Source organism: Mesoplodon densirostris, chromosome 6 (genome assembly GCF_025265405.1).
Source record: "Mesoplodon densirostris isolate mMesDen1 chromosome 6, mMesDen1 primary haplotype, whole genome shotgun sequence".
Taxonomy (NCBI): Eukaryota; Metazoa; Chordata; class Mammalia; order Artiodactyla; family Ziphiidae; genus Mesoplodon; species Mesoplodon densirostris.
Genome location: NC_082666.1, coordinates 30,130,871 through 30,264,353, shown reverse-complemented (window position 1 = coordinate 30,264,353; position 133,483 = coordinate 30,130,871). Strand labels below are relative to the sequence as shown.

At 37.0% G+C, this 133,483-nt stretch overlaps 1 pseudogene; it reads left to right on the top strand.

Moving 5' to 3' along the window:
* The first annotated feature begins 30,440 nt into the window (after positions 1-30,440).
* LOC132491608 (WD repeat domain phosphoinositide-interacting protein 3-like) lies at positions 30,441-131,715 on the top strand (annotated as a pseudogene).
* Positions 131,716-133,483: the final 1,768 nt, after the last annotated feature.

Here is a 133,483-nt window from a genome sequence, read left to right as displayed (position 1 = left end):
TTCACACTGTAAGGCAATTTAAGTTTTTTGTTGCTTATGAAAAGTTTCTAATTCATGCAGCAAATTAAAGTCAGAAATCTATTTGTACAGTATTAAAAATTCTGAGACTCCAGGGACAATCTCCCATAGATCCAATTATAGTCAGTAGCTGATCTGTTCTAATTCTTGTGTTATTCAAACAAGAAATTACCTTTTTCCTGTCTGTGCTGACTTTGGGAAGGGGAACTTTGCTCTGCTCCTAATTGTGTTATTAAATCAGTCAATCTGGTTTTTAATTCTCACTGTTTCCCTCTTTGTTTGACTATGGCAATGTCCTTGCTTTTCTTTCCTCATTTAGACAAGATTCACTGCAACCATAATACAAATGGTTGACCAAAAGGGAGAAAAGGGGTTGACTGACATCGGGCCCAGAGTCCCATTTCCAACTCACTTGTTCAATTCCTGTAGACCAAGGCTTATATGGCTGGAAGTAAATCATTTAGGTTGACCTGATTATGCCTAGGGGGAAGGGTCAGAAGAGAACTGTACTTTAAGAGATACACTCACAAAGTTAAGATGGAGACAGTGGGACTTCCTTGGTGGCGTAGTGGTTAAGAATCCGCCTGCCAATGCAGGGGACATGGGTTCAAGCCCTAGTCTGGGAAGATCCCACATGCTGTGGAGCAACTAAGCCAGTGCACCACAGCTACTGAGCCTGCACTCTAGAGCCTGTGAGCCACAACTACTGAAGCGCGTGCACCTAGAGCCCGTGCTCTGCAACTAGAGAAGCCAATGCAATGAGAAGTCTGTGCACTGCAACAAAGAGTAGTCCCTGCTCGTGGCAACTAGAGAAAGCCCGTGCAGCAACAAAGACCCAACGCAACCAAAAATAAAAAATAAATGAATGAATGAATTAAAAAGAAGATGGAGGCAGTGACTAAGACTGAGGAAGAAGGTTGCCGACCTGACTCCCTACTGTGTTTAAAGCACCAAACCATACTTCTGCTTTGGAATTACCTTGAAGCACGCTGAAAAGAAGAGAAATTCAGAACCTCCATGATATTTCCTGTCTGAAAAAGAGATAGCCAAAATTTTAACAAGTTTCCTGATGCTTATGAGTCTATTCTTCCCTATCTCCAATAATAGCAATAGCATTTACTCACATACTTAGGCCATTAATCTAGAAGTAATTCTTGATCCTTTCCCCCACTCTTATTCCATACCCAGCTCAGAAGGAAGTCTGTCAGATCTTCCTGAAATGTATATCTTAGATTTCCAACTTCTAGTAACGATGGAGTATCTTGTGGCAGAGTAGCTTAGATCAGACTAACTCTCCTGCTACTAACAATTATAAACTCTGAATCAAATATAAAAAATGACTGTTTTATGACACTGGAGAGTGATCAAAAGCAGGCAGAACAGGAGGGAATCCAACCCCTGAAAGATGTGAACCAGACTGAGTGAGATCAACAGGGCACTCCCGAGTCCATATAGCAGATGATACTCAAGCAGAAAGTAGCAGTCTTGATCTGAGGAATCAGATTAGCATTTGGGGCTGCCAGAGCATTTGGAAATTTAGGGATACATCCTGGAAAAGAAGGAGCCATAAAGGAGGAAACTAAACTCTATGTAAAATCTCTCATCAAATCCTTGACTGACCACTGAATTGGGCATGAAGAGAGTGAGACTTCTTAGAACCCAAGGGAAAGTGACAATTGGAAGGCTAAAGAGTTGAACAGAGATTTTAATAAAAAGTTCACAGCTGGGGCCTCCCTGGTGGCGCAAGTGGTTGAGAGTCCGCCTGCCGATGCAGGGGATACGGGTTCGTGCCCTGGTCTGGGAAGATCCCACATGCCGCGGAGCAGCTGGGTCCGTGAGCCATGGCCGCTGAGCCTGCGCGTCCGGAGCCTGTGCTCCGCAACGGGGGAGGCCACAACAGTGAGAGGCCCGCATACCGCAAAAAAAAAAAAAAAAAAAAAAAAGTTCACAGCTGGAGAGACAGAGTTTGGCATTCAAGTCCCACCAAAAAGGAGGGCTTGGTAAATACTTCTAGATTTCCATTGAAACCCAGGTTGTTCTTCCATGCATTAGACAGGCATATTGGCCCAAATAATGGGTGTGGTCTTAAGTGAGATTTGCAGTTACCTCACACAGAGCATTTAAGTTAAGAAGCATCTTAGTTTATACCCCAGCTATTGTGTAGCATAGGAAATATTCTTCAGGGAGTCATGTATTATAGAAGAATCTATAACCACAGAAGGGTTTATTTACTGTAAGTGATTTTTATCCAGGGACACTCTGGAAAGGGCATTGAGTATATATGGTCAGTTCACTCCCTCAAACATCATTAGTCTCTGCTCAGAAATCCAGTTGATAAAGGGCCTATACCGGGAAACCTGTCTTTTTTTTCTCTTTCTCCTAGGAGACTCCACCTGGTAAAGAAAGTGAATGGATCACAGGCCAGTTGCTTTAACTCCTTCATCCTTGGGCAGATAGAAAATTCCTATCATAAGGTTTTTACACTTTACATTAAGTGATTTAATATTAATTCAACAGAGTGAAAGAAATTGAGGAACCATACTGTAAACCCAAGAGCAACCACTATAAATCCTAAAAATAAATTTAGCTTAAAAGCTAATAAAGGAGATATAATGAAATAAAATAATAATAATTTAAGACTTCATTAATCCAAAAATACAGAAATAAAAAAACAAGTAAGAAAAATGGAGGGGACAAATAGAAAACAAATAGTAAGATAATGGATTTAAACCAAAACATATTGATAATTGCATTAAATATAAATACTAAAAACTCCAATTGAAAGACAGAGATTGACAGACTGGATATAAAAAGGGAAGATACAACTTTGTTGTTTTAAAAAATACATTTTGGACAAAGATACATAGAGGTTGAAAGTAGAAGGATGAAGAAAGATATAACAATCAAAAACTAAATAAAAGCCGGAATAGCTATATTAATTGCAGGCAAATTCACTTCAAGAAATAGAATGTCACCAGAGATAAAATGATAAGAAGGTCAAAGCATCAAGAAGACATTAAAATAAAAGCTAAATGTATATGTAGCTAATAGCATAGCTTCAAATCTATGAAGCAAAAATCGACACAACTAAAGGGAAAATAGACAAATCTATAATTATATCGGGAAATTTTTAACACCCACCTTCAATAATTGGTAAAGTAAACAAGAATTCAGTGTGGATTCAGAAGATTGAAAAATACTATCAAACAAATTGATTTGTTAACATTTGTGAAACACTATTCAACAATTACAGAATATACAGTTTTTTCAAGTGAGTATGGAACATTCACCAAGATAGAGATATGCTGGTTCATAAAACAAGTCTCAATAAATTTCAGAACACTGAAAACATACAGAAAATGTTCTCTGACCACAACAGAATGAAATTTTAAGCCAATATCAAAATAATAATTAGAAAATTCCAAAATGCTTGTAAATTAAGCAGTACACTCCTAAATAAACAGTGTGTCAAAGAAGGAATCACAAGGGAAACTAAAACGTATTTTGAGTTGAATGATCATGGAAATAGAATGTGTCAAAATTTGTGGGATGCCGTAAAGCTGTGTTTAGACAGAAAGGAATAGTGTTAAACGATTATAGTAAGATAGAAGGAAAGTTCTTAGTCAGTTATCTAAGATTTCAACTAAGGCTGGAAAAAGAAGACTGAAGTAACTCAAAGTAAGTAGAAGGAAATAATGAAGAGCAGAAGCAAATGAATTAGAAAACAACACACAAAAAAACAGAGAAACGAACAAAGCCAGAAGTTGGCTATTTGAAAAGAATAATGAAATTGGTAAACCTCTAGCTAACTCATTAAGAAAAAAAGTGAAACCACAAACTAAACATTTCAGGAATGAAAGAGGGAATATTACTGCAACAGAGACAGCTTTGCTAGTGAATTTTGTCAATTTAAAGAGTAAACAGTATTAATCTTACAGAAACATTTATATGAACTCAGAAAAGAGGATAAACTTCCATATCAGGAGAGAACACCTATGAACCTTTTTTATGAGGCCACCATAATCTGGTACTAGCAAAACCTGACAAGAATATTATGACAAAAGAAAATTATAGACCAGTATCACTAGTGGATATAGACTCAATAATTATTAATAAAATCTTAGCAAATAATATCCACCATTATATCAAAAGGGTATTATATCATGAACAAGTGGGTATGATACAAGAAAGGAAAGATCAGTTTAATATTTGAATATCAACCAATTAATTTTATCACATTAACAGAATAGAGGGAAAAATTCTATGACCATGTCTATAAATGCAAATTTAAAAATTTACAAAAATTCAAACCCTATTTATGATAAAATACTCTCTGTGAACTAGTAGTAGAAGGATACTTTCATAAGGACATCAGCAATATAGTAAAATAGGAGTTTCCAGAGCTTGTCGCCTCACAGAAACATCAGTTTGAACAACTATCCACAAATGAAAATACCTTCACAAGAACTAAGGATTCCAAGTGAGAAAGATGGGTAAAGACTTCTGGGTTTTCGTTGAAACACAGCACAAAAATAAGAAAAGACCCATTAAAGAGGGTAAAACAATAGTTTTGCATTACCCATGTCATCCTTCTCCCAAGCCCGAGCAGTGCAGTTCATAGAGAGACTTCTACTTCATGGAGGAAGAAGAGTGTGGTGTGTACCCTACTTCTTCATGAACCCCAGCACAAGGCTTACCCCAGTGAACCCTGGCACCATGCTAGCACCTGTAATCCCAGGCTTGCCCTTCCATATCTAGGCTCCTGGCTGCCACAGTGCCAGTCCAGGCCTGAAGGCCCCAGGGTCCAGGTCAGCCCCCGTGGACCCAGGCTCAATGCCTGCCTCAGTGACCCAGCTTCCAGGCCTGCAGCAGGGTTAGGTTGGCACCTGAAGCCCCAGGATCCAGACCAGCCCCTGCTAATAACTTCAATAGATGCAGAAAAATGTATTTGACAAAATTCAACACAAAAGTTTCTGATAAAACTTTTGACAAATTATAAGAAATATACCTCAACATAGTGAAGGCCATATATGACAAACCCACAACTAACTTCATATTCACAGATGAAAAGCTGAAAGCTTTTCCTCCAAGATCAGAAACAAGACAAGGGTTCCCACTCTTGCCACTTCTATTCAATATAGTACTGAAGTCTTAGCCAAAGTAATTAGACAAGAATAAGAAATAAAAGGCATCCAAATTGGAAAGGAAGAAGTAAAATTGTCTGTGTTTGCAGATGACATTTTCTTATATATAGAAAACCCTAAAGCCTCCAGCAAAAAAGCAGAATTAATAAACAAATTCACTAAAGTTGCAAGATACAAAAATCGACATACAGGGCTTCCCTGGTGGCGCAGTCGTTGAGAGTCCGCCTGCCGATGCAGGGGACACGGGTTCGTGCCCTGGTCTGGGAAGATCCCACATGCCGCGGAGCAGCTGGGCCCGTGAGCCATGGCTGCTGAGCCTGCGTGTCCAGAGCCTGTGCTCCGCAGCAGGAGAGGCCACAACAGTGAGAGGCCCGCATACCGCAAAAAAAAAGAAAAAAAAAATCAACCTACAAAAATCAGTTGCATTTCTATACACTAACAATGATCACAAAAAGATATCAAGAAAGCAATCCAATGTATAATAGCATCAAAAGTAATATAATGCTCATGAATAAATTTAATCAAGAAGATGAAAGATATGTACACTAAAAATTACAAGACATTGATGAAAGAAATTGAAAGAGAAAAATAAGTGGAAAGATATTCTGTGCTCACAGATTAGAAGGATTAATATTGTTAAAATGTCATACCACCCAAAGCAATCTACAGATTCAATGCAATCCCTATTAAAATTGCAATGGAATTTTCCACAGAAATAGAAAAAGCAATCCTAAAACTTATGCAGAACCACAAAAGACCCCAAATAACCAAAACAATCTTGAGAAAGAACAAATCTGGAAGCATCACACTTCCTGAATTCAAAATATACTACAAAGCTGTAGCAATTAAAACGGTATAACTGGCATAAATAGACATATAGACCAATGGAACAGAATAGAGAGACCAGAAATAAACCCATACATTTACAATCAATTGATCTTTGACAAAAATGCCAAGATCATACAATAAGGAAACGATGGTCTCTTCAGTAATTGGTGTTTGTAAAACTGGATATCCACATGCAGAAGAATGAAATCAGACCCTTATACCATCAACTAATATCACCTCAAAATGGATTAAAGACTTAAATTAATACTTGAAACTGTAGAACTACTAGTAGAAAACAGGGAAAAAGCCTTCTGACGTTGGTCTTAGCAATGATTTTTGGTTATAACTCCAAAAAGACAGGCAACAAAAGCAAAAATGGACAATTGGGATTGCATCAAACTAAAAAGTTTCTACACAGCAAATAAACGAATAGAGTGAAGAGTAAACCTATGGAATGGGAGAAAATATTTGTAAACCATACATATGGTAAGGGGTTAATATACAAAATCTATAAGGAACTCAAATAGCTCAATGGCAAGAAATCAAATTCCCTGTTTAAAAAAATGGGCAAATGACCTGAATAGATATTTTTCCAAAGAAGACATACAAATAGCCAACAGGTACTTGAAAAAAATGCTCAACATCACTAATCATCAGGGAAATGTATATCAAAACTACATTGAGATAATCACCTAATATCTGTTAGAATGGCTATTATCAAAAAGATGAAGGATAAGTATTGGTGAGGATGTGGAGAAAAGGAAACCCTTGTGCACTGTTGGTGGGAATGTAAATTATTACTGCTATTATGGAAAACAGTATGGAGGTTCCTCAAAAAGTTAAAAATAGTACCACCATATGATTCTGGGTATATATTCAAAGGAAATGAAATCAGTATCTCAAAGAGAGATCTCCATTCCCATGTTCACTGTAGCATTATTCACAATAGCCAAGATAATGGAATCAACCTAAGTGTCTATTGATGGATGAATGGATAATGAAAAGTGGTATATTCATAAAATAAAGTATTATTCAGCTTTAAAAGAGAAGAAAATCCTGTCACATGCTACAATAAGGATGAATCTCAAGGATATTATACTAAGTGAAATAAGCCAAGCACAGAAAGACAAATATTACATGATCTCACTTATATGTGGATTCTAAAACAGTTGAATTCATAGGATAATAGAATAGAATGATGCCAGGGGCTCAAGGTTAGAGAAAAATGCAGAGATGTTGGTCAAATGGTACAAAGTTTCAGTTATGCAGGAAGAATAAGTTCTGGAGGTCTAATTACAGCATGGTGAATATAGTTAATAAACACTATATTTTATACTTGAAATTTGCTAAGAGAGTAGATCTTAAATATTTACTCCACATACACACAAAAATAACTATATGAGGGATGGATATGTTAATTAACTTGATTGTGATAATCATTTCACAATGTATACACATTTCAGAACATCACATTGTACATTATAAATATATATAACTTTTATTTGTCAATTTTACCTATATAAAGCTGGAAACAAATAAAAATAGTACCTAACAACAACAACAACAAAGGGTACTTGCAAAGCATAATAAAGGACATCTATGGAAAACTTCAGCAAATACCAAACATAATGAAAGAAGAGCTGAAATTTTTAATTTCGAAAATCATGATACTTGAAATTTTCTTTTAATAGATGTTGATGTTTTGGGATCCTATCTAAGAAATGTTTGTCTTCCCCAGGGTAAAAATGATATTCTGTGTGCCCCACAAGAAGTTTTATAGATTGAATATTTATGTTTAGGTCTATTATCTACCTCGAATAGATTGTTGTATATGGTGTATATACTTGTTCCAGCATTATTTATTGAAAAAACTATCCTTTCCCCATTGAATTACCTTGGCATCTTTGTTGAAAATCAATTGATCATATATGTGTGTTTCTTTCTGTACATCTTTATTCTGTTCATTGATTTATTTGTCTTACTTTATGTCAGTGCTGCAATGACTTGATTATTATAGATTTATATTGAGTTTAATGATGAGGTAGTGTAAATCCTCCAACTTGATTCATCTTTTACAAGATTGTTTTGGCTCTTCCAGGTCCTTTACATTTCCATATCAGCTTAGAATCTTCTTGTCAGTTTCTCCAAAATTTCTCTCTGGATTTTGAATGGGATAACATTAATCTGTAAACTGACTTGGGAAGAAATGATATCTAAATAGGTCCCCCTTGGCAACCACGAGTCTGTTCTCTATGTCTGTGAGTCTGTTTTTGTGTCATAGATAAGTTCATTTGTGTCATATTTTAGATTCCACATATAAGTCATATCATACTGTATTTGTCTTTCTCTTTCTGACTTCACTTAGTATGATAATCTCTAAGTCTGTCCATGTTGTTGTAAATGGCATTATTTCATTCTTCTTTATGGCTGAGTAGTATTCCATTATATATATGTACTTCATCTTCTTTATCCATTCATCTGTCAGTGGACATTTAGGTTGTTTCCATGTCTTGGCTATTGTGAACAGTGCTGCTATGAACATAGAGGTGCATGTATCTTTTTGAACTAGAGTTTTGTCTTCTGCATAGATGTCCATAAGTGGGATTGCTGGATCATTTAGCAACTCTATTTTTAGTTTTTTAGTTTAGAAAACAGTTTTATACTGTTTTCCATAGTGGTTGCACCAATTTACATTCTCACCAACAGTGTAGGAGGGTTCTCTTTTCTCCATACCCTCTCCACCATTTGTTATTTGTAGATTTTTTAATAATGGCCATTCTGACTGTGTGAGGTGGTACCCTATTGTAGTCTTGCTTTACCTTTCTCTAATAATTAGCAGTGTTGAGCATCTTTTCATGTGCCTACTGGCCATCTGTATGTCTTCTTTAGAGAAATGTTTATTTAGGTCTTCTGCCCATTTTTCAATTGGGCTGTTTGTTTTTTTTTGTTGTTGAGTTGTATGAGCTGTTTGTATATTTTGATAATTGAGCCCTTGTTGGTTGTATCATTTGCGACTATTTTCTCCCAGTCCATAGGTTGCCTTTTCATTTTGTTTATGATTTCCTTTGCTGTACCAAAGCTTGTAAGTTTGATTAGATCCCATTTGCTAATTTTTGCTTTCATTTCTATTGCCTTGGGAGACTGATCTAAGAAAACATTGGTTCGATTTATATCAGAGAATGTTTTGCCTATATTCTCTTCTAGCAGTTTTATGGTGTTGTATCTTATGTTAAAGTCTTTAAGCCATTTTGAGTTTATTTTTGCATATCGTGTGAGGGTGTGATCTAACTTCATTGATTTACATGTGGCTGTCAAGCTTTCCCAACACAATTTGCTGAAGAGACTGTCTTTTTTCCATTGTATGTTCTTGACTCCTTTGTCAAAGATTAATTGGCCATAGGTGTGTGGGTTTATTCTTGGGCTCTCTATTCTGTTCCATTGACCTATATGTCTGTTTTTGTGCCAGTACCACACAGTTTTGACTACTGTAGCTTTGCAGTATTGTCTGAAGTCTGGGAGGGTTATGCCTCCCGCTTTGTTCTTTTTCCTCAGGATTGCTTTGGCAATTCTGTCTTTTATGGTTCCATATAAATTTTAGGATTTTTTTGTTCTAGTTCTGTGGAAAAAGTCATAGGTAATTTGACAGAGATTGCATTAAATCTGTAACTACTTTGGTAGTATGGCCATTTAAACAATATTAACTCTTCCAATCCAAGAGCATGAGCTATCTTTCCATTTCTTTGAATCATCTTCATCCCTTTTTTAATGTTTTATAGTTCTCAGCATGTATGTCTTTCAACTCCTTGGTCAGGTTTATTCCTAAGTGTTTTTTTTTCATGCGATTTTAAAAGGGATTGTTTTTTTACATTCCCTTTCTGATATTTTATTATAAGTGTAAAGAAATGTCTTGCCTTGTTCTTGATCTTAAAGTCTTTTAAGTGACTTTATCTTGTTATTTCTCCTTGCCCATGTCCCTACATTCTGCCTCTTTCTTTCTAGTCTATAAATGGAAGGGACTGAAATATATCATCTTTTTTTTAATTTTTAACTGTGGCAAAATTGGTTAAATTTACCATCTTAACCAATTTTAAGTGTACAGTTCAGTTGTGTTAAGCATATTCACGTTATAGTGCATCAGATCTCTAGAACTTTTTCATCTTGCAAAACTGAAACTCTGTACCCACTATACAGTAATCCCTGTTGCCCCCATCCTTGGCAACCAACTTTCTATTTTCAGTTTTTATGAGTCTGACTACTTCATCTGAGTGGAAATCATACAGCATTTGTTCTCTTGTGACCAGCTTATTTAGCATAATATCCTTGATGTTCATTCATGTTGTAGCATGTGACAGGAATTCCTTCTCTTTTAATGCTGCAGAATATTCCATTCTATATATACACAACATTTCCTTTATCCTTTCAATTGTTAATGGACATTTGGGTTGCTTCCTTCTCTTGTCTATTCTGGATAATGCTGCATTAAACATGAGTGTACAGGTATCTCTCTGAGATATCACTTTGAGTTCTTTTAGGTATATACCCAGAAGGGGGATTACTGGATCATATGGCAGTTCTATTTTTAATTTTTTAAGGAGGCTGCATAATGTTTTCCATAATGACTGCACCATTTTATATTCTCACCAACTGTGCACAAGGGTTTCAACTTTGTATTCTTGCCAGCACTTGGGCATAGGAGCTACTGGATTGAGGGGCTTTTCTTACTTAGATAACCTAGGTTTTGCAAAATCAACATTTTTAATATTCCCATTCCCTCTTCCCCAACATAAAACAAGCAAGCAAGCAAACAAACACCATGTTTCTCCTGCTCTATTCGATCTTGAGTAAATCGTTTAATTAACACTCACCAATTTTCAATTACTTTGTTAGGTGCTGGTGATGAGAAGATGATAAAGGTATAAACACTTCACTTACCATCTTCTCAGTCTAGAAATATAGTGTAAATGTGGAATCATTTGTGAGGCATGGGAGTGAGTGAGTAACCTTTGCTGTGGTCTGGGAATGGGTTACAAAGGACTTCTTGGAAGAGTTGATACCAGAGTTGAATTCGGAAGGTTATTAAGGGTAACCAAATGAGTATGTGAAAGAAAAGAGTTTCAAGACAAATAGAATAACATGTATTTAAATTTTGAATTGTAAAATGTCATTTTGCATTCAGGAAAAAATAAATAGATTGGTGTGATATGATCATTATATCTGAAGAGGGAGTAGCAGAGGTAAAGCTGGAATTGTCACACAAGGTTGTCTATGCTAATTTAGTAGCTTTATAGCTCACATTTTAGGTACTAAAGTATTTTTTTTTAAACCAGGAGAAAAGCAATATGAATATTGCTTAAGTTTTTTAAAATATCACTTTGGTGAGAGTGGGGACTTTAAAAATAAAACTGAAATTAAAGCTCTGACAATGAAAATGGATGGGAAGAGTTGGAGTGCTGAGATAGAATAGATTGAGATGTGTATAACTTGGGTTATATTGCCATCTGGTGTTCACCATACAGTATAACTTGATTCGGGGAGTTAGAACGTTAGAGTTGAATGTAATTTGAGAAAATTGGGAAAGAGGAAAATGAGCTCTCAGCGGAGATCAGAATTTGGCTTTGCAGGTGCTTAATTAATGTCTTATTTTGACACATTCTAGAAGCTCCTGGGAGCAACGATGTGTCACTTTCAGTCATTTTAGGAGGGTCTATGTGCATAGATAAATCATGAGGGAAGTCACCTAATGAACATGTGGGGCTGAGAGAATTTCTTTGATACTTTATTGATCTCCCTTAAAGAAGACAATCTTTCATCCTGACTGAACGTAAGTCTGGCTGAGTAATCATTAACTTCCCCAAAGAAGAGTCAAGATTATGGGAAAGACAGCCTCATCTTCTAAGAAGTAGGATTTTTTTTTTTAACTTTTTTTTTCTTTTTCTTTTTTTTGAGGTACGCGGGCCTCTCACTGTTGTGGCCTCTCCCGTTGCTGGAGCACAGGCTCCGGACGCGCAGGCTCAGTGGCCATGGCTCACGGGCCCAGCCGCTCCGCGGCATGTGGGATCTTCCCGGACCAGGGCACAAACCCGTGTCCCCTGCATCGGCAGGCGGACTCTCAACCACTGTGCCACCAGGGAAGCCCAGAAGTAGGGTTTTTACTCAAGTTGAAGACTCCATGGAGTTAAATTTTCTAGAGGGGAAAGACCATTAAACCAAGATTAGGGTTATTGCATAGGAGGATGTATTAGTTTGGTATGCTTCCTTAACAAAATACCATAGACTGTGTGCCTTGAACAACAGAAATTTATTTTCTCCCAATGCTGGTACCTGGAAATCCAAGATCAAGGGGTTGGCAGGGTTGGTTTCTCCTCTGAGGAGACCTCCCCTGAGGCCTCTCTCCTTGTCTTGTGGATGGCTGTCTTCTTCGTGTGTGTTTACATAGTTGCCTCTCTGAATGCACCTGCCTGGTGTCTCTCTGTATGTCCAAATTTCCTCTTGTTACAAAGACGCCACTAGTATTAGATTAGGGCCCACTCTAAGGAACTCATTTTAACTTGATTATCTCTTTAAAAACCCTATCTCCAAATATGGTCCCATGCTGAAGTTCTGGAGGTTAGGACTTCATCTTACGAGTTGTGGGAGACACAATTCAGCCCAGAAGAGAGAGTATGGCTGGTTATTTCATACTTCCTCAGGAACATACTCAGGGCCTATTATTAAAACTAGTACCTGGCTCTGGGAAACACTGGGGAGTCCTGTGAAGTAATCTGCCTGCCAAAATCCATACTGATTGTCTCTCCAAGACAGACACTATTGTTTCCAGTCAATGACTTCAAAGAAGGTGTATTCGTTTGCTAGGGCTGTTATAACAGAGTATCACAAACTGGGCTGCTTAAATAACAGAAATATATTATCTAGCAGTCCTGGAAGAGGCAAGACCAAGATCAAGGTGTTGGCAGGGTTGGTTCCTTCTGAGGGCTGTGAGAATCTCTTCTGCCTCTGGCCTAGCTTCTGATGGTCTGCTAGGAATCTTTGGCATTCCTTGGCTTACAGAAGCATCACCCCAATCTTTGCCTTCATCTTTGCATGGTCCTGTGATCATTTCTGTATCTAAATGTTACCCCCCACCACCTTTTTTATCTTCTGAGAGAAATTATACAAGATAAGGTGCTTTAAGGATATTATAATTTTTGAACAGTTATGAATTCATTTATAAACATAATTATAAAATTGAATGCACACATAGGATGTAATGAGACACATAAATGCTGACTGAAGGGGACAAGGTAGGGGCTGATTCGAAGATATGTTTAGCCCCTTAATTCATAAACCGTTGCCTGAAAAAAGATTTGGAAAAATCAAAATGATCTATTAATTATAATTAATATAATGGTTTTTCAAAGTATACCTGGAATGATCTTTGATAAGAGTCATGTGGCAGATTAAAGAAAGCTGCGCAAATTTAGACACTCCAAGACAAGACATGGGTCTATGTCATCTCTCCTGAAGTGTGAGCAAGCCCTGTGCTTGCTCTAATAAAATATTGCAGACATGATATTACACCAGTTTTTCAGTCCAGGCCTTAGGAAAGTGGCAGCTTTCGCTTCTTAGCTCTTGGAACACTTGGTCTTGGAGCCCTGAGCCACCATGGAAGAAGTATGGCCGCTCTGCTGGAGCCACCATGTGGAAAGAACAGGCATTTGGGTGAAGCCATTCTGGATACTCCAGTCCAGTTCTGCTGCAGCCTAATCCCACCAAATTTTCCCTTTTTATAAGAAAGGGCTTACCCTACCCCAGTATGACCTCATCTTAACTAATTATATCTGCAATGACCCTATTTCCAAGTAAGGTCCCATTCTGAGTTGGGGAGTTAGGACTCTAACAGATGAATATTTGGGGGACACAATTCAACTCATAGCAAAAGTCTTTAAAACTATTTCCCAGGTCGGTATTATAAGTATCCTCTGGTTGATTTCCTTTTTTTTTGGGGGGGGGTGGCTTTTAAAAATCATGAGATGGGGCTTCCCTGGTGGCGCAGTGGTTGAGAGTCTGCCTGCCGATGCAGGGGACGTGGGTTCGTGCCCTGGTCTGGGAAGATCCCACATGCCGCGGAGCGGCTGGGCCCATGAGCCACGGCCGCTGGGCCTGCGTGTCCGGTACCTGTGCTCCGCAACGGGAGAGGCCACAACAGTGAGAGACCCGCGTACCGCAAAAAAAAAAAAAAAAAAAAAAAAAAAAAATCATGAGATGGCCCCTGTATAAAATGTATAAAATCTTTTTTTGATTTTATTTAATTTATGATTTATAATAATTTATGATTTATAATAATTTATGATTTTTAGCATAAATCATAGAATCTATGCTAAAAAGCAATAAGTTATCTCTCCTTCTCTTCTTTCTTCCTCCCTCCCTCCCTCTCTTCTTTCTTTATTATTATTATTTTTCACACAATGGTGTTAGACTTACATCTGGTACATGACTAGCAAATACTGAATCAGTAGAAAACAGGAGGAGCACAAAAGTAGGAAAGGATAGGAGAGGTTTCTAATTTATCAAAATATTAGCAGTCATACTTCATGTTTTAAACAAAAATGACAACATAGAGCCCCATTAAGTTATGAATAACTAAGTTTCCTACAACAGATATTCTAAGGCCACTTAGCCAAATGAATCTAATTTTTTTTTAAGTCTTGAAGGACACTAGCTGCTTACCTCATAGGCAAGGCAGGCTCCTTGAAACATCATTCTGTATTCTCTCTGCTATCCAAGACGAAGCACACTGGGGAATGATGTGGCCTATAGCAGCCAAACTGGACATGAGGAAGAATGCTCAAAAACAGGATGTTAGTGACTTTAGTGAGTGCATGTGTCAACCTTGTTGTATTGTAACTGGACTTTTGGTGTTGAATTAAATTTGTCTTTACAAGATGATTATTTACATTATATATGATTAGAAAAATGTTGTTTTGGTCATTCATACATACAACAAACTTCTAAAGAATTCTTTCTATGTGAAGGCTCAATTTTCAGCACAGAGAACTCAGAGCTGGATAAGGCATGATCCTTGTTTTCAGGAGAATCCCTCCATGCCGTTGAGCTCATTCGACAACCTAGATACACACACGTGCATTATAGCAGCATGAAGAACACTTGAATATCTGCTGAACCCAGTGCTAAAATCCTGGACAAGTGTCAGAAACTCTGCATGTGCCTGTGGTTGATGAGGATCCCATGCCAGCTCATGGGAAATTCTTGTACTCCTGCCCTTGCCTCTTTTCTCAAACCTCTTTGACTGTTCTGCTGGTCACGTTTATAGGTCAGGCAGGTGAGGGTAGGCAGAACATCTGGAGAACACCTGGCTATACTTTGAGCACATTTGTCATCATGATTAGTGTCCTCCTCCCCAATGAAGGACGACTATTGAATATCCTCTATTAACCTTAAAGTGTTCATTGATTCTTCAGTTCATCAGCATTCTCAAATAATGCTATTTAAATACTTAACTCTTCTTTCACTGGCTCAAATTTATTTTCACAGCTCTCAATTTTGCTTTATTCAACAATTTTTTAATATGTGAAACAATACATTCCTGGTTATAATTATATAATTTATTCAGGCAGTAGAGTCCTATTTCTGCAGAAAACCTCTTCCACATTTGTATGCCAGATCAGCTATATTCCTCAGAGAACAGTGTGTGTCCAGTGCTCTGCCAGTAGAGAAAGTGTGAGTCCCACTGTCCCACAGAAACCAAAGAGCTGGGCGGAGAACTGCCAGGCAAAATGTACATTCCTAAAAATTGCAAAAGGAGCCCTGGTGGTTGGACATAGCCAAAAGTGGAGGTCTACATGTTAGTATAAGATAGAGTCCAAGCCTTCAAGGAGTCACACAGACTAAAGATGGCACCTCATTTGTTTTCATTCACACTGTGTTCCCAGCACTGAGCACAACTTACATGTTCCCCAACTGTATAACAGGTTGAAAACAGTTAACTCAGTAGTTTTATTGGAGGCTCTATGCAAGTCACAGGAGACTACAAGCCCAGATGTTTTTATTATTGATTTTATTATTTTTAAGAATAAATAATTTAGAAATTGACAAACATAATTGAAGTATGGCCTATAAAATCAAATCGAAGCAAAGCAAATTTGCACGTCTATAAATCAATAAACCAGAAAAATTATGCTCCTGACTAGTGCATGGTGTTTGCTTGCCTAGCCAGTGCTCAGTAACCATTTATTAATTTGAAAGTGAAGGAGAAATTTCTAAAAAGTAATCTCAAGTCAAAAGCAATGTAAATTCTTTTGTAATAAAAACTTTACACCATGATGACAAGTTTAAAGCTCTCATTTGGCATTGCTTGAGTCCCTACTATGTACCCAATATCCAGACCTATGACACACCTTCCTTTTCTGAACTTTATTATTTCACAATAACAATTTTTCTTACCAGGTAGATACAAATTAAATTGTATATCATTCTCTATTAATAGAGAGAAGGAGTTTCCTTTATTAAGCTCTTACTGGAGACAAAATTTTCCCACTCTGAGAAAGATCAAGTAATTTCTAGCCTTTAAAATTCTTTAATTCCATAAAAATTAATGCTAGGAATATTTCAGTTAGGAAATATGTGCAGCAGTTAACTTGTTTAAGAGTGTGGTAAAAGTCATTTCAAAGAGACTCAATTCATGGAGGATATTAATTATAGCAAGAGGTCTTTTGATATTGACATCAAATCACTATAATTTAAGTGTTTTGACATGTGCTGACATGCTTAACTTTCTGAAATACATTTAAATATTTCTGTAAATCACCTACTAAAGGTGAAGAGAAGACTACCCATAACACCAAGTATCCTTGAGAAATGACCACGGCATTCACTGTGAAGCCACATTACAGAGTCAAAGTTGCTAATCCTTCTGCAGTGTGAAATGAAAATGTTTTATGAGTCTAAGTGGGACCAGTGAGTATTGGTGCTGCTGTTTCTAAAGGAGCCACGGCAAGGTGACTTCAATTCTTGTAGGTAGATAAAACCATCCTCTGTGAGGGTATCTCATAGGACTTAGCACACAACATCCAAGAGTTTAATTATCTGCAGACATAACCATACAGTTTAAAAATAATTGACTGAGGGACTTCCCTGGTGGTCCAGTGGTAAAGAATGGGGGAACTAAGATCCCACATGGCGCAGGGCAACTAAGCCCACGTGCCACAACTACTGTGCTTTGGTGCCTCAAACTACAGAGCCCACGTGCTCTGGAGCCTGCGCACCACAACGAAGAGCCCACACGCCACAATGAAGAGCCCACACCACAGTGAAAGATCCTACTTGCCGCAACTAAGACCTGACGCAGCCAAAAAATAAAAATAAATAAATAAATAAAATAATTGGCTGAATTATATGCAGTGTCTACACCTTACTAAAGTGACTAGGGTAAAACAAAGAAAAGTGTTGCTGAGTCATCTGCAGTGTACATGTTGCTGTGAACAAAAGAGGAGTCTTACCTACTTAAGTCTAGAAAAGGAGGAATTTTGCCCAGTATAGAAAAACGTTATCCAAAAGACACAGTCTGACCACTAGAAAAGTGAACAGGATTGGGGGACAAGGAGAGATTGCTGGCTTTTCTACATCTCTGTTAAAATATTCCTCAAGAACATCCAATTCCTTTGCTCTGATTCTTTGTCACTGAGCAACCTTCTGATGATGCATTCATTTTCAAACTACTGAAGTCTCCTGTGTCTAATACCAGGGAAAGAGTGCCCTGAATTTGTTGGAAGTATTTCTTCTTCCATGATAAATTAAAAAATCTGCTAGTGTCTGCTTTACCACCTATCTCTTGAGAATTTTGTTGTTATAAACCAGCCCCTCAGAGATCAGTTCCAGCCCCTCAGAGATCAGTTAACTCTTGGCACACTGACAAATTCAAATTTCTGGGACTAAAAAGGAAGAAACTTTTGGAGATGATGGATATAGTTATTACCTGGATAGGGGTGATGCTTTCATGGGTGTATATATATATATATGTCAGAACTCATCAAGTTGTATACTTTAAGTATGTTCAGTTTCTGTGTATCAATTATACCTCAGTAAAGATGTTTTTTAAAAAAAGAAAAAAGAAATCAAGGAACAGACTCTGGGCTCTGTAAGATCAACAGGCTCTGAGGCTTATTCTCATATCTCATATCTGTGCTCCGTCAAAGTCAGCATGTTCCAATCATGACTTGTCCCTAGTGCAACTGTTTGATACAACAACAGAAGTGACAAATTTGTGAGTGATTACCATGAGTTAGCCAATATGCTGAGTACTTTCTCATATATTTAATTATCTAATTAGCTCTTTGCCCTGTGAGACAATTTCCATTTTACAGGTGAAGTAATAGAGGCTCAAGGTAATAAAATAACTTGGTCACACAGTGGTATATTTATGGTTTGAACCTAGGCTTATCTGACTCCAAGATCTTTATGGTATTGCCTGCTGTCTCTCTCTAAGTTATTAAATGAGTTTTATAGAGATCCTGTCCTTTACTAGTACAACGACTTCATGGTAAATAAAACTCCTACACTGTGAACAACCTAGATGTTAACAGTGGAATAGATCTCACCAATTAAGACAGTGGAATATAAAATGTAATATCTAGTGATTGAATTGACTTTGAATTTCTTAATAGACCTCTATTTGACTAAAAGATTTTAAACTATTAATCAACTCAGCCATGGATGGGCTGGGTTGACTGTCTGTGGCTTAATTACTCTAGTGTCCTCCACATTGGCAGTCTTTTCACAAATACATTTAAACTTGAGTCCATCACTTGGTGCTGTGAAGGGCTACCAAATTTACTATTTAGGCTCTAAGGTCTAATAAAAGAAATAGTCAAATAAATATAATTGTAATGAAATGTGTTGTTACAACCATCTGAACCAGTTGCTGTGGGAACCTTAGGTAAGAGCAGTAAATCACCTGGGCTTATGGGAGAGCTTTACCAGTAAGGAGCTCTCAGTTGGCTCTAGTCTTAAAGGATAGATGAGTGTTTGCTGGGTGAAGAATTGAATAGGGGAAAGTGCTTTGCAGGCAGTAAACCCAGGCTCTACAAGGCATTAACATGTAAAAAAGTTCTGTAAGACCATAGAATGGTAAGAAATGCAATGTGGTAGGTTTTTATTTGTTTGTTTTTGTAATTATGAGCATGTTGGCTAGAGGTTAAGACAGGTGGCATGTAAGGGAGAGCCAGATCACGGGAAAGTGCTTGACTCTCTGTTGCTTACAGGGTTTTTCTCCATGAGTGATTTCAAGTCTAAAGGAGGAGACTCAATGAGACAGACGTAGGTCCTCCATCATCAGGTAGGTTCTAATGTTTATGTCTGATTGTCTCAGCTTTCTGGACTTCGATTAGCCTCTGCTTCAGGTCATGTTCAGTGTATGCAGTGAAAAATGGGATGGATCTTTTCATTCACACTGAACATTCTTTAAAGAGATTGTCAATGTGTGGTTATGAGAACGTTGTATCAGAAAAATCTGGAAAGCTTGCTGAAAAGACAGATTCCTGGATCCTGGGATTTTGGTATTCTTGGCTTGAGTTAATGGCAGGAATCTAAAGTTTTAACAAACGTCCTGCAAGATTCTGTTAGGTATATAAATGTGGGTACCCTTGTTCTATAGGATAAAATACAAAAAGATATAGTTACATTGATTAATGGCAGCTCTCATATAACTCAAGTATTTTCTTCCCTTTAAGAGAAAAGAAACTACAAGACAATATATTGATAACATTAATATAGAATTACAAATCCAGCTTCTAGATCTAGAAGATTATGTATATCATGAGTTAGGATTAATTCAATTTATGTACTATTCTTATGTATATTACAGCAGAGGCTACACAATGGAAGCCTGTTCAACCTGAATTTGCTCATGGAAGTGTTCGTTTTGGCCTATAGTCTAATTTCTCAAAGCTTAAATTAACTTCCTCATTTAGACACAGCAATATTTCATACAAAATATTGCATTCACATTATGCAGTCAATAAACAACTGAAACTGGTTAGGGGATGCCTCCTTTGGGAAAGAATCCAGGCTATGTAGTTCACCATATACCTCACCCAGTCTTTTCCACCCTGGGCTCTTGCCTGGCCCATAGGACTAGTCCTGTCTCCCTGAAACAAGGGTCCTCCACATCTGGCTACTGCATGCCTTCTAGTTTCATTCTTGCTCTTTCCCCAGTTTTCCTCATGCTCAAGTATTGCCAGACATTGGGAGGTGGTTGGTCAGAGACCTTCACACTTCTGTGTCTTTGCACATGCTGTCCCTTAGGTGTAAAATGTCCTTGTCAACTTTATATTCTTGGTCATCTTTTAAGAGCCATTGCAAGTATCATACCGGTTGTGCAGTCCCCCCTGACTCTTCTCAGGCTAGGTTAGGAATTCTACCTCTGCTCTCTAACAACTTTGTGAAACTCTCTAGCACCTCTTAGCATGTTATACTATAATCAACTGTTGAACATTTCCACCACTAAACCATGACTTTATTCAGTATTTGACATTTAAAATAAATTTTTACCTAGGCTTGGTATAGAAAGGATCCTTTCAAACCCACAGGCAACCAGAATATCTAATAATCCCAGTGACCCAACTGCTTAATTATCTTAGTAGTAGACATTGTGACATTATTTTAGAAGAATGCATAACCATTTAGACTTTATCCAGAAATGTTTGGGCAGAGTTCTTCAAGTAGGTGCAGTGTATTCTTTCTTATTTCATTACAATTATTACACTTCTGAAACGAATATATCAGAGGAGACCTAAAAACCTACTTTATTAAAATTCTTCCTATCAGATATACTACAACTACATCTTAGCTGAATGCAATTTGTGGTAAGTTCTTAGAAGAAAATCCTATTCTATATTTAACTGTAGACTTATCTAACATAGAAGTCGCATTTAACTCTGAATTCTGTTTATTCTCTTTTTGGTAAAATAATCTATTGCCCCCTTCATAATAATTCCAGTTTCAACTATTCTCTATCACTTTCAACATTCCATTTCCTCCAAACATCATGCGAAGTTGTTTTTCCTTTTCTTGAACATACTTTTTAGTTTCTCCCTTTCTTTTTCTGGTCAAATGCCATCAGGTTTTAATTAATTCCTTCTATAATATTTGCATGCTATGATTTTCTTTAATTTATTTTGTCTACACTCTTGCCTTATTTAATTCAAGGGAACATTTGGGGAATGGATATAGTTTGCATAAAGGATGCTTCACAAATAAATTATTCTGCTTCCAACTGCCAGAATGGGTAAGCAAAAGCTTGCAAAGCCATTTCTATAAAGTCTATCTGCAAACAATGAGAACACTCCTGATTAATGTAGGCTAAAGCTACACCGAAAGTCATTAGTACACTTCAGTTGCACTTGCCCACTTCAAGTTTTAAAAAGTGACGCTGAGTTTAAATGTTTGAAATTACTTTTTCAGAACCAATTTTAAAAAGAATGCATAAATCTGGCCTTGTTTGGCTGATAGCTCTCTGTCCAGATGGAACTGTGCATGTGAATTTCTAGAGTATTACAAGCTTGGAGGTCCAGTGATTGTACTATGATGTTTCACAAATTAAATTTCTCTCCTTTGTGAGTTGTTGCCAGTATGATAGCATTTACTTTATTGAAAATAACTTCAATTCCATTAAAATTAACTGGGTGAATTAATATAAAGCATATTTTTTGGAAGGTGTTAGGAGACAGAGACGAGCCTAAGGAGAAGGAGAGCAGGGCTGGAGGAAGAGGTACTGGTATGAAGTGACACAGAGAGGGGAAAGTGTCTGATTAGAGGTCTCCAAGAGGGAGAGAGAGAGAGGATACAGAGGGGGTGCCAGGCTGTAAAGATTTTTGTTCATTTTTTTTACTCTCTATTACCTCTATTTCTTTCATAAAACTTTACAATTTGATGTTTTATAAACACTTATGTAATTGCTTATTATCTCTCTCCTGCAGTAGAGTGTAAGTTCTAGGAGTGCAGAAACTGTGTTAGTTTTATTTTCAAATATATACCAAGCACCTGTCATGGTGCTGGTAAATCATAGATTCTGAATAAATATTTGCTCCATAAAATAAGAAAGGCTGAGAAGTTAATACATTTCCAAGTTCTGGAAGTATATGAGCCATGAAGATCTGAGCAACCCAGGCAGGAAAGGAATAGTGAAGGTAACTTAAAGTTAAGTATTTACAGGGAAAAATGAAACAGCAGGAAGATTAGAGATGGAGCAGGGGAAAATTCTGGTGTTTTCCTATGGAATTCATATGATAACATTTAAAATGCCTTAAAAGATAAACTAGTTTGTTTGCAGTAGACTAAAGTAGATAAAGAAGTAATTAATATTAGAACATGTATATATGAGTTTTATTTTATGGTGAAAGAGTAAAGAAGTAGAGGAAGTAAGAGAGGCTAATTTTAATGGTGTTATACCAGGCATAGTTATTGTGGCCATGTTTCTGAACAAATGGGGGATTCTTCTTTTGCTTGTAATTAATTTAGGAATTCTCTTTTCTACCAAAAGAAATTTAAAACAATGTCTCCATTCAAGGTAGAAAGGCAGTATGGTGCTGAGTGACCTCCATCAAGGCTGCTCCCTGTCAGGCAAAAGATTGGAGTGAATCCCACATCAGTTTATATCAAGGTATAGGAAATAGGCTTTACTGGATAAAAAGAAATAACACAAGGCAAGATCAGTGACACAGATACCCATGTCTGCCTGTCTCTTACCACTGCACAGAATGGTATACCAGAACCAAGGGTTCCACTGATGAAGTTGAGGGTCTCACTTTTGAAGGGCAAACATGAGAAAGTGGCTTTGTCAAGAAAGGAATAAACTGGCCAGTTGCATTTGGGGTACTAGCTATTTATAGGAGTCATCTGGGATGCTCATGCCCCAGTATCTGAAGATCTTAGGACCTATGCAATATTGCAGTTCTCTGGGGGAAGGAAGACTGACACCTGGGATACTGAGCCTGCATAAGCTCCTTTCATTGGGAGGCTACACCAGTTTCTCAGCCTGCTTATTGTCTGGGAAACCCAGGCAGAGAAGCACAAGTCATCAGTAGTACTTCCTTCGTGCCCTTTGACAAATTAACTTCTCAAGGTCTCAGCTTTTTTATCTTAAAATAAGAACTATGTGTACCTCATGGAATTCCTTGGAAATTTGGATTTTATTCTAAATGAACTAGATGTATTTGTTTCTCAAAAATGTACTATAGAATCATTTATTAGTGACCACTAAAAACTACAAAATTTCATTTTACTGACCTTCATGACTTTGGAAAGTACAAACAAATGATAACTCCATTCCAGATATGAGTTAATACTGGGATTTAAGTGCAGAGTGCTAGAAAACTAGAATTCTGTTTGAACTTAAATATTATTTAACATTTTTTAACATAGTTACATGGACCTCAATATTAGGTTACAAAATGCCCAGTGATCAAGACTTTGAGACCTTTTTATTTACACATTTATTGCAAAGTAATTCTGGCAAGAAAAAGAAAAGGGTGGCATGATTATTTAGATGATGTCAAAAGGACAATTCCTGAGTTTTCTGGCACATACTAAGAGCATATTTCTCTGTTTTTTAATAAAACTGGCATGGAGAATCACAATGTCTATGTTCTTATTGCCCAGAAATAACTCAAGCAAGACAGTCCATATAGTTGGAGAGGCTAAGGACGTTCTAGACCAGTCTGTGAGGAGGGAACTCTTAGTGTGGTGTGCCGTGGAACTAACTGGATGCTTTCTTTGTACCAAGCACCATGATTTACCTTTTACACATATCATTGTATTGCATTGCATTTTCACAACAGTCCCTGTTGTTCTCCTTTAGTGGTTCATCTGAGGGAAAAAAAATAGATTACTGAAGAATAATGGGTAGCAATCTGAGAAGAAAAGATGTCTACCTTTTTTTTTATTGAAAGAATGGATTACTTTAAAAAGTTTCTGTAGACTTAAGGTCTTAAGAAATTTCAGAGCTAGGCAGCAAAAATATTTTTAAAAATAACAAAATTAGCTAAAAGATAATAGACTAAACTCTAAATAGAAGGGTACCTTAAATAAGAAAAACACCAAAGACAATGGCTACACTCACATTGTAGTAGAAGACAGGGTCATGGTCTGCAGTGAGGGGACTGGGTCAGGCTGTTCCAGAACAAGGCCTGGACTCATCACTGTGCATAGAGGTCAGGACCTTAGAAGCTGGAGTGACACAGATCAGGATTCAATCCAGGTGTCCCTATTCTCCAACTATGTGACTTTAGGCAAGTCATTTAAGTTGTCTGAGTATTTGTTTTCTATTTATAAAATGAGAATAATAAAATGCCTCCATCATACAGTCCAGATTAACTTAGTTTGTACAAATTACACCTAGCACAGTGCTAGGTACATGAACATTCAGTAAGTGGGCTTATTGTTTTTAAAATATTTATTGCCTGGGCAACTTTTAAAGGGTTTCTGGCATATAGGATTGGAATGAATCTGAGGTCGCTAAGATTCCTGTGTCCCCAGTTGAGAAACCAGTGTCTTGGGACTCTGTGCCTGGCATCAGGGGTTCATACCTTAAGGGAGTGACATTGATCTTTTTTCCATTTATAACACAGAGACTCATCAGAAAGGAGACATTCTTCTTAATTCTGTTCATACCAAGTGCCATATTTCCCTTCTCTTATAAAATAGCACATAGACTTCAATCCAAAGTCCTTGTTAATGAAAATGTATGAACCATTGGCTTTAAGAAATCACATGCACTATTTTAAAGAATTGGTATTGATACTTTCATTCATATATTAACAAGCACACTGAACACATTTATAGCAAAACACAGATCTCATCTGAATGTCCTTTGACAATAAGAATAGTTAACTCTTCATTTCTTACCATCTTTTCTCCTGTAGTAAAGAAAAGGCATTAATACTTCTGAGTGAAACATGAAAGCTGCTTTTCTGCAAAATAGATTTATAAGTACTCTGAAGTACTATAATAAGAGTGATAGTAAAATTCCAATCATTCACTGCTACAAAAGTTAAAATACAAAAAACTTATTGGAGTTTCTTTTAATCATCTTTTAAATCTACAAAGACAGTCGAAGTAGAACACTATTGGTTTTTATTTCTGAAAGTACTTTCCCGTAGGGCATTATGCTGCTGTATCAGACCAGGAACTCCTTTCCATCACTTTGTGTGAGTTTTATAAATTAGTGAAGATCTTGTTTGGGGGAAAAACATGCCATTTAAGATATTGTATGTTAGAAAGAGCCCCAAAATTCATAGCTTCCCTTCCATTTAGGCACTTGAAATGCTCAGATTATACTGAAAGCTTCTTGAGGAGTGCCAAATGCAAATGCCTCTGCAAGTGAGCAGCAGAGTCCCAGAGGGTCATCTGAAAGATGTTTTGATCCATGGCTGATGTCACTGGAGGGATGGCTCAGTCTAAGACTTGAGATGTCTTCAAAGACCTAGGATCTGTGGTTTAATTAAAATGGATGGACGGAGGTGTTAAGGGGGAAATGTTTTCAACAGCTTCAAGACTAGAATTTATTGACTTCAAAGACAAAGGAAGTAGATAAGACGGTAGTCCCAGAGGATAGAATAAAATATGCTAGTAAAAATGGGGCAGCATTTTGTTTCTTTTAAAGATCTCTTAAACATTGCAAAACAAACAAAAAAATATTCAAAGCACCCTCCATAGCTCTGGTTTTCAGATTTCTATGTTCATTAGGATCAGCTGTTACAATACAGATGCCCAAGCCAGACACTAACCCTAATGATTGAGATTTTCAGTGGGAGAAGGTAGGTGATTCTAATGCAATCAAGGTCTAAGAATAGTTACTCCATGGTTTTTGTCACCTGACGTACCAGGCAGTAGGGAAAGGGCTCTGGATTTTAAGACAGTAAAGCACCACTATTTTTTTATTTTTAATGAGGTATAGTTGATGTACAATATTGTATAATTTTCAGGTGTACTGCACAGTGATTCACAATTTTTAAAGGTTATATTCCATTTATAGTTATAAAATATTGACTATATTCCCTATGTTATACAATATATCCTTGTAGCTTATGTATTTTATAGATAGTAGTTGGTACCACTTAATCCCTTACCACTGTCTTGCCCCTCCCCCTTTCCTTCTCTCCACTGGTAACCATTAGTTTGTTCTTTATATCTGTGAGTGTTTCTTTTTTGTTATATTCAGTAGTTTGTTTTATTTTTTAGATTCCACATATAAGTGATATACAGTATTTGTCTTTCTCTTTATGACTTATTTCACTTAGCATAATACCCTCCAAGTCCACCTACTGGGTTGGCCAAGAAGTTCATTCAGTTTTTTTTTTAACATCTTTATTGGAGTATAATTGCTTTACAATGGTGTGTTAGTTTCTGCTTTATAACAAAGTGAATCAGCTATGCATATACATATATCCCCATATCTCCTCCCTCTTGCTTCTCCCTTCCACTCTCCCTAACCCACCCCTCTAGGTGGTCACAAAGCACTGACCTGATCTCCCTGTGCTATGCGGCTGCTTCCTACTAGCTATCTATTTTACTTTTGGTGCTGTATATATGTCCATGCCACTCTCTCACTTCCTCTCAGCTTACCCTTCCCCCTCCCCATGTCCTCAAGCGCATTCTCTACATCTGCATCTTTATTCCTGTCCTGCCTCTAGGTTCTTCATGACCTTTTTTTTTTTTTTTTTTTTTTTTTAGATTCCATATATATGTGTTAGCATACGGTATTTGTTTTTCTCTTTCTGACTTACTTCACTCTGTATGACAGTCTCTAGGTCCATCCACCTCACTGCAAATAACTCAATTTCATTTCTTTTTATGGCTGAGTAATATTCCATTGAGAATGATGTTGGCTGTGGGTTTGTCATATATGGCCTTTATTATGTTGAGGTAAGTTCCCTCTATGCCTACTTTCTGGAGGGTTTTTATCACAAATTGGTGTTGAATTTTGTTGAAAGCTTTTTCTGCATATATTGAGATGATCATATGGTTTTTATTCTTCAGTTTGTTAATATGGTGTATCACATTGATTGATATGTGTATATTGAAGAATCCTTGCATTCCTGAGATAAACCCCACTTGATCATGGTGTATGATCCCTTTAATGTGTTGTTGGACTCTGTTTGCTAGTATTTTGTTGAGGATTTTTGCACCTATGTTCATCAGTCATATTGGCTGGTAGTTTTCTTTTTTTGTGACATCTTTGTGTGGTTTCGGTATCAGGATGATTGTGGCCTCATAGAATGAGTTTGGAAGTGTTCCTCCCTCTGTTATATTTTGGAAGAGTTTGAGAAGGATAGGTGTTAGCTCTTCTCTAAATGTTTGTTGGAATTCGCCTGTGAAGCCATTGGTCCTGGACTTTTGTTTGTTGGAAGATTTTTAATCACAGTTTTAATTTCAGTGCTTGTGATTGGTCTATTTATATTTTCTATTTCTTCTTGGTTCTGTCTCAGAAGGTTGTTCTTTTCTAAGAATTTGTCCATTTCTTCCAGGTTGTCCATTTTATTGGCATATAGTTGCTTTTAGTAATTTCTCATGATCCTCTGTATTTCTGCAGTGTTGGTTGTTACTTCTTTTTCATTTCCAATTCTATTGATGTGAGCCCTCTCCCTTTTTTTCTTGATGAGTCTGGCTAATGGTTTATCAATTTTATTTATATTCTCAAAGAACCAGCTTTTAGTTTTATTGATCTTTGCTATTGTTTCCTTCATTTCTTTTTCATTTATTTCTCATCTGATCTTTATGATTTCTTTCCTTCTGCTAACTTTGGGGGGGTTTTTGTTCTTATTTCTCTAATTGCTTTAGGCGTAAGGTTAGGTTGTTCATTTGAGATGTTTCCTGTTTCTTGAGGTAGGATTGTATTGCTATAAACTTCCCTCTTAGAACTGCTTTTGCTGCATCCCATAGGTTTTGGGCTGTAGTGTTTTCATTGTCATTTGTTTCTAGGTATTTTTTTATTTCCTCTTTGATTTCTTCAATCATCTCTTAGCTATTTAGTAGTTTATTGTTTAGCCTGCATGTGTTGGCATTTTTTACAGATTTTTTCCTGTAATTGATATCTAGTCTCATAGTGTTGTGGTCGGAAAAGATACTTGATATGATTTCAATTTTCTTAAATTTACCAAGGCTTGATTTGTGACCCAAGATATGATCTATCCTGGAGAATGTTCCATGAGCACTTGAGAAGAAAGTGTATTCTGTTGTTTTGGGATGGAATGTCCTATAAACATCAATTAAGTCTCATTCAGTTTTTTTTTTCATTCAGTTTTAAGTAAAAATAAAAGACACATTTTTCATTTTAACCAAGAATTTTATTGAGCAATGTATTCACTAACCAAATGAACTTTTTGGCCAACGCAATATGTTGTTGCAAATGGCAAAATTTCATTGTTTTTTATGGCTGAATTGTATTCCATTGTATAGACATACCACTGCTTCTTAATCCATTCATCTGTTGATGGATACTTAGGTTGCTTCTATATCTTGGCAATTGTAGATAATACTTCTATGAACATTGGAGGGGTGGGGGCATGTATCTTTTTGAATTAGTGTTTCTGTTTTTTTCAGATATATATCCAGGAGTGGAATTGCTGGGTCATATGGTAGTTCTATTTTTTAGTTTTTTGAGAAACCTTCATACTGTTTTCTACAGTGGCTTCCCCAATTTGCATTCCCACCAACATCGTATGAGGGTTCCTTTTTCTCCACATCCTCTCCAACATTGTTATTTGTGTTCTTTTTGATGATAGCCATTCCAACAAGTGTGAGGTGATATCTCATTGTGGTTTTAATTTTCATTTCTCTGATGATTAACAATGTTGTGCATCTTTTCATGTGTTTGTTGTCCATCTGTATGTCTTCTTTGGAAAAATGTCTACTCAGGTCTTCTTCCCATTTTTTAATTGGGTTGTTTGTTTTTTTGATGTTGAGTTAAATGGGCTGTTTATATATGTTGGATATTAACCCCTTATCAGTCATATCATTTGCACATATTTCTTCCATTCAGTAGGTTGTCTTTTTGTTTGGTCAGTGGTTTCCTTTGGTTTTCTCTCCTATCATATGCACTCATGGAAAGTGGAAAATTTTATTAGAACATTTAGCAGTGAGGTTTGTTCGAAGAGTTGATGTTGGTTATGTGTGCTTTCATTCAATAAATGCCTTTTGATGACCCTGCTAAGTATAATCCAATGTAATTCCTGTTGGCAATAAAAGGATGAATCAAGTTATCTTTAATTTACTCATATTCTAGTTTTAGAGGCACACAAGCAACCAGGAAAATACAATAGAGGGCATGAAGATAGATATGCACAGACAGAGGATGGCAGTAGGGAGTGAGAGCTTTAACCCAAGTTGAAGAGGGGAATTTCTCAGAGCAAATTAAGCCAAATCTTGAAAAATGATTACATAGCTAAGATAACTTGGAGTTGTCTATAAGAGTATATTTCATTCAGAATTGATCTGGTAAAAAGGTCATGAAACAGCTGGGGTAGCCACAAGTACTTAATATATCACTTTTTAGTATACTTGTGGATATACTTAATTAGTACCAATTAAATATAGTAATTAAGAATACACAGAGTAATAGCTGTGGAAGAAGTGCAAATAATGGAAAGGAGCAGATTATGACAGTCTTGTTCAGTAAAATTAGAAATTTAAATTTTATCCTGTAAACAAAGAACTACTGAAGGATTTTTAAAAACCAAAGTGAAGAGACCAGATTTGCATAGTTGAAAGCCCCTTCTGCCATTCTGATCAAATTATGAAGGAGCTTAAATGTGCAGTAATGCAGTTGAGGTCTGAGAAAATATTACGGTAATCTGGGCAAATGACAGTGATAGAGATGGGAATGGATATGAAAGATATTAAGAAGACAATAAACAGGACTTGCAGACTTAATATGAGTTGATTGTGAGTAAATAAATGCATGCAAAATCAACACTTGATCTGCAGAAATACTTCACTGCTGAATGTTTTAATAAAATACCCATTCCCCATAAAATGTGGGATTTGGAGAGAAAACTAAAGTGGACTTGATGCTCTTGGAATCCAGAAACACTGCCCTGTCCTCTGAGGTATGGGGGTGGCAAGAACTGTGGAATTTGATAGTTTATTGTCTTCTTAATATTTTCTTAATTGGAAAATGACCTGGTAAGTGTTTTAAAAATACTAAATTTAGATCAATAGGAGAAAGATATATAGGTTTTCTCTTAATCAATATTTTAAATATTCTGGTGTTAAGGTGGTTAACCAAGGGTCAACAGCATCTGTCGAGCACTCAACAATATTTTTGTTTAATTAAAATTTTTTTTTCCAGTTTTATTGAGATGTAATTGACTCAGGTATATTTAATAGTCCAAATCAGCAGGGTTTGCTCATGGATGGAGGTAAAGTGAAAAGAGAGAGTCTGGGGTGGTAAGTGGATGAATGGCAACACCATCAACTCAAGTAGTGGAGAGAGACAGGTGTTCGGGGAGGATCATGAGCTCCGTTCAGCCATGTGGATTTGAGGGGACCATGGGACATCCAAATGCAGGTACTGGACAGGCTGTTGTACAGGTGGTGCTGAAGCTCAGGGAATGAGTCTGGGCTGGTGAAAGGAATTCGGAAATCATCACTTATTATAATGGAATCAAGAGAGGACGTGTGGTGAGCATTCAAAAATATTAATTGCTCAATTAATATTAAGCAGCTACTATATTCCATGAACTGAGGAGATTGAGTGAAGGACTCTGTTCATAGGGCTTATATTGTAGGGTCAAAGTAGGACACAACAAATCATGTTCTACATGCCAGATCTTTTCAGGAGTGTTGTGTGAGATGGAGGGAAGAGTAGTCACCTGGGACACTTCATGGTATGGATGAGACTCAAATTTGCTTAAAAAAAATATGGTCTTTTTTTAGGGCTTCCCTGGTGGTGCAGTGGTTGAGAGTCCTCCTGCCGATGCAGGGGACGCGGGTTCGTGCCCTGGTCCGGGAAGATCCCACATGCCGCAGAGCGGCTGGGCCCGTGAGCCATGGCCGCTGAGCCTGTGCGTCCAGAGCCTGTGCTCCGCAGCAGGAGAGGCCACAACAGTGAGAGGCCCGCGTACCGCAAAAAAAAAAAAAAAAAAAAAAAAATATATATATATATATATATATATATATGGAATTTTTGCTTTCCACAATGGCACAAAAAGACACCAGGCAGAAACATATTCATGAAGTAAAAGTGTAGATACATTTAAAGGAACTAATAACATTTACTTTTCTGATTAATTGTAAGAAGAAGAGGGAAGGAAGGGGAAGAGAAGAAAGAGGAGGAGGAGGAGAAAAAAGAGGAAGAAAGAAAATGAGAAAAACACTATTTTAAAAAATTACCTGTAACACTTCCATCCAGAGATAAGTTTCATTAACAGTTTTCTGAATAATATTAAAGTCTGTTTTAAAAGTACCTATTGCACAGTCATTGCAGATGTTTTTTGCTTTAACTTTTTATCATTTTACATAAAGTAATTATGAGACTAATACATAAAAAGTTATGAGAATTAGGTGAGAATACTAATCATAGCACTGTTTACACTTGTCTGCCCAGCTTTTTACATTTAGTCTTTTAGTGTCATTATATTTATTGTTTTAGAATGCTAACAAACACAATAGCAAACAAAATTCTGCTAGATAAAATAGTAGCATTAATATTTTTGTATTTTTTATATCTCTGTATATTTCTTTAATAAATATTTGAACCACACTATATAGACATTTAATATTCTTCTTTTCCTCCTTACAGTTTAACTTTATCCTAAGCTCTTTAAATATTTATCTAAAAACTTATTCAAAATGACTGCATGGTATTTTATCATATGAGCCATATTTTTAAAAATATTGTTAAACATTCTGGTTACACATAAATATATACATGTATATGTATTTCTTTAGTACACCCTGGCAATATGGTAATAAGAAATAGGTTTTATTTTACTGGTTCATGCTTCACCTGCTAGTGCAGAATCCAACCTTCCCTTTGTTCCATCATCATTTCTGTAACCTCCTGGACATATGTATCAGATGTGCTTATTGCCAAGTCTGGCCTGCTGTCACATGGCATCTGTCATTTTCCTTGTTCCCTTGCCTGCCTGGACTCCAACGGTCCTGCCTCTGCCCCCTAAGCCAGGCTAGTTTGCTTTCTCTCACCCTCCAGTACTCACAGGTGAGCTATGTCCCCTCTGGTGCCATAATAATGTTGGGTACCACCTAACTTTTTGTCTATTTCTTCTGGCTATGAGCTCACTTCCACAATGTGCCACCTCTTCTGGAGGGGCACTGTAATTACTGCCTCAAGCCTTCTGCACTGCTGGTCTTTTCTTGGGGAATTCTACTACTGTGGCGAAGTCAGGGTGACAAAACAGCTTTGGGTACTCTGAGCAAAAAAAACCAAAACAAAACAAAACAAAAAAAACTCAAAAAGCAAACAACAACAACAACAACAAAGTAAGAGAGGATGTTCCCCCTTCAGAAGCAAAAGCTTTCATAAAAGTACATTTTCAAGTCCATAATGAAGTGTAACATGTGCCCTAATCATTTACAGGGATTTTTATAAAATAGCTCTTTCAGCTTTTATTTATTGCTCTCTCATGGAATTTAGATTTACTTACAGTAGGAACTGGGCTAGAAAATACATTTAGAATGGGAAATGTTATACTTGGAATCTCTCTGCCTTTTCAGTGACTGTGGCTTTATTAAGTCAACCTCCTTGTGCGTTTTTTTTAAATCTTTATAATTACTTCTTTGGGCATATATACTTTTTCCCCCACATCTTTATTGGAGTATAAATGCTTTACAATGTTGTGTTTGTTTCTACTGTACAACAGGCGTATATACTTTCAAGAAAGGATGATTAGGTTTAAACTGGTACTTCTGCTTACTTTTTCTTTAGTAAGTTCTCAAAATTCTTTGAAAAGATCCTTACTAATATCCAATAATCCATTTGGGATGTGGCATGGGATAGAAATATTTTTAGTAGAGTCACCCTGTCTCTTCCCTTTGGGCAGGCTATTAGAGATGAAGATTTGCCAACCATTGCTAAAAGGTGAATGAAATTCCCAATCTAGACCTATGACAGCGAATTTTGGCACTAGTAATTTTTCTCTGGCTTTGTCTTGGGAATCTCAATCTCTAACTAGGCCTTTTCCATCCTTGGGTTTTCTCTTAGGCGTGCTTGCCATTTTCTCAGGCAGGATGACCCATTGGTGGAAGGCTATTTCATACCTAGTGTGGTGTAGGAACTAATGCAGAATCCTTGTCTCAAAGACAATAGAGCTGGATTTGGCAAGCCTCATAACCCTCCTCTCTTCCCTTGCAGACTTTCTCTAGCTTCTGCTTCGGACTCTGCTGGTAATCAACCAGTTATCAGAGATCTGAATGTTCTACCTCTGCGAACCATGAAATACTCTATATGCTTCTGTATAAGTTGGCATGGTGCCTGCTATTGGCCCCTTTCTCTGCCCTCATTCTTTTCTCTAGTATTCTTTTCTAATACATCAGCAAAGGAAAAGAAGAATGCTCATAAGCTTCTGATTTCTGAAATTAATCCATCTGGGTCAAACATAAAAGTCAGAAAAGGGTATAGTCGACAAGAACAGAAGGCACCAATAAACATATGAAAAGATGTTTGACCTTTTCATATAAAAAGAAATGCAATACATTAAAACAACTATGGAATCTCAATTTTTATATATCATGTTGACAAAAATTACAAGGTTTGATAATATTTTGAGCTAGTGAGGACAAAATTATGCCGAAGCATGTACTGGTGCTGAGAGGATAGACATGGACCTCATTAGTATCAACTTGGTAACACACATATAAATTAAAACTGCCCATACCTTCTGTTGTGGGAATCATACCACCTAAAGTATACCTCCTAGATACCCTCACCCAATTGTGCCAAGATATATGTATAGGAATATTCATTTAATGTTGTGATATAGAAAAATAATCAATAACTACAAACAGAGAAATAAAAAGACATCCAAAAGATCTGGATACAAACAGAACCTCAATCAACAGAGAACTGAAAAACATGTTATTGAAAAGAATAAGGTATATACTGAAAAGGAAGGATTTCTAATATATACTAGAGGAAAAAAACAATATAAAAAGCACAATGTATAGTGTAATTCTGGTCTGTGGAAATAAAAACGAATCTATCTATGTGGTATTAACATTTTTCTAGAAGATAAAAGTAAATACTAATAGTTATTACCTTTGGGAAGATAAATCGGTTGGAGAAGAGCAGCTTTCACATTTCATTTGGAATCCTCTGTGTCTTATGATGCAACTTTTATTTATTAATTATAAATGTATATGGGAAGTATGTGGATTGAGTTTTTAGATGAAGATTTTATTATATAAAAGATTTTATTTATACATTTTTGACACAAAATGTGTATGTCTATACGTATTTAAATTTTTGTAATTTAAATTTTTAATTTTGAGATCATTGTATGTCTGCATGCCATTGCAAGAAATAACATAGGAAGTGTTTTTTAGCATCTCTTTGTATAGCTTTTTAGTGTTGTTAAATGAGTAGTAAAGCTGTTTTAATGTATAAACGCTTACTGATTAAAGAGATGAAGTTTTAAAAGTATTACTGTGTTAAAACATGACTGGAGTGGGAAAGACTCTCAAACATGGCAGCATATAAGAATCACCTGGGGGCCTCCCTGGTGGCGCAGTGGTTGAGAGTCCGCCTGCCGATGCAGGGGATACGGGTTCGTGCCCCGGTCTGGGAGGATCCCATATGCCGCGGAGCGGCTGGGCCCGTGAGCCATGGCCGCTGGGCCTGCGCATCCGGAGCCTGTGCTCCGCAACGGGAGAGGCCACAACAGTGAGAGGCCCGCATACCGCAAAAAGAAAAAAAAAAAAAAAAAAAAGAATCACCTGGGAGCTTTTACAAACTAGTAAAGCTCAGACCGCGTAGCACAGTAATTAGATTAGAATCTTTTGCAAAGGCAAGGATTGGACACATAAATTTTTACAAGTTCTCCAAGTAAGTCTAATGTGCAGCCAGAGTAGAGAACTATGGGCTATACCAATGCTTCTCACACTTTAATGTACCTAAGAATCACTTGGGAGTCATGTTAAAATGCAGATCTGGTTCCATGTGTCTGGGGTGGGATCTTAGATCCTGCATATCTAACAAGCTTCAGGGCTGTGACAAGGCAGATCATTCATGGACTGCACCTGGAGTAGCAAGGGACTGTAGCATTTGTTGTAGTATTTGCTGAGACCTTGGATTTTGAAATTCGTAGAGCTCTATGTGTGAATATAGAGGCTGCAGACATAGAAAAAAATGTGAGTAGGGGAATAGAGGGTAGAAGGAAGGAGGAGAGGGTAATCGTGATGGGAAAGAAGAGAAGGTGCAGGTGAATAGATAGTAGTAGATGGATGGTTTCGGGGGTAGCACCTTTCCTTCGGTCTTTCCCTTATAAGAATATCATTGTTCTTTGGAGGAATTTTGTCTAAATTTCACCATTATCTTAAGCAGTCCTTGTACCCATGAATAGTTACAATTTTGAAGAAGAGTTTTGGATTTGTTCCTTGGGAAAATATGAATGCCTCAGTGAATTTATAGCTCAGTTCAGCCTTGTCTGAGTAAGGACTTTAATGTTATAATGGCTCTAAATATGTTAGAAGCAATGTTAAGGGCAATGAGAGCTCACAACTAAATGGAAACAAATATTTATTGAGCACTCAATGTATGCCTGGAACTTTCACTTATACTATCTAATTTAATTTCAAAACAACTCTATGAGCTAAGTACATGTTTGTAATTTTATTTTTGATATCAGAAAACTGAACCTAAGGCATTGAAGCATTCAAGATATTTCCCAAGGTCACATAAATATAAAATAACAGAACTAATATCTATACTCAGATGCTTTTACTCCAAGTTCAGTGTTCTTTCCATTTAAACTAGAAGAGTTTAAAAATACAGAAATAATAGATAGATTGAAAAATAAAGAAAAGTTTTATTGAATAATATATAGGTCATCAAAAGATGCAGACTAGTCTATAGATTATAGAAACAGTTATGAAGAGAGCACTGAATCTAAAGAACATAATAAAAAATGTTCAGAATATAGTCTTGAAAATTGTGAATGGTTTTGCTATTGGACTACTCCAGTAAAAGACTGAACTATTAAGAAGTAAATGTAAGAGTCATTTAGGAACCCAATACTATGTTTAGAAAGTTCTTTGCTCTAATAATTCTCTAACAGTAAAAATAATCCTTAGTTTTTCTCAGCTCATTTGCTCAGAACTGCATGATACATCGATGCTCTTGTGCAAAGCTATAAGTACGTCTATGAGAGAACTGTACAGAATACTACCCTAGGAGTAGAGAAGATATATGAGTGTGTGTGTATGTTAGAAGAAACTTGTTTTAAAAAGTAATGAAGACATTTTACCATCAAGGATGAAATAGGCTCACGACCATCATCATCTATAGCAGTGGTCCCCAACCTTTTTGGCCCCAGGGAACGATTTCGTCGAAGACAGTTTTTCCACAGTGGGGGGTGGGGGCGGGCGCAGGGGGTGGTTCAGGCGGTAATGCGAGCGATGGGGAGCGGCAGATGAAGCTTTCCTTGCTCACCTCCTGCTGTGCGGCCTGGTTCCTAACAGGCCGTGGACCAGTACCAGTCTGTGGCCTGGGGGTTAGGGACCCCTGATCTATAGAGAATATGTAAAATGAGTTTTAAATTAATTCTGAGATAGATACACTCTCATGCTAAAGGCAGTTCAAAACCGTCATGCACTTACAGTGCATGTTGTTAGTATGTTAGCAGTGGCTGCCATTAGATTCTTCTCAGCCATTACCCCAGACTCTCTGCCTTTCTGTCTGATGCACAACATCACTCTCAAGTTGCTTCTCTATTTCTCCTCCTGGCTTTTGAACTTGTTGTGGCATGATAAGGACTTGATATCCCTTGCAATTAATTTTCAGCTCTGGGAAGATGCTCCTCTCTGATACAATCTCTCAGAACTTGTCCTCTGGCATCAGGTTTTAGCTAGCCCTCTGTAATGTCCTCCCTTCTTTCATGAGCAAAAAGGCTCAGGTAAATGTATTGCAATTACAGTTGTGTTGAAGATATTCCCAACATACCTGATGCTGATGTGCAAAGAGCTATTAAGTGGTGAAATATCAAGGCTAATATTCTCATCACTACTTTCCAGAAATACATACTGACAATGTGATCTAAGGAAAAGAGCAGCAAAAGGAAGCCTATTCTAGCCCATTTATAAATTTTGCTTTACAAGTAAACCTGATCAATCTTTGTTATTGTTAAGTAATGAGTTATTGCTGAGGATGTGAAAAACCAAATGGGAGGGAATCTGCCAAGAAAGATTCAAACCTAACATACGATTGGCCACTGTTTAATTCTCGTTTCTGTACTAGTTTCAGATTCAGGCATTTCATGAAACTCTGGACAAATGCCAAGGATAAAATTCAGTATGTTGTGCCTGACTTGGAAAGCTAAATTACAGAAAAAGTCCTTCTCAGGTCTATTCCTTAAATGTCAGTGATGCAAAAGCATACTAAAATAAAGTCTGCATGTATTATTATTGCAATTACTACTTTCATTATTTAAATGTAAATTTTCATTTTTTTTAATTTAAGGGAAAATTCTGGCTTTATATATGTGTTCCTGTATAAATAAATGTATATTAAATGTCTAAAGTAGGAATGATGGTCTCTTCCATATCTTCTTATGGAGTGAATTTTAAGACTCTTATAAAGCCATAAAACATTTGTATTCTTTTTCTTTAAAAAATGAAGGCGAATCCCTATCACCTTCAGATATGTTACACCTCTTGATAGTGTCCCACAGTTCTTGAATGTTTTATTCTGTTTTTCTTTTCTTTTCCATTATTGTCCTTTTTGAGTTTCAGGTTGGAAAATTTCTATTGACCTAACTTCAAATTCACTGATTCTTTCTTCATCTATGTTGAGTCTAATGATGAGCCTGTAGGTGGCATTCTTCATTTCTGTTACTGTTTTTAATTTTTTTCTTATAATTTACATTTCTCTTTTGGCATTACCCATTTTCATCTTCAGATATGACATCCAACACTTTAACATAGTAGACAAACTTTCACAAATTTTTGTCCCTTTTTGCTTCACATTTTACACTATAGGTGCACCAAATTACCTCATGTATTTCGATACAAACCCTTTTCAATTCCATATTTAGTGAAATTCTTATCTTTCAATACCAAGCTCAAATATTACTCTGTGAAGCCTTTCTGGTCTGACTTCACCACTCCTTGGCATGATTATTAATAGCTCCTTCCTATGTTTTGTCAGAATATTTTCTGTATAACTTTATATAGTCAATATATATTATACATATTGCTATTATATTATTATACCTATTATATTGTTATTACATCTATTGCTGGATATCTATTTCCTTTATAAGACTATAGCATCCTCAACAACAGGGAAGGCATTTTATCCATATTTACAATTCCTGGCACATAGTAATTGTTCAATATTTTATTACTTATACTCTGTCTTATTCTTAAAAGCATGGGAAAGCTTAGAATAAAACATAAGCAGAAAAAAAGAGTGATAAATTATAAATAGAAATATAGAATCCAAATAAGTGGAAGTGCATGTAAAATTTAAAACTTGAAACCCTTTCAAATAAATGTCCAAATATTCAGACTACTTAAGGACACAACTGAGTTTTAAACCTGGCTCTGAGCTTCCTAGAAGGGAAATAAGTAAAATGAGATACATGGTATATTAGGAAGCAAATTGACACAACAATGAGAGATAACAAAGACCCACAACATCTCAGCGGTCCATACCATTTATTTATCATGCATCTCCAGGTCAATTTGAACAGTTCTGTTGATCTCAGCTGGGCTGAGATCTGGGGATTAGATGGGTATTGGCTGATCTAGACTGCACTGACATATATTCTGCTTCAAGGTGCAGCTATGAGGGTCTGCTCCTGTGTCTCTCAACTTTCTTGAACCAGTGGGCTAGCCAGATCATGTTCTCAGGGAGATTTGGGGATCAAAAAGACAGGACCAATATTGAAGTCACTTTCCAAGCCTTTGGCTCTGTCATGTCCACTAGGATTCCATTGCCCAAAGTAAGTCAGATCCAATGTCAAGAGGCAGGAAAATACCCTGTTTCCAAGTAAGTGACACCAATGAGGCACTGAATAACTCTGAATCATAATCTAATCATACATAATAAATACTGAATATATTTTAAAAGAATATTATTTAATAAGGGGAAACAAAACAAAACAAAACTTGATATACCAGTCTAGTACACCAGTAAATATTTCTCAAGTGCTCTTTTTTGTGGGAGGTCCTTAGTGATACATTATCGCTGATAATATTTTCTAAGCCTATCTGGTTTTAAAGTTGTATCACTGTTTCCTTAGCTTCACCTAATACAAATAGGTGTTTATGATATGGTTATTGTTTCACATGCATTATTTAATAATACCTCTATAAACATGTCAGAAAGGGAAGGCACTGTCTTTATTTCCATTTTATAGATGAGGAAACATTACTCAGGGATATTAAGTAATATTTCCAGTACCAAAGATTTAATAAATGACATAATTTAGCTATCACAAAATCCTAGTTCATTCCATAATTTCATGTCATTTTTCCATGGACTGGAACTGCTTTAATTCTGAAATTGATAATGATAATGTAAATAAGAACTATATTCATACACAAGGCTAATAGTTGTGTGCAGTATTAAAAGGGCTTGGCACTGCCTATTTTTCTAGCCTCATCAATATTCACAGTGGCGTTTATATTCATTTTTGCATGTGGATGTCCATTTGTTCCAGCACAGTTTGTTGAAAAGACTATCTTTTTCCATTGAATTACATTTTCTCCTTTGTCAAAGATTCAGTTGGCTATGTTTGGCCATCTACTTCTGGCTCTCTGTTCTGTTCTAATGATCTATTTGTCTATTCCTTCACCAAAACCACCCTGTTTCGGTTATTGTAGCTTTATTGTAAGTCTTAAAGTCATGTAGTGTCAGTCTTTTCACTTTGTTCCTCTTCAATATCACTTTCTAGGTCTTTCACATATGGATCCTGAACATATTTTATTAGATTTATTCCTAAGTACTTCATTTTCATGACAATATAAATGGTAGTTTTTAATAGACATGTTTTTAGAGCAGCTTGAGGTTCACAGCAAAATTGAGTGGAGGGTACAGAGATTTCCCATATACCTCCTGCCCCCAAATATATACCTCCTCCCTCATTATCAACATGCCCTACCAGAGTGATACATTCGTTACAACTGATGAAGCTACATTGTCACATCATTATCACCCAGAGTCCATAGCTTTCGCTGGGGTTCACTCTTGCTATGGTACATTCTGTAGGTTTAGATACATATATAATGATATGTATACACCATTGTACTATCATACAGAGTAGTTCCACCGCCCTAAAAATTCTCTGTGCTCTGCCTATTTGTCTCCAATTTTGCCTTTCCCAGAATGTCATATAGTAGGAATCATACTGTATGCAGCCTATTCAGATTGGCTTCTTTCACTTAGTAATATGCATTTAAGTTTCCTCCATTTCTTTTCATGGCTCGTTTCTTTTTAGTGCTGAATAATATTTTATTTTCTGAATGTACCACAGTTTGTTTATCTATTTACCTACTGAAGGACTTCTGGTTGCTTCCAAGTTTTGGCAATTATGAATAAGCTTCTATAAACATCTATGTGCAGGTTTTTGTTTAGACATAAGTTTTCAACTCCTTTTAAGTATCAAGGAGCATGATTGTGGGATCATATGGTAAAAGTATGTTTAGTTTTATAAGAAACTGCCAATCTGTCTTCCAAAGTGACTGTACCATTTTTCGTTTCCACTAACAATGAGTAAGAGCTCCTGTTGCTCCACATCTCGCTAGCATTTGGTGTAGCCAGTGTTCTGGATTTTGGCCACTGTGTTGTGTTTTTCATTTCAAGTTCCAGTTTTCCATGGTTGATATCTAGGAAAGCAATGAACTTCTGTGTATTAACCTTGTATCTTAAACCTTGCTATAATTGCTTATAGGATTTTTGTTGTTGTTGATTATTTGGGATTTTCTACATAGATATCATGTCATTTGCAAGAAACGCCCCCACAAAAAAACCCCACAAAAAACAGCCCCCAAATAGCCAGTTTTATTCTTAAATCCCAATTTGTATACTTCTAATTTCTATTCTTATCTTATTTCATTAGCTAGGACTTCTGGTACAATGTTGAAAAGGAGTGGTGAAAGAAACATTTCTATGTCCTCACATGGTCTTTCCTCTGTGCACGCATATCCCTGGTGTCTCTTTTGTGTGTCCTAATTTTCTCTTCTTAGAAGGACACCAATCAGATTTGATTAGGGCCAATCCATATGACTTCATTTAAACTTAATTACCTTTTTAATCGTCCCATTTCCAACGTAGTCACATTATGAAATGGTGGGGGGTGAGGGCGTCAACATATCAATTTTGAGGGACAAAATTCAGCCCATCAGAAACACTATTAGCATAAGTCTTGCTGAGAGTAGCTTCCAGTAAACTAAGTTTTGACCAAGAAGGACACAGCTGCTATTGCCTTTCTTCTTCTCCCTTTTTTTTTCTGATTGACTGAAGATGTGGCAGATGGAGCTAGAGCAGCCATCATGTGATCCTGAAATAAAGGCTAAGTGAGTCAAGGATATATCAGAATATACACTGTGGAGTCTAAAATGAATATCAGTAGCCATTTAGCTCCATACTTCTTATTATATAAAAATTAAAAAAAAACCCTGCTTAATTTAAGGCTTTGAACCAAGTGTTTTATTATTTCCTGCCAGATATAATTATACTTAATATACTTTCTATGTTAGAGATTTCATAAATTTCAATGATTAAATTTTGATTATTAGCACGAATTAAGACAATGTGTCTGTTTCAATCAGGGTCCTGTTAGTAAAACAGAATTCATCCCAAGTATTCCAAATGAAGAGACTTTAATGAAAAAGTTACATATACTGGGTAAGACTAAGAAAAGGAGCAGTGAAGAAATCCTGTGGTCTTGACTTCAGAATACCTGCCTCTACTTCTAGTGTCCAAACCCAACTGGAAGACCTTTGGCAGGGGAGTCTAGTAGATAGCGTCCATGTATGTCAGCCTCCTAGGGAAAGTGAAGGGCAGAGAAAGGCAGAGAACAAATCTTGGAGAGGTATAGGGGAAATGCAAAATAATCAGCACATCTTCCTAGAAAACTTTAGCCTCATATTAACCATTCTTCAGTTACTCTTTGACATAATACAGTCAGTAGCTCTTCTCTAATATCAGATACCCACACGTTAACATGAATGTACAAACCCATGAATTAAATTCAACCATCTCTGGGAAATGAGATTTGACTAAAAAGTATATGAGTGAAAAATCTGTGATAATGCAAATTGAGAAACTGCAGCTTGTAATCAGTTATAATTCATCAGAAAATAATAATAATAAAAAAAGAATCCATAGCTGTATCCTAGGTATACCTTGGTTTTAATCCAATAATGATGAAAAAGTGCTGCTTAAAAGCAATTAGAAGGTTTGGGAGGAAGTCTCAGTTTCTTTATAAAAGGAAAGGAAGCAATCTCATCAATTATATTACAGGTCTCTAAGAATAAGATAAAACATCAGTGATCAAATACATATTTTTAGACTAGAGCTTGATAAATATTTTTATAATGTATATGGTAATTAGGTTAGAGGAAAGCCTATATGTTAATGATAGCCCAAATTTATTAAACACCTCTGATGTGTGAGATGAGTTATTCTTCTTTCTTCCTTCTTTCTTTCATTCTTTCCTTCTTGCTTGCCTGCCTGCCTGCGTTCCTCCTTTCTTAGCTACTTTTAACAAACAATTCAGAGAATACAGAGAGCTACGGTATTACTAGCAGAATTACATAACCTAAGCTGGGGGCAGGATATAGAACCCATTCTGAAATTTGAAGATCATACAGAAGCTAGCTGTGGGAAGAAGTAGGGAGGTATACAGACCATGTGCAAAGACACTGAAAGCAGAACACATAATGCATAATACTACTGCATTTTCTAAGCATGCCAGGAAAATATAGGGTGGAGGGTGGAGGCAATCAAGTGTGGAGGAATGTAGGTCTCAGAGTGATTCATATGACTTGCTGAAGAGTGTGGTTTTAAAAGTATTAGAGTTGCTATGTGTTATCATTCAAACTAGGAAAATTTTGAGAGTGAGAGTTGGTGCTATTAATAATTACCCTAGGATAAAAGTTATAAACTGAGAATGGGCAAACCAGGATTTATGGTTGCTCTAAATATTAGAGATACATTGAATGGTTTTAAGGAGAGATGTGGTGTGACAAAAATTCCCCTTGAGGTAAAACAAGTTTGGACCCTATTTAAAAAATCAGTCAGACAGATTCTGAGACCTTGGGCCAAGCCAGCAGCAGTGGGGTTGAATATAAGAAGTTATATTTTAAAAATATAAAGCAAGTAATACTAACAGGACTAGACATGGAGGGTGAAGAAGTATAAGTATCTCTTATGTTACTTGAGCAAGACAGCTGTCTCATATTCTTCATCAATAGTAATTGTTAGATATCCATATCTGCTACAAGTAGATTTTTAAATTATAAATCAGATATTTTTCTTGCTTAAAATTCCTAAAGGATTTCCCATTGTTTTTAGAATAAAACTCAAACTCTATACAACCCACAGTCCCTGTGGGGTCTACCTGTCTCTCAGCTAAACACAGTGTCTGCTCCACTGAGTCAGGAAAATTGTCTGTTTATTTATTGCCCAGTGCTTACTTGCATGGCACATGGTAGGTGATTAATGAATATTTATTGAACAAATAGATTAACCCATGGATTCTCCACACAGAGTCTTCTTAGGCTAGGCTTTGATTGGAAGAAGGTTAAAATTTATATAACATGTTTTATAGCTAGATGAGACCAAGAGAAGTCATTAAATCACTAGCCTTCCACAGACAGGCATTTTCTGGGAAGCAGCCACAAAAATCAAGGCACCAGACATGTGTAAAGGTCCCTTCTGGGAGATACTGGTGCTGTGGAGCACAACAAAGGGAGAATGCAGATATGGCGCCTGCCAGTCTCCTTCCCTGGAGAGTGTTCCAGCAGGCTCCTAGATGTGTTAAATTAGATTCCTGCCCCTCAGGTTGAGGTTTTAATATAAGCAGGTGAGCCTCTTTCACTTTAGGTCTGGGCACCACTGACTGTTCTGAGCTGGGCCCTGGGGCTGGTGAATTTGAGAGCCCTGTGAGAGGTGTTTCTTACATCACTGCCATCTTGTGGGTCTCAGGACACATTGGTTTTCAAAATTAGATGTTTTGGAGGTTCATCTCTCAAGAGCATGTCTTAAAAGTTAGAGTGCCCAAGGTGAGTTTTGAACCCTTCACTCATCAGGGAGAAGCTCCAGGTTTTGAGTTCCCTCCCAGGTTTTGAATGGGTTGCTGCTCTAGAAGTGGGATTTATGGTGAGATTGTGTCCCACTCTTTCCTACCAACTCTGATGTGGTTTTCTTCTCATTTGCCTGACATGTAGTCACCATTTAGCCAGTTTTTAGGGGTTTTTTTTGTTTTTTTGTTTTTTTGTTTTTGTAGTACACAGGCCTCTCACTGTTATGGCCTCTCCCATTGCGGAGCACAGGCTCCGGACGCGCAGGCTCAGCAGCCATGGCTCACAGGTCCAGCCACTCCACGGCATGTGGGATCTTCCCAGACTGGGGCATGAACCCATGTCCCCTGCATCGGCAGGCAGACTCTCAACCACTGTGCCACCAGGGAAGCCCTAGGGTTTTTTTTTTTAAGAGGATATTGTTCCATATGTAGGTGTAGACTCAGATCCAGTGTGTCCATAAAAGGAGGTGAGTTACTCACCACTAAATCAACATTATAAGGAATGTTAAAGGGGCTTCTTTAAGCTGAACATCTCCATCTTGAACCGGAACTCAAGATAAAACCTCAGAAAAACCTTAATGAAATGGAGATAAGTAATTTACCTAATAAAGTGTTCAAAGTAATGGTAATAAAGATGTCCATTGAACTGGGGAGAAGATGGATGAACACAGTGAGAACTTCAACAAAGAGACAGAAAATATAAGAAAGTACCAAATGGAAGTCACAGAGTTGAAGAATATTATAATTGAACTAAAAAATACAGTAGAAAGGTTTCAACATCAGACTAAATGAAGCAGAAGAAAGGATCAATCAACTTTAAGACAAGGCAGTGGAACTCACCAAATCAAAGGAGCAGGAAGAAAAGAGAATGAAAACAAAGTGAAGATAGATTAAAGGACTTATGGGACAACATAAAACAAATTAACATTCACATTACAGGGCTCTCAGAAGGAGAAAAGAGAGAGAAAGGAGCAGAAATTTTATTTGAGGAAATAATGGCTGAAAACTTCCCTAACCTGGAGAAGGAAACAGACATGCAGATCCAGGAAACCCAGAGAGTTTTAAATAAGAGTGACTTATTTAGTTTATGGGGTGATGAAGGAGAAAAAGTCTGGGCCATCTTACAAAAATGCCTACAAAATGAAAAAAATACATTCTTCCAGGTAAGCTAAGTAATGACTATTCCAATTAGTGCTGCAATTTGTTTGCATTGTACTTACCCTGGGTGAATAACAGCTTTCCTCACTGATCAAGTACTCACCTGATTAAAGATAGGCAAGCGCATTATTGATTCTTAAAGGCCCATAGTTAATTCTGTGCCTGACCATTCATGAAAACTAATGCTTTTCCTACAAAAATAAAATAAATTTGAATTATCAATTACAATACAGAAAGTTAGAGCTAGCTAAAGAGATCTGTGACTCAAGAATAAGCTTTGATTTATTTCTAATTATAGCATTTCAAAGCTTTAAAGACTATGCACTAATGGATTTCATTCCCAATGCAACTAGTATTCTGAAATTTAATCAGCAATTTCATTAATTCCATAGCAGAAAGTTTCCTAGCCTGTAGTTTACAGTTGCTATACGCATTTTGGTACAGACTACAAAAAATATTATTTTTAGCTTTTTATTGCTTTGAAAACCTTAACTTCTTCCCGGAAAAGCCTAAAATAGTCACAGGGAAACAGTCATTTGAAATTATGCATTGGGGAATTTTAAATCTACCTGGGCTAGTGATCTTCCATTCTTATTTGCCCTACTGGTTAGAAGACTACTCACGATGCATTTACTCATGGAAGAGACAGTCATCTAGTCAGTGGGCATTCTGTTTTGGTTTAAGGAATGAAATGTGAGTTGTAGCTTCCCTTTGGACTAGACGTCATGAAATAGGATGAGATGTTATTCTGTTTCAAGGTGCATTTTATTTTTGTTCTATTTGCAAAATATTATTTACATGGCTTAATCTTTTTTATTTGTGCATGTGACTATTGGATATTAAGTAAAGGCATACATTATTTTTTGTTAATTTTTTAAACATCTTTATTGGAGTATAATTGTTTTACAATGGTGTGTTAGTTTCTGCCTTATAACAAAGTGAATCAGCTATACATATACATATATCCCCATATCTCCTCTCTCTTGCCTCTCCCTCCCACCCTCCCTATCCCACCCCTCTAGGTGGTCACAAAGCACCAAGCTGATCTCCCTGTGCTATGCGGCTGCTTCCCACTAGCTATCTATTTTACATTTGGTAGTATATATTAGTTCATAAGGCATGCATTATTTAAGCAGTATATTGTAGTATGCCAGGTTGCCAGCACTGACCAGATGCATCTAGAATTTACTGATACTAGTTAATCATTATCAAAAGTTAAAAATTACCAAAAGAAAAATAATGTTAAATATATGATAGTATTGCAGAAAGATATGCCATAACTTTTTTGTTTCAATCTTTCTTTAAAGCAGCTTATGTGAGATGTGATATGTTATATTGTGGGAAGTCTGAATCAGGAAGTGATTAAAGAGATTATGAAATATTCAAGAGTTTATTATGCATAAGTTTTTTGGAAAATGTTTACTTCTCTGAATTGAGCTTAAGACTTCACAATTTCTACTCCAATTCCATTTTTACCCCCAAAGAAATGATTGAAGGAAAATACTCCAAAATGTTAATCCTAAAGTTTTAGGTACTTAAGAAGATTTAAGATGATAGAGTTTGGATTTGAATCTGGTTTTCAGCCTAAATTTCAATCTTTTACTCTAACAATAACCATAAATAGTCATCAGGATATGTGATTATAAGCTATATCTACCATAGTTGCTTAGATTGTTCCATTTGACAAGAGTGACAAAAATTCCATCACGGCCAAGAAATCATATTTTTTATGTTATATACTTCATCAGATCATTAAATTCTTTGAATCATAAGCAAATTTGGGAAAGTTTCTGGTCTGTTTTATGTACCCTTACTTTGGGATTCTACTCCTCTATGAAATGCCAATAAGCTTCCTCATAAAGGTACCCAAATACAACTTTTGGTCTGCAAACTTCTGTTAGATGATAAAAGAAAGCAAAAAAAAAAATCATTATAAATAATAGCTCAGAAGGAAAACAGCACACTAAAATGAACAAAGAATAACCTGTATGATGAAAAAATATGTAAAGAAGATATGTGTGAGCTAAAGCCTTGCTAAACAGAAAAAAATGCATTATAAATTATATATAATCACCAGTGTTATGTTATAGGTGATAATTAGATGTTAATACTATTAATTTTGGGTAAGGCTCTCCATGATATAACAAATAATGAACAACCATTTTGATCCATATTTATAAGTGGTGGAGAATAGATGAAAAAGAATTGCTTCAGCTCAAAATAGTTTATAACTGTTGAATATTTTATTTTGGATTGTAACTCACGTATTGAAAATGCAAGGGAAGGTATCTTGACATGGCTGAAGATGCAATTTTTTCAAAATGGTAGTATCAAGGTGTAAAAACTCAGTTACTTTAACATCAAATAATGTACACAACAGACATGACTTCATCTCTGAAATTTGCTCAGTTCCTTATTTTTTCCTTCTATTTTTGTCGCCCAAATCCTGGAGGTAAAGTGAACAATATAGTGAGGGTGAGAAATGGAAAAGTTGTTTGTCTTATACAAACCCTAATAATTATTAAAGATGAATATTTTATTATTTGTAAATTTATTAGAATCATATTTAGTGTATTTTTTCTCTAATACAGTAAATGGATGAGAAGATCTTTCTAAGTGAATGAGACTGAAGACAAAAAAATGGAGAAATAGATTAAGCCATTTGACTTCATAAAATGAAAAAAATATTGAAAAAAATTAGAAGTAAACCAAAAAACTTCAACAGCAAAAGCTTATCTGAAGGACAACTTCATGAGGAAAAATAGTCACAAGGTATATGACAGATTAGAGGATGATGTTTTTAATAAGTCAAGGGCTATCATATATCACTAAAAGAAGATGGAATGCAGAATAAATAACAGCAATATGTCATTTACCCCTATTAGACCAGCAAATGTTGGAATTCTGGCTAATGCCAAGTGTTGTGTGGGAGTGAGGGTGTAGGAAGCCTCAAGTACTGTTAGTGAAAACATAATTGGTGCAGCTATTCTGTGAAAAAATCTAGTAGTATTAGGTGAAATTCAATATATACATACTATTTTACCCAGTAGTTCTAGTCCTGGGTAAATATCACAAATAATAAACACTCATACAGATCTGTAAGAAGACATGTTTGAGATATTCTTGAAAATTTATTGTGATAGAAAGAAGTGGAAGCAATTTGAGTAAATGAGTAATGTGATGGGTACAGACCATGAGGTTTTAACCAGCAGTGAAAAGCAATGGGCTAGATGTACATAAAACAACGTGGGTAGGTCTTGAAAACAAAGATCTGTGTTTAATATATGTGTATGTACACACACACACCACGTACATATAAACACACACATACTTATATATAATGAATGAAATAGAAGGAAACCTATAGTACTGTATTATCCATATAAATTATGCATGCATACATATATACATATATATCACAACTATAAAATAAACATTTTATAAAATATTATATATAAAGAATGTATTAAACATTAAAATGGTTTCTTGGGCGGGGGTGGATAGAAATGGGCAAAGGGATAAAAAGGAATACAGCAGTTATAGTGCTGTGTCCTTGTGTGACCACTGATGATACTGTTCCCAATGCAAGGTGTTACATTAATTAAACAAGGAAGACATTGAACTGGTTCTTATACCTTAGCAGCCTATGTAAGCATCCAAAACCTAAGCCTATAAATGCCTCAGGGTTAAGAAATCAAAACCTAAGGACAACCAACCACAAACAGCTAACTAGGCTTTTCCAAGTAAAGCAAATGCTTAAGCTATAGCCAATCATGTAATTTCTTTTCTGTGTTTTTGCATTTTCTCTATAAAAGTCTTTCCCCTAACCCCTATGATGGTGCACTCCTCACCACTTACAATTTTGCGCTACCCACTTCATTATCTCATAACTGTATCACATTGTCCTTTATCATCTTATTGTATATTGTGTATGTATGTTTTCTTGATGATATATAAGCATACAAATTAAAAATGAAGTCTTAGTTCTCTCTGTTGAAAACGTGGGAAAAGAATTCCTCTCCCTTTTTTTGAAAATAATTTTTATTGGAGTATAGTTGATTCACAATGTTGTGTTAATTTCAGGTGTACAGCAAAGTGAATCAGTTATACATATGCATATATCCACTCTTTTTTAGATTCTTTTCCCATATAGGTCATTACAGAGTATTGAGTGGAGCTCCCTGTGCTATACAGTAGGTCCTTATTAATTATCTATTTTATATATAGTAGTGTGTATATGTCAATCCCAATCTCCCAATTTATCCATCTCCACCCCCCAACCATTTCCCCCCTGGTAACCATAGGTTTGTTTTCTACATTGGTGACTTCATTTCTGTTTTGTTAATAAGTTCATTTGTACCATTTTTTTACTTTCCACATATAAGTGATATCCTATGATATTTGTCTTTCTCTCTCTGACTTACTTCACTCAGTATGACAATCTCTAGGTCCATCCATGTGGCTGCAAATGGCATTATTTCATTCTTTTTTATGGCTGAGTAATATTCCATTGTATATATGCACCACATCTTCTTTATCCACTCCTCTGTTGATGGATATTTAGGTTGCTTCGATGTCTTGGCTATTGTGAATAATGCTGCAATGAACATTGGGGTGCATGTATCTTTTTGAATTATGGTTTTCTCCAGATATATGCCCAGGAGTGGGATTGCTGGATCATATGGTAATTCTATATTTAGTTTTTTAAGGAACTTCCATAGTGTTCTGCATAATGGTTGTGCCAATTTACATTCCCATCACCAGTGTAGAAAGGTTCCCTTTTCTCCACACCCTCTCCAGAATTTATTGTTTGTAGATTTTTTGACAATGGCCATTCTGGCAAGTGTAAGGTAATACCTCACTGTAGTTTTGATTTGCATTTCTCTAATAATTAGTGATGTTGAGCATATTTTGATGTGCTTTTTTGGCCATCTGTATGTCGTCTTTGTAGAAATGTCTGTTTTAGATCTTCTGCCCAGGTTTTGATTGGGTTGTTTGTTTTTTTTTGATATTGAGCTGCATGAGCTGTTTGTATATTTTGGAGATTAATCCCTTATTAGTCACTTTGTTTGCAAATATTTTCTCCCATTCTGTGGGTTTTCTTTTCATTTTGTTTATGGTTTTCCTCTCCCTTTATTTGTTTATTTTTTTCCTGGAAAATAGATTTAATCCTATTTAAATTATAAATGTTCTGTTTTTCTTCCAAACCCCCTCCAAACAAAAGTCTCCTTTTTTTCCCCCAGTAGTGAGTTGTTTAAATTTTTTAAAATAAAAAATTGTATATATTTAAGGTGTACAAAGTGATGTTTTAATATATTTACTTCAGAAAATTTGTAATTAAGTTCTTTCTCTGTCTTTTTGAGATGCATGTAAGTCTTTTAAAAATGAAATAAGCCTTTTTGCAGCTTTATGGTCCAGGAAGCTCTTTTTCAAGGACCTGGACACTCTCTCTTTGAAACATAATCATCAAGGAACATGGTGCCTCTATCTTCCACTTTCTGAGGGAGAGAAAACTACCTTTTGTCATAAATATATTAGAAAATTACATTCCTTTGGATGAAGCCAATTAGCTAACATAGATGGTCACCCCAGTTATCAAATGAAATTAGGATAGACTATGTGACAAACGGTGCTGTCAAGTCCGCTTACTTGAGGAGCAATTATTGTTTACTTTGAGAACATGTATGTAAATGGGTACTTGGCTATATAAAAGGATGAGATTTATTTCTGTTTTTGCAGTCTCTTAGCAAATTGCCTGGTTTAGTATTTACTTAATAATAAAATTGTTTCCTTTCTCTTCTACCTTTATGGAGAAGTTTTCTGGATTAGGAGGAAATTTTGTTTTTAATTATATTTCTCCAACATATGGAAGGACTTAAGGTTAAGTAGTAAAGAGTTAAATAAATACTTGGAATGATTTATTCAATCACAAAGCTCACATCAATCTGTGCTTATACACATGATTTTTTGCTTCCAGAAGTATGTCTAATATTACTCCCTTCCCTTGTACCTGAACATTTAATGACCAGAAAGCTGCAGCTTTGTTGAAGAAAAGGTGGTGAGTTGATCCATGGAGCATAGAGTTGGTATTGATGTGTGCTAATCTAATATTTCAGATATACCAGCTGCTATGTCATTGCCAAGATTCTAAACTTGAAACTAAGAATTCTGCAGTGAGGTTCTTGAACAGATTAGTACCATGATAGATGCTTGTGAAGGGTTGAGCTCCACCTTCAACCAACTTATGTCAAGAGAACCTCATCCTACCTTTACCCCTGGAGAGTGGAGCTCTTTCCCTGGACTGGAGCATAGCCCCTGGGACCTTGAAATCTGTAGATAGACTAACTTGAGGTTGCCTGCCTGCTTGGAATTCAGACTTTGGAATATTATCCATCCATTCATTCTCTTTTACCTCTAGCTACCACTGGTTAGACCACAATACATTTCATTCTGAACTGTCCCTGAAGAGTGAAGGAATGAATCCCTGATTGGGAAGGAGCAGTCTCAGACAATAGCCAAGATTCTGGAAGCAATTGAGAGGGTGGTAGGTAAAGAAAAATGCCACATGGGAAATGCCAGCAGGGAAGAAAAGATAAAGAAGTTAGTGTAACGATGCTGCTAATACAGTGTTATGTCATGCAGGTAATTCTGAAATATGTATGTGTGAGCATGTGTGTGTGTACTTATATATTTCAATTCAATTACCTTTAACTATAGTAATTCAAGCCAAAAAGTTCAGTTATTTATTATAACTATAGTTTGTATATGGCTTTATGGGACAGTATTTATAATCTTTTTTGTTTTCAAACCAAGCTTGTGCCTTTTACATATCTAAGCTGTCCAGATGCCAGTTAGCCAGCACACAGAAGTAGAGAGCTCTGGACAGGGCAGCCCTGTTTATAACTGAAGTCTTCCTCCTTTGCTCCCTGTTAGAGCACTTATTCTTGCCTGGCTCTTCTGTTCATCAAGCTCTTGAACTCTTGCCTTGCCTACAGTTAGGATCCTAGTGCTTTCTCTTCAGAAGTAATTGATGACAAACACGCATTAACTTCTCTTCAACTGAGACTATCCTTCTTAGATATAGCTTTGTTTTTTGGTCCCTCAGAGTAGCTATCTTTCCTCATCTAGACTCCACTAAAAAATAATTTGTAATGTTTTGTATGAATTGAATTATTCTAAATTGCTAGAAGGTTGGTTCTTCAGTATTTTAACAATTATTCCACCACAGACTCCACATTTATTTATAATATCTGCTGATTGCATTTGGAAATATTGATTATGGAAAGCAAACAAGAGTGTATTCTGGGGCCACATAGAATTAATGAGGTTTTATGATGTACATTTTAGTCTCTTAATCTGTTAAGTTATGTATTCACCATTAACAAAAAAGAATCACATAACCAATGTAGGCCTAGGGAAATCTAGAGTGAAATATTAGTTCTGAAGTACAAATAAGAGGTCAGAAGAGGCAAAGGTCAACATCTAAGAAGTGTGTGTTATTTAAGAGTCATGTTCCAGTTTTCACACTGCAAAAGTAGTAAAAAGGTAAAATCAAAAGGAATGGTCTAGCGTGTTGGATCAGTTGCCTAGAGAATTAATGGTCAGAAAAAGGGGATTAGGACAGTTCAGGGGGTCTGTGAGGGGACAGAGAATGAATAAGAAATATTTCCATTTCTTTTCAAGGCAAAGGTGCCATTAACTTGACAGATGGCTAGTTCATGGTTGTGCTGTTGATCACATACATTTATACTGTCAAAGATGTGGTGTGATGATGAGAAATAGGGTAGTTTGAAATTATGGATAGCAAAACAAAGATGAAAATAAATGAAAAATTGTCTTAAAAGTCTCCAAGATAATGGGGAATAAAGACCCCATGAACATTGCCTAAAACTCCCTACCCTTTGAATATCAAAATCAAAATAATTAAATTTATCTAAAAATCCCATCAGCACCAAAAGTCATTCATTTCTAAGAGAAGTTCTGGGAACTTATATTCATTAAAAAGGTTATACCAAGGGCTTTTGATAAATACTTCCCCAGACCCAAAATATATTAACTTATGCTAGAGATTGGGGGGAATAATATAGGAGGCAAAGAAGGTTGGAGGATCCTAGAAGGAGGGAAACTGAGAGTGTTAGGAATGTGGCAAGATCTGAGATAGAAATGAATGTACCGACATAGGCAGATGGACCATGCATAATCTTGTAGCAAGTTTCCATGTCATTAGCATGAAACTAAAGTGGCAAAAAAAAAAAAAGAGCAAAAGGCTCCTGTGTGAGCATTGTTTGAGTACCTAACAGCTGCATAGGAACTGAGTCATCCACAGCTATCTGGTCTTTGCTGAATAGACCCAGGGTCTATGATATTTGCTGTGTCAATTTTTGATGTGGCTTATAATAACCAGCAACTAAAATCTAGCTTAGAGACCTCCTAGCAAAGACTTAATGCTTGACTATGCCCTGAGACTTGGTCTAGTCCCCATCTGACTTAAGCTATGTGGATATCCGGTAGCTGTACATACAATCTCCAGTGATACCCACAAGCTCAGGAAGTGACGCAGACCCTCCCTCCTGGATAAAGGTGAGGGAAGTACTTGTTTTGGGGGAAAGACTGAAAAAGCATCCTCATCAGTTACATTTTTTATTGAATCAAACACATGGTAGGTACTCCATACATTTCATTCAATGTATGTTATTTATCATTTTGGGGAAAATAATTTAAAAAATAACTCCTTAAGGTATTATAATAGAGAAATACAAAAAGAAGTTGAACTCATAGTCAACACTCTGGTGCTCAAAAACCAGTCTTCCTTAAAATGTCATACTGGAACAGGACTTGTTTCTGGCTGGCTGTTTAGCATATTATGTATCTAATATGTAAAAATTCATTTTCCTGAGCTTGATTAATATTTGCCTTGTAATTCTGAGAAACATTTTGTATAAGAGTTGGCCACAACTTATTTCTTCGTATGTACTTTAGTCTCTTTTCATCTTTATGAATATAATAGTGGTCTAACTGCCATATCTGTCACCCCTAGGATTGATTCAGATGATCTGTCTGGCTAGCAGGAGCCCACTTTATCTTATAACAATCCAAATATTTCTTCCTAAAGTTGCTTTCTTAACTAAAGAGATAATCTTCTTCCTTCATTCAACTATAATATTTATTACATCCCTGGCCTCATAGAATGTAGACTCTACTGGAGGGGAGAGAGAGATTAATTAATCAATTTATTTTTATGCAATTAAAAATTACACAATCTAATATAAAAATTTTTTAAATGTGATAAACTATATGAAGGAAGATTCTCAGAACTTTAAGAGGACACAATGCAGGACCTTTAATCTAGTGGTGGTGGTCTTCTTTAAAGGCTTCTCTGAGAAATGGTATCTGTGCTGAGATGGAAAGGATGAGTAAGAATTTAATAGACCAGAGGAGGAGAGGGGAATGATGGGATAGAGAAGACCATGTGAGGACAAATATTTTGCTAGACTGTAGCATGATTTGCTACCAATAAAAGGAGGAATTCCTGTACTGTTAATTTTCATTATTTCATTCAGCATAGTTTTTTTAAGCATTTATCATATGCTAGACACTTTACAATATGTTGGGAATACAGTGGTGAGTAAGTAGTTATTTACTTGGCTGTTTGACCATGCAATAAATTATTTATTTAGCTTGTAGTCTAGTGGGGTAGAGAATTAACAAAATGATCACAAAATAAGTATAAAATTTCACATGCCACAGTGCTGTAACAGATGCTTTATGTGACAAGATGCTTCATAATCTGTAATAGGGGAAAATCTTCCCTGAAAATAATATCCTTATGTTGAGAGCTGAAAGATCAATAGATATTAAATAGGAGAAGACAGGAGAGAATTAGCTTCAACATGAAACAGTAGAAGGCCAGTGTTGTGAAAGAAGACAGTATCAGAGGATGTGCCTTACAAGATGAAGATGGAGAAATAGAGGCTAAGCTGTACAGGGCCTGTTGGAGGACAGAAGGAACAAAAAGTGCACACTAAACTGAGAGGACATCTTTTTTTACAATATCTTAACATTTATTTAGTATCTCATAGTTTACAATACATTTTCACATTCACTATCTAATGTAAATGAGGAGACAAATTTACGGAAGAACTAATGGCTTATTCCATCACAGTCATCATTTCAAGTGGAGAGAAAGTGGTAACTTTTATTATTGTGTTATTTAGTTATTTATTTTTGTTGAGGCATAGTTGATTTACAATATTATATAAGTTTCAGGTGTACAACATAGTGATTCACAATTTTTAATGGTTATACTCCATTTATGGTTATTATAAAATATTGGCTATATTCCCTGTGCTATATAATATATCCCTGTAGCTTATGTATTTTATACACAGTAGTTTGTACTTCTTAATCTGCTGCCCCTGTCTTGCCCTTCCCCCCTTACCTCTCCCCATTGGTAACCACTAATTTGTTCCTTATATCTGTGAGTCTGGTATTTTTTTCTTATATTTAGTAGTTTGTTTCATTTTTTAGATTCCACATATAAGTGATATCATACAGTATTTGTCTTTCTCTGTCTGACTTGTTTCACTAAGCATAATACCCTCCAAGGCATCTTGAGACTAAAAAACAAGGCAGATAGTTCCATATGCTCAATGGATCAGTTAATTATAGGGTAACTTACAGGGTGGGATTGGGATCAGGGGGACAACCATCCAGAAGCTAGGTGGTTAGTTAGACTCAAAAGGACTTGAATAGTTGGATGTATCAACTGAGGAAGGGCAGAATTTTTTCATAGACTTTCTCAAGTTTTTTAGACTTTGTAAGTTACAAAAAAAAAATGTGTAATCATTCATTTGTGTAAGACGTAAAGGTGGATAAAGATACTTCTGGCAGGGGAAGTAGTAGTTATGGTTTTAGATGGGTTGAATTTGAAGGGCTTGGAGGTAATCTAGGAAAGTGAGTTTAACATTTAAATCTGAAGTTCAAGAGTTAGATTAGATATAAAATGTCCCTTAAGGAATCACCAACATATAGGCGATAGAAATGATAATTGAGTTTATGTGAATTGATGATTTCAAAGAGTGTATATATGGAAAAGAAAAAAAGGCCAATAATAGACCCCCAGGGAACAGCAACAGGTTGAAAGATAAATAGAGTAGACTGAAAAGAAAACAAGGAGAGAGAATAAAAACATTATGATAGTGTGGCATGATAGAAACCCAGGAAGGACAGTATTTCTAACAGCAGGAAGTGATGATTACTGTCAGATACCTCAGAGTATTTTTTTTTTTTTTTTTTTTTGCGGTACGCGGGCCTCTCACAGTTGTGGCCTCTCCCGTTGCGGAGCACAGGCTCCGGACGCCCAGGCTCAGTGGCCATGGCTCACGGGCCTAGCCGCTCGGCGGCATGTGGGATCTTCCCAGACCGGGGCACGAACCCATGTCCCCTGCATCGGCAGGCAGATTCTCAACCACTACGCCACCAGGGAAGCCCTACCTCAGAGTATTTTCACAAAGTAAGGAATGAAAAGAGATCACCTATTGGAAATACAAAGTTGGAAATAAGTTGGAAAACTTAGCAAGAATGTTTCAAGAGTTTCACTGATGAGTACCAAGTTCCCAGTCAGTGATTGAGCACAGGGGCTTGGAATTTCTGACTAACATTTGTCTCCTCTAATAGGCCATCTTTGCTCCAGAGCTGCCTCCTGGGTTAAGCTGTCTATTGCCTATTCAGAAACAAGTCATTTCCCCCTCCTGCCATAAAAATTAGCCCAGGAATTAGAAAAGACAGTACCCTAAAGGATTTCTTATATTCTTATGTTTACTAAACTAATTTTACTACATTTCATAGTATTAGGACTCTTTCAGCACCTTTAGTCATTTACTATCTTTAATTCAAAGTGTTTGGATAATAAAACCACTTCATAAGCTTGGGAAAAAATAATAAGTATCACTAAACAACATAAAAGCAGACAAAGACCTTCATCTACAACTTACTCCATTCTTGGTCTTCTTCCTGGAAGTAACCACTTTTCAATATTTAAGACAATATCTAGGAATTCTCTACTGTTTAAAACAGTTTAGTGCACTTTCACAACCTCTTATCTTCCTTCCCAGTTCTTCTCCCATTAGAAAAAATAAATTTTGTGTGTTTGTCCTATCAGTAATCTGACTTGAAATTATATACTTAAGCTTAAATGATTGACTTTACAAGATGAGGGATTTAGGAGAAGTGCATTTTCGTTTTCACTTCTTTTTACCTCTAATGACCCTTTCCTTTGTCAATCTTCTGTCAGATGAGCTTAAAAATTGTCATTATTTATAACATTTTCATTGAGTTCTGAAGTATAAAAACATTTCTTTTTAGCCTATGGATTTACTCTAAAATTTGAGAAAAAAATAATGCTTATTATGACCATAAAAATATGAATCATTGTAGAATCAAATAGTGTTACTAACTTATAGAAAGAGAAATGTGATTGTAAGTTAATACTTTGTCAGCTGAAGAAGAATCGAAGTGAATAAATTCTATTTTCACATACTTCATCAATTATTCACAGTTGTGCCACATTTAGTTTTCATTCTTGTATAGCTTTTTGTCTTCTCTGTAATTTCTACTTATTTTTCTTTTTGCCATTGTTGATAGATGAGATATGTATTATCTACATTTTATCATTAAGATTTTCCAAGTTCTTATTTATATATTACTATAAATTTTGTGCATCTACTTTCTTATTAAACTTTCTGACTTCCTGTTCAAATTTAAACCATTTATTTAAATTTGGAATGTCTTGGAACATTAGTATTTATTATGCACTCAGTAAATATTGCTTGAATAGTAGATGGTTGAGAAGTGGAACATGGAGGATAGTGACACCTAATGGCAGGCAACAAGAGGTTTTGGTGGATGGTATAAATAAAAATAAGTGAAAGGGAAAATAATGCATTCCACCATGTTTTTAAATCTAAATTAAATGAAAAGGCAATTTCCTGTGCCTCCTTGGGATTTTTCCCAGAGACAAATTCCTCTAAAACCAAGTTCCTTTGCTGCATTGCTTTAATGATGTTCTTTTATTAAAATGCCCATGAAAAATTAGAAAAATAAGACAGTGCATATTTATACTTATAAAAACAAGTAAAAAAGATAAACACGTGTAACTCCAATGCACAGTATAGTTGTCTGTCTCTCTTTCCTTCACCACAGTTTGCTGAGCAGTTTGAAGAAAATCTGTGATCTGCAGTGCACCCTGCAGAGACTGAGCATCATCATCCTGCTGTTTCTTCACGAGTAAACGGTAAACTCTGCTTGGGTTTCCCAAACAATTATGAGACAATTAAGCTTTGCTCTTTAAGGATGAGTTCAGGATTAGAACTGACCTCTTCTTGGCTAAATAGTGCTCTGAGGGCAAAACACTTAATTATGGAAGATCATTTTAAACACACACACACAAACACAGAGTAATCTAAGTCCTTTGTAATAGCATCTGTAGACAATACTGCCATTTTTTTTCATGGATTTAAATGTTTTGCAGACCAAAAGGTTTTCTAATTACAAATGAGCAGAAAACAGAAATAAGCTTCTTGAGACATGGTGACACACATGAAACCTCTCACTGAGTAAAATCAGAACATTAGAAGCCAGCAGAAAATTTCCAAAATCTAGTCACCTTAAGAACATACAAGAAACCAGTAGTTGAAGAAAAGAAAAAGGTCTCTAGAGACCCTCAAATCATTCCATCCCTATAATCACTTCTGCTTCTTTGGCTCTGTGCTTTGGTAAACAGGAAGTAAATGGAAGAACTTGCCCTCATATACCTCTTCTAAAAGAAGTAAAATAAGATGCTGTGGATAGATGCACATGCATGACTTCTAGAAGAGATTACTTCTTAACCTCTCCTTACTTGCCTACCCTAGGGAGTTGGCTGGACTTTATAGAAAAATAAAACCTGAATTTTGTCTCCCAACCTGTTTTTTACATCTGTAAAATGAGGCCAATATCCTTCTCATAGGAATTTGTAAGGATTAAAGACATGTATCTAAAAATGTTTATTGAATTTCTGGGGTTAAAGTAAGTATTTGAAATGCGTTGAACAAATCAGTTCTATCATTAAATTTTTAAAAATACCTGTAGAAGTTAGGATTAAGACATGGTACACATGGTCCCTGTTATATCCTGGTACTGAATCTTGAATTTTGATTCCAAGATAAATTTGAAGCTATTGAAGAGTCTCAAGTGGGGAAGAGGGGTAAGATGATTTGACTTACATTTTTAAAAGATCACCTTGATGGATCTATGGGAAACTCTTTGGAGAATAGCAAGAAAGTGACAGGAAACAATTCAATTAATGAGGCTTTTGCAACTGTCAGATGAGAAGTGATGATTACTTGGATCAACTGGTATTGGAGGAGACAAAGTGATGTTTAAACAGAGTACTTAGTTATGGATTGGGTGGGAGTTTTTGGAAAGATGCTGGGTAAAAGGAAACAATTTAGAATGAAATTCAAATTTTGCCATTAGCAACTGGGAGGATACAGAAATGGCATTTTAAAGCATGAAGAAGAAATAGATTATATAAGAAATGTGCTGGCTCATTATAGCAATGACTGAGGAAAACCTGAGAACCAAATTTAATAGAATAAAATGTAGATAAAATTATCTTATTTTTATTTGAGGAATGTCTTTCTAATCTCAGAAGATGTAAAGGAACAAATAAATTGGGAAAATGGAAAGATTTGACTATAAATATTTAAAAACTTTTCAACACCAAAATAAATGGTGAATAATATATAATAATAATATAATTAGCTTAAAAAAATACAAATGAGAAGAGGGAAAAATTAGCAATATAATTATTGAAAAAGGATTGCTATTCCATATTTATCAAGGGTAAGTTGGAAGGGTAAATCAGATAATTTAAATAATGCTAAAGACTAAGTATACAGGAGGGAAGAACTAACATAAAGCCTTTTAAATAATAGCTCCAGATGAATATTGGAAGGCTGCATTGACCAGAAATAAGAATATTGGTTAGAATCATGCAGGAACCAGATTATTTTAAAAGGTTATAAAAATAATGGAATATAATCACTTGGTGGAATAAGGGGTGCTATTACAAATGACTTCTAGGAAATTGTGCCATCCCTGAGATTTAATTTATACTTCATTTATATCTAGAAAGTAGTTATGTTCTCTACATATATAGACATCTACAAAAACCTTCTCTTTCATGATACAGTTTTCAAGTTATCTGTGTCATGTTCTCCCCCTGCTCCCACCCTCTCTATATCTAGCCAAATGTCTTTCTAACTAAAGTGCTTTAGGTTTTATGCTTCATTTTACGATTGTGAAATTAAAACTGCTGGCTTTTATAGATATTGTGCCTATATTTGATTCTAGTTGTTAAAAAATTTGGGTCAATCCTTTGACCAGTAAGCTCTTCTGTGGGACTTTATCATACTTAAATAATCCAAAAGCAGATAAAGAAGAATACCTGCAACAAGAGAATTATAAATGATTTATGAGTAATATAATATGCTCTATATCACAATAAAATAATATGTAGCCATTAAAAATGACTATTATAAAGACTATAGCAACAAGAATATTCTGATGAATCATTTTAAGCAGGGTATAAATGCGTATCTACACTATGGTTAAAACATTGTAAAAATGATATGTATTGGGGGGCCAGGTCTGGAAAGGAGCAATAAAAATGAAGAGTTTGATTCACAGAGGTGATCAAATAGTGGTTCTCAAACTATAGTGTGCAAATGAATCATCTAAAATACTTATTAAAAATTCACGTTACCAGGCCCACCCTAAGAGATTTGTACTTAATTTGTCTGAAGAGAGACTTCAGAAAAAGCATTCCAAAGTAATTCTGAGGCAGTTCATAAGTAGTTTGCTGTTGAAGGCACTGTGACAGGATCAGGGGTGATTTAAAGGATTATAACCACAGTATTAAAATCCACTAATGTGGGTATGTTGTTTGCCCCATCAGTATGAAATATACTGCACTTGAGTGTATCACCCCTAGTCAAAATGTGATAGACTAAATTTTACACTGTCAATGTATAATATTATGATATATGCATATTTCTGACCCACATTAATCATTTTTTTATTGCCTGTGTCTGTGGGACTCTATTTTCCCTATCTACTCCCTGGGAAGAGACTGGTTCCATTTGCTAACTTTCTGCTATTCAGTTCTCAGTATTGAACAGGGCGAACAATAGATTTACATAAGTTCATTGGTTGATGAAGACCTTAAATGATAGTTCTCTAATGGTGGAGGATTGGAGTTTAGCCTGCTATCATGGATTCAGTATCCATATTTCTGGGTGAACCTACATTTGCTGTATCTTGACTATCCTCCTGCCTCCTCAAACCTGGTTTCGTTTACCCTATTGAAGCAGATCCCATCTATGACCCAACGCACATCATGCCCCACTGTATTCTTGCTAGCACTCTCCCTAGTGTGCTGAATTGCCTCTCTTGGCAATTACTCATTAGCTTACTGCTTTGAAAGTACTTATCAGTAGGAAGCATATGGCTGTAGCCTGCTATGATTTAATTAATGATTGCTACCTAAATAGCTACTGTACTTAGAACTGTGTCTGGCATATAGTTAGAAAGTATACAACAAAAGTTAGGGATTATCCACTCCATCTGTTGGTCTGCATACCTTTAGATATCAACATTGACACTAACCATAACCATCTCCATGTCTATGTTGGATAATTGAATTGGACTTTAAAGAAGTTAACCACTATGGCTTCATGAATATCCCACACCTCCAACTTCTTTCCGGTACCAGTTTCGTCTTTCATTCCATGGGGATGAAGTTTCAGCAAGAGTTATATCCAATCTTCTCATATTTATACTGATTAGATTAGAAAATATATGTAATTCCAAATGTAGACATAGACACACAGTCACATTAATAGTTATCTTCCCAAAGTATAATATACAAACTAACTCTGTATTGAGAAGAAGCAAAAGGATGCAATACTACGTCAGGTACTTGGCACACATAATTAAGTTTACTTCACAACAGTTCCATATTACAGGAGGAAACTGAAGTTTGGAGGTAATAGAGGTTTGTTTTTTTGGTTTTTTTTTTTTTACATCTTTATTGGAGTATAATTGCTTTACAATGGTGTGTTAGTTTCTGCTTTATAACAAAGTGAATCAATTATACATATACATATGTTCCCATATCTCTTCCCTCTTGCGTCTCCCTCCCTCCCACCCTCCCTATCCCACCCCTGTAGGTGGTCAAAAAGCACCGAGCTGATCTCCCTGTGCTATGCGGCTGCTTCCCACTAGCTATCTATTTTACATTTGGTAGTGTATATATGTCCATGACACTCTCTCACTTTGTCCTAGCTTACTCTTCTCCCTCCCCATATCCTCAAGTCCATTATCTAGTAGGTCTGTGTCTTTATTCCTGTCTTACCCCTAGGTTCTTCATGACATTTTTTTCCCTTAGATTCCATATATATGTTAGCATACTGTAATTGTCTTTCTCTTTCTGACTTAATTCATTCTGTATGACAACCTCTAGGTCCATCCACCTCACTACAAATAACTCAATTTCGTTTCTTTTTATGTCTGAGTAATATTCCATTGTATATATGTGCCACATCTTCTTTATCCATTCATCCGATGATGGACACTTAGGTTGTTTCCATCTCCTGGCTATTGTAAATAGAGCTGCAATGAACATTTTGGTACATGACTCTTTGAATTATGGTTTTCTCAGGGTATATGCCCAGTAGTGGGATTGCTGGGTCATATGGTAGTTCTATTTGTAGTTTTATGAGGAACCTCCATACTGTTCTCCAAAGTGGCTGTACCAATTCACATTCCCAGCAGCAGTGCAAGAGTGTTCCCTATTCTCCACACACTCTCCAGCATTTATTGTTTCTAGATTTTTTGATGATGGCCATTCTGACTGTTGTGAGATGATATCTCATTGTAGTTTTGATTTGCATTTCTCTAATGATTAATGATGTTGAGCATTCTTTCATGTGTTTGTTGGCAGTCTGTATATCTTCTTTGGAGAAATGTCTATTTAGGTCTTCTGCCCATTTTTGGATTGGGTTGTGTGTTTATTTGCTATTGAGCTGCATGAGCCGCTTGTAAATTTTGGAGATTAATCCTTTGTCAGTTGCTTCATTTGCAAATATTTTCTCCCATTCTGAGGGTTGTCTTTTGGTCTTGTTTATGGTTTCCTTTGCTGTGCAAAACCTTTGAAGTTTCATTAGGTCCCATTTGCTTATTTTTGTTTTTATTTCCATTTCTCTAGGAGGTGGGTCAAAAAGGATCTTGCTGTGATTTATGTCATAGAGTGTTCTGCCTATGTTTTCCTCTAAGAGTTTGATAGTTTCTGGCCTTACATTTAGGTCTTTAATCCATTTTGAGCTTATTTTTGTGTATGGTGTTAGGGAGTGTTCTAATCTCATACTTTTACATGTAGCTGTCAAGTTTTCCCAGCACCACTTATTGAAGAGGCTGTCCTTTCTCCACTGTATGTTCCTGCCTCCTTTATCAAAGATAAGGTGACCATATGTGCGTGGGTTTATCTCTGAGCTACCTATCCTGTTCCATTGATCTATATTTCTGTTTCTGTGCCAGTACCGTACTGTCTTGATTACTGTCGCTTTGTAGTATAGTCTGAAGTCAGGGAGCCTGATTCCTCCAGCTGTTTTTCATTCTCAAGATTGCTTTGGCTATTCGGGGTATTTTGTGTTTCCATACAAATTGTGAATTTTTTTGTTCTAGTTCTGTGAAAAATGCCATTGGTAGTTTGATAGGGGTTGCATTGAATCTGTAGATTGCTTTGGGTAGTAGAGTCATTTTCACAATGTTGATTCTTCCAATCCAAGAACATGGTATATCTCTCCATCTATTTGTATCATCTTTAATTTCTTTCATCAGTGTCTTATAATTTTCTGCATACAGGTCTTTTGTCTCCTTAGGTAGGCTTATTCCTAGATATTTTATTCTTTTTGTTGCAGTGGTAAATGGGAGTGTTTTCTTGATTTCACTTTCAGATTTTTCATCATTACTGTATAGGAATGCCAGAGATTTCTGTGCATTAATTTTGTATCCTGCTACTTTACCAAATTCATTGATTAGCTCTAGTAGTTTTCTGGTAGCATCTTTAGGATTCTCTATGTATAGTATCATGTCATCTGCAAACAGTGACAGCTTTACTTCTTCTGTTCCGATTTGGATTCCTTCTATTTCCTTTTCTTCTCTGATTGCTGTGGCTAAAACTTCCAAAACTATGTTGAATAAGAGTGGTGAGAGTGGGCAACCTTGTCTTGTTCCTGATCTTAGTGGAAACGCTTTCAGTTTTTCACCATTGAGGATGATGTTGGCTGTGGGTTTGTCATATATGGCCTTTATTATGTTGAGGAAAGTTCCCTCTATGCCTACTTTCTGGAGGGTGTTTTATCATAAATGGTGTTGAATTTTGTCGAAAGCTTTCTCTGCATCTATTGAGATGATCATATGGTTTTTATCCTTCAATTTGTTAATATGGTGTATCACATTGATTGATTTGCATATATTGAAGAATCTTTGCATTCCTGGAATAAATCCCACTTGATCATTGTATATGATCATTTTAATGTGCTGTTGGATTCTGTTTGCTAGTATTTTGTTGAGGATTTTTGCATCTATGTTCATCAGTGATATTGGCCTGTAGTTTTCTTTTTTTGTGACATCCTTGTCTGGTTTTGCTATCAGGGTGATGGTGGCCTCGTAGAATGAGTTTGGGAGTGTTCCTCCCTCTGCTATATTTTGGAGTAGTTTGAGAAGGATAGGTGTTAGCTCTTCTCTAAATGTTTGATAGAATTCGCCTGTGAAGCCATCTGGTCCTGGGCTTTTGTTTGTTGGAAGATTTTTAATCACAATTTCAATTTCAGTGCTTGTGATTGGTCTGTTCATATTTTCTGTTTCTTCCTGATTCAGTCTCGGCAGGTTGTGCAGTTCTAAGAATTTGTCCATTTCTTCCAGGTTGTCCATTTTATTGGCATAGAGTTGCTTGTAGTAATCTCTCATGATCTTTTGTATTTCTGCAGTGTCAGTTGTTACTTCTCCTTTTCATTTCTAATTCTATTGATCTGAGTCTTCTTCCTTTTTTTCTTGATGAGTCTGGCTAATGGTTTATCAATTTTGAATATCTTCTCAAAGAACCAGCTTTTAGTTTTATTGATCTTTGCTATCGTTTCCTTCATTTCTTTTTCATTTATTCCTGATCTGATTTTTATGATTTCTTTCCTTCTAACTTTGGGGGTTTTTTTGTTCTTCTTTCTCTAATTGCTTTAGGTGCAAGGTCAGATTGTTTATTCGAGATGTTTCCTGTTTCTTAAGGTGAGATTGTATTGCTATAAACTTCCCTCTTAGAACTGCTTTTGCTGCATCCCATAGGTTCTGGGTCGTCGTGTCTCCATTGTCATTTGTTTCTAGGTATTTTTTTATTTCCTCTTTGATTTCTTCAGTGATCACTTTGTTATTAAGTAGTGTATTGTTAATCCTCCATATGTTTGTATTTTTTACAGATCATTTCCTGTAATTGATATCTACTCTCATAGCGTTGTGGTCGGAAAAGATATTTGATACAATTTCAATTTTCTTAAATTTACCAAGGCTTGATTAGTGACCCAAGATATGATCTATCCTGGAGAATGTTCCATGAGCACTTGAGAAAAATGTGTATTCTGTTGTTTTTGGATGGAATGTCCTATAAATATCAATTAAGTCCATCTTGTTTAATGTATCATTTAAAGCTTGTGTTTTCTTATTTATTTTCATTTTGGATGATCTGTCCATAGTTGAAAGGGGAGTTTTAAATTCCCCTACTATGAATGTGTTACTGTCGATTTCCCCTTTTATGGCTGTTAGTATTTGCCTTATGTATTGAGGTGCTCCTATGTGGGGTGCATAAATATTTACAATTGTTATATCTTCTTCTTGGATCGATCCCTTGATCATTATGTAGTGTCCTTCTTTGTCTCTTCTAATAGTCTTTATTTTAAGGTCTATTTTGTCTGATATGAGAATTGCTAGTCCAGCTTTCTTTTGGTTTCCATTTGCATGGAATATCTTTTTCCATCCCCTCACTTTCAGTCTGTATGTGGCTGTAGGTCTGAAGTGGGTCTCTTGTAGACAGCATATATATGGGTCTTGTTTTTGTATCCATTCAGCCAGTCTATGTCTTTTGGTGGGAGCATTTAATCCATTTACATTTAAGGTAATTATCGATATGTATGTACCTATTCCCATTTCCTTAATTGTTTTGGGTTTGTTACTGTAGGTCTTTTCCTTGTCTTGTGTTTCTTGCCTAGAGAAGATCCTTTAGCATTTGTTGTAAAGTTGGTTTGGTGGTGCTGAACTCTCTCAGCTTTTGCTTGTCTGTAAAGGTTTTAATTTCTCCATCAAATCTGAATGAGATCCTTGCTGGGTAGAGTAATCTTGGTTGTAGGTTCTTCTCCTTCATCACTTTAAATATGTCCTGCCAGTCCCTTCTGGCTTGCAGAGTTTCTGATGAAAGATCAGCTATTAACCTTATGGGGATTCCCTTGTGTGTTATTTGTTGCTTTTCCTTTGCTGCTTTTAATACGTTTTCTTTGTATTTAATTTTTGACAGTTTGATTAATATGTGTCTTGGCGTGTTTCTCCTTGGATTTATCCTGTATGGGACTCTCTGTGCTTCCTGGACTTGATTAACTATTTCCTTTCCCATATTAGGGAAGTTTTCAACTATAATCTCTTCAAATATTTTCTCAGTCCCTTTCTTTTTCTCTTCTTCTTCTGGAACCCCTATAATTCGAATGTTGGTGCATTGAATGATGTCCCAGAGGTCTCTGAGACTGTCCTCAGTTCTTTACATTTTGTTTCTTTATTCTGCTCTGCAGTAGTTATTTCCACTATTTTATCTTCCAGATCACTTATCCGTTCTTCTGCCTCAGTTATTCTGCTATTGATCCCTTCTGGAGTATTTTTAATTTCATTTATTGTGTTGTTCATCGTTGCTTGTTTCCTCTTTAGTTCTTCTAGGTCCTTGTTAAATGTTTCTTGCATTTTCTCTATTCTATTTCCAAGATGTTGGATAATCTTTACTATGATTATTCTGAATTCTTTTTCAGGTAGACTGCCTATTTCCTCTTCATTTGTTAGGTCTGGTGGGTGTTTATCTTGCTCCTTCATCTGCTGTGTGTTTTTCTGTCTTCTCATTTTGCTTATCTTACTGTATTTGGGGTCTCCTTTTTGCAGGCTGTAGGTTCGTAGTTCCCATTGTTTTTGGTGTCTGTCCCCAGTGGCTAAAGTTGGTTAAGTGGACTGTGTAGGCTTCCTGGTGGAGGGGACTACTGCCTGTGTTCTGGTGGATGAGGCTGGATCTTCCCTTTCTGGTGGGCAGGTCCACGTCTGGTGGTGCGTTTTGGGGTGTCTGTGGACTTATTATGATTTTAGGCAGCCTCTCTGCTAATGGGTGGGGTTGTGTTCCTGTCTTGCTAGTTGTTTGGCATAGGGTGTCCAGCACTGTATCTTGCTGGTCATTGAGTGAAGCTGGGTGTTGGTGTTGAGATGGAGATCTCTGGGAGATTTTCACCGTTTGATATTATGTGGAGCTGGGAGGTCTCCTGTGGACCAGAGTCTTGAAGTTGGCTCTCCCACCTCAGAGGCACAGCACTTACTCCTGGCTGCAGCACCAAGAGCCTTTCATCCACAAGAGCCTTTCATCCACATGGCTCAGAATAAAAGGGAGAGAAAGTAGAAAGAAAGAAAGAGGATAAAAGAAAATAAAATAAAGTAAGATAAAGTAAAATAAAGTTATTTAAATAAAAAATAATTATTAAGAAAAAAAATTTTAAGCTAAAACAAAACAAAACAAAACAAAAAAACGGACGGATAGAACCCTAGGAGAAATGGTGAAAGCAAAGCTATACAGACAGAATCTCACCCAGAAGCATACACATACACACTCACAAAAAGAGGAAAAGGGGAAAAATAATAAATCTTGCTCTGAAAGTCCACCTTCTCAATTTGGGATGATTCGTTGTCTATTCAGGTATTCCACAGATGCAGGGTGTATCAAATTGATTGTGGAGATTTAATCCGCTGCTCCTGAGGCTGCTGGGAGAGATTTCCCTTTCTCTTTGTTCGCACAGCTCCCGGGGCTCAGCTTTGAATTTGGCCCCGCCTCTGCGTGTAGGTCGCCGGAGGGCGTCTGTTCTTCGCTCAGACAGGACGGGGTTAAAGGAGCCGCTGACTTAGGGGCTCTGGCTCCTCACTCAGGCCAGAGGGAGGGACGGGTACGGAGTGCGGGGCGAGCCTGCAGTGGCAGAGGCTGGCGTGACGTTCCACCAGCCTGAGGCACACCGTGCGTTCTGCCGGGGAAGTTGTCCCTGGATTCCGGGACCCTGGCAGTGGCGGGCTGCACAGGCTCCCCGGAAGAGAGGTGTGCAGAGTGACCTGTGCTCGCACACAGGCTTCTTGGTGGCGGCAGCAGCAGCCTTAGCGTCTCATGTCCGTCTCTGGGGTCCGCGCTGGTAGCCGCGGCTCACGCCTGTTTCTGGAGCTCCTTTAAGCAGCGCTCTTAATCCCCTCTCCTCACGCACCAAGAAGCAAAGAGGGAAGAAAAAGTCTCTTGCCTCTTCAGCAGGTCCAGACTTTTCCCCGGACTCCCTCCCGGCTAGCCGTGGTGCACTAGCCCCTTGAGGCTGTGTTCACGCCACCAACCCCAGTCCTCTCCCTGCGCTCCGACCGAAGCCCGAGCCTCAGCTCCCAGCCCTGCCCGCCCCGCGGGTGAGCAGACAAGCCTCTCGGGTTGGTGAGTGCCGGTTGGCACTGATCCTCTGTGCGGGAATCTCTCCGCTTTGCCCTCCACAGCCGTGTTGCTGTGCTCTCCTCTGGGGAGGGCTTCCTAGTGTGTGGAAACCTTTCCTCCTTCACAGCCCCCTCCCAGAGGTGCAGGTCCCGTCCCTATTCTTTTGTCTCTGTTTATTCTTTTTTCTTTTGCCCTACCCAGGTACGTGGGGGAGTTTCTTACCTTTTGGGAGGTCTGAGGTCTTCTGCCAGCATTCAGTGGGTGTTCTGTAGGAGTTGTTCCACGTGTAGATGTATTTCTGATGTATGTGTGAGGAGAAAGGTGATCTCCGCATCTTCCTCTTCCACCATCTTCCCCCTCTCCGATAATAGAGGTTTAAATGAAGTGACAGAGGCAAGATTTCAACTCATATCTATCTGGCTCCAATGCATTTTTTTTTTTTTTTTTGCTACTATGCTACAATGCTAGTCAGTCTGTCTGGTTTGTTGAATTTAGTTTAGGAGGTAAAAAGAAATCATGTAGAAGGAAAAGCTTATTGCTAGCTGCATGATGTCAGACAAGCTGCTGAATTAAGGTTTTTAGCTTGTTTGTTTTAAAATTTTTCTAGAATTGCTTATCTCAAGTATTTGACTATTGTGTGACTTTAGTTTTTGATCAAGTCTGAAAAACAATGAAAGAAGAAAAATGAGGTTTTAAGTGTATATACTATGGACAAATTCTTGACATAAAATTACTGTGCAGGGCAAATGGGTAGCTGAGCAAAAATGATTAATTGCTCATTAAAATTTACCTTGGTATTAAAGTGTGTCAAGGGCATGCAGTTCTGAAGGCCATCAGAGGAGACTAAGAGTGTGAGAAAAATAAGAAGTGGCCATGAGGTCATTCTTTTGTTCTGTTCTGTGAACTTAATAGCATGAGAACCATTGCATAATGACTGACACGATAATACAGATCAAAAATGAACAATGTAGCAATGCAAATTAAGAGGCTGGTATTGGTTTGACTTGGATAGGAATAATGAATAAGCAAGGTGAGGTCATGTGAGAATTTTTCTTTTATTTAAGAGCTCTAATAAGAGTTTTAAACAGAAATTAGGGACTTCTCTGCTGGTCCAGTGGTAAAGAATCCACCTTCCAATGTAGCTAAGCCCACGCGCCACAACTACTGAGCTTGCACACCTCAACAAGAGAGCCTGTGTGCCGCAAACTACAGAGCCCACGTGCCCTGGAGCCCGTGCACCACAACTAGAGAGAGAAAGCCTGCACTCCACAACTGGAAAGAATCCTGTGTGATGCAATGAAGAGCCCGTGCGCTGCAACAAAAAATCCCACATGCCTCAGTGAAGATCCCGCATGCTGCAACTAAGACCCGACGCAGCCAAAAAAGAAAAAAGAAAACAAGTTAAATTGTAGTTTGTATTTTAATGATGTTAGTACCTTTTTCATTAAAATGTTCATGGAGACAAAGATAACACATACAAATCATTCTGAGAACGGAGGATATGTATCAACAATTGGAAAGGGACCCACCCAGAGGAGTTTGCATGAACCACCAGAAGTTGATAAAACTGGATTGAGAAATACAGTTATAACCTATGTATTGATTCCTGGTGGGAGAAAGTGGGGATTGAGGAGAAGAGGAAATCAGTATAAAATACAGTTTTATTCCTTCCAACTTAAGTTGGAGACTTTGGATTAAAACAACCTGAACAACTACAGATTTACCCATGGGTGTGCTTTCTTTACAGCTAGGACCAGGGCCACATGCCACCCTCCTCTATCCCTCATCAATATCTCTCCTTTTGCATCCATTCAAAGAAACAAGCTCTCAGGGTATAATATAACAGGTAGAAAAAGGAAAAGACTAATAGTGTATTGTATCAATATTTCTTCATGTGTTTTTTCACTTATATTCAGTGATGTATGCGCAGAGACAAGCATAATATTGAGGTAAATAATGCAGAAGAAGATTGTAGGCTTTTATGTACTCAAATGGGAAAAGAGCCACGGACACATTTTAATCTCATATTTATTTGTTGATGTACCAAAATTGAGACAGTATTCATTTATATCAAGATCAATTCAGTTTTTGTCAAATTTAATGGGCTTTTAACTCTTACCTTTAATTCTTCACACTACCTGATATTTATAATATTTTTATTTCCATTATTTTCTCTATATAATTTTTAATTTATTTTATTTATCCTTTTTCAATTCACTTCTATTTTTCTGACTGTTTGTTGGTTTTTGTTTTGGCAGCTGATTTTTTAGGATTACATATTTATAACGTTTTAAAGTATTTGGTAGTGCAAGTGTCTCTCAGAAATGTTGACTTAACTATTCAAGTCTGCTTTTCCTCTCAGAATTATTTTAGCTGTTCTCAAATATATCTCTATGCAATTTTGGATACTGATACTGTGATAAAACAGAAATTACTTATGGAAGAATTGTGACCTTTATGAAATTCATTCTTCATGTATAGGGACTCCCTGAAATACTTTATAAATTTAATGAGAATTTTGACATTTCTTACACAGAATTACTCTACATTCCGTGCTTATTTATTTTTAATGGTATATAAAATATTTTATTTATTTGTAATTATCAAGCTGGTATTGTTACTATGGAGGAAATGTATTAGCATTTAAATTAGAAAACCATGGTGAGAATTTGGAATAGAATAGAGAATTGATTAATAAACTAGATGATTCAATCAAATAGTGCCTTTTCCTGAGTAGGAGCTAAAATTCTAATGGCTTGAAAATTAGGTAATGATATGACTCAAATCTAAAGACAAAGGCTTTGTGACCACTTCATTCTATAAGTTACAAGATTCCTGTTGCTAATTTTAACTTGAATTAAGTATACCCCATTATTGTCACAGACAAGAATGGTCATGTCACAGCCAATATTCCTATTCATTAGGAGACCTCAGCAAAATCCAAAAAGGCAAACCCAAAATTACTTGCAAACTTCATTTCAAAATTTGAATGACACAAGTATTCCTAAGTGAGTAAATATGTGATCATCCAGGGAATCTAGAAGAATATAATAGTTTGAGGAAATCAAATTAGTTAAGAAATAAACTAGTCTTCCACGTAGCCATAGACAATGAAGTCAGTGTATTAAACAACCTTCCAAGACCTCTTCTCCCAAATATTTAAAGTAGCTTCACATTACACAAGGTTATTCCCTGAGCAGTACTTAAAGACAAAGGAAGCTGAAAATTCTAGATAACTGTGAGGAAATGAAAAAAATCAACAGATACTAGCACCTTGGTCTCACTGGTGTCTGCCTCACCCCTGCCTATGATAGGGCTTTAAGGAAAGCAAAGATAGACCAAGAAAAGTGTTAGATACTGAGAGTGAGTTGGAGCTATCACTAGAAAACTTAAACCCACCCTAAATCTAAAAATACTAAAGATAGAAACAAGGCAAAAAGAAAGCAATTATGAGCATGATTGAAACAAATAAAATAATAGAAAGTACCAGAAAAGAAATAGAAAATCTCTGCAAAGTGATAAAAGATATAAAGAAGACCAAATGGAGATTTTAAAACTGAAAATTTTAACATTGAAGTATAAAAACTCAGTGGATGAGTTTAACAGCACTGTGGAGGGGAACGAGGGGGAAAAAAATCAAAGAACTGAGTGATATAACAATAGAAATTACCCAGTCTGACTAACAGAGAGAAAATAGACTGGGGGTATGAAAAGAACAGAGGCTGAGGGACCTGTGGCTCTTTAATCAAAACTGGTATCATCAGAGTCCAAAAAGGAGATGAGAAAGAGGGCAGGGTAGGAAAAGTACTTAGAGGAATAATGGCCTTAAACTTTCCAATTTGGCAAAAGACATAACCTACAGATTCAAGAGCTGAATGAACTCCAAACAGAATAAACTCAAACAATTTGCACTAAATGCATCATAGTCAGTCATCTGAAAACTAAAGAAAAAGAAAAAACTTAAAAGCAGTGAGAAAGGAAAGACACCAAGTTCTGAAAGAAAAGAATTGTCAACCCATTATATTATATCCAATGAAAAATCTTACAGAAATGAAGAGGAAATCAAGACATTCTCAGGTAAAGGAAAACTAAGAGAATTTATCACCAGCAGACCCATCTTAAAGAATGACTAAAAAAATTTCTGTTCTACGAGCAGAAAGAAATGATAAAAGGGACCCTTGGAATATCAGGAAAAGGAAAAAGAACAGAGTAAGAAAAAATACGGGTAAATGCTATACACTTTCCTTCTCTTGAGTTTTCTAAGTTATGTTTGACCAGAGAAGTAGACACTATCATCTGTCTTATGTGATTCTAAATGTATGTAGAGGAAATATTTAAGACAATTATATAATAAGCAGAAGAAGGTAAAGAGATGTAAAGGGAGGTACGATTTTTATATATTACTTGAGAGGTGAAATGATGATACTAGTAGACTGTGATAAATTGTGTATGTAATATAATATCTAGAGCAATAACCAAAATAGCTATACAAAGAGACACACTAAAAAACACTACAGATAAATAAAAATGGAAAATTGTTCAATTTAAATTCAAAAAATCATTCAATTATCCTACAGAAAGGCAGGATAAAAGAAACAGAAATTTAAAACAAACAAAAGTAAAATGGCCAACTTAAGCCTCAACATATCAGTAAGTACATTAAGTGCAAATGGTCTAGATACACCAATTAAAAGACTGAGGTTGGCAGAGTGAATTAAGTAACATGTCCCAACAATATGCTCTCTACAAGGCATTCACTTCAAATATAACATCATAGGTAGGTTGAAAATAAAAGGATGGAAAAAGATATATCATGCAAACATCAAACAAAGGAAAGCAGGAATGTCTGTGTTAACTGACTTCAGAGCAAAGAAAATTACCAGAGACAGAGAGGGATATTGTATAATAAAAGAATTAATCCACTAAGAAGATTTAGGAACCCTAAATGCATCAAACAACAGAGCTGCAAAATATGTCAAGAAATAATTGATAGAACAGAAAGGAAAAATCAGCAAACCCACAATTATAGTTGGAGATTTCAACATCCCTCTATCAACAATTGATAGGACATATAAACAGAAAATCAAGAAGGATATAGAAGAACCAAATAACAAAATTAACCAACAGTATGTAATTGACAGTGATAGGATACTCCATTCAACAAAGCTGAATACGCATTCTTTTCAAATGTCCATTGAACTTTTACCAAATAGATCATAACCTGGCCATAAAACAAATCTCACCAAATTTTTAAAAATTTAAAAATACAGAGTATATTCATGGACTACATGGAAGCAAACTGAATTCCATTATAGAGGATAACAGGAAAATCTCCAAACAGTTAGAAACCAAACAATATATTTCTAAATAATCCACGGGCCAAAGAGGAAATCTGGAGGTAAACTGAAAAATTACATTAAATGGACTTAAAATGAAAATATAATAGCTTAAAATTTGTGGAACAAACTCAATGACAGCAAAAACCCTAAACAACCCAATTTAAAAAGCAGCAAATGACTTGGATAGCCATTTCTCTAAGAAGGTATATAAATAGCCAACAAGCACATGAAAAGATGCTCAGTATCACTAACCATTAGGGAAATGCAAATCAGAAAGCACCATAAGATACTGCTTCACACTCATTAAGATGGCTATTATCAAACAAATAGAAAATAACAATTCCTGGCAAGCTTGTAAAGAAATTGGAATGCCTGTGCATTGCTGGCGGGAATGTAAAATGGTGCAGCTGCTGTATAAAGCAGTATGGTTGTTCCTCAGGAAATTAAACATAGAATTACCGTATAATCCAGCAATTCTACTTTTGGGTGCATACCCAAAAGAAGTAAAAGTAGGGACTCCAACAGATATTTGTATACCCATGTTCATAGCTGCATTATTCCCAATAGCCAAAAGGTGGAAGCAATCCAGGTGTCCATTGACAGATGAATGGTTAAATTGTGGTATATACATACAATGGAATGTTATTCAGCCTTAAAAGGGAAGAAAATTCTGACACTTGCTACAACATGGATGAACCCTGAAGACATTATGCTAAGTGAAATAAGTCAGAAAAGGACAAATATTGTACCGTTCCACTTATATGAGGTATCCAGAATAGTCAAATTCATGGAGACAGAAAGTAGAATGGTGATTTTTATGGACTGCAGAGAATGAGGAATGGAGAGTTATTGTTTAATAGGTACAAAGTTTCAGTTTGGGAAAAAAAAATTTCTGGAGATAGATGGTGGTGATGGTTGCAGAACAATGTGGATAATGCCATGGAATTGCACTCCTAAAAATGGTTAAAGCGATAAATTTTATGATATGTATATTTCATCACAACTAAAAAATGTGGGGCATAGCTAAAGCAGTGCTGAGAGGAGAATTTATAGCACTAATTGCACACATTAGAAAGGAGGAAATGTCTCAAATCATTAATGTAAGATTCCACCTCAATCAGTAATCTAGAAAAAGAAGAGCAAAATAAACCCAGAGCAAGCAGAGGGAGGGAAGTAATAAAAAATAAAAGCAGGAATCAATGAAATTGAAAAAGAAATAAATAGAGATATTTAACAAACAAAGAGCTGGATCTTTGAAGAGTTCAATATTATTGGCAAACCTCTACTAAGACTGACAAAGGAAAAAAAGAAAAAGAGAGAGAAGGCTCAAATCACCAATATGAAGAATGAAACATGGTATATCACTACCAACTTGCCAGAATGTATATCAGGTGTTCTGTTTGAGACATATTAAGTTTGACACGTATCATGAAACTTCCAAGCCATAAAGTAGGCACAGGGATTTAGGTGCCTTGGGGCACAGCACTCTTGTTGAAACCTGCCTCAGCAGGTTTTGGTCATTTGCCATGTGACAGTGCATCTTTCACCTGAAAACAGATACATCTGATTAAACTATTATGCGGAGTACATTGCATAGCCAGGCTTAGTTTATTTCATTCCACAGAGATAATTTATTTAAGTCATAACAAGAAATAAAATGAAAGCATGTCAGTTTCCTTATATATTTTTCATTATGTCATGAATATTTTTGCATGATTGCTACTTTATAATAGCTCCAATAGAGAAAGAATCAGCCACCTCTACATCCCAAATGATGTCACTGTTATCAGTGGGTGTAAATGAAGGAAGGTCACACATAGAAGAAAGGAATGAAAGGCTGTGTCTATGTAGCTTAATTGCCAATGAACCTTGTTTATCCACCCCCTTGCAAGATATAGCTGGGGGCTGGATGATTGATCAGGAAGTGTGTTCTCCAGTGCTGCTCAGACTTTTGAAACTTGAGGCAGAAAACCTTCATCATCATAATGCAGAGAAATTAGAGTGGGTGATAGCTGATTGCTACTTACTGTCTAGCGGAAAATGGGGATTTTTTTGGAAAACTTCTCAGACTGATGTCTGTCTCTAAGTTCTGAACATTTCACTCTCTGATTATAAAAAGAACCTACTATATAATTAGACCCCTGAGAGGGAGAAAGTAGTCTTTACTGATTTTTGGCCACAACTTCCACTAAAACAACAGGGAGACACCATCATGTACATCATTTAAAGTCACGGGAATTTCTACAATTACATGGAACAGTGTTTCTAAAAATTTTGGCAATTTTAGGTCTCCATTAGAAAGTACATTTTTAAAAGACTCATCAAAGTTTAAAACAATAGTACAAATAAAACAGAATATTTTAAAATTGACAATTATTATGATTATTTCAGATCAGTGAGAGAGATGAAATTATCTAAAATCTTTCAGCAAGCTTTCTATATCTGGTTTAATAATGAATGGCTGTAGTTGACAACTGGGGCCATGTTCAGTTGATACATTCCTTTTAATCCCTTTTTCTATTAGACAGTTCTAACTTAGATTTTAGTCACTAGGAATGCACAACAGTGTTCAGTGTATCTGTTTAATGGTTCTGGAGATTCAGATTTGAAATGGACTTAAAATTTATAGACAGATTTTTCAGTAACTACATACACTGTAATATCAGTTCAAAAGCTGGAAAGTTAAATGTCTCAACATGAAAGATAATGGTGAATGGGTATTTATCCACTCTTTGTTTCATTCATCTCTGTAAAGCATTCCTTCAGGTTTTGATTACATATGCCCACATTATATACCTACAGTTTCATTCTCCAGCAGGTGAAAAAGTTATCAGGTGTTGTGAAAGAGTGAAACTCGGCAATCAAGCAATCTGCAACATGGTTTAGTTTTCTTTTGAAACCTCAATATTTTATCCTTAACTTGAAAAATTGTAATATTTTAGCATGGTGTCATAGATTCAAACTGTTCAAGATTCTGCCCATTTCAATGAGAAACACAATTTAAGGAAATACTTAAAATCTTGTAAATGATCTGACATTATCAGAAATGTTTCATCTAATGTCTCATTTCACTCATTTGCATGCCTTTATAACAGTCTGCATTCTTATGTGTGTAAAGGCATTTTGTTGCATAGCATGTTAAGAATACTGCTCGATTTGATCATATTCACAATTATCCTCTTTTCTTTTTGACCCTGAATTGAGATCAGGAGTGGACTCTAGAGCTGGAATGCCTGGATTTGAATCCCAGCTCCACTACTTGTTCATGTGACCATGAACAACTTACTTAACCTCTCAGTTTCTTCATTGATAAACTGAGGATCATACTAGGTAGTAACAACCTCATAGGTCATAGTGGTCATTATAATGAGCTAATTCATCTAAAGGTTTTAGAGCAGTGATTGATATATAATAAGTACTGAGTACATGTTATTTGTTATTATATATGAATAGCAGAAAAGTTAAGAATTTATGCAAATATCAGAGATTTTATCTCCTTGTAGTATATGCAGTACATGTGGTTTTCATTACTTTTCTAAGTGATTATGCTTTATTAGTCAGAACTCTTTCTGTCATGAGTTGAAAGAAGAAAATGTTGAACCTGGCTTGAATGGAAAAAAGGAATACATTGGCTCACATAAACTGGGAAATCTAGAGGAGATTTCTCATTAAGCTTGGCTGAATTATATCAGACAGTGTTATCAATAATAAATCAATCTCTTTTTCTCTCTCTCTTCAATCACTTGGTTCTGCTTTCTGCAATTTTGCTTTACTCTCAAGAAAGAAGTGGCTTTCAGCCACCCTGTGCTTATAGTTCTTAACTATCACAATCTCAAAAAAGACTTTCCCTCTCACAACATCCTTGTGAATCCCCATGTAAAATAAATATATAAAAATGGTTTATGGGAAAATCAGTGTCTATTTAATTGCCCCTTGCACTTTCTCTCTAGAAGCATTTCTCCTTATCCCTGGATAAAATATCAGGCTTGTTCCATATCTTTCAGTTAATGACAAATAGTTTTCTTTCACAATGTTAAAAAACCCAGGCTGATATTACAGCTTCAGTGTTTAATCCACTTTAAAGCTTCTTTCATTCCCCAGCTTAACCCTTCTTCAGACTGGAAATTCTGCAGTGGGAACACACAGGTGGTGTTGGTTTCCTCACCTTTTTCTGTTCTCGTTCCTCTACTCCTCTCCCACTCACTATGCCTCTTTTGCATCCTCTAGTCTTGGAATAGGGGAATAAGGGGAAGAAAGAACAGAAAAGGTTTGCTCATATGACGCAGTCATAATCTGGCATTGGTGCCTCCGAGAGTGGCAGATGTCCAAAGGCTTACTCTTCTTGTAATTTAGCCCTTTTGTGGGTTTCTTGGAGACTTGCTGGGAACCTCTTACTGGCAGTTCCCTGATGCTCACAGAAGTCTCTCCTGGCTAACTTATTTCAGTTTCTACGTTCTGACAGACATTCTAAGAGTCGCTCTGGAGAGTCTACTCACCACTTCAGGTGGTGCTCTTGATTGGGAATCCTTTAAAACATGCAAGTCCAGCCATCTTCCACAGGGTCCATATCTGGTTCTTCCATGCCTCACATCTTGCCCCCAAACTCTGGAAGTCCAGGACACTTCTGTTGCAGCTCTTTTGCTGGGCTTGGGAATGAGCCTGACTATAGGCAGCATGAGTTATCCTTTTACCCTGAACTTATCTTGTCAGGCTTTCCTGCTGCCCTGGTGCTGCCTTGACTAGATAAATTTTTCTAATTTTCGATTTGTCTTGGTAGGTGTGTGTGGCTCTTCCATAAAGTGCATTTTTCAACTTAGCTTCATCAATAATATAGGTGATATTTTGGCCTCTGATTTTATTGTTTTATTTCTCACATTTTTCAGAATCTAGGTAGGAAAAGTGTTTTTTTATTAGACGGAAGGAAAATCTCAGAGATCTATAGACGACCATACTGAGAAACACTAATCTATTGGGGAAAATATAGAATGAAATGGAGAAGGCCTAGGACATGGCCTCTGCCTTCAGATTTTTAGTTTAATTAGAGAGATAGGTAAGTAAACAAAATGTACAGTTCAAATAACTTGCCCCAGGTTAGGAAAAGTCAGAGCTTGAATCTGAACCCAGGTCTGATTTCAACTTCTTAATCCATCTTAAGGCCTTACTCTGGCTTTTAGAAGCTTGGAGTTTAACAGAGAAAGACATGCAATCTTCATTTCAGGATAGCACAGTAAGAAAAACCTTACTCTATCAAGTGTTTTGATGTAGTAAATATTATGATAGAAGGTCTTTCTTCAGATGCCAATGTCATTACTTGGCAATGACAGAGTGACTGTCTTGGTCAGTTCAGGCTGCTATAACTAAATACCATACACTTGGTGACTTATTAACAGCAGACATTGATTTCTCACAGTTTTGGAGGCTGGAGGTCTCAGATCAGGATGCCAGCATGGTCAGGTTCTGGTGCAGAATCTTGGTCCAGGTTACAAATGACTGATTACTTCTTGTATTCTCACATGGAGGAAAGAGAGTGAGCTAGTTGTCTGGCCTCTTCTTATAAGGGCGCTAGTCTCATTCATGAGGCCTCTACCCTCGTGACCTAATTACCTCACCAAGGCCCCACCCCCAAATACCATCACATTTAGGATTAGATTTCAACATATGAATTTGGGGGGAACACAAAAATTTAGTCTGTAATAATGTCCTGGTTATAAATGCACGTATATGCATGAATCTTGAAGTTCATCTCTAGTACCCAATCGGTTTAGTCACTCTCCACTTGTGTATACTGATCATGTGTGTATGCTCACCAAAACCCAATGCATTTTTAACATATTCTGAAACATTAGAAAACTATTCAGAATCAGAAAATCCCACAATTTCTGAGATTTCAAATGGTTTATTTTTACTGTACTTTGTTACATATTTAAAGAAATATAATATTCAATTTCACAAAAATAACATTCATATTCTGATTTCATTTAAGTGATTTTTGTACATCCACTCATTTGATGCTTATACTGATATTATGGAATATGTTATTATTATCAACATTATAATTATTATTATTTTATTATTATTATTTTTTTTTGTTATGCGGGCCTCTCACTGTTGTGGCCTCTCCCCTTGCGGAGCACAGGCTCTGGACGCACAGGCTCAGTGGCCATGGCTCACGGACCCAGCCGCTCCGTGGCATGTGGGATCTTCCCGGACCGGGGCATGAACTCGTGTCCCCTGCATCGGCAGGTGGACTCTCAACCACTGCGCCACCAGGGAAGCCCTATAATTATTATTATATCATAAGGAACCTAAGTCTCAGAGTTGTAAAATGGCTTGCCAAGTAACACAGTTAGCAGCTGTCTGGGCTCTCTTCTGATTGAAACCTTTCGGCTCAACCTCAGTGCCTCAGATACTGCCAGCAGTCACTCTAGCTTTTCCTTGGCTAGCTCCTCCAGAATGATGGATATCTTCAGAAAGTTGCCAGTGTGACTGCAAGAGCTGATGACTGGCTGGCTAGAAATAAAACATATATCAGACACTGTGGTAAAGCACAAACACATTTATAGACGCATTGTTTTTAACCATGAAAAGCTGGTATGACAGGTAATTTTGAAATATTAAATTGTGTTTTGCTTTTCTACCTATAAAAAAATTAAAAAAAGAAGGAGCAGTATTTATGTTTTATACTTTGTATTTTTCTCCCCTTATCCCAAGAAGGCAACCAGGACTTTGTATTCCCTTCCCTTGGGTATAATTTCTAAGAAGACAAAATTTCTGGTAGAAAAATCACTTTTTATGGACTTTTTGGAAGCTTAAATTCCTGGCAGGTATCATGAAAAAGAGGAAAGAGAAGCCAGTCTCTTCCAGGGTGAGAAGTAGTAGATAAAAGCAGTGAAAGAACTGAGGTATACTACATCATTTAAAAGGGGATGGAAATCTGCTAATTTGTGGTGTATTTGGAATGTGAAGTCTGATCCATTAAAATATCCATGGAAATGGGCTATTTCAAAGGAATGACTTTGATAAAGCTCAGAAGGCTGGACCCTAGACACTATGGCTGGAACATAGGCAAACATTCAGGTGCCTGACTGCTACAGAAGCTCCAGAGCTACAGGACTTCGAAGTTCAGTATAGGATGAATGTTAGGTGTATCAACTCTTCCACGATGTCTCAAAGGCAGGTGAGGTCTCTGTGGACATACAGTTTTACAGAAGCCTCCGTTATCATCTTTGTATGAAGGCAGGGAGAGAAAGGATTCACCAAAAGATTGCTTTTCTAGACACCTACTAGCTAGAAACTGGAAGACAGATTTAATTTTATTTAAAAACAATAAATATATACATGCATATGTGTGAGGTGGAGATGGATAGTTGAAATGAGCTTGGCAAACGTGGGTCATTTTTGACATTGAGTGATGGGTATATGGGGGCTCATGATACCATCCTCTTTTTGTATATATTAAAAAATTTTTATAATAAAACATTTTTAAGAAGTCAATAATGTAACAATTCTTGCACTCCTATTTTGTAGAAAAAGATTCATCCTGGCCATGCTGGAAAGAGCCTATGAAGTACAATTAAAGGGAGTAGCTCAGTAGCAATGCCTGCCATGCGTTTAGAATGGAGAAGTGGCAATATACATGACCTGTATTTTCCATCCTTGATTAAGATTCTCCAACTTCTATGTTTTATACAGAGTCATCAGAAATCAAAATATTCTATTTTAGTCATCTTCACACAGAAATAGAACAAATATGTCATGCTTTAGTGGAGCTAGATTAATAATTTGAATCAATAGCCATGTCTTTTATTGTAAATAAGGTTATTGCCCAATATTTGATTCTATAGCCTTTTTTTAAATTGGCGTATAGTTGCTTTACACTGCTGTGTCAGTTTCTGCTGTACAGCAAAGTGAATAAGCCATATGTATACACATATCCCCTCTTTTTTGGATTTCCTTCCCATTTAGGTCACCACAGAGCCCCGAATAGAGTCCCCTGAGCTATACAGTAGATTCTCATTAGTTATCTGTTTTATACATTGTAGTGTATATATGTCAATCCCAATCTCCCAGTTCATCCCACACCGCCCCCCTTTCTACCTTGATATCCACACATTTGTTCTCTATGTCTGTGTCTCTATTTCTGCTTTGCAAATAAGATCATCGATACCATTTTTCTAGATTCCACATATATGTGTTAATATACGATATTTGTTTTTCTCTTTCTGACTTATTTCACTCTGTATGACAGTCTCTGGGTCCATCCATATCTCTGCAAATGACACAATTTTGTTCCTTTTTATGGCTGGGTAACATTCCATTGTATATATGTACCACATCTTCTTTAAGCATTTCTCTGTTGATGGATATTTAGGTTGCTTCCATGTCCTGGCTATTTTGTAAATAGTGCTGCAATGAACATTGGGTTGCATGTATCTTTTTGAATTATGGTTTTCTCTGGGTATTTGCCCAGGAATGGGATTGCTGGGTCATATGGTAGTTCTATTTTTAGTTTTTTAAGGAACCTCCATACTGTTCTCCATAGTGGCTGTACTGATTCTATAGCCTTTTAAACCAAAACCTGAATGAAATGTTTCTGCTTGCTTTAGTTACAAGGGAAGCTCTACTAGGAACAGAGATGGGATTTAACTAGAGTCCCTGATCCACTTAAGCTGCTAGATCCAGATACTCTTGCTGGTTTTGGTCCACCAGACTAGAAGATGATGAAATAAAACCCAGCCTGTATCCTCACCAGAGTTCGGGGGCTGGATTTCATTTCCAAACTCAGAAAAAAGTTCTGGTACCCAGCTCCTCCCCCACTACCAGCTGTGATGCCCCAAACCTTCTCTCCCAGCTCCGTGGGTGCTCTGGGATGACACAATCAGCCATCTAGGGCACCAGGGCTCAGATTCTTGCTCTTTCTGGAGCCCTAGAGCTGTCAGGCTCAGTGAGGCTCCCGAGTCGCCAGCCTCTTTCAAATTCTGCCATAGGACCTGCAGCTCTGCAGCCCTGTGAGCCTGAGCCAGAGGAGCTCCTTCTTCCAGACTGTATTATTAACACCAAGATGCACAAGATGAGACGAGTCTAGCAGAGGGAAGTCAGAGTACCACCTGAGAGGCCTGGAACAGACCTCTAAGCCCAGGCTGCTCCAGGGAGGAGCTGTGTTCCTGTGAACCTATCATGAGTGAAAGCTTCCAATAGCTCAAGATTTGACATTAGCTCCTGAGGAGCACGTACTACTAACCAGCTGTCCACATCTAGGTCTCTGGGGAATGTCCAACCACACTTAGGACTGGCCTAAACACAGCTACTTCCCCAGAGAAAACTACTGCTTTGGAACTGCTCACCCACATTCAGGCCCCTGAGAGTTCCTTGTCTCTCAGGGCTGAAGGTGAACTATCAAAACCTGAAAAGGTTTCAAAGGCCTCCCCAAGGGTCTCAAAAATGATGTGCAGGAAGAAAATATTACAACTTTTATTTATATTCATCTAATGGGCTAAAAAGAAAGTACACTTAAAATATATATATGATTGACAGTGTCATCCCCACTTGGTCCATGTGTCGCTTAAGGTATAAGCTGTATCCTGAGGGGAGAATATAAATTCCACACCTCAAAGGGGTTGACAGCTGCTCCCTCACACATCCATTCAAGCACATTGCACCCTAGTGTGGCTCACATATGCTTGGCTATGTGTGTTTATGAATTTGACATCATGAAGAATAGACTCTGTATAATGCTTAAATTATAATGACATAAGGTGTGACTGTATAAATCTGTTCTATGTGCTTTTATTTTTGTTTTTTGTGCAACATAGTTCCCTTATTATCTTTTGGCAAAGAACCTAAAGGAGTAACAGTTTTCTTTCACTAAATTACCAGTGTTCCAAATTTGCTGACCTTTTCTGTGATGACAAGTAGCTGTCCATAGAATGCCATCTAACAGAGATCCTCAAAAAAGATAAAGACACTTACTGTCTTCTTTCAAGGTAGAGGTGACATTCTAAAAATGAGTGAGAAAGTGATTGTTTTTGCTTTGTTTTCTTTTATTTTTAATCCTGGTATGGGAAAAGAATGTTGAAAAATGGATGTTTGGAAGTGTTTATATTATTGTTGTCAAAAATGATATGTCTCAGACATAAACTCATATCTTACACTTAATAAAACTTGAATCAGAACTCTCTGACCTATTTCAAGATCTTCCAAATAAAAGAGTTTCAGTGGTTTTTTAAAAACCATTTGATGAAAATATTAAAATAAAATCCCTTCTGATTCATTCCAAAAAAAATCCGATTTTGACATCAGGAAAAGGGAGAATTTTTTAAATATTTACAATGCAAATGAACAATAATTTTTTTTTTTTTTTTTTTTTTTTTTTTTTTTTGCGGTACGCGGGCCTCTCACTGTTGTGGCCTCTCCCGTTGCGGAGCACAGGCTCCGGACGCCCAGGCTCAGCGGCCATGGCTCACGGGCCTAGCCACTCCACAGCATGTGGGATCTTCCCGGAACCGGGCACGAACCCGTGTCCCCTGAAACGACAGGTGGACTTTCAACCACTACGCCACCAGGGAAGCCCAACAAGAAATTTTTTGAATGAAACTCAGAAATTAATACCATGATTTAGAAAGTGCAGCCAATGATGCACCTCCCGTTTGATCCACAGATCTTTTGAGAAATACTTTGCAGCAATGTTTTGATGGTCATCAAAACCAAGTATCAAAATAAAATAAACACAACTAGACCTTTAATTTCTGCAACATAAGGCATTAAACCCCAATTTTATTTTATTTTATTTTTTACATCTTTATTGGAGTATAATTGCTTTACAATGGTGTGTTAGTTTCTGCTTTATAACAAAGTGAATCAGCTATACATATACATATGTTCCTATATCTCTTCCCTCTTGCATCTCCCTCCCTCCCCACCTCCCTATCCCACTCCTCTAGGTGGCCACAAAGCACCGAGCTGATCTCCCTGTGCTATGCGGCTGCTTCCCACTAGCAATCTATTTTACGTTTGGTAGTGTATATATGTCCATGACACTCTCTCGCTTTGTCACAGCTTACCCTTCCCCCTCCCCATATCCTCAAGTCCATTCTCTAGTAGGTCTGTGTCTTTATTCCTGTCTTACCCCTAGGTTCTTCATGACATTTTTTTTTCTTAAATTCCATATATATGTGTTAGCATACAGTATTTGTCTTTCTCTTTCTGACTTACCAAATTTTATTTAATTAATGAAGCATACTCCCATCATATCACAATGCTCAGTGTTATTAATAATTTAGTGAGCCCATGAATACAGATTCTTGTTTAATTAATACATATAATTTAAATATTTAAATATTTGTATTCACTTGATTGTATTCTTTGTATAATGTCTGTTTTGTTAAATGGTTTGTAGTGTGCATAATACCTAATACTATATTACATATATGTATACACACACACATACGTACACACATGTATAAAGAAAGAGGGGGAGAGAGCCAAAAAATATTCAAGAATGCCCCTGGGTTACACACATGAAATCCAGAATATCTGGCTATAGCTTTTGAATGACAGCTTGAAATAGGGACTCTGAGGATGGCACATTTCTATAACCCTAGTTTTAAACTCAAAGCTCGGCTTCTAACCATGTGTTTGATGAATGAAAATTTCAGTATGGCTAGAGGTTTGACTTGTCCTCAGATAATAATAAGAATCCATGAGTTCTTTCAAAAATGTTTTAATCCAACCACGTATACACAGAGCAGTGAAATAAAATTGCAAAATATTTACCTTTATAAAAAATTTTCTATTTCCGTTAGACCTGAGGAAAGGAGCCTGATGTTCCTATTGTGAACCACTAGATGGCAATAGCTCTACATTACTCTCAACCTCACTTCCTAGGGATCCTAGTGGTCTTGGATTTGGCATTTAGAATAAATGTTGTCTCTGCAGATATTTGCCAAGAAAAGGCATATCTGCTTTAGGAACTCTGAGATTGATATTATTGATGCAAGTGCATTTCTGTGCTTGTTTCTTGTTGCATCTATCTATGGCTACTGCAAGTTATCCACCAATTTGATTATCCTGGAGCTGTAAATTATTATAGCAAAATCAATAAATAATTTATTTTAAGACATAGGGGTCCATAAAGGTCTGCATATGGAAAGTTTAAGATAATTGCAGTGCTTTTATGTATGCTAACCTAACCTCATGGCTTTGGAATTACTGAATAAGACTCATGCTCATGCACAGCTACAGATATAGATAAAGGCGGCAAAAGTGAGAGTTCGCTCTTGCTTCTCTTCCTGGCTATTCTGTGTATTCACAAATAAGCCACCTAACTGTGACTGAGAGCTGTCCAGTTCCTCTTCCATGGAATATGGATCTACAAAGAGCACCTGCAAAATGCATGAGGTTTTGGACAGAAAAATGACAGAATTGGAGACAGAGTAATGACTGGGCAGCATGGAACGCTCTTTGGCTCAATACCTTGAGGAAACTGATACTGTGTAATTTTATATTGAAATAGGAACAAAATGTAAATTAACATTTAGTGGGGCTGTTTTGTTTGAGTTTACTCATGTAGCCATAGTGGGGTGGTGGAAAGAAACCATACTCAGAGTCCTGAAGTTGGTGTAATCACTAACTAGTTTGATCTAAAGCCCCCACAGATGAGACATATGAGATCTTTTAAGATTTCTTTGTTTTCTGTGACTTTATCAACTACTAGTTCTAAATGACTCAAAAATTGGGAAAAGAAACAGGTGGAATTAAATTTTTTAAAAACTTCTTGACCTTTGAATTTGTATCTTTTTATTTCTCAGATACTTTTAGCTCTGACAGGGTCAGAAATGCAATTTTGTTTTAGCATCTTTCTCTGCCCTGAAAACTGCCTCCTGTCCTCTTCCAATTTTTAAAGCTTTCTGATGGCAATAAAAAGAGAGTGAGAGAGCACTAAAATGCAGACACCCTGAATATTAATTTTTTTAATTAAATAAGTATTGGTGAGAAAGAAACAAAAAGCCACAGTTTTCTGTAATTTATTTAAGACCACATTTGGCTGTTTATATGGAATACAACACAAGTGACTAATCTCTCTCAGGCTTTTTGCATTTATTTAACTTAAATTCCATCTCAATCTAGTTCTAATGGATTTCTTCCAGAGAGAACACCAAAGGATTGTTCTGGGACTGAATCTTCTTTTGACTGCCTACAACCAATTGACCAATGTGGTGTCTCAATACAACAGTCATTCATTCATTCAACAAGCTCACAAAAAGTATCCAAATATTGTGTTCTCACATAACTGTTTAGAGGTAGAAGGAAGAAAACGGCAAACGGATCTTCTTCTAGTGTGCCTTTCCCCCCCCCCAGGGAGGATAATCTTTCCAGGTATCTCATAGCTCACTTTCCTCACATCTCTTTGGCCAGAATTGGACCTCGTACCTCCTCTAGGCTCATCCCTGGGAAAAGTGCATGGGGTTTATAGGAGAAAACATTTGAACTTGGTCTTGAGAAAAACTATCGTCTTGATATAATATATGCAGAGAATAGAAAAACATATCCATCATTTTCTTTCCAGTGAGTAATTTATGGTCCTCAAAATACATTGCACAGTTCCCTTTCATGCTACTAGGTTCCTCTGATGACTTTAGAATCAGAGAAAGAAAACAAGTTATTTCATCTGAGAAATCACCCACTGGGCCAAAGCAAATAAAGTTTGTGATGTTGTAAAGGAAGATAGGAGTGCAAGAAAACAGGGAAGTGGAAAATGAAAAATTTGAAAAAATCAATTGGAGTTAAAAGATCAGTCAAGAAAGGAAACATAGTAGTGGTATCTCTGAAGGTTAGTTTTTGTTTGTTTGTTTGTTTGTTTCTGCGGTACACAGGCCTCTCACTGCTGTGGCCTCCCCCGCTGCAGAGCACAGGCTCCGGATGCGCAGGCTCAGCGGCCATGGCTCACAGGCCCAGCCGCTCCACGGCACGTGGGACCCCCGCCTCCGGACCGGGGCACGAACCCGCATCCCCCGCATCGGCAGGTGGACTCCCAACCACTACGCCACCAGGGAAGCCCTGAAGGTTAGGTATTGATAGCACAATCCGTGCTGTTCTTAATGGGTCCTTACAGACACACCAAGAGAGGTGGCAAATGTTTGTGGCAAAGAGTGCTTAAACTCTAATAAAGACAAGTTTCATCTCGTCACTAAGGAATCTAATTTCCATTTCAGAGAGAAGTAGAAAGGGCATTATTCCATAAATAAGTATCTAGGATATTATGTAGTGCTAACTAGGGAAGTAAAGCTAAAGAATATTTCAAGTGAATTTTGGAAAATTCCTAGCTGTATGAGTTCCATAGGCTTTAACCCAGATAAATGAGTTTAATTCCAAAACTCTGCCATTTAATAGCTGGGGTACCTTCAGTCACTTATTTTTATGAGCCTCAGTGTCCTTACTTGTAAAATGGTGCCGATAACAGTATCCTGCAACAAAGAATTGCTGTGACGATCAAATGAGATAATGATGAAACACCCAGCACAGGTTCTAGTGTAGAGCATGTGCTCAGTAAATAGAAGTTCCCTCCTTTCTCTAGAGCAGTGCCTAACCTACACCAACCTGGCTGCATCAGTCAGGTTCCAATCAGGAGACAGAAACTACACAGCGATTTGTATAAGTTTAATAAAAAGAATATTAACAATAACAGGAGATTTGAGTAACAAGGGAGGAGCTAATAAAGAAGTAAAGAGAACTCTAAAGAACATAGGAAAGGTAGATATAAGGAGTAGTTACTACCACGTAGGAGTATGACAGAACATCCAATATATTAGAGCCCCCCTTCCACCCCTCCCCCCATGGCTGAGATCCAGATCTTATTGAAGAGGTCATGGCCATGACCTGCTGGATGGCAGAAAAGTAACTGTGGTGATGCACCTGTGGAAGCCACTGGAAGTCCATACTCTACAGTGCTGAGAAAACTATGCACAGGGAAGTATCTTGCCAGAGGCATTCCACTGCCAAACCACCAGAGAGGGTGCTGGAGGAAGCTGTTGGTCATAGGTGCTGCTCGCCACCGTGCACTGTGGGAGCTGGTGTTGGAGGAGACATCTGGGCTGAAGATTCCTGTTGCTGGAGAAATCACAATGCTGCAGTAGCCAGGACTGGAGTTGTGTGCAGTGAAGGAACCAGGCACTGAAGAAGCTACACACACTGCAGGAGCCTGTTAGTGGAGCACTCTGAAACCAGAAAAAAGACCCCCTTCCTCCACCATTGATTATCTCCCCAGGACTCTCTATTGACAAACCTTAGCATTGTCCCTTATATCAAAGTAAGAAATAAAGAGCCCAACTTCATTTCACAGATCAGGCAATGAAGAGTAGACTTGTAGTTGAGAGGCAACAAAATGATAAAGGCACACTGGCTAACCTAGTTTTCTCTTTGGGGTGCATCAGTGTGGAATCATTCCCTGAATTTATTCAGAGGACTCAGTAAGTGTGAATGGCCAATCAGAGGCAGGCTGGCTAGGTAAGGGCCATCTAGGGATGCTGACTGCAACAGGCAGGGGAGGAGAACTTAGTTTCTTTCTCTCCACATCTATCCTAGCTCCCTCACCTTCCCATGAGGAAGAAACTGCTAATCTTATTCATCAAATTCTAGGCCATAGATTCATCCATATTTGCTAATGGGCAAGAATACTGTGCCAAAAATATCAGGAATCCACATTATATTTTTTCTCTTTCACTTTTTCTCTTTTATGGTGCTCTTGGGAGGAACTCTGTTACCTCTAATTTTTTCCACAAAACCTCCTGAGAGTCCTGGTCAGTGTGTCGGGTCCCTTGTACCATGCGGTTGGTCATTAGGTGGTAATACTCCAAAATTTGAATTTAGGCTGGTTGCAGGCAAAAAGCTACAGACCTCTAACTCAGCTTTGCCAACATTTTGCATTAAGAGTAATTAGGTACTTACCCAATAATAATGAACTAATATTTGTTTCCCATTGGCTTTGTTCCCTGTGTCTATCTCCCTATAGAATTTTCAGGGATGAGTTATGATTTGCAGAACAGGATTCAGGCATTCCTACATTTTCATAAACACCTTCAAAATTCCATCTTAATTTCTAACAACTGCCATCTTGTTTTTGCAAACAAATGTCTAAAGTGGTTGGCACTTTTTAAGTACTTCTTATATACTTACAATCATAAATACAGAAATATTTATGTAGCAATTTATAGTCTTCAACAGAAATATTTATATAACAGCTTTACAAACAACTTCACATGTTTCCTTATGCCATCTTCACAATTTCTTTATGACATTGTTATTTTTACTCTTATTTTATACCTAAGAAAACTGAACTTGAGAGGCTAAATATATTTCTTAGTATCACATCATTTTAATAAGGCATAGTTGGGATCTAGGCACAGGTGTTCTGATTCTTAATCCTATGTTCTTTCAAATAAATAAATAAATACATTTTTAAAAATTCCTGGCACTACTATTTATGGAATAGTAGGAGTTCCATAAGTGTTGACTTTACAAGTCCTTGCCCTCTACTTGTGCTAGCTGCTTTCTTTGTGCAGGAAGTAGATCTGTTAAGGCAGCTTATTTTCAGCTCGCATTGCTATGGTAATGCTAATTATTTAACATCTTGTTCTAAAGGCCAAGATCCCAATGGAGATCATACACAGGGCTCCTGCTATAATGAGCATGGCTTCCGGTGGTGGGAAAGAATACATTTTGATCTCTTCCTGCAGTATTACAGTTATTTTGCCATTTGTAATTTTTGTTTCTTGGGAAACAAGATAAATTCCCCCAAGTATGTGCTCATGCTGTTTAAACCTCCACACTTGTTTTTAAAGTTCTCAGGAAATGTTAACTCTAAAACATAGCGTTTTGAACAGCAGGGTCAATTGTTGTAGATAGATTCATTTAGTAAAAAACAGAACATCTGATGCTTGTAAAAGGAGATTTTCCCAAAATACTTACTGTTGGGGATTAAGAGCTTTTGAACAATCAGTGTTTACCCACTATTATTGCCAGACTACATTTAAACAGTTCCCAATTCATTCAGGATATATGGCCCACAAAATGTACTTCCTTGGCAATGTAGGAAACTTGCATTAGTGTTCTATAGAGAAATAGAAAGTGAGGAGGCAAGATGCTCTTTTTTTCCTCTCTGTTACCTCTGTCAGTGGTACAGCATCCCCAGATGCACTTCGATTCTGGTAACACTTCTTCCCTTTTGTCCTCTAACCTTTGGGGAGGTATCTGGTTTCACAGGTATTAATTTCTGGACAACATTCCTTCCCCTACTTTATTCTTCCAGGACTCCTACTCATTTTTGCTCTTCCAACTTTCCAGTGCTAGGGTAACCAATTCCTTCGTTCAAAGCTCCCAAAAGGTTTCTATTTTCCTGATTGAACCTAATTGATAGAGGAAACAAATCAATATGTTGATTTTGAAATGCATCAAGGTCTTAAAAGGAGATAAAGGGTAAAATTAGATATTCTTTAGATATTGTTATCAAAGCCTTCTTCAAAGTGAATATATGAGTTACAGTCTAAAGTATGAGAAGGAGATAATAGTAAGGAGATCTGAAGGAAGTGTGTTTCAGCCAGAGGGGACCTTCTTTGGATGATAATTAGTGGTAGTATGGATTAGAGGGGTGGCAGTGGAGGTGAAGTGGGTGGATTCAAGATGTATTTTCAAATAAAATGAAAAAGAATTGTTCATGAAAAAATTAAAAATTGTGGTAAGAGAAGAGCAATAAGAGATGATGTGGTAGTCTGAATAACAGACCCCAATCATATACAGATTCTAATCCTTGGAACCTGTGAATATAACTTCATTTGACAAAAGAGAGTGCAGATGTGATTAAGCTTAGCATCTTGAGATGGAGATGATTAGCCTGAATTACCTGGATGGGTCCTAAATGGAATCATATGTGTCCTTATCAGAAGGAGATTTGATAGGGCAGAGAAGGAAACCATGTGACCAAAGCACGGGGAGGAAGAGTCAGGGAGAAGATGCTATACACTGGCGTTAAAGATGGAGGATGGGTCACAAGCCAGAGAATAAAGGCAGCGTTTAGAAGCTGGAAAAGGCAAGGAAACAAATTCTCCCTAAAGCCTCTGGAGGAAATGCAGCCCTGCTGGCACCTTGATTGTGGCCCAGCGAAATCCATTTTGCACTTCTGACTTCTAGAATGATAAGAAAATTGTGTTTTTTTAAAGCCACCATGTTTGTGGTAATTTGTTAGAGCAGCCCTGGGAAACCAATATAGATGACTCCCAGAATCTCATTTTGAGCAACAGGGTAAGTGTGATACTATTTACTAAAATGAGAAATATTGGGAAATGAGCAAGCAGGTTTGAAGAGTGGGAAGTATCAAAGAAATATCAAGAGATCATTCTGAACTGGTTAGTCTTAAGATCTATGAGTAACCCAAATTTGAAATGATTAGTTGGCTCTTCAATATTTCCTACTTGGAGCTGGCCGAATTTCCTGGATCAATTGATTGTGGGTTTTCATCACATTTGGGAAATATTCAACCATATCTCTTCAAGTGTTTGTTCTGCTCCATTATCTCTCTTCTCCTTTTCTGGGACTCCCAATATGTTAGACTTCTTGATATTACTTGACAAGCCACTGAAGCTCTGTTCATTTTCTTTTTTTCCATTTAAAAATAATCTGCGTCTGAGCTTGGAAATTTCTATTTACCTATCTTCAGTTTCACTGACACATTTCTTCTGAAAGCACTTCTTATTTTTTTATTTTTTTTATTTTTTTGTGGTACGTGGGCCTCTCACTGTTGTGGCCTCTCCCGTTGCGGAGCACAGGCTCCGGACGCGCAGGCTCAGCGGCCATGGCTCACGGACCCAGCCACTCCGCGGCATGTGGGATCTTCCCAGGCGGGGGCACGAACCCGTGTCCCCTGCATCGGCAGGCGGACTCTCAACCACTGCGCCACCAGAGAAGCCCAGCACTTCTTATTTTAATTTCAGATAGTGTAGTTTTCAGTTCTTGGGTAGCCATTTGGTTCAATTTTAGTTTCCATATATTTTCTGAAATGTATCTTTACTCATCATATCCATTTTTCCTATTAACTCTTTAATATATCTATAGTAGTCATTTTAAATTTATTGTTTGCTAATTCCAATATCTGCTATGTCTGTGTCCACTTTTATTGGCTGATTTTTCTTTTGAATATAGATCTCAGTTTTCTGCCTCTTTACATTTCTAGTAATTTATTGCACATTGAATAATATTTTGCAGAGAGTTTGGATTCTGTAACTTTCCTCTGGAAAGTGTTAATTTTAATTTAGCAAGCAATTAAGTTGCTGGTGGACCAACTTGATCCTAAGGTTTTGTTTTTAGTTTTGTTAGAGTGATTGTAATTGAATTTTTCGCTCAGTTCAGGGCATAGACTTTAGTCCTAGGAATGGTCTTTACTACTATAAGATGTGGCCCTTCTGAAGTATCAGTTACAAACCCTAGATTTAATTCCTCTAATTAGGCAGAACTTGAATTCCACTCAACTTGAATTCAACTGCACCTCCCTAATACCAGGCAGCTACTAAAATTCCTGTTCAGTGTTTTAGCTTTCCAACTGTTGTTTTCTACTAAGTTCATTGGAATCTCACTCTACACATGTGCAGCTGAATTTTGGAAGAGTTCACACACAGATTTGGGGATCACGCCATCTGTGGTTTCATCCTTTCATGCACTTACCTATCCTCATCAATTTCTAGCAGCCCCAAACTTTGACCTCAGACTTCTGTTTTCTGCTTGAACTCTATCTCCTGTGCACAGGGCAGACTGGAGAGTGCTATCATGGGAAAAGCCAGTTAAATGTGGATCTCACCCAGTGTGTTTCCAATCTGGAAAGTGTAATATCAGCTCCAGTTTCTGCCTGCTCTCAGTTGATATGAAGAGACGTAGAAATAGACATAGATATGTTTGTTTGTCCAGAGTTTATAATTGTTATTGGCAGGAAACAGTCCAATATAAACTGCCATACTATCATCAGAATCCTGGCAGTTGGCTGAATCTTGATTTCAGGAAAGAATTCTGGAGCTAATATAGAAATTTACATTTATCAATAGGAGAAACGTCTAGTAAAGTGCTTCTAATTATTGGTTTCACATTACAGTAACCTGACAGTTTTTAATCTGTTTGGCCAGATACCCCAAAATCAAATAAATCAGACTTTCTGGAGGTTGGACCCAGGGGTCATTAGTTGTTAAAGCTCCTCAGGTGATTAAAATATGCATTTAGAGTTGAGAAGCTCTGGTCTTGAAGATAAGCAGGGTAAGAGAAGAAGTAGATTCAGATTTGACAACCAGTATTATTCAGTAAAGGAACTGAGAAGGAACAACCAGAGGAAGGTAGCATCATGAAAGCCAAGAGAGGAGAGTGTTTCTCTACGCAGGGAGAAGTCATAAAATGTGTTAAATGCTGCTTACAATTTCAGTTGAGGACAAAAAAGCAATAGTATTTTGCAACGTGGTATTTGTTGGTGATAAACATATCAAAACAAATGCAAGAGTTTTTAATATTAATTGTAATCAAAGTAGATGAGCAGTATTGGGATATACATACTATGTCTCAGATGTGGATACAAAGAAAACCTTATTTCTGTAACTGCTCTCATCCACTTCATCTTCTATTGTTGCATAGTCATGAAAGAAAAAATTAAACTGCCCCCATAGCTCTCTCTCTTCTAGTTTGAAAGTCTCTTTCAAGTCAAGTCAGCCTCTTTCAGATTCTTAGTCATGACAAGTTGAATCAATTCTGCCCTTTTCCCTCTCCCTTTTCTATGTATATGTGGTAGGGGCTGGAGAGACATAAGTTCTTGGGTAGCACACATGCTATCTGCATCGGTGTTAGGGTTAAGAATGATGGATGTCCTATGAGTCTTCACTAGATTCCTTATATGCATCCATCACCAACCAAGTCATTGGGCGAGATACTATGCTTGCCAGCTTCCTTATTCTTGTACCTGCTTTTGAAGTCTGGGGTCACAACTAGAATTTCTGACCTTGAAGTCTCCCAAATCTGTATTCCCTCCTCCAAGCTTCAAGCCTCTATTGCTTTACAGTTTCCTCATTGTTCCTCATTGTACATCTGAAACCAAGCTAAAGTTTTTAAATAAGGACTTATTAAAGATGAAACTGAAAGTAATGATAAAAGGGAATATAGCAAGTAACATGTAAGTTATTAACTCATAGAACAAAATATTAAAGCATATTTATATTAGAAGTCCCAATTAAAGAGATCAAGACTTAGAGCAGTATCTACTAGGAGTTATGCCTCTTTTCTATATTCTGCCTTGATAATTCATCATTTCCTGTTATCTTCCTGGTCCCTTATCTTAGGAACTGCCTGTTCCAAAGATAACTGACTCTGATAATAGCCTTTCAGGGAGATCACCTCTTCATACAATATATCAGAATGTAATAGTTATAATAGAATATAATAATTCCAATACCCACAACAGATGAACACAGTATCAAGTGGCTTATTTTCTTAAGTTTCAAATATCAAAATATAAAAATATTAGTGTTAAAAACTGACTGAAAACAAAGTTATTGACATGAAAATTTTGAATAAATAAATATGTTTAAAAGCAAAACATACATTATAATTTGAATAGTATAATTCATTAGTTTAAAAACACAATGCACATTTTTTCAAGGATTCAGAGAATGTTTGTAAAAATTATGTCTTGCTTCAAAGGAAACACATAGAGAATCTGGGACTCAAACTAAGTGATCTGTCTCAGCATTCACTGTTGCTGAATGTCTTCTTGTCCCTATTTGTGGGGACTCTATTTGCAGGTAGGTTTTTATAAGGCTGATAGATGTGGGTACTCCAGGTGCTAACTGTGGAGCTGAGACAAACAATACAAGCCGTAGTTGACTACATGGCCCAAGGTCTACACCTGAGAAAACTTCTTAAGTATGAGTCTAGGGGATAAGTGAATGACTGTAATAAGAGGCTAAAGAGTCAAGGAATGCAGAGAAACAAGTTCAAACAATTACAGTGAATTGAAATTATCTAGAACGTTACTACTGAAAATGTGGTCCCTAGACCAGCATCAACAACATTATCTAGGAGCATGTTAGAAATTCAAAATCTCAGACCCCATCAAAGACTTACTGAATCAGAATCTGCATTTTAATAAGACTTCCAGATGATTTGAAGACACAGAGTTCAACAACTGATCTAGGATATAGCTGAAAAAGCAAAGCTAAGTTATGTTGAGTCTAGGGTTATAATTCAATTCTTTTTTTATATTAATTTTTATTGGAGTATAGTTGCTTTACAATGTTGTTAGTTTCTGCTGTACAGCAAAGTGAATGAGTTATACGTATACATACATGCACTATTTTTAAATTTCCTTCCCATTTAGGTCACCACATAGCATTGAGTAGAGTTCTCTGTGCCGTACAGTAGGTTCTCATTTGTTATCTGTTTTATACATAGTAGTATATATATATGTCAATCCCAGTCTCCCAGTTCATCCCACCCCCCCTTCCCCCCTTGGTAACCATAAGTTTGTTCTCCACATCTGTGACTCTATTTCTGCTTTGCAAATAAGTTCATCTGTACCATATAATTCAATTCTTCATCATTATAAAGCTAACTTGGATAATATTATGATATCAAGGAGTGGGAAATAAAGCCAGAGATGGAAATTCTACTTATTTCAAGTATAAAAAAACGAATGCAATAATTTGGCCTCAGTGTGGCATGTAGTGGTTCAAGGTCAGAGGCAGTAGAAGATAAATGTTTACTGGGGGAATGCAAGTCACATAGGAATGAATTTACATTAACTCTAATTCCAGTTATGGAATGTTTGACCTGAAATGCCTCTCCTCTGATGAGAGTCAGTGCTTCTCCTTTGGTTAAGATGGAAGGAAATGAAACTCATTGAGTTACAAAGGTCCAGGAATAGCAGTGATAGCTCAAAATAAACATTAAATGCTAGTTCAAATATTTGTAGGTAACAGGGATTGAAATTGAAAGCACACTTGGTTAATTATCTAGGGTCTTAAATCCTGAGTTTTATCACACCTAATAAATGAGACTTGAATGAATTGAAAGTCTAATATGACAGCTCCTAAAATCTTACCTTCAAAACAATAGTCAATGTTAAACATCAGGGAAGTTGAATTGAGGCTTGGAGTTGCTTCTCCCTACATAGCTTTTCATAGTCTGACAATTTTCTTCCACTGAATAGGCCTTGGTAAAAATTTATTTGCTCATAATTCTGGCTTCTTGATTTCCATATATTCTTTCATCAAGTATTTATTAAACATCTTTTATGTATCAGATAATGAGCTAGGTTCCTGGAATATAGAACTAAGGCCAGTTCCTGACCTTTGGGGAGTCAGAAGTCAGGGATGCATCTACATTAATAGGAAAATATCCTTAATAGTGGCATAAACAGGAAATTATGGAGAAGAAGAGGGACTGGTGGAAGACTAGAGGGCCAGAGAATATAACTATAGTGAAAAAAAGATTTAATGTGTATAACCTTTATCAATGAAAAAAATGATTAACACTGAATGTCTCTTTTGATAATTTCAGGAACCATGTGAAATAGGTATTAATCTGCCTTTGCAAATGAAGAATCTGAGCCTGAAGGAAGATTAGTAACTTACTCAGGATTTTACAGGCAAGTGGGGACTCAAATGAGAAACCGGGTTTTATAACACTAGAATTCCAGGCCTTCCGCCTAACTAGCCCATGACCCATGACTATTCTAAGTAATAACATATCCAGGAGTAACATTTTAGCATACTTCAGGATCCTTATCCATTAGCTATGAATGTGGTCCTGCTGAAGGATATATCACCTGACTGATTGATTTGGTGTGTTTGGGTGATGTAATAATTTACACAGGTCCCTCTCACCACCTTGCTTTTCTTTGTTTGTCTCTCTGAAAGCTGGTCACTTATTAAAAAATAACCACCTTCCAATACTCAGGTAAAGATAGCTGAGTGCTTGGATTCCATTGCTAGAATTTTAAAGTATGCTTATTATGTTATTTAAGGTTTATTTATAAGGCATGCATCTACCATGTACAAAATGGTACTTGGGGCTTGTGTGAAAAAAAAACATTTCTGATAACCTAGTTGCCCAGGACTACCCCCAAATGAACCAAATCAGAATCCCTGGTAGTTGGACCTAAGCATCAGTAGTTGTTAAATAAACCTCCCCAGGTAATTTTAGTATGCATATGGACAGGATGACTGACTCTAATGTAATGTAAAATGGCTACTGCAAAGACAACAGCTAATTGCTAGTCACTACTTAGCCTAAGCCAAGCAACATGCTAAACTCTTAAATAGGATGGTCTCATTTTCACAACAATCCAATGAGGAGAGTGGTATTGTTACCCATTATCTCCATTTTTTTACATAAGAGAAATGAGGCTTTCTCAGGGGCTCGTTAGTGTGTCCAAGGTCAGTGGTGAACCCCAAATTTCTGATTCCAGATTCCAGGTCCTAGCCACTAGACTATACTGACTTCCTATAATAAAGCTAAATAGAAGAGAGATGCTCTTGAGGACTCTTTTCTAAAAATTAAATTTGGAGACAGTTGGGGTAAATTTAGTTCAATACTTGAGCACATTATTCTTTGTCCAGTGAAGAAAAGAGAATGAGTAGAAAAAGATGAAAAATTACTTCCAAATGAATTAATGTCCCTTGTTTTATTTCCTTTGAAATTGAGAGAAGTGTTTTGATGCAGACCTATGGATTAAAAGATATACCTAAGCAGCCTGTGAGGTTAGCATAGCCCACAGCTAGTATCTGGAAGGAGACCCCTGTAGCAGATACCAAGGCAAATACACAGGAGAGCATCTGGTGCCAGCAGAGGGGGCAGCATCTTGTAGAGGGTGGTGATGACATATTTAAGATCGTTTAAAAATCAAAACGGAGTAACTATGGTTCAGGCATCCAAAATGGAGCTGGGTGGCCATTGTGGATGTGGTTTCAGACACATTCCTATATCACTGAGAACTTGAATTTTTTCTGAACTGTATCAAACTCAAGAATACCACCAGCCAGTTTTCAAAACAGTATCTGCTAGCAGCTGCTAGCTGCATCCTGTAGTTTCAAAGTTTCCTCTACCCTTTGCAACTATGTAACCATTTTAGAGGCCAACCAATCCTTGCTTAACAAGCAATCTTGCCAGCTCCAATCCTAATTCTTGACAATTTATGTAACCTTGTAGGTTTTTTTGCCTTTATAAGCTTCCCTTATTTTGTAGTCTGGTGGAACACAATTCAAGTGCTTCTTGAATCTGTGTCTCCCAGGCTGCAATCCTAACAAACTGCAATCAGGTCTCTCTTTCTGAAATTTTGGTTAATGATAGAGTAGGTGTATTCAATGGGGTTCTGGAATGTCAGAAAAGTATGAGACCTGAGTTACAGAGCCATGCACATCTCCAAGTTTCATATGCTGAGGAATTATCAATGCATAAATGTAGACTGCCTGCTTAATGTTTGTTTTATATGAGGCCCTATAACACATTGGTCACCATATATACATAGCATAGAGCCTGAGCTAGGTTCAAATCTTGACACCAAAATGGAGTATTAATATTAATATTATAGGGTTATTGTGAGAATTACAAAATACAGTGTGTGAAATATATGTTTGGTCTTCATCCCCATTTCTGGCATGCAGTTCCTAAAACACTTGGAATTTCCTACGTGGTAAGAACAATGAAGGTGTCTTTCATTAGGTTAATAAGGTGATTTTTGGAACTCCCCTAAAGATGGGAGCTGGTTGCCAGGAGAACTAATGTGTGATTAGAGTGTTGAAACTTTCAATCCCTCCCCCCCCAACCTCAGGGGAGGGGAGAAGGGCTAGAGATTGAGTCAATCAGCAATGGCCATTGATTTGATCAATCATGCCTGTGTAACAAAGCCTCCATAAAAACCCAACAGGAGGGGTTCTGGAGAGCTCCTGGGTTGGTGAATATCTGGAGATTTGAGGTGAGTGGCATGCTCCAAGAGGGCTCGGAAGCTCAGCACCATTTTCCCATACTTTGTCCTATGCATCATTTCCATCTGGCTGTTCCTGAGTTATATCCTTTTATAAGAAACTGGTGCTCTAGTAAGTAAAATCTTTCTCTGAGTTCTGTGACCTGCTCTAGGAAGTTAATCAAAATCAAGAAGGGGGTCATGGGGACCTCTGATTTATAGCAGTCTGTCAGAATTACAGGTAACAACCTGGACTTGTGACTGACCTCTGAAGTTGGGTAGGAGAGGGGGGACATTCTTGTAGGAATGAGCCCTTGTTACCAAAACTGAACTTGAGTTCACTTGCCTGAAGTGCAGCAAAACCAATCTACTGTCATCAGGTTGTAGTGAAGGAAAGTACAGCATTTATTTGCACAGTGCCAAGCAAGGAGACTGGACAGCTAATGCTCAGGAGATCCAAACTCCCTGATGACTTACATGCAAGGGTTTTTAAAGGCAACATCAGGGGCAAGTGTCACAGGGTACGTGATCAGCACATGGACATTCTTCTGATTGGTTGGTGGTGAGGTAACAAGGTGATGTTTTGGGAGTCTTAATCATCAATCTGGTTCCTACCAGTCTGGCATCTATGTGCTTGTGGTTAGCAGTTTTTGTTTAGTGGAAATCCTGGTTTCTGTAAAACAACTCAAGGATATGAATCATGTTATTATCTATATCCCTTTAGGAGGAACTAGGAGTCTGTGACTCTATTGTTCAAGCTATTATTACTTTTCTTGCTTAATTGCTTTTCCTTTGTTTCTGCATTTTTTCATGTCTCTAGTCATTACCAGTTTGAGAAAGCCCTAGGATACTAAAGCTTTTTCTACAGATGAGAAGTGGGGACATGGAGAGTCTTGTACCTGGGAGGGCCCTGCAGGGTCCTGCTTGGTTTCACCGTTAACCTGTGAGACCTGATGCTCTCTCCACGTAGATAGTGTCAGAATTGAGTTGAATTGTAGGACACCCAGCTAGTGTTTAAGAATTGTTTATTGGTTGGTTTGGGGAAACCACCCCCCTCAAAGTGGAATTAGGTCCAGAACCCTTTTTATACTGTATATCTGTAATATATAAGAATATAGTAATCTTAGATATTAAAATATTAAGCCTAAGATATAGTAAGTCTCAATATAGTTTGGTTGTTATTCCTTCTATTATTATTCCATTAAATGAAAAATCAACATAACTAATAATAATAGAATAATTTCCTGTATTTTAGTCAAACCCAGAATATCTGAGAAAGGAGGGGAGAGATGTATCACTTGACAGTTTTCTTTGGAAAAAAATCAGGAAATTCAGGGAAAAATTGCATGAGTGTAGATACTACAACTAGACATAATAAGTGTGAGGAGCAGAGTTTAGTGGTTAAGAGAACAGGTGCTGAAGTCACATGATCTACCAATTATTAGCTTTGTGAGCTTGAACAAATGACTTGATGTCTCTGAACTTCAAATGCATTATCTTTAAAGTGGGAGTAATAATATTAAATAATTTAGAATTAAATGCTTTAGTATTTGTAAAGCTCTGAGAACAGTGTCTAATATAGTTAGGATATAAGAGTGTATTGAACAAAATAAATATGATATAGAGATGCAAGCTTGTCAGTATGCTTCAAGGGAAGATGTGGTTAATTCTGAACTTTTGATAGAAGTGGCATTTTAGGTAGCCTTGCATATTATTACTGTAAGGTTTTTGCCTTGTACTACAGTGTTTGGTGAGTTGGGATGATCTTTTTGGATGATTCCTATTGCCTATACTAGACGTAAGCCTAAATGACCTCCAATATAAATGGTAAGGGACCTTGTCTCTATGATAAAGACAAGTCCAGAGCTAAATACATGAGAGAAATAAACATAAGCCAGCTAGAAATCATTTGCCATTTGACCGAAGAGGAGAGTATTTACCGTCCCCTGCCAACCAATGCTCATGTCACTAACCAAGGCTCTCTCAGGATAGGAAAACTTGGCATTCTTATTCTTCCAGCTTTGTGGAAGGAAAGGAGATTCTACAAAGATACAGAATCTCATGGCCCAGGTACTATGGTCGACTGTGTATCCTTGATCCTAACTCATTCTTAGGGAAACAGTGACAATGGGGTACAGAGGGGAGCCTGAACAGGCTTTAGAGGTCAACTTTCCTCTACTTTTTTTTTTTTTTTTTTTTTTTTTTCTTTTTGTGGTATGCGGGCCTCTCACTGTTGTGGCCTCTCCCGTTGCGGAGCACAGGCTCCGGATGCGCAGGCCCAGAGGCCATGGCTCACGGGCCCAGCCGCTCCGTGGCATATGGGATCCTCCCAGACCGGGGCACGAACCCGTATCCCCTGCATCGGCAGGCGGACTCTCAACCACTGCGCCACCAGGGAGGCCCTTCCTCTACTTTTGATTCTTGCTTTTTACTCGTCTTACCAGCTTAGTTCCAGTGGTTAGCTAGAGACATCATTGAAACACTTAGGAGAGGAAAAAGATCAGTGGATTATTAGAAAACACCTTCTTACACCTTCATGTGGCTCCATTATTTTTAACAAGTCACATGCAGTCACACTGTTGGGAAGTCTGGGCAACTAATTTAGGCAATGCAAATGCAGTGACGAGGGCAAAACAGATGTGGGTCCTGCTCTCAGGAAGCAACTGAATAAATTAGACTTCATATTGTGCTGGAGTCAAATCAGTCAGAGAGGAGTTTAAAAAAACAAGACTGCTGCAGGAGAACAAAATTGTCTCAGTCTAAAAAGAGATTTCACCACATAATAAATAATAATGAATTAATAAAAACAAGATTAGTAAGATCACTTTACAAAGTCAGAGAGGAAATTTAAATTTTAATACAAATATAATTTTAATTGAAGAACTATAACTTCTAATCAGATATGCTTGACAAAATTAAGTGTTTAAACTCTTGCATTTAAAACATGTAGTCAGACATTCATACTTCTCAGAAAGTCTTATTTTGTTGTACTAATTATTGATAAATACAGAAAAGATCTCTTAACATTGACAAGAAACAAATCATGTACAATTTCATCTTTCAAAAAGCAATTTTCGGGCTTCCCTGGTGGCGCGGTGGTTGAGAGTCCGCCTGCCGATGCAGGGGACACGGGTTCGTGCCCCGATCCCGGAAGATCCCACATGCCGCGGAGCGGCTGGGCCCGCGAGCCATGGCCGCGGAGCCTGTGTGTCCGGAGCCTGTGCTCCGCAACGGGAGGGGCCACGGCAGTGAGAGGCCCGCGTACAGCAAAAAAAAAAAAAAAAAAAAAAAAAGCAATTTTCCATCTGGCTAGCACCTTCATTTGTATTCCTGTGGTTGTAAGATGTATATATTCTTGTTTCTTAAATTTCCTGTCTTGCTGAAAAGGAAATTTTCAACAGAGTGTTTGTATTCAAGTACATATGTCCATAAATACGATTTCACCCACATTTTTGCAACTAATGTATGTCAACGTAATTTAAATTTCCTAATTTTTATTTCCACAGAGTTTATAGTCTGGCAGGGACCAATTAGACTGGCAGACCATCCCCTTAGGCCATCATGAAAATCCCTTTTGATGTTGTCCCCCAAAACCTCTAATATGGGTCAGTACAGGAATTAATTGAGTGACACCCCAAGAACATACTCTATATTAGAATAAATTATCCAAGTTTCTATTTCCCCTTCTCCTACCTATTCACCAGACAAGCTTATACAAGGTGTGTCAGCTAATAGCAGAGCCCAAATAACACAAAGCCACCAATTTAAAATCCCCCAATTTTGCAACCAAATTTGTACATTTTAACAATAATAACCCTTCATGTTATTATATAAACCTCCTTTTACCACAGGGAAATTTGATAGCTGAAATGAAATCTTGTCTCCCTTTTTACAGATAAATTAAAGTCCTAGCTTATGTCTAAAAGCATTTTCTCTCTTGCATTTTCTTCTTATTTTACTGAGGTTCAGTCAAAGGAGAGCTCACCTAGATGTCTTGGCAGAGAAATAGGATTTCCTCTTCATCAGTAGTGCCCTGATGAAGGCCTACCTTCTCCCACTGTATGTAGTAGACGTCCAGACATGGACGTCTTCCAACTAGAAAACTTTCCTATGTTCTTGTAAAGTTCCAGAGGAACCACAAGACACACAGGAACATTATAGCACCAGTCCTACACTTTCTCCACAAATACTCAGGACCCATGTGGCATTGGAAGCCCCTAAAATCTAAGCAAATTCCCACAAATAAAAGCATTTTCCAAGCAAAAGCGATGTCTCTAAAACACAAAAGATGTTACAAGACAGACCTACATTCTATTACAAATAAAAGATAACTTCAAAGACTTTGTAATAACTGGTAGAACTGAAAAGGAAAAATAAAAAATTTTAAGAAAGAAAACTTTCTTGGATTATTTAGCTTTTCCAGAGTTTCCATCAATTTCCTGAGTCTAGTGTCTGTGAATTTAACCCACACATGTGAGAAATCTCTCACTTAGAGCTAATTGTAACACTCTGTCTCTTATATTCTGAGGTGAGCAATGGGACAAAAGAAGAAAATAATAACAACAACAAAAAAAACCCTGCCCTGCATACATAAATTAGGAGAGGTTTATTAAAATATCCTTATCTTCTTAAATATATATATAAGTAATATTCAAAGATTTCTCCTTTTTGTTGCTACCTTTTCTCCTTTTTATTTAGTCCATTGATCTTAATTCGTATTTCCCCTTTAGACGAGAGTTCTTGGAATCCCAAGTTTTAATTTAGTGTGGTCTCTGACTAGGGCTGGAATTTCCACTCTCTTGTGGGCTGCGAATTTCAGACTTAAAACAAAGACTGGTATACTTTATGGCCTTACATTTCCTACTTCCCCAGATTCTTGTTTCTCTCTCTCAAATTTTCCATCCTTAGAAGAACCACCATATTCCTTAGCCATTTGCTGACATTTATGTTACTATGAAACAATAGCTGCATCATCAGCCCCCAAATCCTGAATTCCTTAGACCTTGGATGCTCCCTCCCAGGAAAGATTTCTTCCTGAGTTCACAATTGTCCCTGCTAGAGAAATAGACTTATGAACTAGAGATTGAATTCCTTTTGCTTTCCAAACCTGTATCTTTGGGCCCAGTGCAAGTATTTATATATACTCCTCCCCCAACCTACTTTCTGAAATCTTCTCTATCCAGTTGCAGCCGAAAGACTCCTTGCATCTTCAGTTTATTGTCTACAGAATGAAATCTGACTATACTGACTCTAGAAATCCATTTCTTTTTTACTTTGGTGTCTCTCAACACCCTTTTGAAAAGGCCAGTTGAGATTTTAACACTTCAGTGTGCTTCTTAATTTGATCCATTTCTCCTTGACTGTGTATAAAACTAATGTATGCTGAGTTTGAATGTCTTCCTTCCTTTCTTTTACTATTTCCCACAGCTCATGTTTTAACTGCAAAATGAAAACCTTTTACAAGTGGATTTCCTTGCCCCTAAGTTTCTGATAGTTTTCTTATACAATGGAAACTCAGTTTTCTGTTGCCAGCCTTCTTACCTGCTGCTTGTAGTTATCCCTTAGTCTATTAGCAATTCTGATAGCAGAGTCACTGTGTTGTTTCCTTCTTAGCAGTTGGATTTTTGATAAATGCATTTTTTTCACCTCAGTGCAAGGAGATAGTACAACTTTTATATACTAGTGATTCCCATTTCTCCTTATCTTTACAGATGAACTTCAGAAAAGAACTGTGCTAGAACTCATATGCAGGAATCTGGGTCCCCCCAACTGTATGCTATTATCAAGATTTAGTAATAAGTGGGTCCCTTAGAACTTAGAACTTGGCTGGCGATAGAGGGGAAAAATAAGACAAAAAGATCCTGGCATAAATACATCAATCTGAAAGTAAAAGATCTCTATACAGGGGTCCTGATCATTTTGAAGTGAATTTTCCATGATACTGGAAATGAATATGAACACCTAAACCACAATAAGCAGAAGAGTGGCAAAGAGTATGTGTTCCTAAAAACCCATTTTTTCTCCTCTTGGGATCATAATAAAACTACTTTTGCTAGCCTCCTCTTCAGTTAATAAAGTCTGATCCTTGGGATATGACTGAAAGTGATGTGTACCACATCCAGGCCTGGCTCATAAAAGCCTTCAGTATGACCCTCCACATGTGCTTGTCTCTTTGCTGCCATCTTTATCTGCCATCCAAAGACAGAGGATTCAGTTGAGGCCTCGAAGGCCCTAGGAACAGTGGGGCACACAATAGGAGGAGCCTGGGTTCCTGAGAGGCTCTGTGGAGCAGAACACCCACCCTTCTCCTCTGTCCTGTTTGATTTTGAGGGAGTGAAATGTAAAATTCTATTTTACTAGTCCACTGAGATGTGGAAGTTGTTTTATCAGATAGCCTGCCCTGAATAATACAATAAAGTAAAAATTAATATAAGAACTGTTTTCTGTGTGGAAAGGATGGATTTATTCAGTATTTTCTGACTCAAAACTCAAGTAGCAGTGTCCTGAAATCAAAGCCACTTTAAGATAAAGTGAGTCTCCAGAACTCTTTTTTTTTCTTTTATTTCCTTATTTATTAAAAAAAACTGCCTAGTGATAACTTACAATTCTTTTTTTTTCTTGGAAGATTTTGCCTTTACCTTTTTTCTAGTTTACTCTATCTAGTTTATCTCATTTTAACTTTTTTTTCTTGCTATGCTGCACATGTAGGAGTCACCCAGTCAAAACTAAAGGTATAAAATTGAATATAATAAAATGTTGAGAGCGCAGAAGCTAAAAATACACTCCAAGCAAATATCTCTAAGAAGCTAATGGTTAAACTGGAAGTTCAGGTTTTCTTGTCTCTCTGATAGTGTTCAAAGTGGTGAGGGGGTTGTGAAATGTCAAAAAGTCACTGAATTAGAAAAGGATTATCAAATATTGCAATAGGAAAAAGAGCTTTTCCCTACTTAGGTCTTGTTCAGAAGATCCACTTTGGATCCAGACCAAAGATGACTGTGGCTTAGCTCCCAAAGTTTAGAGTCACATAAAAAAACAATAAAATTTTGTTTTTATTTTGGTACTTTACATCTCAACATTTTACCCTTTATTTAATGGATATTCTCATTTGTTCCACCAAAAGATATCGAGTGTAAGTTATGTGTCTTTTAGGATGCCAAAGAGAAGTAGTAGGTATCCAAGTTTTTACTGGCTACCTGTTACCAAAAGTTTGAAGAGAGCACTAATATGAATGGATAACAAAACTATGTGAAGGAATGCTTTACTATTTCCTGGGGCTTTGTCCTTAAGCTCTAATATGGAGCCTAAGTTGCAATGAGATGGACTAGAGTGCAGAACTTTGATGACCCCACAGGCTGAGATTAGGGAGGCTTAATTTTTCTCCTTTCAGATAGGCTTTACTCTCTTTCTAACATATATCTCAGTATGCCTGAGTGGGTGGATACGGGGTGAACCTATTCTCTTGTGGTCCATGACTTAATGCAACCTCCCCACATATAAAGAACTAAGATGGAACCTGCCATGACTCAGCTTAGAAGCAAATTACTTTATCTTCTTAACCCCAAAGGTTCACCCTCTGACACTGTAATCTAGTTAAAGAGAAGTTAATGGACCCTCAACAGAACAACCTCTTCCTAGGAGTGGAATAAAGAAAAAAAGCAATAGTTTCCAAGTTAATTTACTTTTTGAATCAATAGACATAGTGCATAGTGATAGGAACCTTTTATCAAGTTGAGTAGCGAGGTTTTTGAGATGAGGGGCAGATGTTGAGAGAAAAAATGACTTGAATGTTGGCAGGTAAATATTTTGATTTCATTTCCCCAAATGAAAAACTCTTCTAAACAATATTTTAATGCCACTGGATGAAATCAGGATAGAAGCTTGAAGAGGAACATAGATAAAACACAACACTTGGAACCAAAAGATCTGGACTGCTGACTTTACTTTCCTGGGTTTTGTTTGTTTTTGAGTATTTTAAAACTAATTTATAATCTTTGGTTTTCTAAGTGATCTTGCATATGTATATAGCTATACTTTTATGGATATCAAAATAATTGGAGATCTTATTTCCAGTTGATGATATACTGGACATTATTTTCTACATTCTTATTAATATCCCACATTGCTCTAGTGGAGACTTCTGGCTATACTACATAGAATGTCACCAACAATCACAGGGAAGGAGTCCAATTTAAAAATATATATATAAGATAAAAGTCTAGATGTCACAGGAATCCATGAGTTACGTCTGTAGGTTTATTTTCAATCCAGGAAAATAATCAAGACTTTGAATTTCTAGATTATTAACTCACATTATACACACACACATACACACACAAATTGCAGATGCATGAGATCTGTTAAGAAAACAAAATAAATGTGAGACATCCAGCTGAATACCACACGTTCAGACTCCTATTTCACAGCCTAGAATTGTTGCTAAATTGAAGTAACCATCTAGGAATTACATTCCCCAACCTTCCTTGCCTCTAGGTAGTGCCACGTGAATGAGTTTTCTGACCAATTAAAAGTGTGCAAAACTAATACAAGCCTATAAAAACCAACCAAATCCATTCTCCCCTCTCTCTTTCCTCATCATCTGATTGAATGTCGACCCTCAGGGTAACCTTGGAAGTCAAGTGCTGAATCTGAGTGATGAGTATTTGGCTGTTCATTGTAATCTTTTTAAAACGTTTTCATTTTTTAAATTTGTTCTCACCTCCAGTTTGGACCCAATTTGGGAAGGCTATCTTCAGTGGGAAAGTAGCCGTGCTCCACTCCTCCTCTAGTTCTCTAACTTATATCCCTTCTCTCCCATATTGCTAACCACGGTTTCTGACATGTCTAAGATTCACATAGACAGGACAGGATGGGTGAGGCAGATAGAAGAGAAAATTTCTTTCTTGACTAGTATTATTCCAAGCTGTTATCAAATTCTCTATATGATAGGGGAATAAGGACTACCTTTTTCTTTTTTGAAGTGTTGCATGTGGTCTTTAGTGCCCTCTTATGCATAGTTTCCTTTCAGAGGAAGTCTCATCTCCCCTCCAACTGGTTTTGGGGGCTATTTCTAAGACAACTTTGTGGCAGTGCTCTCTTTAACAAACCATGTCTGGTCCATTGAAACCTGGCCCTTAGGTCTAATGTTGTTAGGGGGTATACCTCCTTCCTTACTGAATCCTCCCTTTCAATGTTATGGGTTACCTCAGGCGGCCTCTTGTATTTTAGATTTCGCAAGTGGGAGTCATACACAAGTCCACTATGTCCTCCAAATTGGTGGGGTCATATATAAATCTCTCTCAGTGTTTACCTGATGCTACTATCACTAAGCTTCAGTTGATGTCTGAGTACCTTCCCCTTCTCCACAGGAGACAGGGACTCATAGCACACAGAGGAAAATTAGCTCCATTTAAAGTTTTTTCCAAATATACTTTACTTTTGGTTTTCCAATTCCTTTTCAATATCTTGACATAGGTGAGAAAAAAAAAAGGATATATCTAACTTGTGTTATATGTGGGGTGAAATACTGTATGCTGATAGTGGGAACCAAAGGTATAAATTAAATTTACAATAGAGTCAAGTAATTCACTAATTAGTGCTAGGAAAAGTGACTATCCATATATTTTTGTTTTTAAGATTTTTTTTTGATGTGGACCATTTTTAAAGCCTTTATAGAATGTGTTACAATATTGCTTCTGTTTTTATGTTTTGGTTTTTTAGCCACGAGGCATGTGGGATCTTAGCTCCCCCACCAGGGATCAAACCCACACCCCCTGCATTGGAAGGCGAAGTCTTAGCCACTGGACCACCAGGGAGGTCCCACTATCCATATATTTTTTAAAATCTCTCTATAAAGTAATATTTTCCAGATGGATAAAATGTGCAAAATTAAGTTATAAAACTTGTAGAAGAAAACATAGAAAAATGTCTTCATGACACTAGAGTGTGGAAGGATTTCTTAAATGATTCAAAAAGGACAAACATAAATAAATTTAAAAGTATCATTATTAAAAATATCTGTATTTAGCAACCCACACCACTGGGAGAAGGCATTTATAGTAAATATAACCAGTAAAGGATGAAATGGACACACACACTTAAATATATATTTTATAAATTAGTAAGAAATATAGAATACAACAGTATTTAGAAAGAAGAAAGCAATAACAAATCTAAGAATGTAGAGAGAAGGGAGTTCTCATACATTATTGGTGAGACTATTAATTGAACCCATCTCTTTGGGAAACAAAGTTGAAGATGTGCATATTAGCAAGTCCCTATTTAGGTATATACTTTGGCTCTTTGCAGTCTTGTTTACTGTAGCTGAAAATAGGCCTCATCTTTATTATTTACTGATGGAGGTAGATTAATTAATTATTATGAACTGACATAATGTAGTCCCATACAACTTAAAATGAATAAACTGAATATAAATTAATCAACAAGGATAATTTCCAAAAACTAAAAAATGTTTAGAGAAGAAAAAAAAGATGTGTTCTTTTCTTCAATGCATGGTTTTCATCCTGGAGTACCTCTGCCACTCTTTCCTCTTTCTCTCTCTTTTGAAGAGCCCCTATCATAGGATTTAGATATGTTTCAAATAGTCTGTTTTCTGGATTCAACCATGCGTAGACAGTTCTTGGGATTACAGTGATCTTGAAGACATTTGAATCTGTGAAAATCTCTGCCTTTTAAAATAATGACTTTAATTTGTTCACTGAAGGAGTCTGTCCAGTGAGCTTTCTAGGCTCATCACTGCTTTTTGTCCTACTAATTTGCCTTTGCCAATTTATCTCTACTCCTTTCTTTAGGAATGGTCTCATTTCTCTTGCCCTAACTTCAGAGATGTCCTTTGCTTTTCAACCCTTTTGTCCTATGGAACATATTTGTTTTTATCAGCAAGCTTCTTGTGATTTGAGCAGTAGCTATCTCATGACCTCTTTCCTATAATTATCTTAAGCCTCTTCCTTGGGAATTATTTTGAATCCTGGACCCCAGAAGGTTGAAAACAGAATAAACTAGAAACATCAGATCTGTTGACTAAATAATTTCAGCTGCTCCTAATAATTCCCACATTGGATTACCCCTGTCTTTAAGAGAAGTAAGGTTTGGTCATCTTTCCCAGACACAATCCAACATGTCATCTCTCAGCTGGTAAACTGAGAAACTAGTAAACTAGTCAGCATTAAGATGAGGAGAAATGTGAGTTATTTTATATCTTACAATTATCAGAGTACATGCTTAGAAAAAGTACATAAGAAGCTTTTTCTGAAGATCTTAAATACCTTTATGGTCAATGGAAAAAAATTGTTTGGATTTTGCATTTCTGAGTGTATGCACTAAAGAGTAGAAGTTTTCTCGATTTCTAAGAACCTATTTTGCAATTTGAGAAACTTCTTTAGATTGCTGTGATTTGAGCTAAAAATTTCCTTAAGCCTCTAAGACCAGTTAAATAGGGTGAAAGGAGGCATCTGGTGACTTAATGAAACCAGACAATCAATCTGAGTTGAAAAGACTTTTCTTTCCACTCTTCTCTTTAATGCTTTCCTCTTGATTTTTGAATAATGTCTTTTCCCAAACCAAATGTCTTCGTGTTCAGAAAAACTGAAAACTTCCAGCAGATATTCAAATATTTGGTTTGCATAACTGCTAAACGTTCCAAATTTTGGAAACATCTAGACAGCTGTTCCTGGGTATCTTCTCTTACTCCCAAATCAACGTCTATCCACATATATATGTTTTTGTGAAATTTTTTCTGTGTTTCTCTATTGTGTGTCAATTCCTTTGTGAGATGACTGACAGTGTCAGTATTCATACATTATTTTTGAGAAAATATAACAGCACAATGATTGTGCTGTTTTCCAACAGGAACCTGGACAAATGAACATAGAAGCATGGTGCATAAGACAATCACTGTCCTTCTTATCCACTCATAGCCATAGGCTGTACAATGTTAATCATAAAAGCATAATCATAACCTGAATTTTTAAGGACACAGAGCTTCCTGTAGCATTAACATTAAAGTTTTGAGAAAAGAGAACAATTACTTTGAATCTACCTTGATTATTTAATATTAGCAAATACAATAGTTAACAAATAATGAATTGTCCTTTACTAATAATCGCAGTGGAGTGGTTGGGAGCCTGGTAAAGCACGAGAATGTTTAGAAATATGCCATTAGCAAGGTGACTGCAGCTCTGCTCCAAATTATTTTTGTTCTGAGAACCAGACTGAAGGAACAAATGCAATCTGGGCATATAACAAAGGGAAAAAATATATATAGTATACTGTTTACTGATTTTTAAAACTTTAGTGGAAGTGACAATCATAACTTTTGCTCTCATTTCATTGGTCAAAGAAACGGACATAGATAAGGAAAATATCAATGGAATATGAAACATAATCCTCCTGCAGGGAGGGATACTGAAGGAAGAAGAAAAAATCCAACCCATCACACCTTCATGAGCTTATTTTTTATCAGTCTGTCAGCTAAAAGTACTCCCTATTATCTTTCACAACTTGCTGTTTCCTAATGTGTTGTGTTTGCATGTGATCTGAAAATTTAAATCTGCCAGAATCCTTCGTTTTGATTTTCCTTCTGGCAATTTCCTACTCATTCTTTAAGAACTATAAGACCTGTAAAGGCCCTTTTAGCATCAAGAAACTATGTGGTATATTTATTTATTTTTATTTTTATTTTATTTATTTATTTTTTTTCTTTTTGCGGTATGTGGGCCTCTCACTGTTGTGGCCTCTCCCGTTGCGGAGCACAGGCTCCGGATGCGCAGGCTCCGGATGCGCAGGCCCAGCGGCCACGGCTCACGGGCCCAGCCGCTCCGCGGCATATGGGATCCTCCCAGACCGGGGCACGAACCCGTATCCCCTGCATCGGCAGGCGGACTCTTAACCACTGCGCCACCAGGGAGGCCCCTATGTGGTATATTTAGAGTTACTTTTATTGAGAAATTTCTCATAAGTACATAACTCTTTTCATTACTTTCATTATAGCCACAGCTGTATATGTCAATGAATATCCAGTTCTTGTGCAGTCACAGCCTCCAAAGTTGAAGCCTCCTGAGTTGGAAGTAATACCATATTTGTTTTATGATAAGTGGTGCAGGGCAATTAAAAAGACCGATAGAGAGATACCTGTCTCTGCTTCCATTTAAAGGCAGATATGTTTATTTCTTGAGTTCCCTAATGTGGGGAACAAACCCATCACCACACCTCATCAGGCAGAAGATTTCCTCACAGGCCATGTGGGCTGAGTATCAAAAGATCACTATGTAATTAGCATATTATTTGGTATATTGATATATTATTTGGCATATTCAAAACATATCACTTGGTATATTACTCTTTTTCTTACATGTAGTAACCCCCAAATGGTTTTTCTGTCTACTTAATATAATAGTTGCCCCTTATGTCCCATCTTTAGTTTAGCAGTCTTGTTCTTCCATGAAATTAGTTTGGTGGTCTCCAGACCATCCTTCATCCCATAGCAGAGAGACCACTGTGACTGCAATAAAGTTCTGCTGTTACAGAAGACTATAGGGCAAAGAGTTGGAGACACAAATGGAAATAACATTTTAAGATCAGAACACTCTTGCTCTTCTCCCGTACTTCTGGGAATTTCTCAGGCTCTGTGTCTCTGGGGGCTTTAGGTAGCCCTAGAGTTTCATAAACCTGAGCCTATCTGAGGTTTCTGAAGCTCTTGTGGTTTTCTATATTGTAAAGAGTGGTGAGAACTAGTAGAAATGCCAGCTGCTAGTAAAACCCATAGCTTTTTTTTGTTTGTTTGTTTTTCTTTTTTTTTAATAAAATCACATTAATTCTTTTTATATTTATATATTATATTATTTATTTATTTATTACATGTTAAAATGATAATTAGGTTATATAGGGTTAAATAAAATATATTGTTAAATTAAAAATATAGGTTTGTTGAATATATGATAAATGTGTTAAAGTATGAAATTTGAAAGCCTAAAAGAACTCTAGAAATGATCCAGTCTAGAGGATGCTAAACATTGCTGAACATCAGAATCACCCTGGCAGATTTTTAAATTATGGATGCTGGAGTCGAAGCTGCAGAGACATTTTGTGGATCTGAAGTAGGGTGCAGATGACTCGGTCATCAGGTCCAAGCCTTTCTTTACACTTTATCAGTCTCTTCTGTTATCTTCCCACAGTATTCAATTCAGGAAGCTACAGAGAGCAAGTGCATATAAATGTGATTGAATGACATCTAGTATACGTTCAGAATCCATTTTTTGCTGACAGTACATCCCATGTTTGTCTTGTAACAAGGTAGACACCTAGGATATTCTTTCAGCATGTAACATTTAAGTCAGCTTCTTTGCTTTTGATGGGCATGTCTGATTCCTACCTACTGGTTCCCACCTAGGTTGCAGAGTTAGAGAGTAACCTGATTATCACCCCCTACCACCACCACCAAGAAATAAAAATCTCTAAAAGGAGCTTCTGTTTAACCTGCTTAACTAAAAAATAATGCTCATGAATATCCTGGGATATTTCTCAACTCCTCATCCCCCCAAAAAATTTTAATTTTCTAATTCAATGTAATAAATAATTTTGAGCACTACTATATGCCAGATACTCTGCTAGGTGATGGATTATGCGACCTTAATTGCACTGATGACAGCATACAAGATCACAGCAGAAGACTGAGCTAGTTATTATCCTATCAGCATCCTTGCCCCTCACACTTAGCTTAATTATGTGCCCCTAGCATGTTCAGGGATGCAATTTCAATGCCTCGGTACACTTTACTTCCGGAGCCTTTATCTCTGTTAAGGTTGCATTGAACAAATACTGCTTTTTACTCTGCCCTCTGATTTATGCTTCTTTTCTTTGCTCAGGACCCAGTGTGCTTTTTCTCCCTCAGTTCTGCTTATGAAATCTAAAACACTTTTAACTAATTTCTGGATTTTTTTTGTCTTTTGAAAGTAGTTACATTCAATTCTCAAATAGTTACTTAGAAGAGAATACCACCACCTCCTTTGTAAAAGGAATATTAATTAAATTTAAAGTTTCTGCCACACAGATTCAAGTAGTCATGTTGCAAACACCACTGACTATCCAAAAGCAGTGTAGTTAATTCTTAGGTGCCATACTGACTGGTTCCAGGGCAAACTTGTTTTTGTTCCATAGCCTTGCCATTGTTGTTGTCTTGCCTTCACTGTTGGCCAAGAGGCATCATGACCTAGTTGTCATTGCTTGATCTTCTGTGAATTTGGTCAGTACTGTTTACTTTGTTGTCATATCAACATCATCAGTGTATTACATGTGTTGTTGGTACCAATCATTTTGAATTTAATTGCTTTTCACGATGTCTTCAAAAAGATTTTTACAAGTTACCATTTAAATAAAAAGTGTATGTATGCACGATGTCCTGGACACAGAACAGCATGATGTATGACTATAGTCTAAGTGTAAAAAAAAAAAAATCTAAAAGTATTCTTTAAATGATTAGCAAATAATTATTCTAAATGAAAAGAAAATCATGCCATAGTTTCATTGGTAGGAGATTTTTTTTCTCTTTTAGTGGTATATAAAATGATGTGTTTCACACTCAGTTTTTTTTTAGAGGAGGCATTGTGCCTAGCAAAACATTACATTCCCAGCTTTACTTACTGCCTGACATGGCCAAGTGACTTAGTTCTACACATTGAGATATGAGTACAAGACATTAGGTTGAGATTTTGGAAAAAAAAAAAAAAAAAAAGAAAGAAAAATAACTCCTTTAAATGGGCAAACTTCACTGGCAGAGGTTGTCTTCCTTCCTCCTCATTGGAATGAGGACTTGACACTGGAACTTGAGGGCACTTCTTAAGACCATGTGACCTGGAATTCATGATAAGGATGATAGAAATATAGGAGCAACCTGAGTATTTTATGAATTTGTGGGACCAAGGTACCAGCCCTGGACTTCCTACCTGCAAACTCCCTAGTATATGGGAAAAATCAAATCTTGAATTTTTACTGTTTTTCAGGGATCTGTAACTCACACCTGATCACAAATTTTGATGCTACACATAGATTCAAATGCATAACATGAAATTTATGAAACTTCAATAACACCCCAATGAAAGCATTTCTAAATAATTCAGTAAGAATCGTTTTCCAGGATGTTTTATTTATATAAGTAATTCATATTCATTGTATTAGAATATGTAGATGAATAAACTGAAAATAAATTGCCATCATCTAAATTCCCAACATTAGATTACTAATTAACGTTTTCCAATGTAAATAATAAATATAAACAAATAAATATTAGATTCAAACTTTTACAAAGATAGGTCAAAATATATATGCTGGAATCAAAGTGAAGAATTTAAGGGTGTTCAATGTACTATTGTTCCCATTTTTAAGTAGGTTTAAAATTTTTCAGGTTAGAGATTATGTATACACATGTATACATGTATATGTATAAAATTTCTTCGTATATTTTCCAGAACATTTGGTCGACAAATACCATAGTTGGAGAAACTTTGGCACTTCCTTCAATGCTTCTTTGGGCAAACTCAGGATTCCAGCACTGAGAACCAAATATTTGAGTCTCTGTTTCACTGAGCCTAGTCCCATAGCTATCTTTACCCAGAGAGTTGAAGAAATTCTTTTATTTATTCCCTTTCCCCCATCCTAGAAATAATATCCCTCAAACATACACTCACTGCCCAACTTAAAAACTGAAATGAAAATTCTGACAATGCAGAGGTGTGTTATATTATAGAACTAATTAGAATCCTTTGAATTTGAAAGAAAAAGGGAACCTGCTGTATTGAAACAGAATTATCAGAAAATGCCTGCTCTCAAGCATATTCACATTTGGTAAGTGAAATCGCTTTCAATATGTTGTTTAGGAATCCCACAGCAGATCATTAATGAGCTAATCCTCATAACTGATTACAAGTCCCTTCTAGCAAGGGATGTAATTAAAGTCTCAGATGTTTCGATTTTCATGAATAGAAGTTTGTCCTCCCTTGCTGCCTTTTATCCATGCTCAAGAGTTCTTCACAATTATTAGCTCATTAGTCCTAGTGGATTTTTTTAATTTAATTGTAAATTAGTAGACCCTACAGAGTTAAGTATAAAACAAACAGAATGTTAATACCCCATTTCATGAATATATATACCAATGGCTAAACATTTATTATCTCAACATATACATTAATAATACCAGCATTGACTTCAACTCTCCTCTAAAGCACAGTTCCTTGCTTCACACATATTACTACTCTGTAGAATTTGTCTCAACCTGAAAGCTCCTTTTTTTCCTTTTTTTATACACCATTCCAAAGTTTAGCTTTTTGTAGAATTTATTTTTTATTGGAGTACAGTTGTTTCACAATGTTGTGTTACTTTCTGCTGTACAGTGAAGTGAATCAGCTGTATGTATACATATATCCCCTCCCTCTTGAACCTCCCTCCTGTACCACATCCCACCCATCTGGGTCATCACAGAGCAATGAGCCGAGCTCCCTGTGCTATACAGCAGGTTCCCACTAGCTAGCTATTTTACACATGGTAGTGTATTTATGTCAAACCTAATCTCCCAATTCATCCCCCCTTCCCCTTCCCTGCCCCGTGTCCACATGTCCATTCTCTATGTCTGAGTTTCTATTCCTGTCCTGTAAATAGTACATCTGTACCATTTTTCTAGATTCCACCTATATGCATCAATATACGATATTTGTTTTCCTCTTTCTGACTTACTTCACTCTGTATGACAGACTCTAGGTCCATCCACATCTCTGAAAATTTCATTTCTTTTTATGGCTGAGTAATCGACATTTCATGGCCAAGAGGTACATGAAAAGATGCTCAACATCACTAATTATTAGAGAAATGCAAATCAAACCTGCAATGAGGTGTCACCTCACATCGGTCAGAATGGCCATCATCAAAAAATCTACAAACAATAAATGCTTGTAAAAGAGGGTGTGGAGAAAAGGGAAACCTCTTGCACTGTTTGTAGAATTTCTATATATGCTCATATCACTACTTTGGTATATTAGTATAATAAAATCTCTCTCATACTTTATGGACAAACATTTTGATCAAATACTCTGATTACTGAAATAACGTCGTAACTATTTTTCAAGAATCTTACATTGTCATTGCTTCCATGAACACCTTCAACCTGGGAAGGAAATCATGGACATTTCCAATGTTTCTAAGGGCCTGAGAAACACTTGACCTTGTGCAGAAGAGAAAATATTAGGTGTAACTGAAAGACTGAAAGAGGACAAATATTTATCACATCGATAAATAGAGAAGTGAACTCTGTTCCCCCTGAAATTGATAGAAGATAGGGAACTATATCATTGACAGCTGAAATTTATTGTACCCAATTTCCATTCATCCTCCAACTCTAACATCCCCGTGAGACTCACCCCCTCCCTCAGTCTGTTCCAGTGCTGTCATTCCATTCCTGGTATGGTGGGCCTGCATGTGACTCAAGCCTGGCCAGAGTATTGCTTTCACTTGACCGTGGTGATTGGTGCATGTATTAGTTTCCTGGTACTGACATAGCAAAGTACCACAGACTCAGTGGCTTAAGCAGTAGAAAGTTATTATCTTACAGTCTTACAGTTCCAAAATGAAGGTGTCGGCAGGGTTAGTTCCTTCTGGAAGCTGTGAAGGAGAATCTGTTCCATGCCTCTCAGCTGGCTTCTGGTGTTTTGCTGGCAATCTTTGGCATTTCTTGGGTTCTTCTGCATCATCCCAATCTCTGCCTTCATGTGGCATCTTTCTTGTGTGCCAGTGTATCTGCAAATTTCCCCTTTATAGGAAAATAGGACACCAGTCATTTGAATTAGGGACTTACCCTACTCCCATATGACCTCACCTTAACTAATTAAATCTGCAGTGACCCTATTTCCAAACAGGGTCACAATCACACGTCCTGGGGGTGGGAAGGGGTTAGGACTTCAACATATGAATTTGAAGGGGACACAATTCAATCCATGAGTCCGATATAATTGCATAAGCTAATGAGACTCAGTGAAGTGCAATAAGAATTTCACTGTGAATCCTAAGAAATACTCTCAGACTTTTTCCTGCACAGAAGCATGCAGGGACAGGAGCTGCTGCAGTCACATTATAGCTGCTGGGTGGGAGTGGGGTTCTGAAGAAAATGTATCTAACGTTGTAGAAGCAAAGCCAAGAAATGAAGATAGAAATGTCTATTTGCTTCTTGTTGAACACTGGGTAAAATCATATCTGAAGTCAAATACCCCCTTAATTGTTCAGTTTTATGAATGAAAATATTCCCCCCTTTTTGTTAAACCTTAGTATCACTTTCTTCCCATTGCCACAGAAATAGAGTCGTAATTAATATGACTAAAGAGTGGGATTAGAGATGGGATATTCATGTGAACTGCAAAAAGAAGGGTGAGGGAATGAATAATTCCTTTCTGCTTTTCTGTTTTTGTATTATTTTAGATCAAACTCAACTTGATGAGTTCCTGAACAGTAATATGTAATGCCTCAAAAGTATAAGTGAATCTAATTATTCTGTTTCTATGAAATATTGAATCCCTTCACATAACAGCAATACACAAAGGCACAATTTCCTGTAACAACAAATCTCCCAGCAAAGAATCAAGGTACATGTTCCCAGATGCTGGGTCCATGCCTTGCTGGGAATAAAGAGACAATCAAGCTGAGGGCAAGAGGATTAACACGGATCACAGGTCAAATGCAGACAGTCAATGACATTGAAAAGTGGTCTTCCATCAGAGACAATGTCCAAACAGTGGAATTAGAAAGTTCTTGGGGGTGGGTTGGGAACCTGACTTTCTAAGTGCACAGTGGTGATGATGGTACCTCAGGCAAAGTAGCATCATCTCTGAGAAATATTTAGGAGCAGGGACGAAGGGGAACAAGGCCTATCTTCCAGAAGCATGGCAGACAATAACAAGTCAGGCAAATGTGCTGTGTTGGGTTCTTCCACCAGTATCATTGACCATGAATCTTCAAAATACTTTAAGCACTCCACCACTTACTTTACTTGTATGCCCTAGGAACCCAAGGAGCCTGGTTTCAGAGCACCAGTAGTCTTCTTATTGTCTCTAGTGGTGTTTGACAGTGAGGTAATGCTAGTCAGGGAGGAGACTTATGCCAAAATTATCATGGAGGTGCCTGGTACCCTAACTATAATTTCCATATCTTGTTTGTTTGCTAAAGGTGTACCATACACTTGAAGCTAAATTAGCTTATCACTGGTTAAAGGTGAAATACAAAGCAATGCTCAATAGGAACAGAAAGGAGAAAACTTGGATGGGGGGTAAGAAATTAACAGTATAAGGAGCAAGGGAGATGACACTGTACAGAGAGTGCCAATGTAACGGTATGTAAGGAGCATAACTTCATGCTGTTTTTGGTAATTTGGAGAACTCTGGAACTATTTCAATGCATAAATAAGGGTACTCAGCCTTGGAACCTCACACCTCTAAGCTGCAGGCTCACTGCAGAACAGTAGCCTCCCGATACATGCATGACTGTATAGGACAACTTTTGTGCCTCCTCCTGGTCTTCTTGGCCCTAGTTTTAAGCCAGCTGTTGTTGTAACAACCAGCTTCACACAAATATGTAATCTGAGAGCACCTCAGCTTTACCTGTCTGCATACCTTCTGTTTTGTGCTCCAGGTCTTCTCTGACATTGTGGTATGGGATGCTTGTAGCAACTGGGTGGCACTCACACTTGTGCAAACTGGAATGCCAGAGAATAAGCATCTGATGGGGCAGTCCTTGACTACTGGGAGATGGGAGCTGGTACATGAATGCCTTTCTCCTTTTTCCTTCCAGTGAGCAATTTGGAGGCACATTCTACATTGCTCCTCAGAAGATTCCAGCATAATCTAGCCCCAGTGCCCACAGCTGTGACCAACTCAAGAACACCCCCTGTACTGTTCCCTGGCATTACACCTCACCCCCTGCCACCACCAGTTACCTGCATTCAAGTTCTTATCTCAGACCCTAATTTCTGGGTGGAACCCAGAAATTACCAAAATGACCTTCTGGGTTCGCTGTATGTTTTACAGCTAGAATCCCATTGTGGTTCAAGGGACTTAACACTTAAAAATTCCTCAATCTTTTTACAGTAGAGGATGCAAAAAAGAGTTGCTGATGTGCAAGGAGCAACAGGTCACAAATCAAAGCTGGCAATTGAGAGTATCAAGCGTTGTGATTTGGGTTCATATTTTAAATCTTCACTGTTTCCTCTGTAATGTAGGTCCTGATCAGAAGCCACCCAGTTCTGAACTGGTATCATGGTTGCAATAGCTATGGATGGTAAAAGTTCCTGTCTTGCCTTTTCCACAGCGGCCTCCAGAGTGAACTTTGTGAACTACATGTTAAGTCAGACCAATTCAAATTCTCTAAATTTGGTACTCGGCTTCACGTTTATGTAGATTTGCTTTTTGGAGTATGTGGAAGAATGAGAGTGGGGATAGCAAGTGATGGTAGGAAGTACGTAACTATCTAAAATATTTTATTCCTAAACTTGATTACACATAAAAATAACCTGGAGAAAAAATTTTTTGAAAATATGAATTCTTGAGCTCCACCCCAAAGGTCCTGACTCCATTGATCTAGACAGAGATCCTGAGATCTATATTCTTTTTTTTGCGGTATGTGGGCCTCTCACTGTTGGTGGCCTCTCCCATTGTGGAGCACAGGCTCCGGACGCACAGGCCCAGCGGCCATGGCTCACGGGCCCAGCCGCTCCGCGGCATGTGGGATCTTCCCAGACCGGGGCACGAACCCGTGTCCCCTGCATTGGCAGGCGGACTCTCAACCACTGTGCCACCAGGGAAGCCCCTGAGATCTATATTCTTAAAAGCTTCCTAAGAGATTCTGATACATGGCCAAGTTAGGGAAATAGTGATCTAAATAATTTATGAAGGATTTTAAGAGAATTTGTTACCTAAAACTATAAATTTTTCTACCACAGGGCTGGAGGCTTAGGCATTTTCTAAATCACATTTCCTTATTTTTTAGTGAGAAAAAGTCTTAACTTCTTGATTTGGGAAGGGGAGTTTAGAATTTAATTTTCAAAATAAAAGGTCTAATTTCATATGTTTTGATCTTTCTGAAAATTAACACTTAGAGGTAATTTTTTACATACTTTCATTTAGAGGTATCTATAGACAAGCTTAGTTTTAAAGAAATGTATAGGTGTAATCACATAATAGTGTACACAGTTAATTATAATACTTCATCAACTAATTAGCATTAATTAACTATACAATTAAGATTTTGCTTGAAAAAGACAATTAAGTTGAATATAATGTCAAAACAGAAATGCACCTGAAATATGGTGCAAGCTGCAAATTATAGTACCTATGTTTCACCTTCACCTTCTTTTTGTTGCGATGCATGGGGATACCAATTATACTTAGACATATACGTGGACTTATAGAAATCGTCCTGTATCTTGAGACTGCTGAGTATGTGCTGAACCATTGATATAATTTATGAAACCATCTAATCTGAACTGCCTGAATGAGAAATTTGGATACCTCACTTGGCTATTTATCTGATATTCAGAAAGTCTCAATAGAATATATTTTAAAAGATGTGAATATTTGACTAGTATTAAACTGCAATAAACTATAATAAGGGTCTTTGAGAAATGGGAGTCAAGCTAGCAGTTTAATAATAAATTTACTTTTCTGAAAGCCAACTTTATACTGAGTCTGATTTAAACCTTTGGATCTCTCCAAGAGCAGTGCTTCAAGTTCAGTCTCTTTTATCTAATTTTATTTTGCCTGTGACTGCTTCTTTTACATCTGAGGATCCTTTATTATGAGTCTTAGAAATAGAACATTTTATTATGAGTCATTAGTGGAGTTTAGGGCCCTCAAGGGAGTAGACAGTCTTGGATTTTGAGGTGCAGAAGCAAAGCATGGTCCAGAATGCTTCTGTACTAATAATAGGGCATGTTGTAGGATACTCTAATACTGGTATAAAATAAAAGAAAAGGAGAAATAAAATCCATAGTAAAAGTGCCTCTGAAACAAAGGATGAATGATGACCATGCATTTTGGCCACTGTGGAAAAAGCAGGATTTTTGACACGACTTTTATTCATCCTCCTTATTTTTATTTCCTTTTCCTTCTTTTCTCCTCCACCTCCTCTGTTTCCTGCTCCTCTTCATTCTTCATCTTTGTCTTCTTCTCCTTTGAATTAAGGGGAGGAAGGGGGTTTTCTATGCTTTGTACAGTGGGTCACTTTGGAATGCTCCTAAATGGGAAATTTGTCTTTCATTTTTCTTTGCAAGCTGCTTATGCTATTGTGTCTAGACTCTAGATCATACTGCCAGTGAGAGCCAATTAAGAACATCTATGTTAATATCAAGGCCACCAAGTGCATGATTATCAGACTATGCTTATGCTTTAGCCGTACCTAGAACTCTACAAACAGTGGCGGTCTGGTCAGACAAGCCCCTGGGGCTGGGGGTGAGGGTTCTGATTTAAAGTACGTGCTGATTTCTGTGGTTTAAAGTACTCTCACAGTAGCTGATTTCAAGATATCAGCATGATGAATTGAATTTAGAGTTAGGGAAGAGAGCCACTTTGCACTCTGCTTGTTTTGTGAATCAGCTGTATCTTTTCTAAAGCCCAGGGTGAACTACTAGGTGATTGATGTGGGACAATTTAAGTTTAAATGTAAAGAGCATGTGTCACTATAGGAAAGAAAAGGGAAATTCTAATGTAAAAATTGCTTGGGAAGTTTTTTATGAGAGTTAACTGAAACTAGGGGAGCTATAATAAGCTCCCTACTGAAAGAGCAGGGAAACTGAACTCAAGTTTCCTGGGACTGTTATTTCTGGTCTCCAAGATTAGGCACTATCAGTGCCTTCTATTAACCAGTGTTCCTTTATGTATAACCAGTAGTTACTTGCTACATCATTTACTGTAGAATATTTTGCCGCCTTCTTTCTTCATGTTAAGGATTTATCTAGCTTTGGATGCCATCTGATTTATTGAGGAATATAGGGAGGTCTCCAGGTGATACATCAGTACCCAGATGTTCAGAGAGTTCATATTCATCTGGAAATATTTCAATGCTCAGCTCAGTAAAAGTTGCCTAAGATTTTCCAAGCCCAATAGCTGTCTATTTTCTCTACATTATATCAGACTTGAAGGGACTACAGCTTCTAAAGTGGGACAGGGGAATGGGAAGCGTCCTTGAATTAGAATCACAAAAATTTGGTCAAAGTCATTTGTGATCACAAGTTAGGTTTTCTATTTAAGAAGTTGATAATATTGATTATTTAGTCATAAACTCTTTTATATGAATATCCATTAGATGGATACCTTCATGAGAGCTAAAAGTAAGTTTTTTTCACCTAAACTTATGCTGCCCCTTATCACTGTTTCCCCTAGATATGATTCATTATATCATAGGACAATGGAAAATAGAATGCAACTCCTCTTAAATATTTAAATGTGTCATGAGACCAAAAGCATATTTTAGGTGATTTGAAGTAGATTCATAATTTGAACAAAGTAAATTAGCGCTGTGATGATTTTAGTATCAGAAATCTTTTGGTTCAATGATGTTTCTAATTACTCAGCCATAAAAAGAAACAAAGTTGAACTATTTGTAATGAGGTGGATGGATCTAGAGTCTATCATACAGAGTGAAGTAAGTCAGAAAGAGAAAAAGAAATACCGTATGCTAACACATATATATGGAATAAAAAAAATGGTTCTGATGAACCTAGGAGCAGGACAGGAATAAAAATGCAGAGGTAGAGAATGGACTTGAGGACACGGCAAGGGGAAAGGGTAAGCTGGGATGAAGTGAGAGAGTGGCATGGACATATATACACTACCAAATGTAAAATAGATGGCTAGTGGGAAGCAGCTGCATCACATGGGGAGATCAGCTCGGTGCTTTGTGACCACCTAGAGGGGTGGGACAGGGAGGGTGGGAGGGAGAAGCAAGAGGGAGGGGATATGGGGATATATGTATACATATAGCTGATTCACTTTGTTATATAGCAGAAACTAACACACCATTGTAAAGCAATTATACTCCAGTAAAGATGTTAAAAAAAAAAGCCTGTATAGTAACATGGAAATGTGTGTTAGAATATTATAAAAAATTATAAGAATCCAAATTATATGTAATTATTCACAGACCTATGCATAGACTAGAAAATGCACTGTATTATTAATATATAGCATGAATATATAGCAAAACTATGGATAGTTAATATTATTTTTTATTTTCTAAGTTATACATAATAGCAGTATATTACATAAAAATTTTAAAATAAATTTAAAAATAATCAGTTCATAATTAAAACAATTACCAAAAAAAAATCAGAATCTTTAAAAATTTTGGCTTTATCTCTATATGGGAAGAATATCTTAATTTCTTTTTATGCTTATTAACTTTCAAATCCTAGATCAAGAATTTGAAGGCTGCCTTTAAAATTTCTCACAAAAAAAGATTTATAGAGTTTTAGAAGTGAACCGACACTACTCCCTGTGATTTTTATTCATCTTCCAAATTGAAACCTTCCAAACCTTTTTCATCCATGAATCAAAGTTTCTAATGACTTAATTTTTCAGGAAAAATAGGGCAAAGTTTGATGGTCAAAGGACATCTTCAGAAATCAAGTGAGGTCAGAGATCACTGAGCAGATCCATACCATCTGGGAGGCCAGGGCCAACAGAGGCGGTTAAATCTTGAAAACACAATTTACCAGAAGCTATGAAAGTTCTCTGAGGGTCTCTTATTGCTTTAGGCATTTCAATTTTAATTTTATCCCAGGTTAAATGAAGTTATTGTTATTTTAAATTATAAAATATGTGCTTGGGGCTTCCCTGGTGGCGCAGTGGTTGAGAGTCCGCCTGCCGATGCGGGGGACACGGGTTCGTGCCCCTATCCCGGAGGATCCCACATGCCGCGGAGCGGCTGGGCCCGCGAGCCATGGCCGCGGAGCCTGTGTGTCCGGAGCCTGTGCTCCGCAGCGGGAGAGGCCACAGCAGTGAGAGGCCCGTGTACAGCAAAATAAATAAATAAATAAATAAATAAATAAAATAAAATATGTGCTTGTTTTGGAGGATACAAAATATGGGAAGAGAGAAAGATGAATAAAGACAACATCCTTGCCCCATGAAGGCAAAAATGGCTAACATTTGGTTGTGTTTCCTTTCAGTATTTTTCCATGAATATTTTTGCTCACAGATAATATAAAAATATTACCGTATGCACAATTTAAGTTCCTATTTGGCTTCTTAACAGCCTAACATAAGAATCACTCCACATTACTTCTAGAAACACTAAATAAGTTTAAATTGTTGGATCAAAAATAGGAAATTACACAGTAGAGTAGAAAACCCACTCAGGTGAGGACTGAGAGTCATGGGGTTCAATCCCCAACATGTCCGTGTTTGGAAGTACAAATATGGTACCAGTTTCTGTGGCTGGCAGGGAGGATGGAATAGGTGGACCAGAATGAGTTGGTGCAAACAAACCACCTAATAAGGGTGTTAAAATACAGGTTCCCTAACTCTAGATGCAAATATTCTGATTCAGCAACCTTAAGGTAAGACTCAGGGGTCCGCATTTTTAATAAGGACCTTGGGTGATTGTATTGCAGGAGATTCTGGGACCACCCATTGAAAATCAATGGATTAGATCACATTTTGTTTTCAAAAATTGTTATGGAGGAGTTGGAAAAGTCCATAGACAATAGAGGACATGCAGGAAAAATACTAAAGGTACCAGCACTGCCTCTCTTGAGTCCAGGAAACCCAGAATAAGCAGCTCCCTAGGCGTAGCTGGTCAAAGGGCTAGAGCCACACTCCTCAAGGCCCACAGTTTTTTCCAAGCTGTGTCAAGCATTCTTTACTTTCATAGCATTCTTGCTTTTCCTGTCTCTTCCCTTCATGAATGCTTCCCATGACCTTTCAAGTCTCAAGTTTAGTTAAGTAGAGTTCATACTGGAATGTAGGTCTCTTGACTCTTTTCAAAGGATGTTCCTGCTGCACCATCCTTCAAATCCTAAATTTCAGGGTTCCCAAGCAATATCTCTTTCAGGAAGCCTTTCCCAGTTCTTCAGTCTTTTCTGTGTTTCTACAGTAACTCCCCGCACTCCTGTGAGCTTACTTCTTTCATTATGTTTATAATACAATTAATTCACTTACCATCCTTCCCTACTAGACTGAGTTATCCTAGTGCCAAGCACAGCCCTTGGCACAGAATATATACACAATAATGTTTAATTAATTAACAAATTTTAAGGCATTTATGGTTAAAAGGACATAGCAAATCTACGTGGTATGTTTTCCTCTCCTTGGTTAAGCTCTGTGTTTTTTCAGTTGCCAATATTTTGAAGTTTCATCTCTTGTTTAGGCAGCATTTATAGTAATTCATCTTTTCTGAAACAGCAGGAGTGTATCATTTCACTCTATTACACATACATCTTGAGGTAGGATTTCTTTTTAAATTTACTTATTTCAATTGGCCTGATTTCTATCAGAGATTTCATTTTAAGTTGTTATTTTATCCTCTGATCAGAATTACTACTCTGTAAAGGAAAGGAATAAAGTGTTCAAAGAAGATTGTTATGTCTATTGGCACTATATTAAAATGCAAATGCAAAGCAAACTGGAAGAAGTCAAGCTGCCAAATAATCTGGATCATTTCTGAGTCCAGGAGAAACATTCAAATTACTCCTTTTCTCTATAGCAAGCCATTGCAAGCCTCTACATGCTTATTCTTTGAAAGAAAAACAAAACTGACTACAGAAGTGAACTGGAGGATATTCATTCTTCATGCTTGGTTACCCAATAAGAGCACCCACTGACATTTTCTAACATATTTTCAAAAATAAACTTTTATTTGAAAATATATTTATAATGCAAATTATTTCTGAATCATTTTGGGTTTCAAGGAAACCCCAGCCCCACCTTCTTAGCCCCCAAACTGTCTCCAGATACCATTTAGGTCAATAGACCTAAATATTGACCCTGTTTTGTTTACCTGTTGGCAGTCATTACCTTTGGGGATTTCCTTCACCTAAGACTCTGAGAGTTGTATAGAATCTGTCCAGCTCCTTACTTTCTTGTAAAACTTGGACATAAGGCTTCATAATTGAAGAATTTCCTTGCTAACCCTCATCTCAATATGTTGTCTGACTCTCTATTACCTCTCTAACTTTATCCCTTCCATTCTGCCTTTGCCTTACTCCATTCTAGCTTTTTTGATCTCCTTGCTGGTCCAAAGCCACTGAACACTCCTGACCCAGGGCCATCATCCTGTCATCTTTGCTTGCAATGCTACTCCTTTTCCCCTGGAACTCAGACTACCTCCTCACTTCCTTTGGGGTCTTTATTCAAATGTCAGCTAAGCAAAGAGGCTGCATTCTCTATTTTTTCACTCTGCTTCATTATTTTTTTTCACAGCATTTATCACTCATTGACACATTAGGCTGTTTAAAGTCAATTACTGTGAACCTGACTATGCTAACATGAGAACAATGACTGTTTTCTTTATGGCTCATGTGCCAGCACCTAAAAAAGTGCCTGGCACATAATAGGTGCTTAAAAATATTTATTAAATAAATGAGTGATTACTATGAGGAAATAGTGAGGCAGTTTTTGAAAAGGATAAGTGACAAAAGTTCTGAGGTTTTAAAAAAGCATTTAAAATAAAGTTCCTGATCTTTATACCTTAACTCCTTTGGAGATAGTTATTAGAACTAGTGATGTTTATAGACTCAGTTTTCATTTCTTAGAGGAATCCCATCATTGCTGTCTCCTTTTTCACACCCATGACTTTAAAACTCCATTTTCTGTAGGAATGCAGGTTTGTGTCAAAAAATTATATATAAAAATGGCATCATAAGTACATTCTGTTCTTTGTTTTTTTTAGGGTCTGGAATTTATTCCTTGTCCTTGTTTTCTCCAATCTTATAAATCTCTTTTCTTGGTTGTCATAAACTATCATATTTTACAAAAAAAATAAATGTATGAAATTTAAAAGTAGTACATTACAAACTATTTGGAAAATTGGAAAAAGAAGAAAAATCACTCTTAATTCTACTGTACCACAACAGCCATTGGTTATATTTTGATGATTCCCTTCCAGACTTTTTTCTACCCATATATATTTTTTGAATTTTATTTATTTTTTATACAGCAGGTTCTTATTAGTTATCCATTTTATACATATTAGTGTATTTATGTCAATCCCAATCTCCCACTTCATCATACCACCACCACCCCACCACTTTTCCCCACATTCTGTTTTATAACTTCATGTTACATAAGACTAATACAAGAGTACCCACTTCTGTCAAAAATAACCTTCACAGTGTAGCTTTGAAGGATAAAATAATTCTCTTGATAAATCCCCAATAATGAGACATTTAAGTTATGTCTAATTATTGTTTAGTTTCCTAAACTATACTGAGATGTTCATTTGTGTGGAGAAATCTGTAAATTCATCCATAGATACTTCTATTGGCTAACTTCTAGATGTAGAATTGTAATCTCAAAAAGCGTGGCTATTTTTAAAGCTTTAGAAGTACACTCACAAATTCCCTTCCAGAAAGACTGTAGCAATTTACCAGCAGTGCAAGAGAGTGACTATTTATGGTGTCTGTGTTAGTTAGGGTTCTCCAGAGAAACAGAGCTAATAAGTTATAAAAGGAGATTTATTATGAGGAATTGACTCGCACAATTATGGAGACTGAGAAGTCCCACAACCTGCCATGTATAAACTGGAAACCCAGGAAAACCGGTGATGGGATTCCCTCTGAATCGAAGACCTGAGAATGCGGGGAGCTCATGATGTAAATCACAGTTTGAGGGCAGAAAAAGAGATTAAATATCCCATCACAAACAATAGGCAGAAAAGGGGGCAAATGCCTCCTTCTTCAGCCTTTTTGTTCTATTCAGGCCCTCACCGGATTAGGTGATGCCCACCCACACTGGGTAGGGCAATCTACTAAGTCAACAATTCAGATGCTAATTTTATCCAGAAACACTCTCACAGACACACCCAAATATAATGTTTAATCAAATATCTTGGCATCCCCTGATCCAGACAGGTTGACATATAAACTTAACTATCACAGATCCACCCCTTGTCAACTTGGCACTCATATCCATCTCTTTAAGCCATACTTAATTTCCATATAAAAACAGTAACAAGGTTATAATTCCACCTAACAGGGTACAACTTGCATGCAACCGAAAGCCTACTAACCCTTTTGCCAGAAGAGGAGCTCTTGTAAAAGAACACGCTCATTAACCTAGACTTTTCCACAGAATTCAAGGAAGCCAAATTGAGGTGAGACAGAATTGTCCCTTTGGACCTTGTGATTAAGGTGTTTACATGCACACACACCCCCTACCAGTTAGTTGCATGTCTTTAAAACCTACTATAACTCTAAAGGCCTTTGTGTCTTGTGTCCCAGTAGTAACAATCCCTCTTGGACTTCCCAGACACATATGTGAGTCAGGTGCAGCTTGTGGACCTGGCCAGCACCAGGATGCTGCCAGTGGACATCCCTGTACAGGAAGGTATCCGGAGCTGCACTGCTGTTGACCTGTAGGGAAAAAGAATTGCAATCTGAAAAAGGGACTCATGAGAATATTTGCTACTTCTATCAGGGCATTGAATCCAGGAAGTATGAAGAACATCTCAAGCAGTAAATATTTATCATAGCATGCTTCCCTCATCTGTGTATCTAGTGACCATGGCACAGTGTACATTTTTGCTGCCAAAGATCCAAAAGAATAAACAGTCTAGTTTGGCATCAGCCAGTTTCCTTCCAAAATACTTCATTTCCAAATGGAGTTTTCCCAAATTTCAGGTTCCCTCAGCTGATCACCCCATTGAAGTGCTGGGTGTGTCTCTCAGACCCCTCTGGGGCTAAAGCTGGCACACTGTGGACCTGTGGGTAAAAGGCAGGAAGGGATTGCCCCAATGACCTTTGACCTCAAAGCCATATGAGGTCTTTTCCTTTCCTAAGGAAGGCTTTTCATTTATTAAGAGAATAATTACCAGGGCATAAGTAGATACTAAAGTGGCTTTGAACAATTTGTACCTGACTGTCGGTTTGTTATCTTATCACAGTTCAACTGTGAAATTTAGCTCTAGCAGTTCCACTGCATCCTTTACATTTAAAATTTGAGGGGACTCCATATAAACTTAGGAGCTGGGTTGAGAAAAGGGTGAACAAATTGAAATTTGTTTTTGGCAACAGATTCCCTCATTTTTACTGGGCCTACAGTGAAGAAATGAGCAAATTGACAAATGTTAGTTCTTACAGTGTAACAAGATTTAAATAGGATAATAATACCAGCAGCTCACCTTAGAAAAGGAGAAAAATCCCTTCTCCAGTCTGAACATGAAGAAAAAAGACACGGTTATGCTAGAAAACACAATGTGAACATTTCCCCTTGTGTAAATTAAATGTTGGGGTTTTTCCGTGTCTGTAACACTGTTTGGTTATGTGTGCACACATGCTGCATGCCACCGTCCCCTGTTTCTGTGTTGGAGTTGTTAGAATCGATGTGAAACACCAGACCCCCTGCAGTGAGAGCCCAAGCACGTTGTAGTGTCACTGTGGGGAGTAGCCATCCTTCCTAGGGGGCTTGACTGGGTCTCTTAAACAGGAAGAGTCAGCTTTATTCAGGGTTAAGACTCAATTCTCTGTTATGTGTAGGGATCAAAGCAATGCATAGACTTTAAAAATTAGTCATTTAATTTAGAGTATATGAAGGAAAATATTCTATACCGCTTTCAACAAAGTGATACAGGAGAAAGTGTCCTCTGGTGATTTCTGTCGGTGTTGAGAATAATGCTTTAGTCTGTCATTTCTACTTACGTTTCCCGACATCTTTTTCTCTCCCCAACATTTATAAGAGCTACACACTAATATTTTGAAAATGAAAGGCACATGACTTTTTTTTAACATTGGGTAAGTACAATAAGTTATGCGCTCTATATTGTTAAGTACTATTTGAAGCATGTATTTAGTTTTCTTAAATTCTTGATAAAGAAATTTAATTTTGTGTTTTTGATTTCAGGTTACAAATATTTAGAATCAGTATAGCAGCAAATTCTCAGTTTTGCAACAAACATGACAAAGAGACTAAAAAGACTAAAGCGTGAGCATAATATGGTAATTATGCACTTCGTGGTCTTGATCTTAACCCAGGTGTCCTTAATAGGCTCCCACTGGCAGCATGATATAGAGTCCAGATCAACAGCTTAACCAGCTTGCCCCCTCCCCCAAAAAAAGCCCAAACTCCCCCATTAGGGGCATTCCTGAGCATCCTAAAGCATCTATAATACAAAGAAAATTCTCCTCCTCCCTTAATTCAAAAGAAGGAGATTGGGCTTCCCTGGTGGTGCAGTGGTTGAGAGTCCGCCTGCCGATGCAGGGGACATGGGTTTGTGCCCCGGTCCGTGAAGATACCACATGCTGCGGAGTGGCTAGGCCCGTGAGCCATGGCCGCCGAGCCTGCGTGTCCGGAGCCTGTGCTCCGCAGCGGGAGAGAGGCCCGCGTACCGCAAAAAAAGAAAGAGATGAAGAAGACCAATACCCCAGTAGAAAACTGGTAATAAGACATGGAAAAGCAATTCACAGAATATAGTTGTCCAATAAGTATTATGAAACAAGCCTCACTTCACATATA